The sequence below is a fragment of the Haemaphysalis longicornis genome, unplaced genomic scaffold (genome assembly GCF_048455015.1).
Source record: "Haemaphysalis longicornis isolate Haplotype H1 unplaced genomic scaffold, Haemaphysalis longicornis Haplotype H1 scaffold_2, whole genome shotgun sequence".
In the NCBI taxonomy this organism is placed as follows: Eukaryota; Metazoa; Arthropoda; class Arachnida; order Ixodida; family Ixodidae; genus Haemaphysalis; species Haemaphysalis longicornis.
This window is the reverse complement of record NW_027526295.1, coordinates 50391672-50511410: the sequence shown is the minus strand read 5'-3', so window position 1 is coordinate 50511410 and position 119739 is coordinate 50391672. Positions and strand designations below refer to the sequence as shown.

Here is a 119739-nt window from a genome sequence, read left to right as displayed (position 1 = left end):
CTGACGTTGTAGGTTGCATTTGTTGCACTCTACATACAGGCTTTCGACTGGACTAGTCCGAAAGGCGCTACACGACAAGCGGAGCACTAGATGAAGCACAGGGTCCAGCATTCTGAGGGATGTTTTAGTGGCTGACCCATAGACAACGCAGCCATAGTCCAGTCGTGAACCTATCAAGCTCGTAAAAACACGCAACAGAAGTTGTTTGCCAGCACCAAAAGAGATGTGCGAGAGAACCTTCAGGATATTCATTGTTTTTAAGCATTTATGTTTTAGCAGTTTTATGAGTGAGATGAATGTGAGCTTTTCGTCAAAGATTATACCTAAAAACTTGTGTTCCTTTTTTACAGGAATCGAGACACCCTGGAGTTGAATGTCTGGATCCGGTCGGATGCCACGCCTCTTGGAAAACAAGACACAAGTGCACTTCCCTGGATTAAATTTAAAACCGTTGCTATCTTCCCAACCAGCTAGCTTGTTAACACCAAGCTGGACCTGGCGCTCACAGACAGACAAGTTACAGGATTTAAAGGAGAGCTGAACGTAGACTACATAGATTGAACAGGAAATCGACGGTGGCAGCGCCTTCCTAAGGGAATTCATTTTCACAATAAAAAGGTGTGGGGATTCTCCCCTGTGAGCGCCCACGTTAGGCCGTTTCAAACTGCCGCGCGCCACCTCTCCTGCCATCTGGGAACACACGGCAGAAAGACTGTGCGATGGAGGGGGGGCGTGGCACATCTTTGGGCATGCTAGATAAGGGCAGCGGTGCTTGGTAGCGGGGGGAGTTGCCGGCCGGGAGCGCCGCCGGTCACAAGAGAGAAGCCACCGCCGTCAGCCACCTCGAAGAAGACGCACGTCAGCAAGGCCCGCCGTTCGTGCCGCCGTACCGTAAGCCCTGGGACCCTCAAGTGCTTTTGTTATGTGCTTGGTTGATTGTATCCCCTGTTCCATTTATATTTCATTTTCCACCGCTTGAGTAAAGCGCAGTTGTTCCTCTTGCAATGTTCTGTGCGTGATGTTTTGACGAGGCCGTTGCCTGAACCCCCCTCGGTAGACAGAACTACCTACAGTGGCGCCCAACGTGTATTTAGGCTAGCACAGTCCTTTGTCAGCAAGACGCTTACGCACAGGAGCAAATTGCGACTAAAACTTTCGTGCATTTGTTTGCAAGCGGCAGCTGTTTCTGGAACTTAGCACTTCAGCTTAGCGAAATGTATTTTGCTGCTGAAAGCCGGGTATAATGTTGTTGCTCTTACGCCCGACTTCATTTCTTTTCAACGAGCCTGCGCACTACCCAGCTTTCTTTTCCGCGGCACCGAATGTCCAGTTTTCCGGCGAGCGCCGTAACTGATAAGCATTACCCGCAGTTGACTTTGTGCTGGTGCGTGCTCGATTTATACGGTGGCATCTTTGTAGCTCCTTCGCCCGAGTTCGTTGGTTCTCGGAGTTTCGTTGGCGTCCAGCAATGAAGTCCGCTGCCGACGGAGAGGAACTTCGTTCGGGAACAGTCGTCGGGGCCACGGCCCCCGACACCGCCTTCAGCGAAGCTCTCACCACAGTGGCCGGCTTATGTCAAGCTCTTACGCAACACCTGGGCACTCTACAAGACCCGGCGCCCCGTCTTCAGCCTGACATCCCAACCTACCGCGGCTATGACGACCGTCTGTCCGTCGCGGATTTCCTTGACAAGCTCGATGTCTACAAGGCCGCCGTCGGAGCGTCGGACACTCATATGCTAACCAGGGTATTGCCACTGGTTTTCCAAGGGCCTGCAGCCTGCTGGTGGCGCCTGCAGTCCCCGTTTGCGTCGTGGGCCACCTTTGCGGTAAGCTTTCGGACTGAGTTCCTTCCGCCTGGATACGAGACTCGCATTCTCCGTGAGTTAGATCTCAGGACGCAACACCCTAACGAAAGCCTGTTAGAGTATGTACGCGCTATGCAGGAACTATACAGGAGAGCGGCCCCAGAGACTATTTCAGCTGAGCAAGTTACCCGTGTGTTACGGCAGTGCCATCCTCGGTTCCAGCCGTATTTGTATGCTCAAACGTACGCGGATTTGAATGCAGTTGCTTCGAACGCGCGCGCTATTCAGGAGTGCCTGCTCGCCAAATTGCAGTATGCACCACCGCCAACGCCGAGCCAATCCTTGGAGCCCAGCTGTGCCTGGAACGGGCCTGCCGCTTTCCAGTCGTGGGCGCCGCAGTCCGCGACACACCGGGCTTTGGATCCGGGCGAATTTGCACCAAGAAGGCGGCCGCAGAACCGATACCGTGACCGCACTCCAGCCAACGCGGGCTACGGGGCCGTGGGCCACCCGGTCCCAGCCAACGTGGGCTACGGGGCCGTGGGCCACCCGGTCCCAGCCAACGTGGGCTACGGGGCCATGGGCCACCCGGTCCCAGCCAACGTGGGCTACGGGGCCGTGGGCCGCCCGGTCCCACACGAAGACGAGCCATCCGGCGGACGATGTGGTACGGACGCAACCAGGCCCGTCAGCAGGGGCCCGCCACCGAGGACAGATTTCCGCGTTCGGGAAACTTCACGTCCCGGCGTCGCTGAAGCCAGGCAGCGAGTCGCAGCGGGCCAACACACCTGGTAAATCGTTTCTTGTGCCTTCGGTGGATCGCATGCAGTATCCCCCCAAGCTAGTGTCACCAACCATTCGTGTCAAAGTGCTCGGCAAGATCGTAACTGCACTCCTTGATACCGGTTCCACAGTTTCCCTTATCGGCGATATGCTTTTCGAACACTGCAAGGCAAAGCGGGTAAAATTTCGCCATACCGAAGTTATGCTTAGGATGGCGTCGAGCGCGGCCGCGGAGAGCACAAACGCTGTTCGGTTACGCATATCGGTTAGCTCCCGCGCTAAGAGACAAAGGTTTTTGTATCTCAAGGGCTTGTCGGTTGCCATGATCCTAGGCACAGATTTTATCGCAGATGTTGCTATGCGGTTGGACATCAGAGCTGGTGGGTACTACCTTGGCGACGACCCAGGTTTTTTCCCGTTTGAGACCTCGGCGGGTCCCCCGTTACCCTGCAGGTCTCGCGCTGCTTTGTCGACTGAAAGCCTGCCGGCAGACCTGTTACAGGAGCTGCAGAATTTCAAAGGAACGTCGTCTCAGCGCAAACAGCTCGAAGACCTCCTGCGCCAGTATGCGGACATATTCACGGAAAAACCAGGAAAAACGGATGTCTTGCAGCATCGCATCGACACTGGGAACGCAAAACCATGGCGATGCAGCCCACGACCAATGAACGCCCCCAAGAGAGCGCTTTTCGACAAAGCCTTGGACGAGATGCTGGACACCGGCGTCATTCGTCCATCAAAGAGTCCTTGGGCGTTCCCCGTCGTCCCAGTCGGTAAGAAAGATGGATCTATGCGAATCTGTGTCGACTACCGAAAACTGAATGCCATGACGGAACGAGATGCCTATCCGTTCCCGTCGGTGACCGAAATAACGTATGCCGTGGCAGGCGCGAAGTATTTAACGACCTTGGATTGTTCACGTGGCTATTTAAAAATAGAAATGCACCCAGACGATGTACCGAAGACCGCGTTTACATGTCACAGAGGGTTTTTTGAATTCGTGCGTATGCCTTTCAGTCTAAGCAATAGCCCCAGTTCATATCAAAGGATGATGGACATTGTTCTGGGTGACGCGAAACACGAATTCGCTTTGTGTTATCTCGACGACGTCACTGTCTTTTCACGCTCGTTCGAGGAACATGTGGAACATTTGCAGATAGTGCTACAGCGCATGCGCGCAGCCGGGCTGACTATACATCCCGGCAAAGTACAGCTGGCCGGGGAAAAAATCAACTTACTCGGATTTGTTGTTGACAAGGGCGTTCTGCGACCAAATCCAGAGAAACTGCAAGCCATACTCCAATACCCGCCGGCGAGCGACGTCAAAAGCTTGCAACGGTTTCTCGGCATGATTGCGTTTTATCGCCAGTTCATTCCCCAGTGCGCGAACATCTCTGTACCGCTCAATGAACTACTTCGCAAAGGCAAGAAGTGGTGTTGGGCGTCCGAACAACAGACCGCTTTTCAAACCTTGCTGACAGCATTAGCAGAAAATGCGTCTTTGCAACTCCCTGACCTAAACAAGCCGTTTGTGGTACAAACAGACGCCAGTGAATTCGGCTTGGGGTCCCACTTCTTGATCCCACTTCTGCAAGAGTGGGATCAAGTGTTGAGACCAGTGGCTTTCGCCAGTCACACTCTGACGCCAGCCGAACGCAATTATTCCGTCACCGAAAAGGAATGCCTAGCGATTGTGTTCGCGCTGAAAAATTTTGACATGTTTCTAGACGGAGCATGCTTCACCATTCAGACTGACCACCAAGCTCTCTCCTGGCTTCAGAGGCTTCAAAACCCAGCAGGACGACTCGCTCATTGGGCACTCGCGCTGCAACGTTATGACTACTCCATCGAATACAAGAAAGGCACCACTAATACAGTTGCTGACGCGCTGTCACGCGCTCCCCTTTTTACTGATACACAGGTGGAAAACTAAGAAAGTATGGTGGTTGCAGCAGTGCAGGCCCCCACGAACGACCGTTGGGGATCGTTGGTGAGCCAGCAGGACTTGGTTGCGGCACAGCGGAGCGATGGTCCATGTCGCAAAGTCATCGACAAGCTCTCGACAACAGACTCTCCAGAAGCTTCCCGGAACGACGAGGTTGACAGCTACTTGCTTGGAAATCATGGTATTCTGCTGCGATACATTCCCCAGGCAGACGACGACTCAACACAAACTCCTTTCCGAGTTGTCGTTCCCCGCAAGTTGCGTAAGTTGTTCATCGGCTACTACCATGACTCCGCTCTGGCAGGTCACTCGTCTGGGCAAAAAACCTATGAAAAGTTATGTCGCACAGCAACTTGGCCGGGAATGCGACAAGATGTACTTCGGTACGCTCGCTCCTGCCCCATATGCCAGAAGACCAAAGCACGTGGAGGCCTGCCGCTTGGAACAATGACATCCGTCCATAGCACCTCGCCGTGGCAAATCGTTGCATGCGACGTGATGGGGCCGTTTCCTCGAAGTCCTCGAGGCAACCAGTTCTTGTTGGTAATTACAGACCACTTCTCAAAGTGGGTCGAGTTGTTTCCTTTGCGGAAGCTAACCTCTCAAAAGGTGTGGGAATGCCTCCTGGAAGTGTTCACGAGGTTTGGTTTCCCCTCGCAGTTAATCACAGACAACGCGACGTATTTCACCAGTAAGGTTTTCCGAGATTCTTGCCACGCCTTGGGAATACGTCACACCCGCACCTCGGCTTATCACCCGCAAGCGAACATTACGGAACGGGTCAACCGAAACCTTAAATCGATGCTCATTGCTCACACTGGCCGTCACAAGGACTGGGACAACAAGCTTTCCGAGATGGGCTTCGCAACGCGGACAACGGTAACAGATCTACCGGTTTCACGGCAGCGCAACTGAATTTTGGCAGAGACCTCAAGTTTCCTCTCGACAGTTCGCTCCAACCCACGCAGAATCGCACTGATAAATCCCCCGCGACATTCGCGGCTGACCTTCGCAAGCGGCTAACAGAGTCCGTCCGGGAGGCCCGCGAACATCTCGACATCTTCCGACTCGACCAGACGTCCCAGTACGACAAGCGCCGACGGGACGTACAATTTTCCATGGGTGATCTTGTGTTGAAGCGAACACATCCACTTAGTGATGCGCCGAAGGGCTTCACCGCCTCACTTGCACACAGGTGGGATGGCCCGTACACCGTGGTGGGTAAGTCTAACCTGTCGTATGTGCTGAAAAACTCTTCCACAGGTGCATCGTACGGTCCGGTGCACGTGTTCGAACTAAAGCGGTATTTTTCGCGCGAGGATACAGCCAACGGGAATCAGCGAGAAGACTGCCGCGGAAAGCGCGCGACACATCAGTATTCCCCGTCACCACGATACAATCTGCGCATGCGTCACTAACTACTGGCTCATTTGTGTTGTCTTTGCTTTTGCCTGCAGAAGATGTCTCGGAACAGCAATCGGGCCCACCCCTACCACCGTCGGCAACCCAAACGCTCGGCCCCGCCCCAGGGTTCACGGCGCCGCCCGTTCCCGCCACCGTACCGTTCAGCACGACCTACGGAAGAGGTGGCCACGTGGACGGTGCTGTCACCTTCGGGCCACCCGGTGGGCTGGCACTCTCGTCTCGAGTGGTCCGACCAGCCTCAAGTGCTCGTCGGCACGCCGCGCACCTCCGTCCCGGCCCCCTTTCAGGGGCTCACAATCGCAGAACGTCACCCGGTAGAACCACGGCCGGTATACACCCAGGAAGAACTGGCTGCGCTGTGTGAAGTGTGCCAAGTGCCGGAAATCAGCTGGCGTCACCACCGTGCCGGGGCTCTCCACAGAGAGCGTTCAAGAGCCTTGCGCGCCAACCGCCCGGAGGGCAACAACAGCCAGGACGCCCTGGATGAAGCCTTGGCAATGTTGCGGCGGTTGCGCCCAGACCAGCGGCGCCAAGCAATGGACGCAATCCTGGACTCCGAGGACTGTGTGTAAACGAGTCTCGGACATTTTTTTTTCCTCCCTTTTCTTTCGTTTATTTTTTTTCTCTCTCTTCGTGTAGCAAAGAACCAAGAACTTTTTTTTTTCCAAGGGGGGGGAAGTGTGGGGATTCTCCCCTGTGAGCGCCCACGTTAGGCCGTTTCAAACTGCCGCGCGCCACCTCTCCTGCCATCTGGGAACACACGGCAGAAAGACTGTGCGATGGAGGGGGGGCGTGGCACATCTTTGGGCACGCTAGATAAGGGTAGCGGTGCTTGGTAGCGGGGGGAGTTGCCGGCCGGGAGCGCCGCCGGTCACAAGAGAGAAGCCACCGCCGTCAGCCACCTCGAAGAAGACGCACGTCAGCAAGGCCCGCCGTTCGTCCCGCCGTACCGTAAGCCCTGGGGCCCTGAAGTGCTTTTGTTATGTGCTTGGTTGATTGTATCCCCTGTTCCATTTATATTTCATTTTCCACCGCTTGAGTAAAGCGCAATTGTTCCTCTTGCAATGTTCTGTGCGTGATGTTTTGACGAGGCCGTTGCCTGAACACCCCTCGGTAGGCAGAACTACCTACAAAGGGTGCAACTTAAACCTCCACCTTGCGGCACTCCATTTTCCTGCACATGAACCCTAGAGAGTGCAGTTCCAACTCGCACACGAAAGGTTCTTTTAGACAAGTAGCTGGCAAGTGTGTTCATCATGTTACCTGCAATGCCGAAGGTCTTGAGGTCGGTTAGGATGCCATACCGCCACGCGGTATCGTACGCTTTTTCTAGATCAAAGAATACTGTCATACAGTACTGCTTATGGAGGAAAGCATCTTTTATATACGCCTCTAATGCAACGAGTTGATCGTTGGTAGATCGCCCCGCCCTGAAGCCTGCCTGGCTGCTCTCGAGAATACCATTGTACTCTAAGAAGTACACGAGTCTCCTGTTTATTATCTTCTCAAAGAGCTTACACAGGCAGCTTGTCAGGGCAATGGGACGATAACTGGCGGGAGAGGAAGGGTCCTTCTCTTCCTTTAGTATAGCCACTACTATGGCCTCCCTCCCAGAGCGAGGAATGTGCCCCGAAAGCCATATGTTGTTGTATAGATGTAGGAGTGTTTCAAGAGTGTCTGGGTGTAGGTGTTGTATCATGGTGTATGTGATTATTTCTGCATCTGGAGCTGAAGGCTTACATGTGCTCAGAGCAACCTTCAGCTCATGAATTGAAAAAGGAGAATTGTAAGAAGTGTGCGACTTGTTATCATGCAGGGACTTCTTTTCAACAGATGTTTTGTGTTTAATGAAAGTGTTGGTGTAATGTGCTGAGCTGGCCACGTGTTCGAAGTGTTGTGCAAGCGTGTTGGCCTGGTCTTCGAGTGTGTCCCCTGTTGTGCTAACCATGGGCAGGCTGTGTGTCTGTCGTCCTTTTAGTTTGCGTATTCGTGTACAGACTTTGTGAGTGTCGGTATATGAGTTGATGGAAGTGAGGAAGGCGCGCCAACTCTCCCTTTTCGCCTCACGACGCACACGCTTCCCAAGAGCCTTTGCCCGTTTAAAGGAAATGAGATTATCTGGCGTGGGGTACCGGCGAAGGACACCCCACGCCTTGTTCTGGGCCTCTCGCCCCCGCCTACAGTCCTCGTTCCACCAGGGCCTCCTTGGGTTGCGGGACGCACTGGAGGCCTGGGGCATGGACTTTTCGGCGGCGTCGAGTATGTGTGCCATGACGAGTTGGGCTGCTTCCTCCGCCTGTCGGTGTTTTATGGTGGCGTGGTGTAGTTTAGATGTTTCTGTGAATGTACTCCAGTTTGCTTTTGATTCATTAAACCTTTTCTGGGAAGATGGACTGCATGGGCCTTTACCTATGTACGTTAGGGAAGTGGGGAAGTGGTCACTACCATATGGGTCTGTGCCCACGCCCCACTCAAGACATGGAAAGAGAACTGCGGAACCAATCGCCAAGTCAAGATGCGAGTATGTATTGTGTCCTAAGTTATGGTATGTAGACTGTTTTTTGTTGAAAAGGCATGCTCCTGAAGATGTGAGGAATTTCTCTATCAGGCGACCTCGGGCATCCGTTCTGGAGGAGCCCCAAAGAGAGTTGTGCGCATCAAGGTCGCCTGTTAGGATGTATGGTTCGGGCAGCTGGTCGACCAGCGCCTCGAAGTCAGAGCTCGAAAGTGCATGATCAGGAGGAATGTAAATGGAGCATACCGTAATCAACCTATTAAATATTATCGTACGAATTGCTACACCCTCGAGGACGGTATTCAAGGTGATAGGGTGGCAGGCTAAAGATTTCCGGGCGACAATTGCCACACCTCCTGAAGAGTGTGTGCAGCCAACCCTGTCCTTTCTGAATACCATGTAACTATTTAGGAAATTTGTTTGTTTAGAATTGAGGTGGGTTTCCTGGAGACACATGATACTTGGCTGACTGGCATGCAGAATCTCATACTCATCGTCAAGATTTTTAAGGAGGCCTCTGCAGTTCCATTGGATGATGTTTTCTGCTCCCATTATTTAAATTGAAGAATAACTGGAGTGTGTGTGTGTTTGTTCATGTGTCGTCTTTCGGGGCTGTTATTCTACGATTTCTAGGCCTTTCTGTCGGCTTGGACATCGGAGGCCGCTCCTTGCGCTGTTTTGCACGCAGGAACGGCGCGACATCCATCTCCTCGTCGGATGCCAGAAGGGCGCCTGGCGGACCAGGCCCCTCTGACTTGGCCCCCTTTCGGGAGCCCTTCGTTTGAGCCCCCACCGCCGAGGGCGTCCGGGACACCAAAGGTGGCACGGGAGGTGCGGTGGCTGTGGGAGCCGATGAGGGGCCCCCGGTGTCCATCCGGTCGGCACCCTCCAACGTACTGGAGGACGGGGAGGTAGAGGCGGGAGCGGCACCGGTCCCTACAGAAGAGGTTGTCACCACAACCGCTGCTGCCTCAGCAAGCGGCGTGGCGACGGATTGGGCTGCCTCAGGCAACCCAGGGGGGGGCGGGAGAGGGACCAGGTCAGACTCGCTGAACTGCGTCCCTGTGGACACCAGACGCCGCTCCGCCCCCCGGCGAGCAGCGTCGGCGTACCTCCCCAGGGGGAAAGAGGTGAACCTCTTTCGCGCCTCTGGGAAGGTGATGTTCTCAGTTACCTTCACATTATTGATCGCCTTCTCCTGCTTTCTCGCACGTTCGAGAGTAGGCGGCATGGGGTACCTGGCAGTTGGCACAGGTGAGGGTTGACGATGGACAATTATCAGAAGGATGATCATGCTGAGCGCACTTTGCGCAGGTCAGACGACCACGGCAGGAGTTGGTTCCGTGCCCGAACCGCTGGCACTTAAAGCAGCGGCGCGCGTTTGGAATGTAAGGACGAATGGAGCATCGGATGAACCCTGCGTTGATATAGTCAGGAAGTGAGGAGCAGTTGAAGGTCAGGATAATATGTTTCGTGGGGATTATCTTATTATCTCTACGCATCGTGATGCGGCGCACGGCTGTGACACCCTGATCCTTTAGACCTTCAAGAATGTCGGCATCTGTCTCGTTAAGAAGATCTGCCTCAGAGATCACACCCTGCGAGCTATTCAGGCTGCGGTGGGGTGTGACCCTGATGTCCAGATCGACCATTTTCGTCTGACCAAGTAGTGTGGTTGCCTGCTGTTGGTTTTTTACTTCAACAAGGACTTCACCTGTGCGTTGTTTTTTGGCATTGTAGGTTTTCCCAATTATTCCATCAAGGTATTTTGTAATAAAAAATACTGATTGTGAAGCAAGAGGGCGGGCTGAGTCAAGAGAATCGATAACAAGGAAACGAGAGTTTTTGTCTGGCTTTGGGAAGCTCATGCTTGAAAGTGGAGGGAAAGATACTTCGGTGCGGCCCCTTTTCAGGGACCGATCACGTTTGGAGAGGGGTTTTGAATTTTCCATACAGCATAGAAAAAAAGCAGGGAACGGGGGTACTTTCCTTTCAAACCTTACCCTGATAGCCTGAGAGGTCCCGGAGCTCCCTGCCTGGTAAACAGACAGGGAGCCCATCCGCCGGAGCTTGACCTTGGCTCCGACGGCCACCGTTGGAGGCTTCTACCCTTCACCTTTAAACACATCACCACGGTAGGTTACAGTTTATGTTGGGGGCTCGGGGTCCGCGGTGTCGCCAACACCGTCACAATGAATACTCAAGCTGCCCCGTGCGGGGAGGTTGTAAAACTACATGCTGGTTCAAACATCTTTGTTGAACAGCAGGCTCTGCGCAGAATTGAGACAGGGGCCAAAACCCCCCTGCCATTGCCCGGGGGCTCCTGAGTGCAATATCTACCTGCTAAGCCCTCCTGACGTGCTCGATAAATGGCCAAAAGGCCAAAGGACTACACAAACTAGCCGTGCGAAGGCCACCACCCCATGCTGCAGGAATTGATGCCATTTTGGGCATGTAAATTTTTCTCATTGTGTGCCCTTCCATGAAGTTTGCGTCAAGGTTTCAGGAAAAGGACTATGATAATAAATTTGTTACAGGCTTTCAGCAGCTCAACATTTTTCAGAATGATATGGTATGCAGGCACTTTCTGCATTTTCCGTCCACAGGTTGTAAAACTACATGCTGGTTCAAACATCTTTGTTGAACAGCAGGCTCTGCGCAGAATTGAGACAGGGGCCAAAACCCCCCCTGCCATTGCCCGGGGGCTCCTGACTGCAATATCTACCTGCCGTGCCCTCCTGACGTGCTCGATAAATGGCCAAAAGGCCAAATGACTACACAAACCTGCCGTGCAAAGGCCACCACCCCATGCTGCAAGAATTGATGCCATTTTGGGTATGTAATTTTTTTCTTATGGTGTGCCATTCCATGAAGGTTGCACCAAGGTTTGGGCAAAGAGACTATGATAATAAATTTGTTACAGGCTTTCAGGAGCTCAACATTTTTTTCTGAGTGATATGGTATGCAGGCACTTTCTGCATTCTGCGTCCACGGGTTGTAGAACAACATGCTGGTTCAAACATCTTTGTTAAACAGCAGGCGTCGCGCAGCATTGAGACCGGGGCAAAACCCCCACTGCAATGTCCCGGGGGCTCCTGAGTGCAGTATTTACCCGACAAGCCCTCCTGACGTGCTCGATAAAGGGCCAAAAGGCAAAAGAACTACGCAAACCTGCTGTGCAAAGGCCACCACCTCATGCTGCAGGAATTGATGCTATTTTGGGCATGTAATTTTTTCTTATTGTGTGCCCTTCCATGAAGGTTGCACCAAGGTTTGGGCAAAGGGACTATGATAATAAATTTGTTACAAGCCACTAAGGTTGGGTACCAAGTCAGTGAAAATGGGAATGGACATCGAGGCATCTGTGTTTTTAATCGAGGAAGCACAGTATGAGAACAGCTTGCAGCCCTACAAGTTGGGGCGAAACAAGGCGAGGCTGACGTCGTTCATAGACGATGACATCCCTGTCAAGGGAAAAATCAACCTATCTGTAACCTATTGGGGAATAAAATCAACTTCTGGAGGTGCTGCGAATTCTGGCTAGTTCTTGCCAGTGTACAACATGGCGGATACACCAAGGTTTCGGCTCCAGCAAAAATATTGAGTTTCTTGCAGTGTGACGTTAATTCACTGTTTTGTAGAAAGGGAGCAAATGGTTGACGCCGAACACCTTATTTTATTCGGCACCAATGATGATGTGAAATAGTAAGGCTGAAGTTGCCGCGTTGTGCGTGCAAACCTCTGGCGTGACAGCAGACCCGCACGAGATTGTGGTGAAGATGACAGACGCATTCCTTGACCCATCAATTGTGGAGGCCAAGTGATCGTGCACTTCTAGATTATCAGAAAAATGCAAGCACATTTCAGCTGTTCTGACACACTGCTACAGGTAAGTCTTCCCGAGTTACTATTTGGACATGAGCAGGAGCGAAAAGGTCTCGAAACAAGGCTGGGATAAATTGCTACATTGTTTACGCTTCTTCCAAGTGACCATTACGTTGCTCTTAGTTTGTGCGTATCGCAAAGAACAATTAAGTGGCACTAATTTTATCGCTTCTCTGACAAGCTTTGTAACCGACATTTCTTCAGGCATTCAGAATAGGGCAAGGCTTGGTAACCTATTACAGTCGAACACGGATATATCGAACTCGAAGGGGATCGCGCATTAGTTCGATATATGAAAAATTCGATATAAAAAATAAAGGCCCCGAGACCTTACCTGTGGTGGACGATCACCTACAATCGGCGCATTCAAGAATGACAACTAATTCCGCACACACGATGCAACGGAATGTTTTATTTCCGTGAAAAAAAAATAGCTTATCTTGGCTTGCTTCTTTGTCTTCGAAATGAAGTTGAAGACGCTGGCCTCGATCTTATCGAGGCTGTCCAGGTGCGACTACCCGGTTCCCTCCATGTCGCCACAACAACGGCGAATCAAGCCGAACGCTGCCGCCACTTCGGCGGCGGAGTACGCGTGTGTAGCCGCCGCCTCGTTCGGACGATCTTCGTCGCCACTTGAGCTGTCGGCCTGGGCATCCTGGGTCCCTGCGACCGCAGCTACAATGTCCTCGTCAGCGAGGCTCGCAACAGCCTGAACATTGCAGTCCACTTCCACGAAATCGTCCGCAGACACTTCGGGTGGAACGGCAGCCGGGAAGAGTGTCGACAACTCGCGAAACGCGTCGTCTATGCGCTCTTCGTCGCCGTCTTCACCGGTTTGCGCAAGTTCCGCCGTCCCGAAGCCTGCCTTCCGGAAGCAGTTGGCCACTGTGTCCGTCTTAACGTCTCGCCAGGCGCCCGTCAGCATTTGAATGGCACCAAGCAGGTCAACCTTCAGCTCGGTGCCCATGCGGAGGTTGACTAGCAGCCTATCAAGGAGTCGCCTCCTGTAGCCCACCTTGAAAGACTTTATGATGTCCTGGTCGAGCGGTTGCAGCTTCGCTGTCGTGTTGGCCGGCAGAAACTTCAGCCCGATGTTTTTGAGCTCGCAAGTGGTGTGGTGGGCCGAGCAGTTGTCCACAAGAAGGCAAGCGCTACGCCCCGACTTGCCCAGCTGGACGTCCCACGCTGATCAAAACTCACAAAACATCAACAACAAAAAAGAAAGAAAAGGCGAAAGGAGGAGGCCGCCGGCGCCCAACAGCGCAGTCCGAGCCCCCGAGCCCTCACATTTTTCAAGCGTTTCGGGTGTCAGCGGAGGCGCTGTGCCGCGTAGGCGGCGAAGGGCGCGGGGCGCAGCGAGTGCCGAAGCGCACCTTCCAGCTCGCGCGGCGTTCGATATATCCAATGGCGGGTAAAAATACCGTTCGATATAAACGTGCGAATTTCTATATTTTTACAAAGGATTTTCAAGGGGATAATTTACGAGTTCGATATAGCCGAAAATTCGATATATCCGTGTTCGATATATCCGTGTTCGACTGTAGCAATTAAACACCATGCCAATTAAGAATTAGAATGCAGTAATTCGAGGTGCCTTTCTCAAGCTTCGCAGTTGGATTTTTAACATTGTACCCACAAGCGCCACAAAGTGCCTTACATATGTACAACACATGCGGCAAAATAATTAGAACTTTGGTCTGACTAAAAACCAAGTATTAAAAAGGTAGTAAGCATATCACGTCATTAGATTACATATATGCAACGATGCCATAATATGCTGTGGATCACAAGAAGACCACAGAAAGAAGGATATTCGTTATGGCAGTTCCACCTGCGCAACGACCTGAGTAAAAAATTTCTGGAGACAAACTTTTCTTAGCACAAAAATATAAAAAGCACACTGTAAATATTACAAATTTTTGCTAAATTATTAACCTGCTTTGGAGCCAAGCTTTTCAATTACATAGCATGGAGAAAACAAAACACCGTACTTCAGATTTTGTTGAATGAAAAGGCTGAGAAAAACATTTTGATAAACAGTTTCGATACATTTGATAAAAAGGAGCTCAATGAAACGGCTTCGATAAAACGGCATTCCCTAACACGGTGTTCGATAAACTGTTAAACCCCTACTATATTGAGTAAGCGCCATCTGGAATCGCGCATCTTTGTGCGGTTACAAGGCGTTCTACCTTTGCTGCTTTTTGGCGAATCTTTCATTTGGTTTTATTTTGGTGTGGACCGAAGGAATTTAGACATCCCTCTGCGGTTTCATTATTTCACTTTTACTTTTTATAAGCACAGCTTTATACACTATTACAATTACTAAATGTCTTTGGTTCGCCATTTATGCATTGCTGTGCAGATACAAGGGATTAAATTTTTTTGCGCTAGGGTTCCAGCAAAGAATGCTTATGCATTGTAGGAAATGCAGAATAGAACGAGGGATAAAGTGAGATGGAAGAAGTGGCAGCTCGGAACGGTGGCCTACAATCTCCATCTTCTCTTAGTCCACCCCTTTCTTTACACGCATTATTATCAGTGAACACCGAAATCTGACACGTGTGTTGGAGGAACAAGAACGATGCTCCGAAACACGCCTCTCACGCGAACAGTCCCTGCTCAATACTGTACCAGTTGAACGTACTTAAAAGGCGCTATGTCTTCGCAGCTAAGCTGTAACTGCAAAATGAACAATCAAGGGAGCTTCAATGATGCATTATTATGCGTGTTATGCTTTAAGTGTAAAAACACTGCGCTCACTAAGCCTACAAAACAAGGACGCGGGAGAAACGCACGATACACGTACTTGCAGAAGCGCACGTGTTTTTTCTTGTACGTGTATCAAGCGTTTCTCCCACTTGTTCGCCTTCTAGACTTAGCTAGCGCAGTGTTTTCACGATTATACTTCTCTCTCCGCAGACCAGGCCAAACCCAGGAGAAAGAGATGCAACAGTACAAGGAGCTCACTGCAACGCCTTCCCGATGTGATTCTGCAACTGCGCAGGCCATTCACTTGCGGTGGCAATGAACTTGTCCCGGGTGGCTCAAAACGCAAGCCAGGCCCCGCATGGCCACTTCGCTAAGCCTAGGCAAGGTAACAGCCAGCTCATTCCCCAACACGATGTAACAACATGGAGTTGCAGCTGCGACCACGCCAGGCGACACCCCTGGGGGGAGAGCAGCCATGCCGTACGGTACCAGCACGACGACACAACTCATTGGCACAGTGGTCAGGGTGGCCACCATCGTCTAGGACGAATCTCTCACCGCACAAGAACATGAAGATGACACCAGATGGCTGCCACGCCACCGGCTCCAATTCGGTCTAGCCCTGCAGCAGTTTCAAATAGGTGAGGCAGCACAACGCGACGTCTCCACTGCGAGTACGTCCACTACTCCACCGACTAACACCAAGGGGTGGTGTACTAAAACAGGGGAAGTGGAATGCACTAACGTGGCTATCTCGGCGTGTTGGTTTAACATGATTAGGAGAAGACAGCGCGGTTTACACACGGACACAGGGAAGAGTACTTGACACACACTAGCGCTCGTGTGTGTCAAGTAGTCTTCCCTGTGTCCGTGAGTAAACCGCGCTGTCTTCTCCTAATCAAGGGGAAGTGGGTTCAGCAGCTGGTGCGCTCCATGCACAGGTGTGAAGCGGCGAGTGTTGGCAGGTCCCAGATTAACGCGCAGGTAATGGGTGCTGGCTGTGTGCAGTGTTGGCTCGATATTTCACTAAGTAGCTGAAAATTATGTTGTTTTTGTGAAACATGCAATGCTAGGTCATCGAAGTCGACGTAATTATTATGCTGCTGGGAGCAATACGAGATATCAGTGGTCTAAAGGCACGCAGGCGGCGTTTGCAATGCCCAATGAGGATGACTGAATGAAGCAATGGGAAAAGAACCTACATAGAAAGGACAAGGTGTTAGACGAAACCTGTTGCATATGCGAATTATTTTGACTTATCATGCATTGTAAGATTTTTTTGCACATATTAGTTATGGAAAAGAAATCCGCAAACTGCGGGGAAAGGAACCAGAACTGCTGCCCGGTACGGTAGCGAGTTTGTTTCACAACGCATCGAAATATTAGTCAAAGAAAGTTCATCTGCAGAAGCTCCCGATAGAGAGCAAAATCTCAGTTCCCTGCTCCATTGTGAACAGAAGACCTGCAGGTAAGGAGGCCGTGCTTGGGGAAAAGCAAGCACTGACATTGACATACAAGCATTGACACAGTCGGTAGTGTGTTTACAGATGAGCCAGCAAAAGGTGTGCCTGGACAGCTTTGCGAAGGTTCCTTCGGAATACTGGAGCTGCCACCGACTACAGAAGGGTTGTCGACTGCAAACTGAAACTTGGCGAAAATCAAAATGTGCAGTCGGGGAGGGTGGCTGTGCTTTCAAGAGATGATGGACCTGACGTCGCACACACCACGCATTTTTGCGGCTACTTAATAAAAACAGGACGCATAGGCAGCTGTGAAGATGGAGGCTAACAACCTTTCTTTGTTGATTCGTATCACATGTGCACAGGGAGCTGTCAACTTGTGGCATGCTAAGAAGTGTCCTGACAAATGGGCTTGAAGTTCAGTTGATCTTCTGTGAAGGCAAACGTCGTGCTAAAAAAGAACCATCAGAATGTATGCAGTTTTTCAGCACAACAAAACAAATGTGACAATTTTGGTTTGATTTGGGCATAGTATAATGCATATGCAAGTCTTTTTAAGCCTGAAGCCATGTTAATTTCTTTGTTTTACTTTCCATGACAGTCATGTGTCTCCTCTCGTTAGATGAGGAAGGTATTCATGACACAGCACTCGAGATTGAAGTGGGCCATTAGCAAAAATATGCTGAGTAGAGCACAGACGTTGCACTCATCATGGCAGAGAAATCAAAGGCTGTCATCATGAGTTCGTAACCTGAAAGACCAGCTGCAGATGATGCAACAGAATTCCACTAAGCTTCAAGAAGTACTGCAAGCCAACATCTCAGCCCTCAACCATAAGCAACAAGAATGTGCGAAACGCTGTTTCGTTGCAGCAAAAAATAAAAGTGCTAACAGCAACGCCTACTCCAAGGCTTGGATTCTAGAGTGCATTTGATAAAGATGAAGAGTGCTAAACTTTACGAACATTTTCGGAAGCACATTATTTTGCTGCCCGACAAGAGCACACAAAAACGCTACTTGCAGACTTACAGCAATGCATTTGGCTTTAGCCACACCCTATCAAAAGATACACCAGGCTGTGTATGGTGTGTTTTGGTGTATCCTGGTGTAAACATCTTATTTCTTTGGTGCATCTTGGTCGGTCTAATGGGTTCCGATGTGCACACCGGGATGGCATGCCATGTACATCAGTCCGGTCTGGCAGGCTCTTAGTGCGTGCACATCAGGACAGCCCGGTGGGAACATCAGGCGTGGTTACCTGGTCTGAAGTTGAACCAAACAGGTCAGCATTGTTTGATGATGAGGATGTGGTTTGATGGCGAAAGGGCTCCTACACCAAACAGTGCCAAGAGCAATGCTGCTGTTTCGGTTAGAGATGCTTGTCGAAAATTGGTGTATAGGGCCAATGGTTAGTGACGAAAACTGTATATAAGACAGTTTGGGAACCGAGAGTACGTGGGGCATTCAAAACAAGGTGCCTCGGGGAGATCATTTTGCCAAGGCAAAAAAGGCGAGGCCCCTGAGCATCACATTAGAAGCCTTCAGCACTGTCCTCATCAATAAAGGCGGGCTACCATTACACACAGTGAGATTTTTTTTTAAATTAACATCTGCAAGGTAAGCTACCATATTTTCCGATTTATAAGTTGAACTTTTGTATAAATCGCACCCCTAAAAACAACAGTTATTATGAAAAAAACGTATACAAGTCAACCATCTGCATAAGATGCACCGGTGTACTAAACGCTCTTGTTAATCAGGTAAACTCATAGAAGATCAGTTCGTTAGAAAGTGCAGGGAAAGTACATCGTTGCGGCGGTCGCCGCCTCTCAACGCATCCCCCGGTAAGCAGTGCTAGACACGTGCATCTACCATTCAAAGTATAGACAGAACTAATATCTCAAAAATGATTTATTGATACACACAGATGGCATGTACTTACAGACGTTGTTTAGGCAAAACCATCAAAGCCTTCTTCCTCCGACTCATTAACAAATATTTCCTTCATTTAGACAATAGAGCTATGTTTCTAAAGGAGTACTGACACCAATTTTGGGCGTTAATATTATTGCACAGTTCACTTCCTTTACTCAACAGAATGCCCTGGCTGAATTATGACGGGCCTCCGACGTGAAGAACATACTTGAATTGGGTCTCATTTGTTGCGGTGACAGAACAGCACGCGGAGTGGCACTGAGCGAATGGACATCAGCGTCACATCATCCCATCGTAGCCAAAAGAAGTGATGCGGACAGCGCTCGTGAAAAACTCATGATGTCACTTCACGCACACAACCCCGCAAGCGGCGAGCATGCGTCACCGCATTCACAAACTAGTGCACGTAGCCAGAGCTACAGGCATAACGGCTGCTCAGAAAGGCACTTTTGGCAAAAATAAAGTTCCACACTCGGGAAAGAATACAATAATATAGCCCGCAATCGCAATAGAAGTCACGATCAGGGCTTATATTGAAAGCGGTCATCGAATCTCAGCCGCAATGGTAGGCCTAGCACCTCCAGGTAGCTCCACCGTTCAGCTCCGGCGGCGGCGCGGTCGAAACAACGCCCCCACCGGCCTCCACAGGGTTTTACGTCCACACAAAATGGTGAGGTCATGTCGGGATTCTGTCACATGCGCCTTTCGGTATGAAAGCGCGGCCATTTCAAAACAAAATTTTCAGGCCGTTCAATGTAATTACTTGTAGCGCGCTGATAAATTTAAAGTGCTGTTTAGGATTTTGCATACCTATAGGCATTGATAAAAGCAACAAAACTGGAACATATAATTTTCTTGTCAGTACTCCTTTACCGTGCGCTGACATCACGCATCACACAGGCACCTTTTCGAACGCGGACCACGCGCGGCCACCACGTACTGGATTTATTCCCTGCCTAGGTTGCACCGGTGGATAAGACGCACCAACAAAAATTTGAGGAAGAAACCGCGACATACACCGGAAAATACGGTAACACATTTTTGAGCTTGACAATTGCTTCTTCTGATAGAAAATGTGCAAGGTGTTGTGGTATGTGTTTTGTGTATAGGTCTGCGAAGTGTCTGCGTCTTTCTGGTTCCAGTTCTTTACATTCAGCGCATGGTGTACAGCCCATAGTGTAGAGAAAGAGCCTCTGCGCATCTAGCACAATTTGGATTAGGCGTACCATTTAAAAGATATCCGTGTGTGCCATATGTGTGTTCAATTTTTTGTCGACAAAGTGCGACCTCAACTGATCTGTGTAACTTCCCTGGAGTATTTTTCCCCACTGTTGGTTTAAATAAACAGTTTGCTTCCTGGTTGCTTATCCCAATGATTCTGCCAGATTTTACAGTTTTCTTTTGATGAGTGGTTTCAGGTGCAAGTACGGCACAGATGTAATGTCCACATCAGCCTGAAGAACTCTAGCAGCTGGTTTCCTGTCAGCAGACTCATTTCCAGCTATTCCACAATGTCCAGGAACCGAACAGATTGTGATTTCCATTGTGATTTCCACACCCATAGCATAGGCTGACATCCTGATGTTTAAAAGAAAGTTACGCACTGCATTTTGTGAGGCTTTGCCGAATATAGGGCTGTCACTACACTCAAGGAATCTGTACATATGACTGAACGGTGTATCTGGTGTTGTATTATGTGTTCTACAGCCATTAAAATACCACAGGCTTCACCAGTGAATATGCTGATGTTAGTATTGAGTGATTTACAGGCAGAGTAATGGGGTCCACCGACAGCACAAGAAACAGCAGAGTTGGTTTAACAAGGCTTAAAAAGCATTGTTTGACTTACCAGTGTATCTCAGGATTTACTGCCTCTTTGCTACTCATACGACAGTGTGTACTTGGCATTTCTTTGAATGGTCATGATGATGATGGTCGGATGTTTATGGCGGAAGGCCAACTAGGGCAAGGAGCGCCAACGCAATGGTTATGTATGACGGATGAAGATGTAAACTCTAAAATCGCTCAACAAAAACAAAATTAAAATCAGTAAAAGACAATGAGGATGGCTGGTGTAAAAGGTCAGGGTGTGATAGTTCATGGCATGAAATTAGGTGCAAAAAACGACACGTTATAGGAAATGAGGTGTAAATATTTGATTTCACTTAGAAACTTAAAGTGTGCTGTTGTAGTGGGATGTGTTGTCTGAATAGTTGTGGGAAATGTTTGCGTCTTGCTGTGTGGAGTGCTTTGCATATAATTAGGATGTGAATGACAGGTAGGCCGTCTCCACACCTGCTATACATTTCTTCGAATGGATACTTATACTGAGATTAAATGCAAATTTTAAGCTTTCTTATTTTTGGCATCTTGTTTAGGGGAGGTGCACCTACAGTTGTGTGGCTTTCAATGAAATAAAACTTATAGAAACGCCAGCACTACATCAGAATGCAAGCATTTATTTAGAAACATATCATAAACATGCTTATTCACATCACAAGGCAGATGCGTGCAAAAAGGCACATTTATATACCACGGGGTAAAAATACGATAGATCACAAGGTGCACTTTTGGGAACACTGGTAAGCTCAGAGTAAAATACACACTGTGCACTGAGCTGTTAAGGAAAGAACTTGGTTTCAAGTAAATACCCAAACAGGACAAAGGCAGGAACAAAGAAATCATCAAAGTACAACTATGAATCAGACAATGCATAATGTAGAAGCAATGTGCAATCAGAACGAATATTCTAAACGCAGTAAGATACAGAATAGAACTCAAAACTTGGACGAGCAGTGAAAATAGGTAGCGAAACGACCCCACCATCATTGATCACACAGGTTTCTACTTCTGATTGAGATGCAATACAAAGATCCCCAGCAATATTATTTAGAAGATCCACATGTGATGTTAACTATTTTGTGGCCCTCTACTGCAGTAGTCAAGCCACAATGTTGCTTGGAAACAAGCGACTCCAAGCGAAATACAAAAACATTTGTTGACGGCTATATTTCACTTCACAGCTACTTCCATTCAAGAAATTGTTACATCACGCTCTTGTTTATTCCAATACGTACATACTGCCTATTGGCTTACACTTATAAGTTTATTCCACAACCTTACATGAAACGGACTGACAAAATTGTGAGCCAGTCAACTGTGAAAATGGATGACCAGTGAAGCCGAGAAGGAACAATGGTTTCAGCTCCAATTATAGTCGGATAAACTAAGAACAGAAAGATTAACATTTTTCTGTTCATAGTAATACCTTTGTTTCCCGTTTCATTGGGCAGCCTACTTCCTGGGCATGAATCATGAACATAAACATGAAACAAATATCAGAGCCAGCGTTGGGAAAAAGCACACAAACTAGGGTTTCGCGTTTTTTTCCTTTTTATAATTATGTATCTATAGAAGTACTGCTCAACGCATCACAAGATGTTTCAGCGGACTTCTATTTTGAAAGAAACACTGCATTTCAGTTATCGCTGCATACCCCAGACAACACGCTGCAGGCGATTCCCGTGTAGAAGACGTTCACCCCAAAAATGACACCGATTGACAGCAAGGCCACCTATTTGGCCTAGTAGAACGACACCAACAGCAGCTAGTCCATTGCACAGATTCTGAGGCTAGCAGGTAAGTTACGCTTGTTTTATCAGTTAAATTAGTTTTTCTTGGCACTTCATGCATTGCAAAGCGCACTGGCGTCATTGTTTCTGGACTCCGTAATCTTGACCGCAAATATGGACACTGCTAGACCTAGCCTCTTTGTTACGCCGAACACGGATTTTTCAAATAGCTCTAAGTCGGAAATCACACCGCGTGCATAAATCCAGCTGCACGCATTTGCAGTTGAGGATTATAGGGAGCTTGGTTACAGAAGCACGTTTCAGGTCGGCCTTGCATAGACCACGTCAACTGCCCTTAATTTTCTCCATTTGCTTTCTCAGTTCCATCAATCAGTGATCGTTTACGTTATTTTCATTTTATTCAGGGACCGAATTCTGTAAAATATGGCGACCGCCTCGTTGAAAATCCGCAGTGCGGATGTGAAAAGTTTTTTATGTTTGTTAGTACTGCGAGCATGCCGCAAGAACCAAATTGAAAACGTGGGCAGCGACTCATTTTTCTCCCCAAGCGAAGCTCCGCTCCGTGATTTGTTCTGGCTGTCGTTTTCTCTAGCGTGAGAAAACACATTCCTCACGCTAGCACTACGTGATTTCATGTGTATAACAGGACTAAGCGGCACTTGAAACCAGAATGCGGCATGCCTACGTATTATATAAATCATTAATTTCTTAGCCGATCTTTTGCAGGATGCGTGGAAATCTCATTTCTGCCGTTTTAAATGAGTGATTGGAGCAACTTTCTCAGTTTTGTTAGTGCCTCCTTTTAAAGCATCTCTTAAAACCATGTTGCAGAGAACGTTGAAGAAATGGACCATAAGAGGCTAAAAAAGCGGGTCATCATCCCACCCATTGATCGGATGGAGGTTTTGGACGAAGAAACCGCCCTCAACAACTACAAAAGAATCCTGAACCAGGTTTGCTGTTTTCATTTTCATGTGTCTATTTTGTTCTTGCTGTCTTCTATGTTGCTGGACAATCTGAGGCTGCGCAATTGCTCTATCACCTTTCTTTCAACCACTGTTTGCCATAGGAATTAGAGAAAAAGACGAAGAACCAGGCCGTTGAAAAGAGGTTGCAATTCCAGACCATAATGAAGCAGCACGTGAGTCACGCTGTTGCCATGCTCCAGCAATAAAAGACGGCACAGGTAACTTTATCATTATGTTTGTAATACAAGTAAACCTAACCGGCACTGTAAACTTCCTAGGCTCGCAGCTGCAACTGTAAACTTCCTAGGCTGAGAGGTATTCTCGCTAGGAATTGAGGTAATTCTAGCTGGAAAAAGAATTTCAAACTGGAAGTTAAGGCGGGAATCAGGGTGTTCCAGTTAGCTTTCACACTGGTTATCATGCTTGTTCTAATAACAAAACGTCTATTTCTAGCTAGAAACAAAGCTAGAAATTTCACCAATCCAGCTTCCCTTTTCTAGTTCCAGCTACTTTCCTCTTCCAGCTACTATGATGGATGTGTAGAGAAGATTACTGTTTATCAACTATTTTGGGAAATACCATGGTACCCTGTCTGTGGTACCACCCTGGTGTGTGATATCATCAGGCACGACGCAATCTTCAAATGGACATCCGTGCACTAAGCTGAGTGGGAGGCGCTAAAAGTTCATTTGCGCAACGACCTGTGCTGGCACTTAACTCGGAGAAGCCAGTAAAGATGTCGTGCCACCTCTCAGTACGGACTTCAGGCTCAACTTGCACAAAAGCATTCAGAAGGATGGCGGAAAATTGCTTATGCATCCAAGTTTCTCTCTGATGCTGAAAACCGATACTCGCAAATTGAGGAGGGCTTGGCGGTCACATTCAGTCGGGGAAAAATTCACTTATTTGTCTATGGTCGACACGTTCAAGCAGAGACAGACCATTAACCTCTCTCTGCAATCGTGCAGAAAAAGTTTGAGGAGGTGTCATCCCGTTGAAAACGCTTTTTTTATCAGATTAATAAGGTATCACTTTAAACCGGTATGTTCCTGTAAATCAGCTGATGTTACCAGATGTACTCTCCAGGGCCCTATTTAAAAGCAAGGATGGAAACTCTGTGCTGATAGAAGCAGAGATGCATGAGATCGAGATGCAGCACTCCTTGATTTGTGACACGACAAGAAAAGAGTTTTTGCTTTGCCTCCAAATTACCAACCACTGACTGGGCCATACAAGCTTTTTGCTCGTGAGTGACCAAGGTAGCTTGTGTACTATTCAAAGGCACCGAGGTGGTTGTTCCTAATACCATACGCAGAAAAATACTTGGCAGAATCCATGATGATCATCTCGGCATTAACAAAGTTAAAGCCAGAACCGCAAAACTGGTCTTGTGGCCAATACCGACATTGCAACCATGGTTCACAGTTTTAATATTTAACAATTGGCCTACCAGAAATGGAAAAAGGCTCTGCTCTTCTGAAAACTACACTGCCTGCCCTGGGCAAGGGTAGAGGTGGATCTTTCCGAGTATGGTGCAATTCCTACGTGATAGTATACAATGCGTTCTCCAACTTTTTTTGAAGTGCAGCGACTTAAGCCCGTTCTACATGGAGCGATTTCGCCTGCGAATTCGCTGATGCGGCGCCGCTCGTGAGGCAAAACCACCTTTTTTCGTTGCTACGGCAAAGTGCCAAACATTTGAAGCGCTCGAGCAAACGCCGCTCGTGCGGCGTGTGCGGCAGAGGGGCCGGACCTGCGGCCAATAGGAGCACAGCTCGGTGAACATCGGCACCACCTGCACGCTTAGAAACCAGATGGTGTTGCTTGTATGAGCACGACAAAAGCGCGGGCACACCAAAAAAATGCACGTGCGTTCACGACACCATGTCCTGCGCCGTGTTCAATGAGTGTTTGACCGCTGAAGCAGAAAGGAAGCCCCGTCTATGGAACACACGGTTGCAAGATTACCGCAATGCTGCGCTGCGAGACAGCCTGTGGGTGGAAGTGGCCACCAACTTGCAAGGTTTGGCGCCAGGCGGTAAGTGCGCTTGCATGCACGTTTTGCATGCACGTTTCCAGCACTAACTATTACGTTGCGCAGATGGTTCAGTTTAAACTTTGGAAAGGTCACGCCCTGAATAAAGCAAAAGGCGGAATTTACGAGAATTTACATGTGCCAAGAAAGCGGTCGCCGTCACGTCACCTTTTGACGGCAACGTTTTATTGGCGTTGGTTTCCTCGCTATGTCCCATCAGAAAGCGATGACATTTAATGCAATCGGTGTCTGCGCTATACGCAATACATAGCAGAGAAATTGCCTGCTGTTCGTGTACTTTTAAGCTTAACCATAAGTACTAGAAAACAAGCGCGAAGCAGCTGAAGCATCAATCTGGTGCGACCTCGGCAGCAACATGTTTTCGTGGTTAACGGCGCATTGCCCTTTTTGGACATCAGAACCATTCTCTATTTGTAATGTTAACGCAATTTCTTGCGGTAATGTTGCGCCGTCGCATGTTTGCGTTCACTGCTAAATAATTTGCAGCTTCTCCTGTTCTCAATCACCTGTTTTTTTTTTCTTTTACTACAGTGACACTAGACAAAGTATTCCAACGTTGGCGCAGTTTGCGCGACACCCACAGAAAAAAGCGACGCGAGAAGAAAGCTTCAGGCAAGAGCTGGTGTAAAAGTGACCCCAAAAGGAAGAAAAAAGAATGGTTGTATTTTACTTTGATGGAATTTCTGAAGGGTACCATGGAAGAACGCTTGTACGTATATTTTTCAGATTATAATGTGGGATGCAAATTGTAAGGGGTGCAAAGGGGTGTAAATTGTGCAAATCGTGAAACACGTTCTCAAAGAGACATTACAGTATAACAAACAGCTTTGGCTTGGCTTGCTGAGTTACAGGTCGGCACCACTGGAGGACGGCCGGTTGCTTGCCGAGCTGCTCAAGGGTCGGCACATCCGGTCCTGACTTCCTGACATTGCCCCGAACGTCGCTCGCCAACCAATCAAATGCGAGCAGAACAGCTACTGCGGAAGGCATCTGCATCAACTGCACACAGGAGACGTGTTGCGGCTAAAGGAAGAATAGACGTTGGGGCAGGAGGGGCCGTGTGACAGGAAAGTGGTTACACCGTCACGGCTGGTCATCACAGAAGATGGACAGGCGTTATGATGCAACAAGATGCACCTCCTTCCTATCCAAAGTACCTTTGTGGAAGGTGGCCCCGCAGAGTGCTGATGATGATGCTTGCTAATGGCACAAGGCCAGCTACGGCAGAGGCTGTCCCAGGGGCATCTGAAGCCCAAGTTCTTGATAACATGTAGTACTGGCCCACCATGCCTGAATCCCAATCTTCTTCAGCAACAACACAAGAGAGAGAGAGAAAACATTTATTGCCCAGTCACCGACCTTGGTCCAGGTCAGCTAAACGATGGAGGCTGAGGTGTCACTGTCTTCATAGTAGTCCAGAATGTGCTCGGAAATCTTCTGGACATGAAAGTAGAGATTATGTCTCTTCTGAGTGGAGGAGCGAGCCAAGTCTCCAATGAGGTGATAGGGGTCAGGGAGAGGGGAAGGTTCGATAGTGGCAGTGCCCGTAAGATTGAGAAATAGAGGGGTGAGCGTTGCAAGAAGGGCAGGTATGGGGACCAACGCACTTACGTATGCGATGTAAAATGTGGTGACATTGAAGGGAGTGGGTATGAGTCTGGCGGAAAATGATTTGGGCACGAGTGAGATGCACGTCTGGAGAAGGGTAGGCTTGACGGGCGATGCGATAGGAGAGTAGAGTGAATTTACGGGTCGCATGGATGGAGGATGGTACGAGATTGGCCAGAGCATAGACAGACTCGGGGATAAACCTCGGGAAAGCGCGTTTACTCTTGCATTGCCGTCCATGCTGGCATGGCCAGGTACCCATACCAGGACAGAGGTGTAGAGGATAGCTTTTGAGAGTGTCAGTCACTAGGTTAGAAGAGAAGGGGCTAATGGTTCGCGTTCGCCGTAATCGTGGCAAAACGTTTGGTATCACAATCACACTGCACATCACTCACTAGCTATGGCTTCGGCCACGATATAGGGCTGTGCGATCGTCATTAGCATGCACTAGGAATTAGTATAATAGTATGTCTTAGAAGTAAAGCGGCTCAGTCACTGGGATCGGTTGTTGATGGGTAATCCGCACACCCGATGAGGAGGCCACTCACCTCAAGGCTTGTCACGCTAGGGATCGAGAACGGAAACGAGTACAAAGAGCCAATGCAGACCACGCGGCCTCAGAGAATGCTCCCCAGAGACATCGGTGGGCCAAGTAAAGTCATTGCGAAGAAGAAGCAAATCTGCTGCTATCGTGGACTAAAACAGTTGTAATGGTCGTGAAGACTGCGTACAGCTTCGCTATCTCCAAATCTTACTTGTTAGTGTGAGCTCCCTTAACTTTTTTTCTTCTACATGTTGGCAGATAATCCACCTTTACTTACTATACTTCAAAAGCCCATAAGTTAATGTTTGCTTTTCTCCTTGTTTCTACGGATGAAGTTAACAAGAAGCTGTTATGGGGTTTTGTAAAGGCAGTTGCGAGTACTTATTATTTCTTTACAGCACAGTTCTCTCGACCATCTGTTCAGAATTTTAAGGAAGCCTAAGTGTCGTAGCGAAGTTTCACAGCAAATCGATTCACATGTTTAGAAGCGAATGTGATTAAACAGCAGAAGCAATGCGAAGTTTGTAAAAATTCGCAAACAAAACAAATTCCTTCAGTCTTCATTTCTGACGTACTGGTTTGATTTAAAAATGAGCATACCACAATTATACTAAGGCAACTGGTGTGCACATATAAATACCAGGTGCAAACATGATGTCGAAACAAAACATACAAAGTATTTTGTTACTTCGTCATTGTGTTCAAGTCGTTACCAATAAATAACAAGGTAAACGAACACATTACTAGCCCCATGACGTTCTTATCGCAAAAACACAAGCCCAAACAGATTCCCTCCACAAATCGGCTAAAAAACAACAATAGGCAATCTCTGAGCTCTGCCCTTGAGCACTGAGAACTGTGCCTTTGAGCTCGTAATGTCATAATCAATTTAGGCTGCTTTGCAACTCTCAATTGCAACAAGCAGGTTTTACTACGCACTGATACCACGCTTGCTGAATATTTTGAAATTTTAGAATGAAATGGTGTGTTTTTCAATGTTATAAAGTACCACTTGGTAGCATTAACAGCCTTATTCTCATGGCCGACAAGGCCACTAGGCTTCACAAAGTTCCTTTCCCGATGCCTCAGTTGCTCCTCGCTGGCGATGCCTCGGCAATCAGGGAACCTACATTGTTCTCCCATGCTTACGATATACGCTTGTGTACAATACACTGAAGGCAGGCAACGTGCAGTGGTGCCTGTGAAATTAATTAAAGATTCTAACCCAAAAGACACAAACGATTTCTTGAAACAAAGTTTTTTCTGCCTGTTGGTGCAACCAAGGATCTTACCCCGCAAACGTGACGGCCCTCTCAAGTGAGCGAATAAGTTTCCTTGCTTGGCATATGCCCGTGAAATAGTAGCGAAATATATTGTTTTATAAGTTTATGTGCATTCCGAATGGTAATGAGCAAATTGGTATGCGTTCATGAGCGTTTAATGAACCCTTCTCGATGCCAGCCAAGGGCCTTTGTGTTCCCGGTCAAGCCGCCTCTCTCGTTATACACATTAGCCTTTTTGACTTAAAAACAGCTGGCTTTTCATTTAAAGCAGGCATTGCATGTACTATTGCATATACAACACCGAAACAACACATGCCAAGGTTCAGCAGGCAAACCCTGTACTATTTTAGTGTGACTGCATTCATTACCGTCAAGGAGGTTGTATAGAACTTCTGGAGTGGAGATGGTGCTCGAAAACTGACGCCGACGGCCGCCATCTTGCCGTGGGTAGAAAACTCGTTCCGCGGTATGACGCATTGCAGTCGTCGCATAATGTACTTGTTTTTGCGGCGGGTTACGTTATATTATCGCTTCCGTTCTTTTTTCTTGACTTTTGTTTTGTTTTGCCAGTTGATTCTCTCATGCGGCTACCTTCAAGCGCACCGAGCTTTTCTTGCGCGCGTTCATTTCGCCGCATGTGGTTTCGGTTATGCTCCCCTCTCCGTGTTTCTAGTTAAGCGCTTCGCAAGTCGCCCGTGCGTGTGCCGGGGGCGCACAAATCTGGTAAATATTTACATTCTTGGGCGCTAACAACTAAAATAAACAGTAGACACAATGACATTTGTTTCTGCCCCATTCTTCCAAGCAAGCACCCCGCTGCAGGCAAGTCGAGATCACTAGCAAAGTAGGGAGGGTGCGCTATCCCAGATCGACACCAAAATTCAACATAACGACAATTCTTTTTCGCCAGGAGAAATACGCGGAATCCACATTCTCATTTTTTGCCAAAGAATGTTAGTCATTACTCGCAAAAGCATGGAAAGGCTCCTGAGTCAGTCCCAAAGAAAATTTCGCAGAATTCTGCTTGAAGAGCACCCTGGTCTCCTGGTGCCCTAGCTCTAACATCTGCCACTCCTCTATGCAAATCACCTTCCCCCGAGCCATCCAGTGCATTATGTACTTACGCCACAGCCCCTCAAGGAATGTGCCGTGGTATATTCGGGTACAACGTCCCCCGCATTGGCCACAAAATCGAGCACATCCTGCCCCCAAAAGAAACCAACACCACCAAAAAAACAAGAAATGGCACGTACAAATCCGCGTGTTCCATCAACAGTCACAGCCTGGATACCGTCGTCACCTTCTGCAAGTAGTTGGTCTCACCACTATTTCTATCAAGAGCGTAGCGTGGCCTGCTGGAAATGGCAGCCTGCACTGCGTTGAAAGAACTAGGGTTGCCCCCAGTCATAAGGAAACCAGCGTAGAATGCAGGCGCAAGATGGGGTCGCCGTATTTGCAAGTTATACGCCACCACAGGCTTTTGTAGGCAGGAATTCGACAACTGCACTTACAGTCATGGTTCACGAGGCCCAGTTCACCAGAGCACAGCGGTCGTAGACCCCGTGAAGACATGAGGCCACCTGAAGTAGAAAGCTGCATGCTCAGCCAGGTGTCTGCAGTTGTCACTCGCAGCTGCTTTTACCTGGTCTACCATATGGCCAGAGGTTATTGAGCGGCTCAGCACGGGCGGCATGGACAGGAACTCAGAAGAGACGTTATACACTCTGACTAGGGATTTGCAAGTCTCCTGCACCAATAGGTGCTTCCGACGAAACCAGCAGTTGGTGAAGGCACAAGCCAAGCTGGTTGCTGCCAAGAGTAACACCGATGGGCAGTGGGTCGTCCAGCCAACCATGGGTTCCACCCACACATCTTGCAGATGACATTGTGCAGGTAAAGCACTGAATTGTACTTTTCACTTCAACATTTAGAAGCCCTACTAACTTCAACCGTGCTAGTGTTTTCAGTATTCAAAGTATGTGGCATTGTGCAGCTATTTCAGAAATTGTGCTTCGAAAGCGCTGCATTTTGATATTTTGTTTCACTGTGTAATGGTCTCAGTTTTAGCTGTTTCAGGAAATTCTGCTTCGAAAGACCCGCCTTTTGATATTTTGTTTCACTCAGAAATGGTCTTAGTTTTTGCTTACCAAATATAGTTGTCTTAAGTCTTCTCAGTGCTCCTCCCAAGTTTCAAAACATGCAGTTCTGTCTTTTCTTTCCACAGACCATGCAAGTGTCAACTGAGAAAGCACAAACCCTTGAATGACAAGCGGCAGCAGTCAACGAGTACCATGTGGCCGAACGAGACGTGTGCATTTGTCATCATCAAAGTTTGGCACTGAGCTGAATCGGAAGGTGTAGTCGACAAAAGGGTTGCGGAACCTGAGAAGACCAAAGGATCCCTTAAGGGTCCCCTCAATTATGTAAATACGAATTATTTTTTGTCATAAATTCATAAGTAACAATTCATACATCTTACGATGCAGTACTTGTAGCAATATCACTTATGCTAACATTCTTCTTCACTAAATAGAACCTTAAATAGCCTAGGGTTATCCACACTAAGTTTTCCTGGGTATCACTGAAAGCTAGAAAACCATGCACTAATAGTGCAGTAAGCCCGTTGTCCCTCAAGGCTGATTCATAATTGCAGTTAGTAGGGTAACATTCCCTTAATTATCCTGAGGTCGTGTTTGTATCACACAAGGCATTGCGACAGAGCCTCTTGCTGCCCAGCGCTACGAAGAGGTTCTGAACAACCTCAACCTGGATGTAGCTGAAAGCAGCTGCGGGCTCCTTGAAAACTTGATTTCAGCCATGCACAATGAAGTAAACACAAGCGAGGTGCAAATATAGTTCAGAAACAAAACGAGGGTGGACAGCGATCATGCACAGTATGGTGGCGGCATCTTGGAGGACTGAGGTAAACTAGATGCTCCTACAGTCCACTGCAGGCTATATGGCTTACTGACGTATACTTGAAGACTTGTTTTTGTTACGTGATCGCAGAAGTCCCAAAACATGTGATTTGGGCGGGTGAATCAAAATTTAAACTTTAAACGACTAATTTGTCCACAAGGTATTGTTTGCTGCTGGACAAGTGCTCGGGGCACTATAAACACCAAATATTTACAAAAAAACTTGTATTTTGTCTGTGTGGGGTGTTTGAGACTGCCCCTCTAAAGCGGCTGCTATTACCAAAATTCAGTCTCTGCTATGTTAATCAACTTTTATTGTTGACTTTTTGTGATGTATTTCTAGGCCTGCATGTAAAAGCTCCCGGTAGATTACCTGGTAGAACCCCGGTAGAAGCTCCCGGTAGCTCCCGGTAGAACAATAGCCTTTGTTCCTATGTTGTGTGTATTTTGTTGTTGCAGGTTCACTTTAATTCCGGCCATAGCATCAAGGAGGCCGAATTTGCCTACATGATGGCGAGGTGGTAACCGGCTCACATGGCCCGTGAGTTGGCCCAGCACCTTTGGGACAGTAGGGAACTGGAGTATAGCACTCTGACCGGCCAGGCGGCCAACCGGCAGGAGCCAGGCGGAGTGGCCTCACTGCCGGCGACGCCTTCAAAAGTGGAGGACATAATGTGTAAAGTGGCAATTTTGGAGGTGGGAAGGTTGACTTACATAACCAAAATGTTATCATGCAGGTAGTACAGTTATGTAGCGAGCTGATTTGCCCCTTGCAGGCGGCCAAAAACTACCATGAAATTCCAAGCAAGCGCCCCCCTGCAGGCAAGTTGAGATCACTAGCAAAGTAGGGAGGGTGCGCTATCCCACATCGACCAGAAAATTCAACATAACGGCGACAATGCTTTCCCGCCAGGAGAAATACGCGGAATCCACATTCACCTAATTTTTTCACAAAGAATGTTAGTCATTACTCTCAAAAGCATCGAAAGGCTCCTGAGTCAGTCCCAAAAAAATCTCGCAAAATTCTGCTTGAAGTGCATTCTGGTCTCCAGGTGCCCTAGCTCTAACACCTGGCACTCGTCTATGCAGATCACCTTCCCAAGAGCCATCCAGTGCATTGCTTACGCCACAGCCCCTGAAGGAATGTGCCATGGTATAATTGGGTACAACGGCCCCCACATCGGCCGCAAAATCGAGCACATCCTGCCCCCAAAAGAAACCAACACTACCAAAACAGAAACAAGAAATGACACATACAGATCCGCGTTCCATCGACAGTCAGAGCCTGCATACCGTCGTCACCTGCTGTAAGTAGTTCGCCCTGTTGGTCCCACCAATATTTCTATCAAGAGCGCAGCAGGGCCTGCTGGAAATGGAAGCCTGCACCGCGTTGGAAAAGCTAGGGGTGCCCCCAGTCACAAGGAAACCAGCGTACAAATGCAGGCGCGAGATCGGGCCGCTGTATTTGCAAGTTATACGCCACCACAGGCTTTTGTAGGCAGGAATTCAACAACTGCACCTACAGTCATGGTTCACGAGGCCCAGTTCACTAGAACAAAGCGTTCGTAGACCCCATGAAGACAATGAGGCCACCTGAAGTAGGAAGCTGCATGCTCAGCCAGGTGTCTGCAGTTGTCACTCGCAGCTGTTTTTACCTGGTCTACCACTATGGCCAGAGGTTCATTGAGCGGCTCAGCACGGACGGCCTGGACAGGAACTCAGAAGAGACGTTATACACTCTGACTAGGGATTTGCAAGTCTCCTGCAACAACAGGTGCTTCCGACGAAACCAGCAGTTGGTGAAGGCACAAGGCGAGCTGGTTGCTGCCAAGAGTAACACCGATGGGCAGTGGGTCGCGTTCGGTCCCAGGGATCGGGCGGCCGGCTGTGTGGTTCATTTTGTCCATCGCGTTCCGCAACAATTCTGTATCGGGCTGCTAACCACAATGGGTATCGCAACAGTGGCCGATGCACGCCAGTGTTGCGATAGGGCATCCTTGTTGTGAGCCATCAGTTATTTCAGGGGGTGGCAACGTATGAAGACATTCCTTTGGACAGATGTTTGGAGCTCCCGCTTTGGCTTTGTAAGGCTCTAGTACTGAATAAATGAAATGAAAAGTGGGAGGAGGGTGACCATTTGGTAGAGGTTGTGGCACTCTTTATATCACAGTACTTTGTAAAATCAGCTTTGACACCACCTTCCCTTCCAATGATGGGGCTCTTAACACACTACAATCAATGGCTTATAACAAGCGTCCAAAATGAGGTGAAGACACAAGGCGAGCTGGTTGCTCCCAAGAGTAACATGGATGGCAGTGGCTCGTGTTTGGCACAAGGGATCGGGCGACTGGCTGTGGGGCTCGTTTTCTCCGTAGCTTTCCGCGCCATTCTGTACTGGCGCTGCTAACCCCAATGAAATACGATTATAGACTGACCATCACATGCCAGTGTTGTCTGTGTGCAGCGTGTTTAGGGGTGTGGACACTATGAAGCAAAAAAGAGAATTGATTGATTCTAGGGTTTAACGCGGTCATGCAACACAGGCGATGAGGCGCGCCATAGTTTAAGACGCGACCAAAGCCTGCTTTAACATGCAACAAGGATAAGTGCTCACACAAAGTCAGCTTACAAAACCAAGTGGAAAAGTAAAGTGCAAAGGGGAACAGAGTTGGTGGCACCTCATTTTAGAGACGCCACCAAACTACACACTGCTACGAGGTGTGTGATATATTAGGCTTAACTGCAAACACCTAATGTTTTTTTTTTCCTTGGTATTCAAAGAACACGGATATATCGAACACGGGTATATCGAATTATTGTCTATATCAAAATCATGAACTATCCCCTTGAAAATTCTGTGTATCAGTATAGGAATTCGTACGTTTATATCGAACTGTATTTTTCCCGACATTCGGTATATCGAACACCGCACGAGCTAGAAGGTGCTCTTCGGCGGTCGCTGCACCCCCGATTTCTGCGGTCGCTTGGTGCCTTGGCCGAAACCAAACAGGGACAGAAGCCGGGGTGTCGGAGCGTCACGCTTGCCTTTAGGTTTGGCTGAACAGCAATTGAAGGTCTTCAGTCAATCCTTCGTGGATATGCACACCAAAATAGAGACTGGGAGGCTAATGCTCATCAGGAAAAACAAGGGGCAGCTGAGGGCTGACAGCTACAACCACCTGAAAGACGCGATTGGAAGGAAAGACGCTGACACTTCTCAGCTGGTTCACATGGTGGTGCTCCCCGCAACTTTCACTGGGCGACCTCGCTACATGTGTGAGCCGACTCAAGATGCCGCGGCATATGTTCGCCACTGTGGCCGTCCCTACCTGTTTGTAACTTTCACCTGTAAGCCTCGATGGAAGGACATCACTGATGCATCGCTGCCGAAGCAGAAGTCTCATGACGGACACGACATAATAGCCAGGGTGTTCTATCTCAAGGTAAAAAACTGGTGTCTCTGTGTGCACAAGGGTTTTGTTTGGGATATTGCACTGCTTCATGGTGTCTGTCAAGTGCAGCAGGGGGGTCATCCTCATGTCCACATTTTTCTCTGGCTCGAGAAGCCAATCTCCCCTGGTATAATTGACCAAATAATCTCTGCTGAAATATCTGACCCTGACCAAGAACCCTTCCCTACGACATTGTCAAAGCCAACATGATTCATGGCTGCTCTGGCAGCGACAACTAATCTCCGTGCATGAAGCGAGGCAGCTGCAGCAAGAGGTTCCCCCCGCCATTCCTGAATGACACCAACAGGAGAAGATAGATACCCGCAGTACCGAAGGTCTCCATCTGACGGTGCATTCACCATCCAACTAAAAGGAACAAAGCTCAACAACCGGTGGTTGGTGACCTGTAACCCTGTCCTGTGACCCACTTTCAATGCCTACATAAGGGGGGCGAGGGTCTTAAAACTAACTTGTTTATTTATGGGTAGAAACTTATGAACATTTGCACACGGATGTGCTTTTCTCTGTAGATTTCAAATATGCAATTATATTTGAGCTGGTGCTGTTAGTTCAAAAGTTATCATACAAACTCTAAACCGCAATTAGGTAATTTCTTACGCAGCTTTAATGAACTTTCACACTGCATTTTGTCGCTTTTAATTACATGAATGGATAGCCAGAGAGTTCCCATACCCGATGACATTCTTCGTTTTTCTAAAGTTACGGCATCCTAAAAAAATATGTCAAGTACAAAAGATGGCAGTATTCGATATTTTGGCTCATCAAAATAACTGCAAGTCATTATTTATGCGTAGCCTAAACAGAAAAACTAAGATTGTCATCGGCTGCCTCAGGCTGCACTGAAAAAAATGGTACCAAGATTGACGTTATGAAGCAAAAAGAAGTTAACAAAAAGCTGCGTAAGGCTGAGGGAAGTGACCAAAAATATGAAACTGAGAAAACTGCATTTGAAGTTTGGCCATGTGTTATGAGATGAACCGTCAGTAGTGTAGCTTCAAAATTTCCCAGTAACAAAGACATGTTCTTCCGATTTTCAAATCTGTCTTTGGATTTCAAAAATGTCAACTAGAACTTGAGAGACAAAACGCCAAGTACAGACCCCATCAGGAATTTAGCAAAATTTATCAACTTCGGATCAATCGGCATTTTGCTAGCGTTGTGAAATCTGGTGGTGTCTTGGTGGCGTCGTGAAAACTGCAACAGTCCTTCGTAAAGGGCCATCATCTAAAGTGCCACATCACGCGATCTTGGAGATTAAGTGCCCTTTCGTTGACGACTGTAGGGACTTGATCCTAAGCAAGCGTTATGATGTAGTAGAAAAAGATGGCACCTACAGACTGTCTGAAAATGGCCCCAATGGCTACTACACACAGGTTCAGTACATGATGTTGTGTACTGGCATAATCCTTTGCCTGTTCTACGTATGGTCATTGAATGCTTCAATACTTGTAGAAGTTCCCTTTAATGCTGCCTACATTGAGACGACAACTCCAAGGGTTCGCAGGTTTTACTTTAACGCTATGCTACCATGCCTGCAGAAAATTCACAGGGATGGCAAGCTAGACTTGGGATCAGAGTACAAACAACTTGCCGAACTGTGAAATTTCTAGTAAATCGCATCGTCGTCAACAGCCTGCTCAGGTCCACCGCAGGACGAAGGCCTCTCCCACTGACCTCCAACCGCTCCTGTCCTGTTCCGCTCGAGTCCACTGTTAACTACCGAATTTCCCCATTTCATCCCTCCATCCTGTTATTGGCTTTACCCTTCTATACCAGCCTCTTGGTATCCACGCTGTTACCGTAATTATCCACTGGTTGACAGTCCGCCTAATTACATGGCCAGTCAGAGTACATTTTTTTCATTCCTTGAACAACGATATCTATTCTAGTTTCTTCCCTGATCCAGGTAGCTCGTTTCCTGTGCCTGAGTGGCACTATTCATTCCACGGCCCGTTGTGCCTAAGCTTGCTTTCGAGTGGTTTAGTAAGGTGCCAAGTTTCTTCTTCATATGTCATCACTGGTTGTATATTTTTCTTTTAGGTGAAAGTGGTAGCTTACTTTTCCTTGCTTGGGGTGCTTGCCGAGTGCTCCCCAGCCCTTGCTTATTCTTAGTCGGATTTTATTCTTGGTTGGGGGCAGTACTTGATCGAGGTAGGCATATTCTTTTGCCCCTAGCGTTTTGTTTCCCAAGGTGAAGAGGACACTTTCAAGCATGCTTATTTCTCATTACTTTATATTTATTTGTATTTATATTTAGCCCCATGCACGGCTCTGCCTTCTAATTGTAGTTCAAGCATTTTTCGCAGGTGTTCTGCAGTCTCACTATGCGAGACTATGCCGTCTCGAAACCTCAAACAACTCAAGTATTCTCCATTTGTTCTTAATCCTGTGTTCTCCCAGTCACGCTTTCGAATACCCCCTCCAGACATGCTCTGAATAGTTTTGGCGAGATGGTATCTCCCCATCTTACTTCCTTTTGGAATTGGAATTTATTGCTTTGCTAGTGAAGTGTTATCCTGCCTGTACATGCCATCTAGAAATCTTATGTAGGTCTCCTATTCCCTGGTCTTTTAATGTTTTTAGCACAGCTGCAGTGTGTACTGTTTTTAATGCCATGTAAAGGGGTTTAGTGTATTCTCTGGATTTTTCGGTCACTTGGTTGACAACATGAAAGTGATCCATGGTTGGTACATGGTCGGTACATCAGCTCTTCGGAGGCGGTTTGGAGAATCTTGCCGTGCCCTATTCATAGAGGTTTCCTTGTCTCCCATCTGCAAAAAGCTGTTTCTTTAGCTTTTCTTTTCCGATCTGCCCCATCACTTTTGGAAGGAAAATATAGAAATTATTATTATTATCTCACTGTTCATCTCAAGATTGCTTAGCATCTGTATTTTATTTCGCATGATCAGGCACAGATTATTAACCCTTAGAAGACAACACTGGCCTAATGAATGCCATAATGAATGCACTTCTTCCTGGAGAGAGAGCTCTGCAGTGCGGAGGATGAGAGAACTGTGGATGCTCGTGTGCAAGGGATGCAGAAGGAGATAAAAAGAGGAAAGTCCGAGATGTTGCACATCAAGGAGCATGTCAATAACATTTGCTGCTAGGAGGAGATGCATCGCAACAGACTTTCCATATATATCCATGGTGACAGACATGTACCCGGCACTGACCGTGCCGGATGTGGCAAATTTCAGCCGCTTTGTTTTTCCCTCTAGAAGCCCCAAAAGTACATCTGGTTTTACTTCGGCTATATCATGAAACAGATGCAATTCTACGAAGTGGAATTGTTGGATAAGTCAGTCTGAACTGTCAGGTTTGTTTCAGGCAGGCCAGAAAACCAGTAAAGTCGCAGTGTGCAGTTCATGGTTAGCTCCACTGACCACGTACAAGTATGCAATCGTCTGAATCTCAGTGCACATGCACAGAAGCACAGGCCATGTAGTAGCACGAGTTGTCTCATAATGAGCAATGCCTACCTTTCACCCCAATAACTGTCATACAGTTTTACCTTCGCTGCTGAATGTAACTACCAAAAAAGTTTTTTTGTGCAGAATGGCATTCGAACTTCAGTAATCCGAATTTATCGATAATTCAAACTGAATGACTTGGTCCAGTCAAGTCTCCATAGAAGTGAATGTATAAAAAATCTGTTAATGTGAAACCCAGTTATTAGGCTCCGTGCGCTGGTATGGTGGCGACACCGGCGACTAACAACCAGCGCCCCCTCCGGCCACTCCGGGCATATTCCGGATGTTCGCGCATCCCGTGCTCCTTCAGCCGAAGCGAAGCTACGGCCAGTGCTACGGCGCAATGGCCAGCAGCTCTGGGGAACACGTGCTGTATTGTGGCTTCAAAGGCATTGGCAATATTGACACATTTTTCAAAAGCGTCAAGCGTGGTCGCAAGCTGTTCGCCGCAAACCATGTTTACGCCGTCCGGGAAGAGTTGGCGAGCGCGGCCGGACCGTCTGACGTTTTCGGAAAGTGCGTCGCGCAAATGAAAGGTGTCGACTACGACGTTCGGTTGGAGGTGAGTAATATAATTGGGAATGACTTTCGTTCTAAACACTCTAACACTGCTGCATTTTATCAAGATTTCAGCGAACCCAAGGAAGATAGTCGGGGCAAGCTGCGGTTGTAAAGCCGGCTGCCGCGGCTGGTGCAAGCATGCTGCCGCGGTGGCTATTTACATCAACGAGCACGATGTCGTTTCGTGCACGGACGTGCCGTGTGAATGGAGGAAGCCGTCAGCTCGACCTACGCTTGACGCGAAGAAGTCTGTCGAGGAGCTTTATCCAAGTAAGGCTGTTTATCAGCATTCCTACGTTTGTATTGTAGACGGACGACGCCTGCGGCTGACGCCTCGCAGGCGTCGTCTGTCTTGCGGCCCGAAGACGGCCGTCGTTATGTGCGTGCCATACTCGTGAAGCTCGGCAACAGTCAGGCGCCGTGCAATGCCGTTCGCATAGGCCAATGCACCCAGACAGCGCGCGCGCGTCGACCCGGTGCTGGCGGAGTGCTTGATTAACGCAGTTTGGCCGTAAGGAAAGTAGGCAATAAATGAGGGCGCAGGGGGAAGATAATGTTCTGAAAGGGCAGGAAACGGAGCCAGGGTGAAGCTTGAAACCGCGGGGAAGGAGTGAGATTTCGGGCCGCGAGCGAGTACGGCAATTTCCTCGACGTCTTATTTTGTTGTCGAGCTTCAAGAGTACGGCACGCATATCACGACGGTAGCTGTGTGGCGCACTGCACGGTTGTTTGCTAACAATGGAGTGTTGGTTAGGGGGGAGTGACTCGCGACGCCTGCGAGGCGCCAGCCGTATTGTGCGCCCGCTACTGCGATCGACCCTTAGCGTCTAAACTTTGGTGCAGGCCGGCCACTACCAGTACCTACTCTCCAGCCTGTGGATCCAGCCGCAGTTCTCCAGGCGTTCCCGGGTGTAACCTGTTCTTTAGCCCGTGTGCTACAACCTCAAGACAGCCCAGTCGAGGAAGAGGGCCAAATTTTGCCTTCTGAAGAAAACGGCTCCTACCAGAATTTCATAACTATGATTTGCGGTGAGCGACGCCTCTGCGTCATGATGGAGGTGGCTGCAACCTCCCCACTCAGGGTGAGGCAGCTGCACATGGATGTCACATTGACAAAAAAAGATAAAATGTTTTACGACAAGTTCGTAGAAAAAATCTCGATGAGATTGTTGAAATAGCCTTCATAACAAAGGGCCAGGCAGCAGTACGGAGGTTTGTTATTTACTTTTTTTTCTACTAAAATAGCTTGTTTACACACCATGTTCATCAAGAAAATTTGTTTATGCAGGTGGCACACGGAACGGCAGGTCCGTATAAGCAGCTCGAATGCTCACAGAGTGAAAACTCGCAGAGGAACCTACGAGACGCTAGCCTCCTCCATGGCGTCACACAAGCCGTTTTGGTCCCGCGCCACCTCACACGGTAAATTTAACACCAATTGTTTTTTAATTTAAAGTGCACTTCATTCAGTTTCTTAGTAGCACTTACTTCTGATGGTTACGAAATATTTCTTGCTGCATGTGCTGCTGCAGGCATGGATACGGAAGACATTGCGAGGCAGGAGCTGGAGGTGGCACTCGGCATACCCGTGCAACAGGTAAATACAGATCAATTTGTCGTTTCAAGTGCACGGGCCACAAATAAGGCTGGAGGTGTGCTGATTTGTTTGGTTCGTGATGTTTAGTACGGCACATTGTTTAGTATCGTCTTCATTTCCCTAAGCACGCAAACATTGTAAAAGCTCACTCTGTGCTGTTCTCACTTTTTTAACAGGTTGGCCTGGTCGTCGACCCTGACCAACCATGGCTTTGCTGCAGCCCAGACGGCATCATTTCAACAGGCAGCACAACTCAACTTGTAGAAATCAAGTGCCCGTACCTCCTCAAGGACACCCTGCTCTTGAACCCGGAGAAAGAAAGCTTCGTGTCTTTCATACGTTACGTGAATGGGCAGCTCACGTTGAAAAAAACACATGCGTATTACACTCAGATTATGGTAATGCTCTATGTACTTGGGCTAAACAGTGCGCAGTTATTCGTGTACTCGTCACAGCAGAGTATTGCAGTTGTGGTTGAAAAAGATGATGCCTTTTTGGCCGAGTACGTTCCCAAGCTGGAATGGTTTTATTTCACTTACCTAATTCGGGCTATAATGAAGCGTCAAACACACCACGGTTAGGGTTTTTTTTCAGTGATCTGACATTGCTAGCTAGAAAGGCCAGCACTCTGCCTCTGATGGCACGGGTAGTGCACTGTGTGAAATGACCAGCTAGGTTATTAATGTGTGCCTGCAAAGAAATCCTTTCTGCATTACGTTGGCATTTCAGATTTGCTTCCCAGCATTATGAGACGACCTAAAGGGGCCATGAAAAAAATACTAGTTTTATTCTGTGTTTACATGTTTGTTCGTAACTTCCATTGTTAACCTCACCATTCTTGCTGTTATGAAAAGAATGTGCCCTTTCAAATAGCTCATTCTGCGAACTATTGGATTTCGTCGGTCTCAGCCAATTGCAACCGGCTGTCCATAATAAGTCACAAGTTCTGTGTTGGAAATAAGCTAATGGGTCACATGGCCATTCTTTTTTTCCTAATTACATAGCTTATTTGACTGAAGTTTGCGTCAAAAGTGGTGTCAGTGTAATTCTAACAAGGCAATCTTGCGAATGAACCTAACTTGCATTGTGTTTTTATGTTAAGCGACCAGTCTAGTCCTTTTGTGAATTGTTTTAGTAATTCCTCTTCCCATTTGGCATTTCATGTTGAGGCTTTCAGGATGTTGTTTCTTGCCCCATTTTGGGATCTACTCTCTTGTGTTCCTGAAACGAGTTATTCGTAGCTGCACATTTAATGCGCTATGAAAACTGCCTTTGTTGAGCCATCAGTCTTGTGAATTCATTATTTACTAGTTTGATCCTACCATAATAGCATAGTAGTGTGTTTTGTCTCCATCCTTTTGAAGAGGCACAAACAATAGAAAATTAGCACAAAAGATGACTAATTAGTTGTCTGTGCCTTTGTTTTTTTGCATTCATGTGAAGCATATCATGCTGCCTTGTACGTGCACTTTTGCAGCGAGTCTTGCACTGCAAAGAAATTAGGGACTCTGTAGCCATACCTTATTTGTCTTGCCCCACACTTGTTTTTTTATTACCTACTACCGCTGATTGTGGGCTGGGGAGATTGAAAGTAAACTGGCCTATTGGTATTTGTTTTTGACATCCATCAGGCTGCATGATGCCAGTGCAATGTGATCACTAGTCCTTCCAGTGCATGTTGTCGCTTTGTCGAATGCCATAGAATTGCTCATTCAGTGAAGTTCTCATTCACTTCACTCATTCGCAGTGTTGGATGCTGTTTGAAAAATGAGTGAAAACCGAAACTTCAGTGAAGTTCGTGTACTTTAGAGTCATCTCATTCCTTTGTTCTGATGTACCTAGGCTAAAAAAACTCGTATCTAAGTCATGTTCACCATGCCATCTTCTTTCTGCTCGTTGCAATTTTGTATTATAGGATAGAAAAAATGCCTATATTTATATGCTGACTTTGTTTTGTAGGATGTAAATAGTCAATGCAAGGTGGCTTATGTTCTGTTTTGCAGACAAAAACCAGGCTGCCTAAAAAGGAATGTTCATGAATCAACAAAACAAATAAAGCAGCTCACAAGCATTCATAAATGGTCTTTTATTAAAGGCATGCGTGTTACAGTGTCTGGACCTGAACCCACAGCATAGCAGTTTCAAGGCTGTTGTAATTGCTACCCATACCTGCCATGTTTGCCAGGGCAGTATTAAGGAAATACAGCCAGAGGTGAGGGGGGGGGGGGAGAAAAATTTCCACGCTTTTTTATTTATTTACAACACATCTCGAACTGAATGGTTTTGTACAAACTACTAACAAGCAACACCACTGATCACTTGCTAAATCTTTGGCATGGCTGACGCCGCCCTTTTCTGGAAATACTGTTGAGTGTAACAAATATTGGCCCCTGTGACACTTCAGCAAAAGAACGTGACCAAGGGTTGGGTCGGGCACGGATGCTTGGAACTTGGTGAGATTTTTAACTGCAGGGCTGATCAAGCTTGAGCTCTCGCCATATTGAATGTTAAAAAAAACTCCACTGGGCAAAGTGGAGAGGGGACACATGCTAGCCGAGAAGTGTGAGAGAAAGTGGCGTGGAGGCAATGATTCCGCAAGCAGGTGTTGGGAGCGTGCGCTTCAAGAAAAAATGCCTCCTGTGGTCAGAATCGAACCTGGGTCCCTCGCGCAATGAAACTGGCAGGGCGCCCCGCATTTTTGAGTTCCTAGGATGGGCGTTGCGCCGCCGCGGTGGCTCAGTGGCTAAGGCGTTGCGCTGCTGAGCACGAGGTCGCGGGTTCGATTCCCGGCCGTGGCGGTCGCTTTTCTGATGGAGGCGAAAAGCAAAAACGCCCGTGTGTGCGAGATTTCGGCGCACGATAAAGATCCCCAGGTGGTCAAAATTAATCCGGAGCCCTCCACTACGGCGCGCCTCATCGCCTGCGTTGCGTCGGCGCGTTAAACCCTACAATCAATCAATCAAGGATGGGCGTTGGCAGGCACCTCATAGCCCAGGTCTAGCTTCAGTTTATTAAGCCCCACTACCAATCAACCACAACGTGTCGCACACTGCACATGAAAACTTTACGGGGACTTTCTTCACTCGTACCATCATCACTCAGAACCTTCCTTTATTACCGGGGCCTGAAGGTTTGTGAGTATGCAGCACATGCGCATGATGTCACTCATGTAGGGTACCAAGTCAATTGGCACCCTTACATTTAGAATGTTGAACAATTTTATGCGTTGGATGACGCGCTCTACATGTATGCGAACTTGAGCCACGTGATACGTTTGTAGCATTTCCTCGTGCGTGAATTGGGCATTGCCTTTCGAAAAAGGTGGTAAAACTAGAACGGCCTTTTGCCCTTGCAGTGGTGCCCTGATTCCAGGAAATCCTTTGTCAGCCAACACGACATCTCCCAGCTGCACTCGGTCAAGAAAACCCGAGTCCACTGTGATGTATGAAGAAGAAGAAGAAGAAGTTGTGGTTTTTTGGCACAGCAACCTCTCGGTTATAATGCGCCAGACGCAGGGTAGAATAGTTATGCAACGGTTAAACGATGTTATTCAAGGTGTTGTGAAGATTACAAACATTTTAAAAGGACTCAAAGATGCACATAGCTAAAACCGGTGTAGAAGGCCGGTGTCCTCAAAAAATTTGAAAACGTTACTAAAATCCACCAACGGTTCATCACTAAGTAAAAGCGCAGGGTGTAAAGGGATGCAAAAGGTGTATAATGCTTTGAAATGTCTAATGCGTGCTGCTTCAAGGTGTGGGCAGCTTATTAAAACATGGAGTACGGTAAGAGGATCTCCACAGTGGTCACACACGGGTTTCTGTTCATTCTGGATCAGGAAGCCGTGTGTGAGCACAGTGTGACCTATTCGCAGTCGGCATAAAATAACCTCATAAAAACGATTTCTGTGTCTGCAACTTTTCCATTCAGATAGGTATGGTTTCACTAGGTGTAACTTATTTTCAGTCTGTCTGTCCCATTCAGTTTGCCAGTACATTGTAATGGACTTTCGTATGGTGTTCCGAAGGTCCTGGTAAGGAACCTTGGACTTCGTTATTGCACAATGCTTAGTATCGTATGCTGCTCTATCGACAGTTTCATTTTCTGGAATGCCAATGTGGCTTGGTATCCAACAAAAGACGACACTAACCCCTGCCGATGTAAGGCGGCACAGTCGATTTTTTAGCATACCTACAGCCGCATTTTTGGAAGGGACAAGGGAGGTCAAAGCACGTATGGCGCTTAAGGAATCTGTAAAAATCGCCACTTTTTGTAGTCCACTTGCTATTACGTCTTCAATAGCTGAGGTTATACCAAAAACCTCTGCAGTGAAGACACTGCCCTCATCAGCTATCCTCTCAGCTACAGTAACTGCCGACGAGTTTACAAAAGCATAACCAGTATGACCAGCAGTTTTTGAACCATCAGTAAAGTAGTGGCAATAGCTACTGTATTTATCCTTAAGTGCAAGAAATTCTTGGCGCAAAAACTGGTGTGGAAAAGCTTTCTTGTCGTATTTTAACAGCGACAGGTCACATTTGACAGCACTATAGTCCCAAGGGGCTAAAGCATCCGATAAACTCAAAAGAGTTGGCGGGCATATCTTGAAAGAGTACAGAGTCATGCACTCCTCCAAACGGAGGGCAAGAGGGCGGACCACTCTTGGTTTGTTCTCATAGAGCTTCTTGTACTTATTTTCAAACAATTCTTCGGCACAAGGATGGTCATTTATGCGTGCTATTTTGGCTGCATATACTCCACTTAGGTACGCTCGACGGTACTGCAGAGGCCACTCATTGCACTCAACGTAAAGACTAGCAACAGGGGAGGTACGATATGCACCTGAGGCAAGTCTTAGGCCCAAGTTTTGCACTGGATCGAGTGAGGTGAGAACAGATTGGCGAGCTGACCCATAAACAATGCAGTCGTAATCAAGACGAGACCGTACAAGTGAGCCATAAATTCTGAGCAAACATGCGCGGTCGGCCCCCCATGACTTGTGCGACAAAATTTTCAATATGTTAAGTGTCCTCATGCAGGTCATTTTGAGTGTCTTTATGTGAGCCCCAAACGTTAATTTGGAGTCATAAATGATGCCCAAGAATTTGTGCTCACTGTGTACTGGAACGAGCATATCCCTAATTTTTATTTCAGGCTTGGCATGAATACCTCGTTTCCGCGCGAAGCACACACATGCACACTTCTCAGGAGCAAAGCGAAAACCGTTTTCATCTGCCCATCGTTGCAACCGATTGACCGTAGTCTGGATTTGTCTTTCACAGACTGATTGGTTACATGACGAAAAGGCAATCTGCAGGTCATCGACGTAAAGGGAGTACATAACCGGTCGAGGAATAACCTTTGCCAAGGAATTTATTTTAATGGCGAAGAGTGTCACACTTAGCACACTGCCCTGAGGTACTCCATTTTCCTGGCTGAAAGAACGGGAGACTGCATTGCCCAGTCTCACAGTAAAGGTTCGTTCTTGAAGAAAATCTTGTACACATGAAAACATTCGCCCTCCGATTCCCATTGCTGCCATATCCTGCAGAATTCCATACCGCCAAGTGGTATCATAAGCCTTAGCCATATCAAAAAAGACAGCAAGGCAAAACTGGTTGTTAACGAAAGCATCTCGTATCATTGTTTCAAGCCGAACAAGGTGGTCAGTTGTAGACCGAAACTGCCGAAAACCACATTGAAACCTGTCTAAGTAACCTGAACGTTCGAGAACAAAGACCAATCTAAAATTGACTATCCGCTCAAATGTCTTGCACAGACAACTGGTCAACGTTATGGGTTGGTAGCTTGATGGACAGTCGGGTGGCTTGCCATCTTTCAGTAACGGAATTACGACAGCCTTTTTCCATGCTTTGGGCAGCCTACCCGTTTTCCAGATTTTATTAAAGAACTTCAGAAGCACTTCTAAGCAGCTATCATTTAGGTGTTGTAGAAAAGCGTAGTGAATGAGGTCAGGGCCAACAGAAGTAGCCTTGCACTGAGCTAGTGCTCTTTTAAGTTCGTACAATGTAAATTCTTGGTTATAGTCTTCAGTGTTGTTGCTAGTATTTTTAATCCTGAGCTTTTCAGCACTAGCCTTATGTCTCATGAACTCTTGTGTGTAATTTTTATCGCTAGAAACATCTGAAAAGTGGGCACCTAAAACATCCGCTTGCGTTTGCAACAAATCATTCCCACCGTCGGTATCCGAAGCTCTGCCCCCATATGCTTTGGACACAAACGTCACCGCTCCGTTTGGGAGAATTGCAACAAGGAACTTCAAGGTGTAGGTGCCCTTGTAGTGGGAAAACAATGCCCTCCGCTGTTCGATGGTGGGAGGCTCCTCCGTCCTTAGCTCAGTGCAGTCGATAATAAACCGACACTCTGGGTAGTGCACCCTAAAGCAAGGAGGCATGGCTGCCTGCACTACAGCGGTCGGTGGCTCAGGTATCCACCTCTCCATGGCCCTCAGCAAGTTGCTCAATATGAAATAGAATATTCGACTTGCAGTTGCCCGGTGGATGCCGAATAACACACCGATGCTGGCAAAAGACAGGCCCAGCTTCATCTTCATTAAAAAAATAACGAGCTTTTGAGAAATAGGCACATCACTACTTCTAACCACTAGCGGTGCCAACAGTGACACGAGGAGTGCAAATGCATTGGCACTTACGCCACACAGCTCCGTAAAGGAATCTTCCCTTTCATTTAGGGACCTGTACCCAGTAAACACACAGCTTCGCTCCTCATCGCCACAAGTTACTGTACGCTTCGGAATAACATCTATATGAGTAGCGCAATCTTCACTGCCAACATGGCACACTTGGGTCGATGCTGTGCCATTCGACGTCACCGACAGGAAGATGTTGCAGGAGCCTTTGCACGAATCTCCGTCGGTCTGAGTCATCTGCAGAAGATGTTGCACATGCTGACGTGACACCTCTGAAGGTAATTAAATAAACCGGCAATCATGCTGCCAAAGTCAAATAAAAACAGTGGAGCAGTGTGATAATCACAGTGCCACTAAGTAAAAGTGTGTTGATTTAAGACAACAATGAAAGCCTCCTCACTCGTGACAGATGAAATAACAAAGTTAGAGAAAAAATAAACAAACAAAGTTCCGTGATTTTGGTGCAAACTGGAAGCAGAGTACCAGAAACCGACGTTCGCAAAGTGTAATCATAAAAACAAGCAAGTAGGCGGCTCACCACAGATACGGAGCTCGTGCTTTCTTGTGCTGACGCTGCTTCACTGACAACAAAGGAAAGCAAGTATTCACTTTCAGCATCTTCAGCAAAGTCCCGTGTCCCATCTCCCTGCGGCAACGAAGCATCTGTCACGATGTCTGTACTCGACGCAACCGCTGTTACACGGGCAGAAGCTCGACGCTCAGACCTAGAAAGTGGTAAGCAGCGATGAGCATCGGAACGCTGGAGAACGAACAAATATACGCATTGCCAAAATATGAGCAAAACGTCATACTAATGTGCAGGGGAGAAGACGTTCTGCGACAAAAAAAAAGGCCGTTCACACTGCCATTTACCAAACATGATTAACGCACGCATTTAGGCTTATTTTGTTAAGCCGCAGCCGGTCAGACGTGCTCGGGAGCACGTCCAAACCGTCCGTGGTTCAGCCGGCGGTACTTGCCTCTGGAATCTCTCCAGTTTTGTGTCACCCAGGCCGCCGTCTCGTCAACCGTAGCACGCCGGGAAGATTGTTGGGACGTAAGCTGGGTGCATGGCGACCGAGCTTTTGTCGTTGCCGACGAAGTGCGCGCTGCATATGCGTGTTTCACCACGCACTGGCTGCCACAGGTCCCCGCTTGGGCTGATCGCGGACGCGAAGAGACAGAAGATCGCCAAATATAAACCACAATTGCAAAAAAAATCAGCATGACAGACTTCTGAATCCGTAATAAGGCACTGTTTACCTCGCACGTCGTACTGCTCGGATCCATCGTTGTCGTCTGTCCATTTCGTACGGTTTCCAGGGGAACCGATAGAATTTGATCTTCGGAAGCTTGCCCAGGGTGTTTTTATAGCTGTTGTGACAGCCGTAAACACAGCAGTACACAGAAGTACTCATTCCGACTTCCACTTTATCGCAACGACGCCGAAATCTCCGCACGGCTACCCGGCGCGGACGAGCGGACACATCCGGAAAACGACAAAGTCGCCGTAAGGTGGCGCTGTGATCTCGCTCAAAACACCAGCGCACGGAGCCTATAGGGCCACGGATAAATCAAACTGCATGCCCCCGCGCCAGTGCTCTGGTGCCTCGCACATGGCCAAAGAAACCTACCCTGTGCCTACATGCAGGGCTGCGTTAAATGGAGACCGCAGAACAAGGTAACACCAATCTAAGTCCTGTATGGCGGGCCAATATTGTGGCTGACACATTCTATGCAATTTCGATCAATGGGGACGCGAGTACAGTAGTGCTAAGAGATGCAGGCATCATATCACAGGTCAAAAGCACAGAAACTGTGGCTGCCAATGACGACTAGGATGAAGCATATTGCCACTGGTAGCGCAGAAGTTACGGCCGGACGAAATGCATCCAGCCACTTCTGCAGTTTTTAAGAAGGCAAAAATGAGGCTTTCCGCAACAAGTGTTTGTCGGAGGAAAAAATGCTGCCTGTCGCCTTTAGCAACCAAAAGGCAGGCCAGAAGCACACGCTTTTTTCAAGAATCAAAGAGTTGACATGCTGCACGGCTTCCCACTTGCAGTATACTCCACTGAATTAATGCTTACGGTGCAATTACACGAAGGACGAAAAGAGTGGCTAGGACAAGCACTTGTCCTTGTTGCCACTCTCTTCATCCTTTGTGCACTAAGCATCCTTTGTGCTGTAATGCTAACGCTGTAAGCAATTTTTTCCATGAAGTACCCATTCGCCCAAACTCTCACGTTAATGCAGTATACTGTAGTTATTGTTCACGTTCATTACTCCAAACTTTCATTAATTCGAACTGAGATCGCGTCGCCTTGGGGTTCAAAATAACGAGCTCTAACAGCAGTGTTTTCCTTTAAGCTCTCAGTAATGCATCAGCATGCCATCATGGCACTGTCAAGGAAAGAAATCCCGTTAATTAAGGGCAATCATTGGATGATGGGCGGTCCATCCACAACGGACTGTCAATGGCTACATTTGTTTATTTGTACCCCGTTAATTAACGTCATCAGCCACCGAAAGACAAATTTGAGAATCCAGATAATAAACAGATGAAGTTATCTCCAACATTTTAATGTCGTCTTCGGTAAAAATTAAGCCTGTAAGCAAATCCAGAATGCTTTATCGATGACAGTGCTTCAGTTTCACTGACAGACTGTCAAACTGCCAGAACAGGCAGAGCAGTGTTTCTGTAACCACCTTTACTGACGTCTTGCCTGTTGTCATCCTTATAAGATTCACAAGGAGTTTCAAAGGCAGATAAACATGTGCCTGGTGGAACACTATCTGTTCCACTATCTATTTCACTATCTGTTCCACTATCTGGAACACTATCTATTTTTCTGACCCCACTATTTCAGAGTGTCATGGTTGCTGTTTTTATTTCAGAGAACGTCGAGCTCATATCATTGGCTCTCAACAAGAGACGACACATGACCGAGAGACAGAGGCACTGCTTTCAAGAATCAGTTTCAAAGGTGCCTTGAAGAATTGAACATGATGGGAAAGGAAGCTTGTGCAGTCACTGATGTTAGCTCGAACATGAAGTGCACAGTGAGTCTCGCGTGCACAGAACAGAAGCTGTGTGTTGGACCATGCCTACACAACCTGGTCAGCAAGTACGGATTTGGAAGCGTTCCAAGACTCAACGATTTGCTAGTCAACTGCCGTGACATTGTGAAGACTGTGCACTACTGGGCCTTCAACCTGAAGGAGATCGTGGACTCAGAACTGAATGCGGCAGTACAGTCATTGGTCGGTACAGCCGAAGCACTTGAACATAACGAAAATAGAGTGTTTTAGCAGTCCGTATGGTCCGGCCGTTCCGTTCGTTACGTTGTTTACGTATGTACCGGGACCCGACTGCGCATGCGTGCGCATGTACCGGATCCTTTAGATGGAGTGAGACGGAAAACGTGTTTTAGCACTCCATAACGTCGTACCGTTCATTCCATGTAATGGCGGATTAGCCGAGTTGTTGCAAAAAATACACGCTAACAATACGTAAATAAACAATGCAGTTTCCCCTAAAGCATTGTAAATGTAAAATAAATCTTACACAAAGTAAACAATCGTTGTTCCAATCAATGTAAGACAATTTACGGTTACATTTATAATTTAGCAGACTGCTAGCGACGTGTTGCGGGGGCCTGTTACCTGCGCGCTGCGTCGGCATGGGTCGTGCCCAGTGCATTTCAGTGACAGTGGCTGTGCATTTGGCGTCTTCTGTTTTTGATCTGTTTATCGCGTTGCTGGTAGTGTTTTGCGTCACCCTCGCAAGCTTGCTGTGTTTTGGTTCGCGAACCATCTTGTGTTTCACCTTTCGTGCTTTCGTGGGGGGGCTCCCTCAACCGCAGCTATGCCATACAGTGTGCTGCACGACCCGCGGCTGCTAGATGCTCTCACGTGGCGCGAAACAGAAGACATCTATTTCCTCACGTCGGAGCTCCAGCAGCCTGAGCCTCCCTGCTAACTTCGCAGTACGGCCTGCTGGAGTATACGCCGGGTGAAGTTTTTGGAACTGTTCCGCTTTGATAGGGACATCGACGAACTACGCACGTTGCTCAGAGTGCCGGAAAAAGTCATGAGCACCCAATGCGTGAGGGTGTCCGGTATGGAGGCATTCTGCATGACCATGCGGCGCCTCGCGTACCCGAACAGGCTGTGCGAACTGGAAGTGGAGTTCGGGTGCCACGGCACAGTTACTTCAAGTGTTGTGAACAAAGTGCTCGCGCACATCGAGTATTATTTCACCCACTTACTCTCTGACATGAAGAGCCACCGGTGGATGAATCCGTCCCAACTGCAAGAGTTTGCCGAGGTAAGAACTCATTGCGTTTATGCACGGAGCGCACTTCTAATTAACGGTCGGCTGTTTCAGGCCGTCCATGCGAGGGGTGCCCCACTCAGGAGCTGCTGGGGCTTCATTGATGGGACGGCGGGCCGCATGTGCCGCCCCACAGTGGACCAGAAAGAATTCTTCTCTGGGCACAAAAGATGTCATGTTGTCAAATACCAAGCCGTCACGTGTGCCAACGGCATCATCTGCCAGCTAGATAGGACATACAAAGGAAGGCGCCATGATGCTGGTAAGATAATTGCGACGATTACTCTCCTTAACTTTTTCATGCAATGCACATATATGTGGAAGGGACCTGGAGTGTGTTGTGGAGAAGTTTACATATTGAACAGATCACCTGTTTACAGTGCTGTGCTAGCAAACAAAAGTGAAGTGGAAACAAATAAAAAACGTTCCCGGTAATATGGCAGCAGTATCCAGTTGCATAAAATAGAAACATCTCACATGAAGGAAGAGTGACCGCTGGTCACTGACAACACCGTGCACCATAACTACACCGCCCCCCAGTGCACCCATGCAAGTTCACCACCAGAGATATGGCCGCTACCTGCACGGCTCAAGCTGCCAGCATACTTTCACGCTGTGGTGACGTCACAACGAATACTCTCACTTGCCGATGGCTTACCACCTTGCATCAACCAGCCATGGCTGTTTTGGAAATTGGTCTTTGTCTGAGCAACCCACAGGTTCTTCAGCTGGCATTCTGTAAGCGTGTGATTGCAATTATTTATGTAAGAACCACGAAATCGCTGTTCACTAGGGGCCACACTAGAAGGGCTAGTGAGGAGATAAAATAGGAGCAACGGCAGTGCTGACTCTAACATCACATCTAGAAGTTTTCTGCAGTGGCGACCATACCATTTACAGCGAGCAGTTGGGCTGACCTTTAACCGGTGACGCCAGCGCCGCACGCGCCATGGCTGGCATTTAGCACAGCCAGTTTCGATTTCTGCTGTGGTCCGCCATGGTGCTCTGTAATGTGTGCAGTTAGTCATCTTCTGCAATACATCACTTTCCCCACTGTGAGTGCGACACGAAAATCTGGCTGCGCTGGGTTGCCTTTCCCTGACTGAACAATTTTGTTCCAGGAAAATCGACAACGTTTGCCTTTTCAGAGCATAACCGAGGTAGAGCAAGCAACAAGCAACACAGGACAGGATGCGTTTATTCTACAATTACCAGCGCTATCCTATAAAGCATGGTCGTTATAAAGAGGTTCTCAGCGGATTGCGGCAACACAAGTGGGATTGCCGTTTGTCTTTCAAAAAAGTCTTCAAGGAAGTGTCTGTGTATGCAAAAGTACAACTCAGAACTCCAGTTCACTGAAATTTTTCCCAAGCTTGCAGCAGTTTAAGTTATTGAGGGTTCACAGTAACTGCAGAGTATGCACACACAAAAAAAGACTTGATTGTTTGCTTCTGGGAAAGCGAATCGCTAAAACAGGGTTTTGCCAATTTAAATATTTGTGCTTCAAGGAAAACTGTTTTGCAAAGTAGAGTGCAATTTTCTAACAAACTACTGCACTGAAAATTTGTTTCCGTTCCTTCAGGTATCCTGAAGGATTCCAGGCTGTATGAGAACCTCGAAAAGGTGGCACAGGGCCAGAGGTTGGTCATCTATGGGGACCCGGCCTATCCACTGAAGCCGCTTCTCATGAAGCCTTATGGAGGCGCATCCCTGCAGCCCCATGAAGCCCGCTTCAACCGCCGCATGAGCACCATGCGGCAGGCAGTGGAGTGGGGCTTCGGGGAGGTGGCTGGCGAGCTTTCTTTTGTGGACTTTCATAAGGATCAAAAGTCCTCGCTACAGCACGTGGGACGCATGTACAAAGTCGCCACCCTTGTTTCTAACTGCCACACCTGTTTATATGGCAGCCAAGTTACAGAGTTTTTTGGAGTAAGTGCTCCAGCACTTCATGAGTACTTAGTGCCATTCAGGTCATGCACTTAAGTCAGTAGTTGTGCGCATATTGTCAGGATGTCCGCTACTTTTAGCTGCTGCCATCACCCATAGCTAGTACAAGGGCCGTAAAACATTTTCAGGGCAGAATGGCCGTGATTTGGTTAGTGTGTGTCTGTGTGCAAGCTTCACTTCTCATCCCTCTTGTCTCCTGCACAGGTACATGAAAACGGTGAGAATGGGCTTTGTTCGATTCGTTCCATGAGAGTGTTGTATGAACTCAGTTTCATTATGTGGTTGGTAGAAGTGAAGACAAGTGAATTCTTGTAAAATTTGCACGTTACAATGCCAGACTTGCATTGTTTTTGTACTTAGATAGATAGGGTGCCCTATAATTTCTGCATCTGGTAAGCATGGCTTGTAGGATACAACAGTTATCCGCTTCCTTCAGTCTATGACCACGAGAGCACATTCGTGTCTATGACCACAAGAGCCCAAAAGGTTTTTACGGCTCCCAGTCATTGGTGGACAGCAATGATAAGGACAATGCTCTGAGGGACCTGACTGGAGTGACATCATTGGTGTTCATGACGCTGCTCAGTCTGATCCCAAAGGTAAATATAGAATCCACGTAAAAGGGGTGATGCTAAAATTTGGGTTTGAAGTTCACGCAGTCAGTAGCGTAATTGGTGCAAGAAAACCCGTTGAGCCTTACTTTTTGTTTTCACCCATTCCCAAAGCATTCTCAAAGGGCTTTGTCCTCTTGCTTACTTCCTTCTGGCATGCTCTGGGATAGTTGGTGACGATGAGAAATTTCGCTGCCTGTTTTCTCCGTTGGCTGCTTTTTTTTTGGCTTCCTTCCTACATATGCTGTGTACTGATTTGGGGCTATCTTTCGTTAGACTGAGATGCATGCGCTGTGGAAACCTTCACAGAGAAGCCGTCTTTTTTTGCTCATTGGGCCATTTCTTGCTTTTGCTATAAAAAAGTATTTGTTTACAGGTGCGTGCCCAGTGGTACTTAGATCTTCCGATGGAAAGCAAGGTGCTTCTCTTCGTGATGAAGATGAAGCATGGCGTGACATTTTCCGCCCTAGAAGTACTATTTGGTGTTCATCATACCAGCGCATCGCGCATTTTTTATGCAATTTTGGACTCTGTGTATGTAGGCACACAAGGCTGGCTGAAATGGATTTCCAGGGAGACGGTTTTTGGGGCAATGCCTGCTTCTTTTCGCGCAAAGTATCCTAACTGAAGGGTGATTGTTGATTGTACTGAAGTGAGAATTGAGAAGCCTGGCAAGGTCTCCGACTGCGTAAATTGCTGGAGCAATTACAAAAGCGATTTCACACTGAAGTTTCTTGTCGGCATTACCCCATCAGGGTACATTACATTCGTTTCGAATGTTTACGGTGGCAAAGCAAGTGACACGTACATCCTTGCTAATTCTGGGTTAATTAATATCCTGGAACCTGGTGATATGGTTATGGCGGATAAAGGCTTTCCACACGTGAAGTCGAGCTTGGATACAAAAGAGGTGACGCTCATCATGCCACCGTTTGCAAGGGCGAATGAGCAGTTTACCAAAGCGGAAATAGCCGAGATGTACAAGGTTACATCTCACCAAATTCATGTTGAGAGGTGCATCCAGCGCATCGAGATTTCCATATTGAGACAAAGAGTAACCCCACAGCTGAAGTGCAACATTGACAAAATTGTGCACGTATGTAGCATCCTAGCAAACATGCAGGGTCCAGTAATCAAGACTGTATAAAGACAAATGCAACAAGTACAACATCGACAACATTGTGCACGTATGTAGCATCCTAGCAAACATGCAGGGTCCAGTAATCGACTGTATAAAGACAAATGCGTGGTTTTATTGTGTTTTTTGTCTTTTGAACTTCGTATGCAATAAAGAGCAAGTGTGACTGCATCATAGGCTTTTTTGTCTCTTTAGGACAGCTGGAAAGTAGTGCCTAAAGAAAAACCATTCCGATTTTGGTATTACTTCCCATAAAAAAGAATTGTCTCTGTTCACCTTCACAAGCAGACCCCCTTGGTGAGTAAATGTAGAAGTCACACACACCTGCACCAACAACGTACATGCTCACTTGCACCTGCGTGTAGTACACGTGATTTTTGTGCAACTTAAGCTCTTTCCAGTGAACTTCAAGGTAGTCAACGTTGACGTTCTGATCAACTATTGGCCGCTTCTCACACCTTGACGGACATTTGACCTCCAACAGGCAAATCTTGCCCTCCTTTACTAACAATCCGTTGGGGCTGCAACATAACCATGGCTGCGGTATGCACACCACGAGGCCGACCTCAGTCACTGTGCATTTCTGCAACGCTTAATATTCTTTACAAGCTACGGGCTCGTTCTCCAGGCCGTAAGCGCATGCTGCACTGCTGAACTGCTGAGGAGTTGCAAGGTCTTGTGGGAGTGTGTCGAAATTGGCTTTCCTAATTTTGATTCGATGGGCCTTTGTGCTTGCTGAAATCCTCATCTCTCTCTCACGATGCCACTGTGGGCACGCGCTCTGTAGCACTGTGTGCCTTGCTATTTCTGCACACTACTCATCACTTCTTCTTTGGTGGGGTTTTTTGGCGCAAGGGCATCTAAGGCCAAGAGCGCCATTGCTCCTGCTGTGTTCTTAAGCAGAGCAGCCCCAGCCCTCTCTCATCAGCCACCTCGTGTCCGGCAATGCCAGAGTGCCTAGGAACCCAGCACATAAACATTTTGAGTTTTCGAGTGTATGCGGCCAGGATTGTGTTAAAGGGGCACTGACACAAAATTTTGAGGGCGAGATAACTTCGAAGATAGATTGGTGGGAGCACATATACATCATCTGCAAAATATCAGCGGCGAAAACGGCCTAGAACATATTTAAAATCAATTTTAAAGTGTGCGAAACGCAACCATGCAGCCAGCAGAGGACCACGCGCAATCGACATCCCGAGGATATTGTGTAAATAAAACAACATACAACACGTCACGAGTTTGTGTTTGCCGCTTCCGCACTGCTGGCGTTTTCCGCCGGCTCGCCCAGCTCTCCGCTCCAATCGGAGGGCCGGAGGGCGGAGCTTCTGCTCTCGAGAACGAACGACCCGATCGTTGGCGGCGGAGGCGCCGTGATTTCGTCAGCTCATCGGGCAGCTGGCCGCGACCAAAGTTCTACAGCGATTCCAGGCACTCTGTTTCTATTACTGTTTATTACCACTGGATGCAAAAAAGGCGCCGGAGGCACGAAAAGCCCACTGAGCTAGCCGCACGGTCGCTTTGCAGGCGGCGGCCACGGCCGCAAGTGGCCCAGGCCGGCGCAGGTAGCTCGAGTGATAGCTTGTTACCGCTGCACGAAATTGTCCCCAAGTCCCGACCATGGTGGCTTACATGAGAAAGGAGTTAATGATGCGATGGCGGGTTGCTATAAAAATTGTCATCTGCACCGCTTACGAGAGCGGCACTCGAATATCCGCCGCAGTGCTAAGCCGAACGCATCGGTAGGCGGACCTGTAGGCAGACCGGCCGGCTGCTCCCAGCACGCGTATTGCCACCCACCGTCTCGAGCGTCGCGCGTCGTTCTTTAGCCGCGGTAGCATTTGCACTCGCAGCGCCTGCGTCACATCCACGGTCGCTTTTTAATTAAGCGCCTCACGAGATCAGTACGTGGGGGCATTCGCAGAAACTGCCGTCGATGCGGATTCGACAGTGCTACGGCGGCTCTGCTCTGTGATATCCCTCCGACGGTCACGTGGTCAGCTTTGTTCACACAAAATCCACAAAATCCATCGTTTCACAGCACTCGCTGAAACCGAAACGGCGACTGGCCGCATTGAAAATGCCTCTAATTAAACAACCGTCGCACGCTGAAGCAAATGAGGTTTCTACAGGTTATAAGTAGGTCACTAGCTACTTATCGCAACAAAAAAAACAAGATGCAAAATTTTTGTGTCAGTGCCCCTTTAAAAACAAGATTGATGACATGGTTCTTTCTAGGCTTTTTGGAAGATAATGCCTGGACATCACTCACGGAGTCAGTGTAAATAATGGAAATGGGAATTTCATTTTGGACAATATGATTTACAGTAAGATGCCATACGCCTCTGCTGTCGAAATGCTAGTGCATACATTCATAGTTCAACATGTATTAAGGTTAGGTCCACAGGCAACCATACCAACAGTTTTGGAAGCATCACTGTAGAATTCTGTGCACTTGCATTTTTCCTCCAGAGATACAAATGCTGCAAAATTGCTATTCATGGAACCCGACTTTTCTGAATGTTTGTTGTTAAAGCGAATCACAGGATACAGCGCGAAACTGCCATGGTGGTGGGCTATCAGAAAAAGATAATGTGTACAAATCTAGAAAGCGGAAGGTGAGACCCAAAGCTACCTCTCTCACCCTCAGTGAAAAGGGCAGAGAAACAGACGGAGGATTTAAATAGAGCTGGGCTGTGGATGTATCGTTAAGTACAGGTTTAGAGGATGGTTACTCATTGATGAAATTTTAAAAGCATAGAGCAAGTCTATGCATGTTCTCTGATATTCTAGACACCGTTTGTTGCGCTCAACATACAAGCTTTGAACCAGACCAGTTAAAATAGCACCCGATGTGAGGTGAAGCCCCTGGCGCAGCAGTGGGCCCAGCATTTTCAGTGCTGTCTTCTTGGCTGACCCATGAACAATACTTCGATAATCCAACCGAGATCCTACCAATGCTGTATCATCAGGCCGAGGAAAGGACTCCCTCTCAAGAATTTCTCAACACTCGAAATCACCAGGCTGCACAAAACGCATGCCTGGGCGGATTGAACCAGAAAGAAGCAATTGTTCGCCCACGATAGGGTTCAAACATTGTAATCATCAGCACGCCGAACAAAGAGGCTGTGAACGAGCTTCGGAAAATCAAGTTCCTGAGATTTGGCAGCATCACGTATGACGCAATACCGCACGTGGCTTCCTCCAAACATGAAGTGAAGGGAATTGTCCACAAATTTCTACCCGGCAAAACATCGGACGACCTCATGAGAGGCCTCAGAGTGAGGATGTGGAAGACTAAAATCATCCAAGCCCGCATTTTAGGGCAATCGAAAACAGCCCTGCTGACTTTTGAAGGTGACACGGTTCCCTGGGCGGTGTACTTCCATGGAAAACTTGTTTGCTACCATTACAGAAAGACACATCAAGTCTGTCAGAACTGCATGACGGCTAGACAACAGTCAGATGTCTGCCCTACGGCACGCATCAGCAAATGTCCCCAATGCGGCACTGAAAACCCAACCCCGGAACACCTCTGTTTCCCCATGTGCACTTTCTGCGGCGAAGAAGGCCACGTAACTGGCAAAAAGAAGTAGTTCCGAAATTCAGATATCCTCTGGCAGCATCACCAAAGGGAAAAAAAGAAAGAACCCAACCAGCCCAGATGGTTTCTAGGGGAGTGTCACGGCGTGGCTCTCTTGTCATGGACGCGATGTCCACTCAGCAAGACTTGGGATACCAAAGGGGGCAGACTCGGTCTACAGACTAGTACAACTGGGTGGACTGGAGACTTAGTACACGCAGCAAGATGAAGTTGCTGCATACTTCCTATGCTATATTCTCGTGGGGCTTTTAACCCACTACAGGTATACTGACATTGTGATGTTTTATATTAAATTACAATTCATTTTTTATCGATAGTGCAGCAGAAGCACCGTTATTTCTTTTTTTGTCAGGCTGTACCATTGGTTATTACTTCACGAAGGCTTTAATTGGACAACTGCTACATCAGCTGGAGCTGGAAGTCATGCACTCAGTTGAAGGCGCAGGATTTAAGGTTTTGAGGCTTCTATGAGACAATGATGCCTCGAACTACAAGGTCTTCTCAACTTCAAGTGGAGGAAAAATCCCTCCTGTCGTGTGGTATGTAATAAAACCTGAACGCGAGTGATGTCAAGTACTGCACTAAACTCTTGCTAATGTTCATACCCCCACAGCCATTCTCTGGACAAGGAACAAAAGCTGTTTCTTGTGTTTACCCATGGCAGATTTTGAACATTAGGTCACAGTTCCAAGCAGACAACAGGTTTCCGTGTAACAATGGGAAATACATAAGTCCGAAGAATGTGACGGGCATCTATGACCTCCAACAAAAGCAAGGTAGAGTGGCACCTTACTGGATCTCATTAAATTGGCACTAACCCTTGCTGAAAAAAGTTATGTGTGATGGCCCTTTAAAATATCTTTGCGAAGTACATATAACATAGAAAAAACTGTTTGCAGGCGGCTGCACTCCCGTGAGAGGACTGTCCGGAAAACATTTCTTTCTCAATTTTGAGAAAATGAATGTGAAAATAGCCCTGGACATTGTGTCCCCTCAAATATGCAGAACCAAAATATTTCGCAGTGTATCATTTTCAAATTAGGTCGCTATTTTTGTCCTAACGCACATTCTTTCGTAGTTGACCTCGGTGCTGAGGTTCCTCCAGACGTACAGAAGGCAATTTGGCATCTTCGGCTTTGAGAACTCTGTCCCTACCATCAAAACCATGGAGCTTGCATACAAGTGGATGTCCGCAGTAGCACATTTCACATCTTCGGCAAAGACCCCATAAGGATGCCATTTCACGATTCCAATGACGAGAGCTAAATGCTGCACTTCTACTTTTTTTTCAAGAATTGAGATACCATATGTCCATTTCATTGCGGGCTGAGTTGGCTGGAGAACGATATCCTGGGTTACTTCTTGGTTTGGAAATACACAGCCCCTACAAAGGCCGCATTTTTCTCGAGGGAAACATATGAGGCTCTGTGTATCACCCCTGCTTCCGTAGTCGCCTGCACAACGCACCTGCTAGACATGGGATTCCACTTTGACCTGACCAAGCCAAGCCAAGCAGTTGTTGGGGGGCTCCCACTTGGGCTCCGGCCAAAAACAAGTTTTTCAAGGGAATTCAAGTAGTACAACGATCGAAAAGGCTCGCCAGAAACTCATGAAGCATCCTGGACCCTGGACAAAACAAGATTATTCCTCAGGAGCCCCTGGAACCGTTGAAATCTGCCGGAAAACAAGTAAGGCGGCGGTCAAGCCTAACCACCGAATTTTGATTGAATCCGGCTGAAACTTCACCCTCAGCGTTCATTCCTTGCCATAAACTTCCATCGGAACTTACAATTAGGCTAAAAAACAAGAAACTGCGTCGGAATTGGCCAAGAATTTGCGAAGAAAGTGCAAAAACCTACCGTGGCCGTTTTGCGTGTGGGCGCAGCCATCTTGGTATCAGTGTTGCCAGCGCAGACTTCGGAATCGGCTAAGTTTGATGAAACTTGGAATTTGACCTGGCTGCTACGCAGCTTCCCTTGCTCCTGGCTCCAGTGACTAGTGGATTCGCGACACTGAAGTGAAGGTGTGGTTTGTGTGCCTTCAACGAGCAGCGCAACGCCTGGCTATGACAACTGGTCATCGCAGCTAGTTCACTTCGCAGAGTGGTGCAGCGTGCGCCAGTCGGTTGGGTCACTCCCGTGTTCCTCTCAGGTGCAGTGGGTAGACAGCACCCTTTGCAAGTAATTTTGCAAGTAATTTCCTCTAAATAAAAGGCACACTCCCACAATTCCAAGAAAGCAACTTTACAAATATTCTGTGGCCCCCGAAAATGCAGAAAATCTAAGGAAGTGTTTTATGTGCGCAGCGCTGTGACGCTAAAACAAACTTGCAAATACTAGAGAGGTATAGCAGAGCGGAAAAACGGTCCCGGTACGGTACCCGCTACGCTTGTGCAAGCGCTCAACCAGTTTTTTTTTGCGTCGGGGCAGGCTCAGTAGCACCGGTCGCCTACCGGGTGGGGTCCAGACAGTTTATCGAACGCCGTTTTGTCGAAGTCGTTTTATCGAATGCCGTTTATTGAACACCATGTTATCGACGGAGCCGTTTTATCAAAAGTGGCTTTCCCGGCCTTTTCGACTAACAGAATTTGCAGTCCATTTTTTTTAATTTCCTCCTTGCTTTGTAATTTTCAATTCTTCTCTCCACGGCGAGCCTATTTAACAAAATGTGTAGTCTGTGTAATAGTTGTCTTTTATTCCCAGCGTGTTTGTTGTTTTTTGTGATGCGCGAAACATGTCTCCAGAATTTTTTGTTCTGTTCATTGCTCAGGTCGTACTGCCATAAAGAATCTCCTAGCGTCGCTAGTCTGAACGAAAGCATATCACAGCATTGCGGCGTATTGATTAAAATGCCTCGATATGCTTCGTACTTTTTTGTGTACACCACTTTTGTGTCGACACATAATCTAATTACTTCGCCGCGTATGTTGTACATAAGTGAGGCCCTTCTTGGCTCTTGTGGGTCCAATGTCGAAAACCTAACTGGAACGCTAGCAAAAGTTTCTCCTGATATATGCATCCCTAATTCTTAATGGGCACTGAGTTCAGTTGCCAAGAGGTTATCAAGCCTTTTACTACTGTTCTCGATGCCTTGCTTGAACTAACGAGAAAAACATTAGCTACAAAATTAGCCACCGTCCTGCAGGTTGGTTCGTTTTCACCTCCCCCTCGTTGCACCCCACCATGTCTGGAGTTTTAGCCCATACTTTTGCCTTTTCATCACAATACATAAAAAACGGTAAGATCAAAATAGTAAACCCCAAAAATATAGAAATCATGAAGGTCTACTTAATGCAGAGCCATGACCTGATTACATGGAAATTAAAATGGAAAATTAAAAAAAATGAGAACGACCAAAACAAAGACGTTAATAATATGGCCCGTGGGATTACCTGAACAAAGCACACAAAAACGAACAAAATTCCCTCCCTGGTCGGGCGTGTTCCTCCAAGGCCACCACTAAAACGTAAGGTTGGTGATTCGAAGGAGGGGCTAAGAGTGTTGATGCAAAAGTAGAGATTTATACGAAATCCTGTATTTTTACCAAAATGCGTGATTAAAAAAAAACGTAACTTGTGACGGGATGGGCAATTGTCCAGTTGTACTAGGTTACGAGTTTCCCTAGTGTGAGATGACCTTTGACGACTTGTCCTACTTGACGAGTTCACCTATCACGAGTTGGCTATGGCGGGTTCCCTTGTGACTTCTCCTAGACTCCACCACCTCTGTTCAGGCCTCACTATCACTGTCGGAGCCCCCCTGTTCCAGTCAGATAGCACTCATCTTTCAGAAGTTATTGGCACAGTATTTTTCCATATGCAAACAATGTGACCCCAAGGTCTGAGTAGCAGTCGCGTGCGAACCACGTGACTAGAAAAACTGGGGGGACATGACTTTGGATCACGTAATGATGAACCATGACGCAAGGGATATATTTGGCAACACCAACCTAAACACGCCGACACACATCTAAGGAATATTGCGCACGGGGTTATGGTTGCGACTATAGGAGCAAATTCTGTAATATAAACAAGGGGGACAAGCATGCTTGAGTGCAATCAATGAAGACTCACAAAATAAAAACAGACTTAATAAAACAAAGGTGATCAAAAACGTGGCAAAGGCACGTTAACACATATAGGCAGGTTTTTGTATGTAATGCACGGCAGAGACAATGTAGAATGAAGCTTATTGCAGGTTAGGTTAATGCGATGGCCAGTTTAAACAAAATAAAGCCCGAAAATTACAATGAAAGATGCAAAACCGCACTTTCGATAAAATGGTCGTAGGTGGTTCGATAAAACGGCATTCGATAAAACGGCGTTCGAGAAACTGTCTGGGAACCCTACCGGGTATCGTACCGGGACTGGTTCTCCCCTCTGCTTTTTCTTATGGAGAGGTCTAAAATATCATCATGGCAGAGGACTCGGCCTTTTTGAAGACAGCCGCAGCTTCTATCTGTCTTAAATCCTGCTAAAGCGTGCATGGATTGTGCGTACAAATACCAGTCACTCCCGTGTTCAAGCAAAAGCGCGATGTCACTTGCCTTTGGGCCCAAAGACAGAAAACGCAAAGGAAAGTGTTCGAAGTTTTCCTAGGCATGTCAGTTTGGTTTTTTTTTTTCGTGCGCCGCGGGATGAGGTGCCTCAGAATATCTGTAAAAGTGCATATGCACACGTGCTTGTGATGTCGCAAAGTTGTATGATCGTCATTCAGCGAAACCAATAGGTAATTGGGTTAGCCAAATTTATTATAAGTAGGGCCTGCACAACATACCATGAAGGTAAGCATTTGGCTGCAATCTGTCTGGTTGGGGTTTACAAATGAGAAGTCATTATTACACTGCAAACAATGATATAATAAACGGAGAACCCGACGTTTCACAACCACCTTTCTTTCTCTGGGGTAACTGGGGCGCCCCAGTGCCTTTTTGTGATTATGGATCTAAAAGAGCAGTTGCGGCACATCGTGGCGCAGACGAAAGATTCCCTGTACAGCAACCTGGGCAAACTAAAGGAACGCATGGACGCAGGAACCACTGCCCTTAGTGGCATCGCAGATGGTGCTGCATGCAAAGCGCTTCGGCAAGATGGTAAAGTCCGGTGGAGTGACCTGACTCTCACTATAAACATAGATGGGAGCGCTTTGTTTAAGTCAACAAATGCGTCAATATGGCCTATTCAGTTCATCGTCAACGAGCTGCCGTTTCCAAGCCAAACAGAACACACCATGCTTGCTGGATTGTGGTTTGGACACAAGCATCCAGAGATGTTGCTCTTCTTGTCTAAGTTTGTGAAAGAAGTGAAAGCTGTGGGTGAATTGATGTGGAAATGTGCTTCTGCAGAGCTACGCTCCAAGGTGTATCCTTTTTGTGTCTGTGTTGATGCCCCTGCTAGAGCTGCGGTTGGGAACCACACCCAATTCAATGGCCAGTTTGGATGTCCTTGGTGCCTGGCGTGTGGAAAACGTGACAACAGGAAGCATTTTTTCCAAGTGCATACACATTTGAACCTGTGCTTGTGTAATTACACTTTCTAGCTCAGTTGCACATCATTTTCTAGTGCCCATAGACAACAATTATTAAAACCCATTGCAGTGGCTCAGTGGCTAAAATATACTTCAGAGCCAAACATGGATTCAATCCAAGCCATGGTAGCCACTTTTCAAGTAGAGGTGAAGGAAGGAAAGACCTATGGTTGAGATTTTGGGATGAATTAAAGTTCCCCAGGTGGTCAAAATTAATCTAGAGCCCTCCACAATGGCATGCCACAAAGCCCAGGCGTAGCTTCGGCATGCTAAACCTCCCAAATTAGAAAAAACAAAGTCAACAATTCCGTACAGAGCATTTGGTAAATGCCTTGTAAAAAAATGCTGTCATCTTTAGCCACATCATCTCATCATTAGCCTCGTCATCTTGCCAATCATGCACTGTACTTAATCACATTGCTTAATTTATGTGCATAGCATACTAAAATGCCTAGCTACTAGCGAATTATTGCGATGTTCACATGTATGAATATTGTGGAGTGTCCTAACTAAAATGGATCCATTTGTGTCATTATATTCGACTCATTTAATGGCAGGCATCGTTGTGTGTGAGTGGGTTTGTTTTCTGCATATACTTGGAAACCTCTGTGCATGTCATTCATGCGAAAGTGCCTGATGGAATCGGCATCATGTGCAATAACAATAATTGTAATATATAATTTGTTCTGGGCGTTTTTATTATGGAAGTGACTGGTGCCTTTAAAGGTGAATAAATTGTGTTCCATTTAAATATTATCCCGCACCCTGTCAAATTTGTGTTTCTGTTTGCTACACCACGTACACAGGGTTAATCATGAAGACATCCTGCCTCATCACAAAAAAAGAATTGCTCTTCTGTAGGTAACTCAAACTGTGAAGGGTTCACAATACAGGGTTTAAACTGACCAATTTTACGCGAATGTTTATGTATATAGGGTTAGCTGTACAGTCTGATAAGTTAGATGCTGTAAATTCCCATCGGCTGGTTTCCTTTTTTAGATGTCATTCCTTATCGTGAAGTTAAGACCTTGAAAGTTGAAGTGGTGCCTGCAGCATGGGTGTCTGACGATATGTGCTGCTGGCCTAAAGCGAAGCCAGAGAGGATTAAAAGGCTGGTGAAGGATGTTGCCGAACCACTGAAAGGATGGCCACAATACTTGGTGGAAGTGAAAGGTGTCTTTGGTAAGTTGTAAGCGCGTTTGTCACTGGCAGATTTTGAGTTATCTATTTTCTTTGCGTGGGTTTCATTTTCAGCAACTTGATGAGATTTTTGCGGACGCAAAGTCTCTGAACCAGAGAAATAGAGACAAATGAGATGTTTTCGCTCTGCAGGCCAGCTCGCGGCTGCTCGCGAGCGGGGAAATACCATTTCCCAGAAGCGCGGTGTGCCCAAAGCTGGCACGTGCATGAAAGTTACGCGCGAGCTGCACGCGCTCGCAGCTGGCGCCTGGTGTTTTCATGTGCCGGTGGCGCAAACTCAAACCCTTAAAAGCGTCAAATATGGCGGGGGCGCTGCGAGCGCGCGGAGCGAGCGAACGCACTTCACATCGGCTCCATCGACTATGCTAATTATCAGCGGATCATCGACCCCTACCGGATCAATTTTGGTACGTGAGCGTTCCTCTTAACTAGCGGACCACGTTGATACCAAATTTGGGCCATTTTACCCAATTTTGGAGGAATTAAGGCGACTTTTGCGTCTAGAGTGGGCGCCGCCCCGCTAAGCCTAACGCTGACTGCCTCCGCGGCGGCCACGTGCTCGGCCGTCGCGGCCCCTGAAGCGGCCTTGGGCGCCGTTTCTGAGTTGGCCACGACTCCTGGAGGCGAAATGGATTACGGAAATGAAGAAATCCAAGCCATGGACATCACTGCTGCGACTACGGATGCAGACCAGACTCGCAAGAGGAGACAAGGCCTCGTGGACGTAGACCCAGCGAGGGAGAAGGCTGCTAACACTACTGCGACTACAGATGCAGACCAGACTCGCAAGAGGAGACAAGGCCTCGTGGACGTAGACCCAGCGAGGGAGAAGGCTGCTAACACTACTTCGGGACCGCCACCCAGTGCTTACGGGAGCGTTTCGGCTATCGGCGACGGCAGCTTTGCCAAGACCGGCACCGGACTGTGCACCGAATCAGTGGACTGTGCGAGTGAACCAGCGAACTTTTGCGCGGGTTGGATTGTTGTAGTCTCGCGCCGCAGCAAGAAACAGCAGGCAACGGGAGCCTCGTCGCAGGAAAGGACCCAGCCTAAAGGTAAGCCGAGCACATCTCTCTCGGCTTCGAACGCTAGAAGTAAAGAGATGGGGGCGCTGCGAGCGCGCGGAGCGATCGGACGTGCTTCACATCGGCTCCGCAGAGAATGCCCTTTTTCGGCGGATCATCGGCCCCGGGTGAATTAATTTTGGTGCGTACTTGTTCAGCTAAGTGAGCGGAGCAATCCGATACCAAATTTGGGCCCGAGGACCCATTTTTGGGGATTTTAGGACTGTTTTCGTGTGCGAAGCGGGAGCCGCCCCGCTAAGCCTAACGACTGCCGGCGAGCGCCGACCATGTGCTCGGTCGATGCGAAGCCTGCCGCGGCCCTAAGGGCCTCACCGGAGTTCTTCATCGACCACGGAGGTGAAGCGGAGGTGATCTACGACGGATTTCAAGTCATGGATACCTCGTCAACCGAAAATGAAGAGGATTCGGATCGCGAAAGACGAGCGGGCCAGCTAGGCCTAACCGCCGGGAAGAAGCGAGTGACTCAACCAACGAGGGAGAAAGGCCACGTAAGCGACGGGGATGCCTCGGCGAGTGACGGAAGCGGTCCTACGACCGCCAACGAAGCTGGACGGGACATTTTCGGCGCGGACAGTGACTGTGACCCAGTGAACTCGTGCGCGGGGTGGACTGTTGTGGGTCCGCGTCGGCGCGGGAAGAAACTTCTGGAAACGGATACCTCATCGCAGCGAGGAACACCAGTTGCAGGTAAGCCAGGCAAAACAGCCTCGGCTACGATTGCTAAGAGCATAGAAGAGCGTCGTAGAGGGTTGAAAGCTCAGTACGTGGCTCGGGTAAACGCCAACATGGCAAGAGCGGCGAGAATGCCAACCTTCGCCAGGAAAGACGAGCACCGGATGGTAATTAGACCTCGCGGGGGACTCGCAGTGAACAACGTCAGGGTTTCTGTGCTGCGTGACGCGATCACCGCGGCAGCCAAGATAACCAGAGAGGAGGCGTTGGACGATTCGTTCGCTCCGAATGCGGCTCAAAACATTGTAGTGCTCAGAACGCCGAGTGAAGAGAGATCATTCCGCTACGGATCGATCAAAAACATTACCATCGGAGAGCAAACGTTCGAGGCGTTCGCTTACAAAAGCACCCCGGAGAATACTTCGCGATGAGTAATAAGCGGGGTCGGCCCTGAGACCGAGGAGGATATCACCCAGTGCTTAGTCAACAGGCAAAATCCAACGATCATGGCGGCCCACCGGCTCGGCAGAACTGAGTCGGTAGTAATTCTTTTTGACGGCGAGAAAGTCCCGTACTATGTGAAGTATGGCGGCGTAGTGACAAAGTGCACGCTATACAGGCAACACCGAGAACTGTGCAGCACGTGGGGGCAGATCGGGCATAGGAGAGATGTATGCCCGACACTCAACGTGAAGGTGTGCTTCGCTTGCGGGCGGAAAAATCCCGACGAGGAGCACGTAAACCATTGCAAACCAAGATGCAAACTATGCGGCGGCTCCCACGTCACAGGAGCGGGAAGCTGTAAAAACAAATTTAAGATGCCACCGCAAATAAAAAAGCGGATGGCGGCAAAACTGAAAAACAGAACTATAGAAGGCAAGATGGCGCCGGGAAAGATGGCGCCGGCTTCCCACCCGGCGGCCAGGCCTTCTAGAAAAGACGACTTTCTCGCACAGAAAGTTCGAGAAGCTCATACGTCGCAGGCAAAGGCGAGGAGCAAGAGCAAAAGCAGGCCGGATGGGCTGACGTGGGCAGACGTCAGATCCGGCAAGGAGCACAGAAAACGCTCGAAATCGAGCCGAAGGTCCGCATCGGGGCGCCGATCGGTTTCCAAGAATAGACGGGAAGCGGTAAGCAAGTCTGACGTCACAGCCAGGCCGGCGCCGGCGAAACTCGAGCCACAGAGCGTTGCCAGGGCAACGGGCAGGGAGCCAGGCAGGAACGAAGAGAGAGGCGGCGGCGAGAGCAACCGCACGGAACAATGCAAAGCAGAAACTCGCGAAATGAAAGCGATGATAAAGAGTGGCCAGAAAGAAATCCAAAACCTGCAGACGGTGGTGACAGCCTTACAACTCACCATCAAGCAACAACGCGAGCACATCGCCAAACAGGACGCCATCATTAGAAACTTCCAAAATGGCGGCGTGCGAAAGGATCGGCGGATACAAGAAACCGAAGAGAAGATGGCGACGGAAAGCACCGTCGAGGAAACGGGAGCGGAGCCGCAAGCAACGAGCAGCTCCTGCCAAAGAACAACGCAAACAGCTAGAAACAGATCTCAATCCAGAGAGGCAGCCTTTGTGGCAGCCAGAGGGATCGAACTGCAATCCGAAGACGAAGACGGCAGCGAGAGCGAAGTCGAGGAGGGGGAGTACGATGACGACGCGCTGTCAACGGCAACCGGGCCCGAGGGGAAGGAGAAAACGCAGAAACCCGTGGGCTATGCGGGCCTCAGTAACAAGCTTACGAGACTCGAGAATACGTACAAGACATGGGACAGGAACCTAGAGGCAATGGAGCAGAGAATCGTCCAAAGATGCTCGCAACTCATGCAACAGCAAATAGCTCAACAAATGGAGCAGCTCCAAAAGCAGATGATGCAGCAGTTCGCGAACCTGCTGCAACAACACCAATGTAATCACAAGCCCTAAGATGGACAGCAATAATACGATCAGAGTATGGCACTGGAACGCAAACGGTTTCAGATGCCGCAAAGCTGTCCTACAGCAGCACATAAGAGCGTTGGAGCCGGAGAAAAGGCCCGATGTGATCGCCATCCAAGAGACGCACTTGGAAGAGGCCCCAAGACTCATGGGATATAGAACGCATGATAGCCCACCATCAGCCCGAACATGCGGGAAAGGTGCGGCACAGGGGGTGTGCACGCTAATCAGGAAAGGGTTAGCGTTCACCAAACACCAACAGTTCCTTGGTAGCAGGGACACCGCAATCGAAATGTGCGTAACGGAACTCGCTTTCATGGGACGCAGAAGATCGCGGGGAAGCAGAAAGGGGAAAGCGGCCACGTCGCTTCTCCTAGCTAACATTTACAGCAATCCGAGACACAGCGGGCAAAAGTTCAAAGCCCTCTTCAGTAAAATCAGAACCGCCAGACAAATGGCCGGGAAAGAAATGGCTAAAATGGGGGATGCCATAGCACTAATTTGCGGGGACTTCAATGCTCAGCACGAAGAGCTGGGATATACAGTCACGACGGCGAAGGGCAGAGACCTACTCGAAGACGCCGCAGAAACCGGATTCACGCTGCTAACGAACCCGGCACAACCGTCCAGAATCGGTACCTCCACGGCCAGGGACACGAACCCCGACCTGGCTTTCGCGCTCCTACCCGAGGGCGGCACCGCGAGGTGGAGAAACACCGGGATCAACCTCGGTAGCGACCACCATATTCTGGAGATAGAAATCCCGTTAGCCCACACCAACGGCGACCCGGGCAAGATCAAGAAACATAAGATTGTCGACTGGGACGAGTTTAGAAAGCTCGACCCAGGCGTAATCACCAACGTCGAAGAATGGTCAGAGAAACTCAGGGAAGCCACGGACAAAGCAACGAGCGAAGCTGAGGCCACCGAGCACATCAGCACGATGGATTCGCGACTGGCCCATCTATTTGACGCCAGAAGATCGCTGCAGCGAAGATGGTGAAGACAACAACATTACAGAAAGTTGCGCAAGAAGATCACCGAGCTAGGCAAAGAAATCGAGCGACACAGCAGGCGGCTCTGCAACCAGCAGTGGTTTGCCCTGTGCAATCAGATCGACGGTCAACTCCACCGCATCGGTCCATGGAAGATTCTCAAACAGCTCATGGACGAAACCAAGAGCAGGGAGTTCCAGCATACCCGCATGGCACAGATTCTCCACACTACGGCTCGCCGCATGGGGGAAGAGGAAATGTACAAGCAGCTCAACGACCGGTACCTACCGGAGACGAGCAAAGAGCGGCATCGAGACTACGGCAGGCAACCTAACGCCCACCTAGATAAAGACATCGAAGAATGGGAAGTCCGGCTAGCGACGCAGAACCTCAACGTTCGCTCGGCCGCTGGTCCGGACAAGATCTCCAACAAGGCGCTCCGCAACCTGAGCGACTCATCGATTGCGGCACTAACGAAATACTTCAACGAGTGCTGGCAGACCAGCACTCTACCGATGCCTTGGAAGACGTCGAAGACGATCCTCCTACCCAAGCCCAACAAGCCACCGGGAATAGAGGGCCTGCGTCCCATCTCGCTCACATCCTGCGTGGGTAAGGTGCTGGAGCAAGTCCTCAATACCTGGTGGAACGACTACATGGAACGGCACGGCGTCTATCCGGACACGATGCTCGGTTTCCGGGCTCGTCTGGGCACCCAGGACGCCATGCTGCTACTGCAACGAGAAGTCCTGGATCCCCCAGGAGGGCTACCCAGCAGGGACAACCGGGCCATCCTGGGCCTGGACCTCCAGGGGGCCTTTGACAACGTGAAGCATTCTGCAATCCTGGAGCAGATCTACCGCCTAGGCCTGGGCGAGAGGTCGTACAACTACGTTCGAGCGTTCCTGACGGACCGTAGGCCCGGCTGGAGCTGGGAGGCAAGAAGTTGGAGGAGCGACGACTGGGCAGTGTCGGAACCCCGCAGGGCTCGGTCATCTCACCGTTTCTCTTCAACATCGTAACGATCGAAGTCGCCAAACGCCTCGAGGCACTGAGCCCGGGGGTCCGGCACTGCCTGTACGCCGACGACGTGACGATGTGGGTCACCGGCGGCAGCGACGGGGAGATCGAGGCCTACCTCCAAGAAGCGGTGGGTGCCGTAGAGACCGCGCTATCGAGCACGGGTCTGCGGTTCTCGCCGCAAAAATCACAACTCCTGATCCTGCCACCGCCGGGTCGCTTCAGGAAGGCGGCCAACCAAGCAGCAGCAGAGAACATCGTGGTCCGAACGAAAGATGGGGCGCCGATCCCGCACGTGCCCGGACTGAGAATCCTGGGGATGTACGTGGATGGAGTCCAAACGAACACCACGGCGATGAAGAACATCGTGACGAAGATCGGAATCGCCACTCGCCTGGTAAAGCGGGTGTCGACGAGGTATCAAGGCATGAACGAGAGAGGGCTCCTGCGTCTGTTGCAAGCCTTCGTAGTCAGCCAAGCAGCATACGCGGGAGCCTTCCACCGTTGGACCAAGACGGAGGAGGGAAAGATCGACGCCGCCATCAGGAAAGCATACAGAAGTGTGCTGGGCCTGTTACCAGGCACGAGAACGTCGGCTTTGCTGGCTCTGGGAGTGCACAACACACTCTCGGAGATAGGCGAAGCTCAACGAACAGCGCAACTAGCCCGCCTAAACGGCACAAGGACGGGCAAAAGCATCGTGACTCGGACCGGGCTCAGCTTACCCGGAAACGGGGAGGCTGAGAACGGTGAGCTGGAGGACCAAGTACCCATAAGGGACGAGGCGGCGAGAGGCATCATCGTGTTCCCGCTGCCAAAGAATGTCGACCCAGAACGGGATCCGGAGCGGCGCAAGGCAAGGGCGCCGGCTCTAGCAAGACAGTTCCAGAGCGACGAGAATGCTGCGTTCGTGGACGTGGCCAAACACCCAACGAGGAAAGAAGTGTTCGCGGCGGCAGTCATCCGGGCGTCAACGGGTGAGCTGATCAACGCGGGCACAGTACGAGCCAAGACCCCGGGCCAAGCAGAGGAAGCGGCGATAGGTCTGGCGATGGGAGTTCCCGGCATCAAGACGATCCTGAGTGACTCCAAAACAGCGATCAAGAACTACGCCAGAAGCACGATCTGGAGGGAGGCTGAACGGATCGTGGGGCTCGCCAGAGCCTCGCGAACCTCGGACGGCTCCCCTACCGGACCGACCATCACCGTGAAATGGTTCCCGCCCACGTGGGGGACCTGCCAAATGCGGTCAACCGCAACGAAGAAGCAGACGCAGCCGCCCGTGAACTCATCAGATGCCGGGATGGCAGCGTGGCTCCTCGTACGGAAGACAACGACGAACACGCGCCCGAACCCCTGACCGACTATGGCGACGTTCTCAGAAGATTCAGGGAGGGCAGAAGAGTCTACCCAGCGCCGCATAGAGATCTCTCTCGTGCGGAATCGGTGTTACTCAGACACTTACAGGTGAAGTGCGTGTTAACCCCGGTGTTGGCGCGCCACATCTGCCCGGAGATGTTCGCAAGCCCTATGTGCAGTGTTTGTGAACAAGAACTCGCGACACTCGGACATATTGTGCGGTGTGATGGTGCAGTGCAACCGAGCAGTGACGCGTCCAGCGGAACTACCGGTGAAGAACACGTCAGTGGTAGAGGCGCAACGAGCGAAGACGAAGATACCGACCTCGTCCCCGAGCAGACCCTACCCGGACAGATGGAGCGATGGATTCGCTCTATGAACTGCCAATGCCAAAAATGGGCGATCCAGCGGCTTGAGGAGGCGCTGGCCAGGCAGAAGAGAACGGGAACCAACGGCCCATCAAACAGGGCCGAAGGGACCCAAGTATCTGATGCTAGGCCAGACGTAACCCTCGAGATCTAGGCCCAGTGTTCTTAGGACTCTATTAGACTAGAGCACTAGAAGGGTAGTCCGAGCCCTGCGCGGCCGGAAACTACCCGCACGCAGGATCCTGTGAATAAAGTCTTTTCTCTCTCTCTCTAGAAGTAAAGAGGAGCGACAACGCGCAGCCAAAGCGCAATTTGTAGCTAAAGTTAACGCCAATATGGCCAAATCGGCACGCATGCCAAACTTTGCCGGGAAGGACGAGCACCGCGTGGTGTTTAGGCCTCGTGGCGGGCTAGTCGTAAGCACGACTGCGATGACTGTTTTGCGTGGAGCGATACTCGCAGCAGCCAACATTACTTATCAGGAAGCAGAGGAGGACTCAATTGCCCTTAACGCTGCTCAAAACATCATAGTGCTGAGTACGCCCAGCGAAAAGAGATCTTTCCAGTACGGATCGATCAGAAGACTAACGATCGGAGAGTGCTCGTACGAGACTTTCCCGTACAAAGCTACCCCGGACAACACCTCCCGTGGCGTGATCAGCGGGGTTGAGCACGATGAAACTGATGAGGAGATCACCAAGTGCATCGTGAACAAGTACAATCCAACGGCCATGGCCGCGCACCGACTGGGCAACTCCACGTCGGTTGTAATATTATTTCAAGGGCAAAAGGTCCCGCACTACGTAAAGTACGGAGGCTTTATTGCAAAGTGTACGTTGTACTGCCAGCACCGCGAGGTGTGCAAAATCTGCGGCCAAGTGGGGCATAGGAAGGATGTATGCCCTACCCCAAATGTCAAAGTGTGCTTTGCGTGCGGACAGAGAAATCCGGGCGAAGATCACGCAGAATACTGCAAGCCTAAATGCAGGCTGTGTGGCGGCTCCCACGTTACGGGCGCGGGTAGCTGCAAGAACAAATTCAAAACGCCGATCCAAATCAAGAAGAGACAGTGGGCCAAGCAGAACGCTGAAGCCCCTGCAAAGATGGCGCCCGCGCCCTTGCAACCCGCCATGAAGGCCAGACTTTCTCGAAGGGACGAATTCTCGGAACTGGAACCAGGCCGAAAGGGGAGCAACGTGGTGAACCGCGATTGGCGTAGGATGACGTCAGACGGCCCAACGTGGGCTGACATCACTACTGGATAGTCGAAAACAACTCGACCTCAGCGCTCGGTTTCGCAGAAACGAGAGCGCGAAAGATCGCAAAACAAGATTGACGTCACACAGGAGGGAAAGAAGGAGACGCAGAGAAGGAGGTCCGTGTCCCGGGGAACGAAAACAACCCCTGATAACGCGGACGCGACGCCAGGCAGAGATAAGGAGTCTGGCAGAATGCCCAGCAACGGTTGCGAGGAGCAATACAAGAGGTGGGCAAGCTAAAGGCCACCGTGAGGGAACTGCAAAAGATGATGCAGGACCAGCAAACGAAGATGGCTGCAATGCAGCTAACGATAGCGCACCAACGCGGAACCATAGCGAAACTCAAGGAAGGCAGAGCAACGAGCGAAGCCAACAACACCATGATGTCGATAGACGCCGACGAAGATGACGAGGGCACCCAGGCAAAAGCCTCGGCAAGCTGCAGCATCAACACCACCGTACCCAAGACCTTTCAATTCACCGCTAAGGCGACGACTCCCAAGACTAGGGCGTCCATCATTGCGGCCGCAAGAAGAATAGAAGAGCAACCTACAGAGGAGCTCGACAGAGACAGCGAATGCGAAGACGATGAAGACGACGACATTTCCGTCAAATTTACTGCAACACACGGAGGGGACAAGGCTAAGAGGCAACCTCTTGGATATGCCGGGCTCAACAGACGCATCAACCAGCTCACCACAACGGTGAACCGCTGGGGCAGGAACTTCGAGGCTCTCGAACAAAGACTCCTGACTAAATGCACCCAAACCATCCAGCAACAGCTGGCCCAAACCATACAACTGCAAGTAAAGCAGGCGATCGAACAACTACTAAGCCCCGAGAAGTTGCAACCACTCATCGAGACGGCGGTGCAACGTTACTGCAACGCGCAGAAACTGTCGCCGCAATAATGGATAGAAACAGCGACAGCACGATGAACATATGGCACTGGAATGCAAATGGGTTCCGATGCCGCAAAGCAATACTGCAACAGCACCTGAAATCACTTGACCCGTCGGAACAACCAGACGTAATAGCGATACAGGAAACACACATGGAAGACACGCCGACGCTGCCCGGATACCGTGCGCATGCCTGCCCGCCGAGCGCCCGCACATGCGGGAAGGGTGCGGCGCAGGGAGTGTGCACGTTTGTCCGCAAAGGCATCGCTCACGTAAAACACGACAAATTCTTAGGCAACAGAGACACCGCAATCGAGCTCTGCGTCACCGAGCTAGTCATCTCCAGCAAGGGACGTAAGACTTGAGGCGGCAAGAAGAAGACGTCGACAACGATACACATTGCCAACGCCTACAGCAACCCACAGCATGGAAAACAGAAATTCAGAACCCTGTTCCAAAAAGTCAAGAACGCCACGATGCAAACGCAAAAGGATCTGGCGAAAAGAGGAGACGCGGCAGCAATCATCTGCGGCGACTTCAACGCCCAACACACAGAACTCGGATACACCCACACCACATCCAAGGGGAGAGATCTAGAAGACGCAAGTGCGGCCGAGTTCACGCTACTGACGAACTCAGCTCATCCGTCGAGAATTGGAACGTCGACTGCCCGAGACACGAACCCGGATCTTGCCTTTGCGCTCCTGCCCGACGGCGGGGCCGTAAGGTGGAAGAACACGGGACACAACTTGGGCAGCGACCACTTTATCTTAGAAATCGAAGTGCCACTAAGTCACCCCAACGAAGGAGTGAATTACGGCAAAACAACGAAGCACAAGCTGGTCAATTGGCACAAATTCCGAGACGCGGAACTTGGAGAAATTGACAATATCGAAGACTGGACAGCGAGAGTGTTGACAGCCACAGAAGGCGCCACAGACGAAGTAGACGCGCCAGAAGAATACGAAAAGATGGACCCACGCCTAGCCCACTTGTTAGAGGCTCGGCGCTCGCTCCAACAACGCTGGAGAAGGCAGCGGCACAATAGCAAGCTGCGCAAAAGAGTGGCAGAGCTCGGACGAGAAATTGAACGCCACAGTAGACAGCTATGCTCACAGCAATGGTTTGCGATTTGCTGCCAGGCTGACGGGCGGCTGCACCGTGGCGGCACTTGGAAGCTCCTGAGGCAGCTCATGGACGAAACCAAGAGCTGTGAATACCAACGCACGCGCATGGCCCAAATCCTGCACACCACCGCAAGACAACTGGGGGAGGAAGAGATGCACAGGTGCCTGAACGAGCGCTATCTCCCCTCCACCCAGCATGAAGATCACCCGAGCTACGCGGGTCCGCCGAACCCTACCCTCGACCGAGACATCGAGGAGTGGGAGGTACGCCAGGCCACGCAAAATTTGAACTGTCGTTCGGCGGCCGGACCCGACAGAATCACCAACAAAGCTTTGCGCAACCTCAGCGACTCGGCCATCTCGTCGCTCACGCGCTTCTACAAGTGCTGGCACAGCGGGCAGCTGCCCAAAGCCTGGAAGACAGCAAAGACCATCCTGCTGCCAAAGCCAAATAAGCCACCGGGAATAGAGGGCCTGCGCCCCATCTCGCTCACGTCCTGCGTGGGCAAGGTGCTAGAACATGTCCTCAACACCCGGTGGAACCGCTACCTGGAGTCCCAGAACATGTACCCGGACTCCATGCTGGGTTTCAGAGCAAAACTAGGAACCCAAGATGCCATGCTTTTGCTTCAACGGGAAATCCTGGACCCCCGGGCGGGATCCCGAAGAATGACAACAGAGCGATCCTGGGCTTAGATTTGCAGAGTGCGTTCGACAACGTCCGCCACTCGGCAATCCTGGCTCAGGTATCCCGCCTGGGGCTGGGAACAAGATCGTACGACTACATCAAGGCCTTCCTCTCCCGCCGCACAGCTCGGCTAGAGGTGGGAGGAACGAAGCTGGAAGAGCGAGAGCTGGGCAGCGTGGGGACTCCACAAGGCTCAGTAATCTCCCCGTTCCTGTTCAACCTCGTTATGATAGAGGTGGCCAGGAACCTGGAGACACTCGATCCCAAAATCCGACACTGCCTGTACGCCGACAATATCACCATTTGGGCAACGGGTGGTAGCGACGGCGACATCGAAGCAGGCCTGCAAGCTGCGGTGGATGCCGTGGAGTCCGCGCTCTCGGGCACGGGACTGCGATGCTCGCCGCAAAAATCACAATTGCTCATCCTACCACCGCCAGGACGGCACAGGAAGAGCGCAAGCCAAGAAGCGGCTCGTCACATCGTCATACGCACGGGCGACGGGGAACCGATCCCACACGTCCCGGGGCTCCGAGTCCTGGGTATGTTCGTGGACGGCACCCAAACCAATGGTACGGCGGTGAAGAACATCGTCACCAAGACGGGCATCGCGGCACGTCTCGTAAAGCGGATTTCGTCTCGCTCGCGAGGCATGAGAGAAGGAAGCCTCCTGCGTCTGCTGCAGGCTTTCGTCATTAGCCATGCGGCATACGCGGGGGCTTTCCATCGGTGGACCAACGCGGAAAGACAGAAAATCGACGCGGCAATTCGCAAAGCCTACGTGGGGGCCCTCGGGCTCCTACAAGGAACCAAGACGTCGGCCTTGCTGTCTCTGGGAGTACATAACACGCTCTTGGAGATCAGCGAGGCCCAACACGCATCGCAGCTGAGCCGCCTGGGCAGCACGGCAGCGGGCAGAAGACTGCTAGACAGAGCCGGGCTACTACCTCCCAGCGAATCGACGGACGACCAGGACGATCTCGTGCCCCTGGGCCACGAGGTGGTCCGAAGAACAGTCGTCTACCCGCTACCAAAGAACACCGATCCAGAACGGGACGGCGACAGACGGGCGGCGCGCGCGCTAGCGCTCGCTCGTCAACATCGAGAGGACGAAGGTGCAGTCTTCGTGGATGCCGCGAGGTATCCGGGGAGGAGCGGCGCCTTCGTGACGGTGGCAGTTCGAGCAACCACCGGGGAACTCCTAACGGCGAGCACCGTGCGTGCCCGAAAGGCCGGCCAGGCGGAGGAGATGGCGATCGCCTCGGCCATGAGCCTACCGGGCACGCGCACGGTGCTAAGCGACTCCAAGTCGGCGATCAGAAGCTTCGCCCGAGGAATAGTCTGGCGGGGCACCGAGCGGCTAGTAAGATCCTCCGAGGTCTCGCGGGCTGCTCGGGAGACCGTACCCAGACTCATCACTCTCAAGTGGTTCCCGGCCCACGCGGGCAGGGAGCTCACACCGAACATCGTGAACCGCAACGAGGAGGCGGACGCTGCGGCCCGTGGTCTCACCAAGTGCCGGGTCGCGGCCGATCGCCACCTCGGGGCATGCGGGGAAGATCAAGACTTCGCGGAGCCCCTCACCGACTACGGCGAGATCCTGGCCTGGCACCGCGAAGCCAGAAGAACCTTCCCGCCTCCGCACCAAGAACTGTCTTGAGCGGAGGCGGTGAGGCTTCGACAACTGCAGGTGGAGTGTGTGCTGACGCCGACCCTGTCCCGGCACATGTACCCGGACCTTTACGAGGACACTACGTGTAGTGTGTGCAAGCGAGAACCGGCCACCCTCCAGTACATCATGTGGGGGGGTGCGAAAGTGTGGTGCGCGCTGGGGATGTGCAGTGCTCGAGAGACACGTATCCCGAGGAAGTGCGCGTGTGTGTGTGTTCTAGTGAACTCAAACATCAACGGAAGGCCGTCCAGCGGCTCGAAAAAGCCCTGGCGAAGCAGCGGAGAAAGGGACCCGACGCCCCGACCGCCAACGGCAGAGATGCCAGAGGCAGTGATGGGAGCGGAGGGATCCGAGTATCAGCAGCCTAGCCAGGGCACGAATCTTCGAGATCTAGGCCTAAGATTAATGGACCATTACCATAGTCTATAGATAGGGAGTATCCGCGCCCTGCGTGGCCGGGGACCTCCCGCACGCCGGATGTTTTCTATAAAGTCTTTTCTCTCTCTCTCTCTCAAATATTGCTGTTTCCAATACCTCCCATTTGTGTTCACGGGTGTGCAGTGTAATATGTTCTCAATTACGCAAGTGCGACCCCATTTTTAATGCGAACGCGCCTGGGCGTGTACCGCCTTTTCTTACGCCTCTCCCCCCACCACCCACCTTTTCCCCGATCACTCCGTTTGGATATTGAGGATATTGAGCTGCTTTCGAGATGCCCTCTTATCGGCAGGAGCAAACTTGCCCACTTTGGAGGCCTGCATCGTTTCGTGGTGCCATGCGTACAATATTTCGGTCTATAAAAAATACATCAGAGGTCCCTGCTTTGCCCCGATGCAGGAAAAGGGAGTTCAAGCGTAACCTCTATTCTTTCCCGTTTCTGTTATCGAGTGCGTTCGTAATGTGTTGCGCTTTGAGCACAAGGAGCAATGCAAGTTTTCGCAATCTTTTGTCTTTGCCTGTGACAATTTGGTGTGTTGTGAAACCAGTTTTAACCTCACCAAAAATAATGCAAAAATGTGAAACAATAGATTACAATTTGAGAGCATACGTCACAATATTGTCACAGATCAAAGCTTAGCATGTATAAAATAAAAATAGGCACGATGCTAGAAAGCGTGTTATGCATGCAGAAAATGATGTATTTACTAAACAATTATTATAATGGGCTGCCCTTTACTTTGTTTCGCCGGTTTTTGCTGCACACAAGTCTACCACAAATGCTTTTTTTTTTGTTTTTACGTTTCCAGCTTAATACGAAACCGCAAGGAAAAAACTTGATCGCTCACAGTTCACCTCGGATTTGTCATCCATGGAAGACGAATTGAATCAACGTCAGAAGGTGCGGAGGCCAAACCGCTTTGAGTCTGATTCTGAATCGGACTCGCCACCGCAGAAGAGGGGACGGAAGCAACCATCATCTGCCCGGCAGCTGTACCCAGAGAGGCCGGTCTGCTTTCTCTCGCCCCTTACTTCAGGTCTGTTTCAACCTTTTCCATTCATTGTAATATGAAAGATTTGGATCGACATGTAATGGCGCAAATAAAACAATGCTCTTCGTACAGCAGTAAGATTCAGGTATATAAGTTACACATATTTTCTATTTCTACAGTGGATAACTCTCCACTCCGAGGCAGGGAACTCCTAGACCTACAGATGACAGTCGTTCAAGTGCACCTCGTGTTGCAGGTTTGAAGCAATTATATCAGCAACTGAAGGCTTGAAGGTTATCATAGTTTGGTCTTTCTTGCAGGACATACTGCCTCTACAGCTAGAGCTCCTGCCACCCCAGAAAGGGGTATCTACATTTCCTGTTGCTCTTGGATTTTTTTTCGTTGAGAAGTTGTTTTAATGGGGCCTTCTAATGCCTTCTAAACCATCATTTTTTTCTGTAAGTGATTTCGTAATTGACTGCCTTTATTACATTTGCTAGAATTTCAGAAGCAAGTGCTGAGACAGCTTCAGGTGATTCGACTGATGCTGGAGCAACACGGAGATGCATTTCAATGACAACTTGACCCAATTTCAATCTCCCGACACCGATGGACAGCCCTTGCTTGTACACAAACCGTTTGAAGAGATCAGCAAACTACGGGACTTCAATGACACTGTCAACGAAATTAAAGAGCAGCTGGTGAACATACTTTTTAGTTCCTCTTAAAAGTGGTTTTATGATGACAACTGTTTCAATGCATGACTAACAGCGTATATAAAAATCAGTGGTTACCTCCTCCTCCGGTCAGCTTAAATTAAAGCAAATGAAGGGTGTCTTTTTCCCTTATCGCCACAGATTGTTTAAAAATAAAGCTTACGTCTACATACTTTAAATTTTTTAATTAGCTTCTACTTCATTGTGGCCACGACGAAGGCAATTGAAAATTAGGGGTGAAGTAGCAAAATATTTTAATGGGAATTTTAATGATCTGGTTTACAAGACATATTGCAACTAGAAAATAAAGTCCTATCTTTCTTTGTGCCAAACACACGGTGAAATAGACTAAAAAAATTGTTGCCTACACGAGTAATTGTTTCCCATCCGCACCTCTCCTGAAAGCGAAGCTGATCGGAAACAGGGTGATATGAGGACACTTGCCATGTCTCCGACTTTACCACCGATGCAGACGCAGTAAGCCGTTTCGAAGTGGAAGAAATGGGAACACTGCAATTGAGCCGGCGATGCGGGCGCAGCTAGAAAACAATGACGACGTATCCCCTCCTTCCCTGAGCCAGCACCACTGTCATTTCGATACGGTGTCGCTGTTAGCGGTTTGAAGCCTTGAGATGAGGATAGATTTTGAGTGAAATTCTCCTGGACCGAGCAGGAACTGGTTGCAGAGGAAGAAAAGGAAGCGGCGAGCACCAGCAAGTCGTGCCCACCCCCCCTCCCACTCCACAGCCAGCCAAGGGGCGCCCGCTTTGGAGAGGAGGATTGAGACGCGTCGACATGTGCGCGCCAAACACGCCGCCGCCACGCCAGACGGTCAGGAAGGAGACTAAAGACACGCTCCCGAGAAATCCAGAACTGCACAAGGGGGAGCGGAGGACTGCCGCAAAGCAAGAAGGCAGGGCAGCCTCTCCATCTACTTACCTAGAGGACAAGGAGCGGAGCGACACTGGAAGCAAGACCGGGTCAACGAACCTCGGGGGAAGCTCAACAGGCGGAAGGAGTTGAAAGCCCAGTCGGTAAGCGCCTCTCTCACCATGACAGCACACCAGAACGCAGTAACGCTAGCCACGTTAAATGTGGTGAGCCTAACCTCACAGAAAAGGAAACATTGGCTGGCCGACCTTCTAAACGAAAAAAATATAGACGTGGCTTTTCTACAAGAAACCAAAATTGCCTCACAAAAGGACGCCCAAAATTTTGTTGATTTTTTTGGCCACCAATTTTGGTGTTTTTACACCCTCACACCTACGCGAGCGGGCGGAACCGCAATTCTAATCCGGAAGCATGATTTCTTAACCGTAATTGACTGCGAGTTGGCAAAGGACGGGCGTTTTTGTATAGTTGACGTCCTGGTGGGAGGGGAGCTTACACGCTTTGTGTGCGTTTATGCGCCGAATGACCAGGCGGCGCGTGCCGACTTCTTTTCTTCCAATCGAAGCATTCTCGTGGTTCCGGGTCATCTCATCCTAGCAGGCGATTTCAACTGTGTTGTCAATGCCAGCGACAGCGTGGGTGTTCGGGATGTAGTGGACACATCGGCCCATATTTTGAAAGCTATCCTCCGTGAAGGTAACCTGACTGATGTGGCGCTGCAGCACGGGTGGTCGACCAATCACTTCACCAGGTGGCGCGGCACGTCACAAGCTCGCTTAGATCCGGTTTACGTGACGGGTGACGTGCTATCACTAGTGACCGATTACATTGTCACCCCTGTCGCTTTCTCGGACCACGGCCTCGTAGCATGCTCCCTCAAAATCAAGCCTGAAATCAAAAGAAAGGTCGGCAGTCGTTGGCTGATGAACGCTATGGTCTTTGACAACGCTGCCTTCGTCGACCGCATAAGAGGGGAGATCGAAGCACTTAATGCTTCAACCGTCGACACAGTTGCGTGGGAACGTTTTAAAAAGCGCGTCAAAGGAGCAGCTATAGGCTCCGTGCAGTCAAGTTTTCGCCGGAGGTCACGACACCTGACGGCGCGTCGCGCCAACGCTGGGTCGGCCACGAAGCCAGTCGTGGCCAGTCGTCCATGCGGGCAGTGTTTTTCTATTGTTTCAGAGCAGTTTTTGTCAGCGTTTGGGATCGGTTTGGCCCATTCCCGGCAGCAGCATGCTTCAGGGCAAGGAAAACGGCAACTCGCCAGTGCGACAGCCCGAAAAACGTAGCAATAGCCGCCGATACGGCTGCGTGAAGGACTGCCACAGCCGAGAAGGAGAGCATGGCGTCAGCCTGTACAGGTTTCCCGGCCGAAAGTGGGAGCACGACCGCCGGACCAAATGGATTGCGGCAGTACGAAGAGTGAAGTAAGGAGAACGCTTGTTGGTTATTGTCTCGACCAGTTCCTAAGTGAATAGCATCCTCCGTCACGCGATTGCGTGGCGGGGGGCAAATGCATATTGTGATAGGTGTTTATCGTGCCCGAAAATCGTGAGCCACTCGTACTTGCCCAAATCGCATGACACTTGCGACGAAGCGACGCGAGTTCTGTCGCAGCGACTTAAATTCGACCAGACCAAACCACAAAAACGATCGCCGCGCGACGAAGCGACAGAATTCCCGGCGCTTTCGCCCGCAAGTGGGAATGGGCCCTCAGTGGTGCGAATAATGCTCGCATTAGTTAACAGGTACCGGGTTTTCTTTACAGCGATCGTGACGGTTCGGAATGGACCCCCAACGAGGCTTCAAGAATATGCTCGAAGCACTTCGTTGGCGGCGAGAAAAGTTCAATCTCCTCCCATCCCGGGTACTTCCCCACGATATTTCCACCAGCGTACAAAGCGCGCCCAGTCCACTCGAAAGCAAGCGTGTCAAGGTATAAAAGGTAAGCATCGCAAACAAACATGTGGCGCTCGCCTTTACGGACCCGCGTCCTGCATAACAAGAGCGAACTCGCTGTGACGATGCTATTTGGTTCCCAAGGTGGCACAAAAGGAACTCAGCCGCTCGCGACCTCCGAGAAAGCGAAGCGGATGCAGACAGCGATGCAGCTGTGGATTCGGAATGCCTTGAGGAATGCAGCGATTCGGACTCTGTTCCAGACATGCACAACTTGGAGCTTCTGTGCGCCGTGGCAGAAGCGTCGCGCCAAAAGCATGACCAGGTAACGTGTTCATGAGAAGTAATAGCGTAAACATGCAGTAGCCGACACAGCATGGAAAAAAAGGAGTGTACAGATAAAATTAGTGGCTATACGAAGCTTTGTCACATAAAGTGAGTGCTGGCAGACAAAAAGCTGAACCCTCCGCTGCTTTTTTCAGGGTGCCTCAATTGTGAAAAATTTAAGGCTGCATGGCTGGCCAGGGTGCATCCAGCACTCACTGCTGTTTTTTTCCTCACCAGTAACCACCTGTTGTAATCTTTTTCTTTTCAAGGGCTGCCAAACCGAAGAAAACCTGTTACTTGAGAAGACCTTTTCGGTATTTTTGTCCACAACCGATGGGAGTGATGCCTGTTCGCAGGTTTCTCACAAAGCTGTTTGTGAAGTAGAAGTGCAGTGTAGCCCGTGTGTGGTGTCCCGGCACAGTGGGTCCGATTACCGGACCAGCTGCTTCACAGGCTACGACAGCGTGAAGTCTTGTGCTTCGGCAGTGAAGGATCTCTGTGGAGTTTCAATGGATGTGTTTGCGCTTCTGCCGTGCCTTCTGACTGCTCGTGCCGAACGGTCGTGTGACCCTCCCCTCTGTGACAAGCTGCTTTTGTTTCTTATGAAGCTCAAACTGGGCATCAGCTATTCATCGCTTGCAGTGCTATTTTCAGTGAGCAGGACGACTGCTTCACGCCACTTCAACAGCATCCTGCGGTCACTCAGCACTGCAACACAGAAGTGGATCTACCACCTTGTACCGCTCCCCACCTTTAGGCCGCCTAAAAAGTGACATCCTACGGCGTGTGCGGAAGCTCCCCGTCCCAACAAGTTCAAAAGATTTCTTCTTCCATCTGCACACAAGGATACTCCCAACTAAGGCAGGAAGAGTGGGGCTTCTTCCTCCCTGAAGGGGCCAACTGTCCACTGTGCGGAAAGCGGGAGACGGGCGAGCATGTATTCTTGGAGTGCAACAAGGCATCGCATTTCCGGGACGAGCTGCAATGCTCCTTTGGCACACAATGGCAGCAAGGTTCTTGAATGCAGACACGGAATTCCCACACCTCCGAGATTGTATCCACATCATGGGACTCCACTCGGTTTAGAGGGCAAGGGTGGATGCTGTTGAATGCGCTGAACACCCTCGGCCGGCGTGGAGGCTTTTCGTTCAGAAGGCGCAGTGGCCGCCCATGACAGGCCTGACTCAGACTCTGAGCTGTGTGATGCACTGGCGCAGGGTTCGCGCGTCCTTTCAGAATTTAAAGTAAAGGAGCAGAGGAGATGGGACTCAATTTGATGGCTAGAACGGGGAACACTCCTGCTCACCTCTGCCCACTAACTATTCTTGCACAGAACCCCCTTCCCATCCCTCCGCTCCCATCCCATTCCCTTCAAGCGGTGCACAAAAGGCACCATCATCCATTCGACAACGTTTGTGCTAGCGTAACTACCGCCCGAACTCTCCGGCTGTGCTAGCATTACGATGCCACTAGCTCAAACTTGCCGGCAGAACATGCTGACGACATGCTAGCGTAAAGGCTTTTTCTGCATGCATAAAACTGCTGTTTGGTACGATGTATACCCTGCAATCATCTGATGTGATCCTGTATATACCTCTGTAAATAAAGTTCTTGTTATTTTTTTTTTTAAATCGGCCATACCATGCTGAATACGCCGGTTCTTGTCCGATCACCGAAGCTAAGCAACATTGGGCTCGGTCAGCACTTTGGAGGGAGACCACCTGGGAACACCGAGTGCCGATGGCATCCTCTTTTGCTTTTTTAAACTTTCCGTGTTAATTTCCGTTCAAAGAGTTGTTTTTATTTTTTTTTCCCCACGAAGTTTCGTCTGCCCACTGGCGGTGGCCGAGGGACCACCAAATAATGCTTCGCCGCAGACGGCGGGCGAGTTAGCCGATTTTCCACCCTTCGTTGGCCGCGGCGGATTACCCGTGACTGACTCGTCTTTCTATCTGCCCCTCGAGGGTCGTGAAAGCAGGCATTTCGCACTTCCAGAGCTCCTGCGGCTAATCTGGGACAAACGGAAGCATTCTCGAACGTCTAGCCAGCGTGACCACGACTCAAGGCCACATACGTTTCCAAAAGTGTTCCCCAAGTGCACGCAGCAATGTTCGGCGACTTGAGGGCTTCGTGCGACGTCGCGGGATCCCTAGGATATGGAGTGATGTGTTGTGGCGGTCGTGTGTCCTGCCGAATAACAGATGAAATGGTAGAGATGCTGGTTGTTGGTGTGATGTATAAAAAGGCACGCAAGGTTTTGATTTCAACAAGAGCATATGGCCAAACCGAGAGCTGTTCCCAGCATATCTTCGCAGGAAGCCGTGTGGGCAATGCCACTTGTACTATCATGTGCAGACCTACACTGCAAGTCATCTGTAAAGGAACGTTTGACATCCACCTAAATGCAGCCATACGGCTACAAAGGAAAGCTCAGTTGGCAGAGCGACTGCTCCGGTTAAGCAGTGGTCCCGGGTTCGAATCCTGGACCAGGACGAATTTTTCTTCAACTGCGAAGTTCCAAAGGAAGCTGTATAGCTTTCCTTTGTAGCCGTATGGCTGCATTTAGGTGGATGTCAAATGTTCCTTTACAGAAACTTACTCCACCTAGGGGATTTCCCCTAAATCTGGTCGATTAGCACCTGTCCTTCACTTCGCGTTGTTGATAAATTCGCTTTCGCGCTACTAACGACTAGCCTCCTGGTTAGCTCAGTTGGTAGAGCGACTGCTCCGGTTAAGCAGTGGTCCCGGGTTCGAATCCTGGACCAGGACGAATTTTTCTTCAACTGCGAAGTTCTAGAGGAAGCTGTATAGCTTTCCTTTGTAGCCGTATGGCTGCATTTCGGTGGATGTCAAACGTTCCTTTACAGAAACTTACTCCACCTTGGGGATTTCCCCTGAATCTGGTCGATTAACTGCAAGCAACATACCTGACAATGCTAGGCGATGCAATACTTTCGGAGCTTCCAAAAGAAATGGCCGTGGACTTCCACAAAGGACTAAGGCAGTTTGACAGATTAATAGAAGGAAATGCGTTTGACGATTTGCTGAATGACTGATGAATTAAATGACTTACAAGCCATGCTTCCGAGGCCTTCCAGTGTTACATCACGACCGACTCAGGGATTTTTTTTTTTTCCAGGTCGTGAGCAGATATCCCACCCCAGGATCGTAGCTGCTTTCGAGTGTACAAGCAGCCAGACAGTATCTATGATAGTAGAACCTCAGCATTTGCTTGTGATTACGATACTAGTTGTTTCTCTAAACTGGTTATGAGTGGTTCACCATTCTTCGCGGCGGTATGCATCTCAACTGTACACACCTCCCTAAACATTTTGAAAAAAAAAAAAAAAAAAACTTTAACAGCCTTTGCAGCTCAACAGAGCCACTAATCAACTGGTGAAGACATCAACAAACAATTCCAAGAATGGATAGTTTTGCACATCAGTTCCTAAGACCGTTCACTCCCAACAGACCCCAAAGCAGAAACCATGGGAAAAAGAAAGTGCACTGACCTCACATGCGGCATCAACAGAATCACAACGTCACAGGCTGTCACCATCTGCTACAGCCACGATCACGTCACACTTTCTGCTGACACCACGTCAACAGCTTCCTTGGGTTCTGCGATGTGGCTACGCTGACTTGTGTGATGTGGCTGTGCCTTTCCCAGAAGGTGGAACTTCTACAGATGAAATGCTGACTGAAGCACAGGCAGACGTAGCAGGCTGCTCTTGAAGAGGATCTTCTGCAGACGAATCAACCGTCCACAATGCAGGACACGACACATCTTCTGATTTGGAACACAGAAGTTCAAGAGGAATGGAATGCTACCCGGCAGGAATGCTCGCTTCAGTTTGCTTGAACATTGCACGAGCTCAGCAGATGTCTTATCGGTCCAAGTGCTCGGCTGACTGCTGTTTGCACAGATATGGTGCCAAACATACTTTAGTGTCTTCCTCACTCCTACAATATGAAACCGACCCTCTGTCCTATGTAACCATTACTAGCAGGACTAAACTAAAAACAGCACAAATGCCACTACACTGATGGAAGTCGGAGTTTTGAGGGCACAAAGACACTTCTGTTGTCCCACATAACCTGTTCATGAAACTCCCAAAGAAAAATTGGAGCTCCTTCATAACTAATCCTGATGTCACTGTCACCACGATGTCCACATCCAGCCAACTGGAAATGCAGTACTGATTATCAAGAACTTGTACCTTCAAGTGTCCTGGCAAATTCACGACGCAGTGTTTCCACGGGCACAACGGGGTGTTCCAGCTCCATGTCTACTGCTCGGCCTTCCCTTACAAAGTTCTCGATGAAATCGAGGCCTTCTGGCTTGGCTATCGCTGAGACACAGTTCAACGCCGTGGCTAGCATGACGGAAGCCTGCCAGCTCTGGCCCAGAGCTTCACCATGTGCTCACAAATCCCAGCTGGCGTTTTTGTCGTAGGGCTGGCTTGGCTGGCAAGCCAGCCCGCTTGGGTAGAATTGCGGGGCACTGGGCACTGCTCTTGACGATAATGCGGCAACACAGGCACCACTAGCGCATAGTGCGACCCCCAAGACTCGCACTACGGTGGAAAACACCTGCCCCCGTAAACGCTGCCGTCTGCGGTATTCATTGAAGGCCAAGAGGCTCCAGGTCACCCATGTCTGTAGCGCAGAGCCTGCTGGGACGACCCTGGCATGAGCAAGGTGCAGCAGTTTGTGGTCCACGTACGATCTGTGAAATCATTTGAGTGAGCTGCGAGATTGTTCCGACCACGTCTTTGAGTGCAACTGCTGATGCTTCTTGGTGTTCGCGCTCCGAACGAAGCTGAACGCACAACAGTTTTTTAATAGTCCTTTCACAAGCACAGCGTTGCTGGAGGTTCGCGTCGTGGAGTGCATGGGCGAAACGGTCGCAGAGCATAACGGCGAGCGAAGGCGCTGCTTTGGCAAGGCCGTCAGCCCTTCTTGCGGCACAGGAGCTAGCGTAATGAAGTTTCATTCACTCACCAGCATCATCAAAGCTGTTACAAAAGCGGCGACGGACTCGCCTGGGAGTTGAAAACGACGTTGAAAACGGCAGGGCTGTGAACGATATGTTCGCAGAGCAGGGAGATGCAGTCTCTCTAAAAAGCATCGCTGGCAGTTGTCGGTGCGGCAGGGGCATTTGCGGTCTCGTATGCACACGTGGGTGTCAGTCTCCCTGTCGTTGTTCGCTTCCAAGTAGGAGTGCTGCCGTTTTGATGCGGAATGCCCAGCCGGCGATAGAAATCTAGAAATATCTTCAAGCGCGCTGTGATCGAGACGGCATGGCGCTTGCAGGCGAGGGCGGTTACACAACGTGGAAAACTCGCTGTCAACGTGGAAACGCGTAGAGAAACGAGGCAAATTTAACTGCAATGTACGAGTTCCCCCACACCGCTTTGTTTTGAGCACCGCATGTGCACCACAAAATCATCACAAAACCACGAGGATAACAAAAACGAAGCCAACAAGTCAGTCACATAACTAGCCCTATCTGTAGCCGTAGCCATTGCCGCACTGGCGGTAAAGTCAAATTGCAATTTCACGTAGCCTGCGTTGGATGCTAGGCGCAGGCCCCCTTGTTTTACACCATAATCACTGTGCGCATAATCGAAATGGCAAAATTTTGCAGCGAAATTGCTAACAGCATCTCGGCTGGAATATTTCGTGTACGCGCAGTCGGCCATGCAAGCGAGAAAACATTGCGCGTCGATCACGCTACGCTGGCCGAAATACGGCCGCTTGCTGAGGAGTATTCCTCGTCAAACTCATTCCGCTGCTACGCCCCGCGCCTTTGAAAATCGCTCGGCGTCGGATGGTGAGGGCATCATGAGGGCTAAGGCAAGCTTTGCGCCGCCTGGGGTGTGAAGTCCGTCGGTTACATGTGAAGTGCGCTCCTCTCACCGGCAACATAGGGCACCGCCCCGAATTTTCTGGCTATCTCCCTCTTCCCCTCTCCCCCGCTGTTTACACAGACATGTGCAGCCCCACCATATTCAACATAACCACGGAAAGCGGCATAGTGCGAGCCGTGGTTACGTCACAAGCTGCGTCCTTATTTGACCTTTTTGCGAAGGACTTAGCAAGTGTTCGCACTTTCAAGACGACCACACACGAACTGCACTTTCCTTGCCTACCCCCGCTGGCCACCGACATCAAAGCTTCGCACCACCACCACCACCCTTTCCAAAGGCGCTGTATTCCAGATGTGCAAAGTGGGGGAGAAGACAACCACTTTCTAATCATCTGCACCGATGCCGACACTGCTGGCTTTTCCCTTGCGAGGTGACATTTTTGCCACTGACGACCTCATAACGTGGCAGCTATGATGTAAAAATTGAAGTGCGCACCGCCTAATGCAAATACGGGGCAGCCTAGCGAAACAGCCCCGCCAATGCATCTACGAGTGGGCACTGTGACCGCTCGCTCGAAGAGGAGAGAAGGAGTGCCGTTTGCGAGATGACCGACCACTGCCTTCCATTATTTGCAAGCAAGGAGCAGGTTACACGGAAATGTCCCCCGAGGGGTTGCGATCCTCTCCTGAACAGTAAAGACGGAACGGCACTCACGACATGACCCCTGGCTGGCTTGTGTTATTTGCAAGTGCACTTTTCCCAGAGGTGGAACGACGTTGGCAAGGAGTGTAAATTGGTGGTCTCTGAATGTACAATTTGCCTACTGCATGAATACCTGCGATCCTGCCATCAAATGATCGCCAACTTCACTGGGCCACATTGTGATCAGCAATCAATCAGCATTATTATTTGTCACGGGTTTGGCAGCAGATCGTCGTGCATTTTGGATCGAGAAAGGTCGAGCAGGTGCTGATGTTACTGCCAGTGTAGATGACGTGGCAATTGTGCTTCAATACAGATGCAGTGAGTCTACTCTACCATCGTACTCCACCCCAGTTCAACTCGATTTCCAGTTCTGCATCTGACAGCTGCACCTCAGGTCTACATACATTACAAGGAGCTCGATGAGAACATGAATTTCAGCCTGACGAAACCACGCTGTGCTTGTCGGGCAGAACCTGGCCAATAAGAGCAAGTGACCACAATGAAAGAAAGAGACAAAAAGGCCTGTAACGCAGCTCCGATATCCCTGATAAGCTTAGTTTCAAGCATTCAGCATTTCTTTTGTATGTCGTACAGACCATGACGATGTAGCCCGTAGGTGAAATGAGCGGCTCATGTGGTGGTTTACTGGACAATGCCTGGACGTGCCCTTTGAAGCAGCTGGTATTATCAGCAGATCCTCTGGGGGCAGTGTTGTTGATAGGGTAGGAGCTCCATTTCGATTGGTTCACCACAAGAACTGCTCAAGTTGCTAACACTGCTCCTTAGCATTCCCTTTCCCCACTCTTGCACTGCTTAAAGGGAAAGTTCTGACAGCCGATTCGAATCATTAGTAGTTCTGGCATTCTTCAAAGCACAAGCCTAACCATTGAAATAAAATTATGCTTTATACTGTAAAGGTGAGAAAAGCATTAGTTGTTGTAGTACAGTCCAGCCCACTTATAACAAACACATTGGCATCAGAAAACAGAAATGAGTTAGTTCTATGTATCTATTTTTTGCTTTACCTGAAGATAAAATATATGTGTACAGATGGCACCGGGAAACAAAGGTTTCTTGATTATAGCCGGAATTTCATTAAAACCGGGTTTGCTATAAGTGGGTTATACTGTATATCAAAAATGTTTCGGTAGCGCTCATGAGTTAACATTCTATCTTAATTATATATGGCCTGGAAGCTTTCAACCACAACTGTACACAGTGAAATAACAGTGGCACCCATCACATGGCTGAGTTGCTACCCAGTAATGGCTGTAGGACCTTCGAGCCCTTTCATTGCACCACCAATTCTCGCAAAAATTAAAAAAAAAAAGAGAATGAAAAGACAGAAAGAGGGTGAAGAAAGAGAGTGAATTTATTGTACATCTCTAAAAATCGCAGAACACTGCAACAATTGAGCCGACTTCACAGTCCACAGAGCAGGTGTCGTCTAGTGCCCAAACAGCAGCCGGAGTTCGCAGTGCCGAGTCCGTGGGAACATGTCCACTGGACAGGCCAGGAGGAGGCGAAATGGCGCTCCCACTTTCCCTGCCTGGGAAGGTTGCTGCACACCCTGCACACAACACACACGAATGCATTGTACAACAAGCTGTCAAAAAATTCCTGGGGCACTGAAGACTGCTTATGCACTTTGAACCTGAAAGCCTGGCAATACTTATAAACAAGTTCTTTGCTGCTAGTAAGTCTCTTCGTACGCTTTCATTTCTTTGTCTTTTGGCGAAAATTGCAACTTCGACCAGGCTCTTTTCTGCTACTCACAAAACTTCACACTCAGGTATCATGCTGCAAACACTACCATATATTCACGCGTATAACGCCCCCCTGCATGTAATCCCCACCCCAACTTTCAGCCCAACTTTCAAAAAAATCTTTGCGTATTGCCAGCACATTTGATACAGGAGAGGCTGCACCAAAGCTACTGCTCAAGCCACACATCACATACTACGTGGACAGAAAAAGCGTATATTTAGCAAGTACAATACACCGACTGCAAGGCAAAAGTCACAATTCACTCCGTGTCACTGCTCTCGCTAGACCTATCACTCGAGCCGGAGTCCTCACTGTTGTACACAAGGTCACCTTCAGTTCCATCCATGTTATTTGTGATGCAGCATTTCTTGAAGCTGCGGAGGAGCTTCACGGCACAATGCGCACTGTTGTGAAGCCACACTAAAGGAAAAACCCTGCGTATTACCCGCACCCCCACTTTGGCACTGAAATTTTCGCATTTTTGGTGTAGGTTATACTCGCGAAAATACGATACTCTACAACTTTGCCTTTTTGACTCAGAGTTATGTGAAACAGGCACCTCCCCAAAGCTCTCGATTCCTGGCCCCAAGTGGGACGAAGAAAGCAATAGGAGCAACGAGTTTTGTTCCACCGTTGGCAACATCTGTGACAACACCGCGATAGCACATCGGGCAGCCACTGCAGGGACCCGTGTTTGAATCCCAACAGACCACACATTTCTTGTTTATATATTCTTTCGAGCACCGGCCATTTTGTGGACCGGATGACGACGACAGGACGGGCACAATTAAGGCCCAAATAACTCATTGCGCAGCTTTAGTTGCCACTACTATCTCAATATTGAACACGAATGACTTACACTTCGGGCGCGACCCTTGAGAAACCCGTCGTCCTTTTTTTCTCATTTTTGCACGTGGACTACACAACTAATCCTCGACACACAGACCACGAAAAGGGCTGAACACCGGATGTCATAGCTTTGCCACCATTCTGGTTCATTATGACGAAACGAAAAAGAAAGAAAGCCCTTTGTAACTACAAAATAAAAATGGAGTTGGCTCGAGTTTGCCTATAATATACATGCATGCCTATAATATACACAAGAGTTTGCCTATACTATACATATGTAGACTCAGAGGACAGTGATGCCCTGTGGAAACAAAGAGATCAGAAAGAGAAAAAAAAAAGAACGAAACACTTGGCAAGTTGCTCAAACGGCATAGCTCATTTAGAGATTGTAGTGATTGTACGGTTTAAAGCGCCGACGCAAAGCAGGCGATGAGGCGCGCCGTAGTGGAGGGCTCCGGATTAATTTTGACCACCTGGGGATCTTTAACGTGCGCCGAAATCTTGTACACGCGGGCGTTTTCGCTTTTCGCCTACGACATAGCTCATAATTACAGATGAAAACGAAAGTGAAGCAAATTTCACCTGTCGTCCGTCCCGTCCATCTAGTGCCACTGCCACGGTTGTGAGCTATGCAGTTCCGGTGGGATAGGACTGGGTGAACACTTCAATGCCAGCAACATCACTGCCCTTTAGGTAAAGGACCAACGGAACCCGGTACTTTGCAACGATCTGATGGAGAGGACCACTACCCATGTATTGCAACATGTTGGTACCAGTGCAGGGCTGAGGTGGTACTGGAAAGGACGAATTACAGGGCAGGCTGCAAGAGCAGGTAAGCCTCAGAGTGCTCCCATAAAGTTCATTATTCCAATCTGATTCTTCACCTTATTTATAGCCGGTGGCTTCTGCTGACTAACTGCCCAAAATTCGTGCCCCTTTTCGCTCATCTCTCGAACTCCATCACCAACACTGAACAACGGTTCCTGCTTTAACAACCAATTAGTATTTCACCACGTTTCCACTACTAAGCTTTCCCCTGATGCTTAATGAAAAAACACTGCTGGGGTATTCGCAGGAAATGTTCAATGTGTACACGAGTTCCTGCATGCCTACAACTCCATCCCGAGAGGAGGGGGATAAAACAGCACAGTCCATAAGGTAAGTGAGAGTGTGATCTGGTGTCCCATTTTGCTACTCATGCTAGTGAGGTGCTGGAACATGATTCCGCTACACAAGTGGGGTGAACTATAGCAAGGTGCATTGCAAGGAGCTCCCTGTTCCACTGTCACGTGCATTGGCCTTGCCTCTGCTCCCTCTCTTCCCGTCAAGAAGCAGCGAGATGAACCGCTCTCTGTCACGTGAACGGATGGTGCGGTGGTCTTTACCAGCTTGGAGCAATGGACATAGGGAAGCCATTGGCGAGTTTGACATAACACACATTTAATGCACACACAAAAAAAACCCTCAGGCAAAGCACTCAATATTTAAACTACACACGAACGATAAACACTCAAACCTCTACAATCCCAAAATACAACTCACATGCAAACCCCTAACTTAACAGCTCAATATACAATTCAAATCCAAACTCAAAAGACTCTACAATAAAGTTCTACACCTTCAGTCCAAATTCACTCATTACGTCAAGTCCTACTTCGTCTCTTTCTCACTACAACTCCCTAGTTGTATCCTACGAATATGTCCCTAATGGACTGGCCTACCCCGCTGCCGTCGGCGCTGACGTGTCGCATCCTTGCGTGGCCGCGACCCGGTGTTAGCCGTCCTCGTCTCGCCCTCACTTCTTTCCTCTGTGGCTACCCCCTGGTAGCCTCTCTCGTTGGAGGTCCTTGATGCCGGCGTTCGACGCGCGCCGCCATCCCTTCGGCGGCGTGCTTTCTCGGTGGATACCCCCTGGTAGCCGCTGCCGCTGGAGGTCTCAGGTAGGCTTGGCATGAACGTCGCCTTTCGGGGCCGTCGAGACGAACGTCGACGGAGCGTGGACGCTGGCCGCTGGTGCCCGACCGATGCCGCTGGGGCCACGAAGACACAGGTTCGTGGTGCACCTAGGATGACGGTGCCGATGCGAAGTCGGCCCGCTCCTGCCCAGGCTCGGATGGCGTGGTCGATGGCCTGGCCGCGTCCCCCTGGCTCGTTCGTTGAAGCGCACGTGCTCCAGCCGCCTCCTGGTTTCTTCGGTTTCTTGCCTCCCGTTGTCTTGCCTCCCCCTTCTCTTTGTGCGTCCCGCTTTTATACCCTCTGGGCTCTCCCGTGGTGTACTCACATTGGCTTCTTGCTTCCTCCCCGTCCTTATATGGCCATCTCGCCACTTGTCCCATGCGTGGCCTTCTCTGATTGGCCGACCAGTGTGCTGCCACCTTTGCCCATGAATGCTCGGTGCGTCGGTGCTGGTGCTTGCTGATTGGCGCGCTCCTGGCGCGCACTTCAAATGGCCATTCCTTTGTTCTTTTCTTTCCGTTATTTCGGAGGTTTTGATGCGTCCCCCTCTCAGGGGGTGCCCTGACCCATGACACTCTCCTTTCTTTTTTTTTTCTTTTGCAGGCTGTCTGCATATTCACTCACCAAAAGACTGTCCCCAGCTGACCTATATTTGCTCTTTCTTGGAATGATGGAAAAAAAGGCACGGACTGCGTTTCATCCAAGTCTTTTTTTTTTGTGCTGTCCCAAGAATGATTTACTGACACACCCCAGCTTACAACTTGCTACTTACACTCCCGCACTCGCCCCTTTCTCTTTTTGCACACCATTTGGGGACTCACTTGGTCAGAGAACGTCGCCAGTGAACCTCAAGTAGCTCACACGTCCGTCCCAGCAGCTCGCATCCCGAGCATCCCCAGTTCTACAGATCTCAGCAGCCTCTGCATCCCTGTGAAGCCCTTGCCCCCCAACTGTGTGACTCACTCAGGCTGGCAGGACACACAGACGAGGCGCTGGATGCAGCCCTACTCGCGCAGCACTCGAATGGCCCTCACACCTGCAAGGCACGGGACAGAGAGGACGTCAGCTTGCACAACAACAAAGATGTAAGCAGAGTTCTACAGAGGTCACTCCCATTCCTGTCAAGGGAACAGGGAAACTAGGATGGGTGCGAAAGAGGAACAGGGCATCGCACTCGGGGGACAAACACAGGCAGCTAAGTTTTGCCATGAGACAGCAAGCAGCAGCACAGAAGTGCCTCAGCTCTACTTTACTGGAGTGCGTGAACACAGATGAATGTAGCAGGCAACATCCATTGCGAACCGCAAAAGAGCGAGGCTCCAAGTAGGGTGAATAAAAGTTTTCCCTCTCCCTCTCTCTCTCCACGTAAGGTGTCCGTTCCCATGAGACGCGATTGACGAGGCAATTGTGGCTGCCACCACAATGAGTGTCTTTCATGCAGGAGGAAGAGGTCAACCGTTTGCATGGGAGATCTTACTGAGCTGACCTCGCCCAAAGTTTGACTTCGCAGCGAAAAACTTGTGCCGCACGAGAGAAGAATTTCTAGAATAAAGGCACCTGCACGCTGGCTGCCACCACAGCGATTTGGAGCCGAGTTGCCACTCCACACGAAAAATTGCATTGGACCATAAAGCTAAGGAAGCTCTCATGCAGGCAGCAGAAGCTATTGTGCAGGGCTAAGTCCTGTACGAGACCAATTTGAAGCACTTAACTGCTAGCCGTGATCTCAGCAGTGTTTGCGGGTCAGGATAGGTCTGGTTCTCATCGCAGCAGTGCAATAACTGAACAAGGCCACAAGTGCAGCCAATCGTCCTCACACCTTCCTTCCTTTTCAAAACCACACTCTCCTGGGCCCATTAAAAAAAGAAAAAGAGGTCAAGGGCCGAGGACCCCCATGCTTGCAATTGTGGCACTGAGAAGCTTTCGTGGTGCAGCATGCCTGAACGTGGAAATGAAAGGCACTGTTTTACAGCCAGAGCCACTAAACAGGGTTCATTTCGTCGCTACAGGCACAGCTCTTTGCCAGCTGAGAAGCTGCACGCCATGCAGTGCGAAGTGGAGGCAGGCATCTACCGTGGATGTTTAACTAACAGACAACGCTGAATTACACGTGCCTGCAAAGCCTCACACATCTAGCCAGGGTTCGTACAGGATTCAGGGACAAGAATTTAAGCATATTCAAGGACTTTCAAGGCCCTGCTAAGGCATTTTCAAAGGTGCAGCGAAGCACGTGTACTAGCACTTCACCACTGTTTTCACACGCTAAGCGTTTGCTTCTTCACGTCTCAAAAAATGACCCCATGAAAAGTCTCTTTAGAACAGCTCCAACTTTTGGAAGTGGACAAAGTTACAGTTTACCCCCTGTCGTGAAATTCGGGTTCCTCCATGGCTGTCTTTCTTACACTCGCCAATTTGGGACCCAGCGGGGTGATGCCGGCGGAGTAGGAATGTCTTCGCCGCCATTTCGTCCCACGGGTCAGTGGGCCATGTGTCTCGGCGAGAGAGGGGCGAGTGCCGCGGCCAACGGAGGCCCCACCCGCTTGGTTCTCGGAAGACGCGCTGTCCGAAAGACTGTGTGCTCGGTGCAGCGCAGGGTTTGCGACTCACGGGGAGAAGGACGTGAGAAGTGGCGGTGGAAGGTCGTGCGGTTGTGACGTGGCGGCCGGTTCTGTGGGCTGCGGTGTAGCCCCGAGTGCGACGACAGTGGCAACTTTGGGCACCGAGAATTCCCTTCGAGGAGAGGACTGTGCGCAGCACAGGTGAACCCAAATTGTGTCGCCGACCAACAGGACTCCCCGCAGAGGACCGGCGGACCGGCGCATCTTCGGCGAGGCCACCGACCAAACCGAGCTAAGACATCCTCCCCTTCCCCACTCTTCTGCAGACTCTAAAATCGCCCTCTCTATTATCTTCCTCCTTCACATAGACTCCGCACACTTGGTTATCCTCCCTTCTAAGTGAACCGTGTTGTGTGTACGGGTGTGCGCGTGTGTCTAGCGGGCCTACTGTTAGAGTAGTTGGGGGGAGCTCCCCAGCCCGCCAATTGTCTGCCTTACTCCTCCCCTCGTGTTACGGTCGCCTGTTTCTTAAAGGGACAGACAACCGATTTTTGTCGCGTATATGTTCTCTAGCACATATGAAAGCCAGCGTTTTATATAGCCCGGTAACCACAAGCAATTTCTAAACAAACCGGCGGAAATAATTTTAATTTGGCAGCAAACTTCCTGAAATCGGAAGGGTGGCGGTTCGTAGTGTCGAAACTTGACACTACAATATGTGTCCCTGTCACGTGACCTGCAAACCTAGCAGCTACTATAACTGCTGAAACGTTTATTTACGTATTGAAAACCTTTTAACACAAGTATTTGTACAAGGTTAAATAGTATATGTATTTCTAAACATTACTTTGAAAATTCTAAAGACACGCCGCCCGCTGCCGCTGGGGTTGCTCTCAGTGTGGTTAACTGAGCCACCGTGCCCAGAATCAACGGCAGCGTTCAGTAAACAGACCCAGCGAAGGAGCTTTGACGATTCTGTCTGAGTCAGGGGCGTTTGTTCTGCCAAAATATTTGATTTCAGTTTCCAAATACGCCAACGGCAGCTTAAAAAAAACAAAAAAAAAAACATCGCGCCCGGGGAGAATCAAACTTCCCGCCTCCACAACGTGAAGCCAGATTCTACCTGTCGTCTATCCCAACAGATGGCGCATTCGTGCAAAATAGCCCGTTGCATTAAAAAAACACATAAGGGAACAGAAAAGCCTGCGATTCAAACTTTTTTAGCTGGGAACAAGTTTTTAAATATCGCTTTTTATTTCGCATACAGACAAAAGTATGTTGCCGAGCTACTCTATGTCATGGTTGCCAGCATTAGTTTTGGGAGGGACACATACGGCTCGTAGATCAAAAAATTCGATTTAGAAAGTTCTAGAGCGTTATCAGCAAAACCGTTTCTCGTCAAGGTGCTTTAAGTGATGCCCTTTCATTTGGGATAGAGAATATATACTTGACAAAAATCGGTTGTCTGTCCCTTTAAGCCGAGCTTCGTTTTCTTTGTCTGTATTACCCTCTGTGTCAGTCTGTATTTCCTGTGTGTGTGGAAGAAGTAAATGCCCGTTGTTTTGAAACTGTTTTCCCGTGCCCCGTCTCGTGCCTCACGCCAGCGACCAATCAGGCGTGGACCTATCGCCGGTTAGCAGGTCCGAACCACATTCTCGAATTCGCCCGTAGGGGGGACTTGTTTGTCGCTCCTCCCGTCCGAGACATCAGCCCCTAAATTACTTCGCAATTCCGTGACTCCCCCCCCGCCTTCCCGCCCCCCCTCCCCACAGTAATACTGAGGGAGCTTTACAAAAGTCACGCCATCTTGAAATTTTTCGAGCTCTGCAAACGCTCTCAATACACAGTCTCGGAAAGCAAGGAACATAACTTAATACCCTCTGCCGTCCTGATCCCCAAAATTTCTGTGTTCATTTTAAAGGGGAAGATTGAGGACTCTACCGGCTCTGACCACCATCACACCTGTCAAAATAAAATATTTCACTAAAGCCTAGGACCCAGATGCACAGTGTTTGTTTATCTGTGCTCATTTTTATTTCCCCATGGAGTGCCAGCACCATCCGTTTTCGTAAAATGAATAACATGTAAAATGAATACCAGGATAAGGCAGTGCAGAAAGCAGAATAAAAAATTGGAAGGGGACCTATGCTAATTTCCCGATCGGCCAACGCAGGGATTTCGTTCTGCACGAACCAATGTGCAAAAATGTAAAGCAGCACACCTGTGCTCCCAAGCTCACTTTAAGTTGCAAAAGCTGTATAAAGCAGCAATAGTGCACCTCCCAGCTGGCTTTAAATTGTAAAAAGCGTGTTTTTTTCTGGGGGGGATAAGCCATGAAAACCCGGTCGCGTAGTCGGGTCCCCTTTTTGTTGCCTGAAGAAATGAAGGGTTTTCAAGGAGAAGGAAAAAATTCCAGGCTTTCAAGGCCCTTCAAAACTTAATTTTCAATCTCAAGGTTTTCAAGGACCTGTATTGTATTGTATCTGTTTGTTTTATGGCGCAAGGGCAACGATGGCCAAAGAGCGCCAACGCAATGGTTGATCATTTTGAATGATGTTTTAATAAAATGGTGCTGTAAATGTGACGATTTTAAAAGATGTTAGTGTGGAGGTGTATACAGCCCCTCATTTAAAACAACAATAAAATTGGGGAAATGGGAATGGCAGGGTAAGAATGTAAAAAAAAATAAAAATAAATAGACACTCATAGCGTCCTCCCACTCTGAGGCGCCCCGAGGTTACACGTGGTATGATATGCGGTTTAAAAAGCCAATGTCTCCCAGGTAAGCAAAAAGGCGTTTACTTGGAATTAAGGGTTGATCAGCTAAAAACATCGAGGGATGAAGAGGAATCATGTGAGTGTAGAGTTCCCGGAAGTGCTTTTTCCTTGCCTTGTGGAAGTACCCACACTCAACTAAGACATGGCTGACGGACAGGCGATGTCCGCACCTGTCGCATTGTGGCGGTGGTTTGCCCTGCAGAAGGTGCGAGTGAGTAGCGTATGTATGACCTATTCGTTATCTGCACATGTATACTTCCGTTGTTCTGTTGTGTTTTTCTGTGTAGTAGCTGCCTAATTGGGGTTTTATATTTTCAAGGACCTGCAAAAACCCTGGTCTAGCTCAACAAGTCAGAGATGCCTGCTCATAGACTTCACAAGGTTGGAGCCACCCCAAGGTGCCATAAAACACGCAGCAATAAAGTGATGGCTGTGCAGAAAACGTTCGACATTCCCGGACTCTGCTCCACCAAGAACATTCATGCTCCCCCAATGTCAGCAAGTCAGGGACATGGTTCTTGTTCACAGTGAAAACTCAGCACCACAACTCAACGCTTGGGGCCATCAAAGCTCCCTCGGTCCTTTCTTTGTTTCAGCCACAATGGCCGTCATCCCTATCCACTCTCTAATCCACGATCATGAAGCAACAACATTTCAGGAGAAGCAGCTCAGCATTTTCAAGCAACTCGGAAACAACAGACGTGTTTGAAGTGTAGGACAGTTGCAAGTTCGGCGAGTTGGTAGGTGTTCATACTTCATCACAGCGCGAAAGACGGGACAGACCGAAGAATAACCACAGGACAGGCGCCGTCCTGTGGTCATTCTTCGGTCTGTCCCGTCTTTCGCGCTGTGATGAAGTATGTTTGAAGCGGTAACACGCTAGTACACCCTCGTGGCTCTACAGTCAAAGAAGACTAAATCGAACCCGTTTACATCAAATTATACTTTATGTCAAACTATTTCTGCACACAACACATTTACAGTGAGAATATATAGCAGAAACCACGCTTATATCAAACAAAAATACCAGCAACAACCGATGTATCGAACAAGAAATGCCACAGAATTGCCCCCCCCAAGTGGCTTTCCCTTGAGGCGGGTAAGTACCGCCAGCACACCCCTCAAAGTGGTCTAGCCCGACTGGTCACGGGCAGCGGGCAGCTCCTTCCCCTCACTCACCTCGCTCTCCCTATCGTGACTGCGCCATCGCGCTGTGTAGGACTAGGTGTCGGCACCCCCCCCCCTCCCTTTGCAAGAAGTGAGCCCGATCTGCCTGCCATGCTTTTTCTTTTCGTTCGTTGTGTTTTCATCGTTCGTGCTTTGTGGACTTTTTCAGAAGTGTAGTTGTGGTGACTGGCAGTACTGCCACTAAAGATAACCAACTGCATTTAGTGGCTCTAGCTAGCACGAAGCTGCAACATTTCCCTTTCGCCGTGGAGCTGGCAATCGTAAATCAGAGATGAACTTGATGAGCAGTCGGACGTCCCCGTCAGGCACAAGATTCCCGAGGGCACTTTGTCGAAGCATGTTGTGGGCAGGTGCTACTAAAGAAACTGCCTGAGATTTCTTCAAATGTGCCGGCTTGTGCGTGCCAGTGATGACTGAAAATCCCGAGTGCAACGAAGCCGCTTCCGGTGCTGCCGAAGTGAGGAGCGGGCTGACGGAATTTCCGGATTCCATTGCCGGACCAATGGTCGGCGAGTTTGCGAGTGGGGATGATGGTGTTGTGACCACGGGAAAGTTTGCAAGACAACATTGCTGGGCGCAGGTGAAAGTGGGCGCAACGAGGAAAGCAGCGACGATCCTTTGCTTACAACCTCCGAAGTGCACCTGCACTAGTCTGATGCTTCTTTGCAAATGTGAAAGTTTGCGGCCTCAGCTGCTCGGACCGATTAGACAGAGGGGAGACGTGCGTACTGTCTCGGGCAATGAGGTCGGTCAAGCAGAAGAAAACACACAACTATTTCGTGCGAAAGTACGGCAGTTTCATCAAAAAAGTGTCTTATAAATGCTATGTGCTTTTATGACATCGAATTTGTTAGCTTGCTTATATTGAATTATCCCCTATATCGAACTGATACGTGTTTTTTTGCGCGTTCGATATAACCGGGTTTGACTGTATTGTGATGGAGCTGAATAATCTGCATCACACACACTACTTTGGCAGCCTTCGTAGGGGCATAGTAGTACATGGTTTATTTTTGTAATGCTTTCTGATCACCCACATGTGCCCACACCAATGGCACCTCCGAAGTGTGTTCTTGCTCACTGACCAAGACAGGTGCCTTCTTTCCGTCAGTGTAGCACTAAACATCTTTCATTCTGTGGCCTTCTGAACTGATTCAAGTTTGCTTCGTAAGTGCTTTCTAAGGCACCTAGACTTTTTTTTCTCCATCAGCACACATTGGCAGCATGCATTCATTGTAGGCCTTGCTTGTCAGAGACAAGGATAGGCATCCTCACCACTCGTCAGACCCAGCACAAAACCAATAAAGGAAAGCACCACCAGTAGTCCTTGCCCAACGCTAAACATAAATGAAATGCAGTTTTCACCTCTCATCCACCAGGTGAGCCAGAAGAGCATATAACTCACTAATCAATGCTGCAGCGACAAACTTTTCGATAGCATCCAACTCTGACGAATGGCGCGCGCGGAAACGTCAGAGCGCGTGGATTCCCGTCAAGCACATGCAAGAAAAGAAGGGCATGCACCTGTTGTACCACTGCACTGCACACCTTCGCTGGAAAGCAGCAATGATGCAACGCTGTTGCCGCTAACACTCACAAGACCAGCCACGAAACAGCTAACGTCGAGTTCTGAGCAAACTCTTGCACCTGCTTATAATGAACTATCTGTAACAGCTGTTTGCCAAAGGCTTTGCGCAAGGCCCTGTAGAAGGCTGTGTCGGATACTGAAATACGAGCCATGCGAGGGAGGAGACACTCACTCAGACCAGCCTGACCCGGGTTCACGATGGCACAGAGGTCGTCGCCAAAGAACTGGCCGCGCAACTCGAGAAGTAGCATCTCTGCACAGCCAACCTGGTAGTGTGCACTGCTGATGCCTGTGCAATGAAGATGATGATGACACACATCAGCACAAAACTGCAGGGACCACTGTTCTCCTTCAAGCGCAGACACACACACACAAAAAAAACAATGCATTTGTGGTGCTCTTGATTGGCAGCATTTCTAACCTCCCTCACGGCGATGTCTACTCAACAAGGGCACAAACTGTTGCCAAGGTGGCGAAGTGTGGAGGCTTGTTGGTACTTTGCTTCCCCTAGGCGTGACGTGCACCCCAGGCCAAAAACGTCGTCCTACAATGCACAAACATCAATGAGTGGTGCATTACGCATTCGGTTGCAGGCTGGGCAGATTTGCATATATCAGCAGTAAGCAAGCACAATAGTGGCCTACAAGAAAATAAATCACTTGGATATAACAGGAAAAAACAGAATCCTCCAAGCACTGCCCACCCCCTCCTCTAGGTTCCCAAAATAGCCTGCCTTCCCTTTTCCCTAGAGATGCTACGCTTTTTAGAAACCTTGGTAGCCTCCCTCAATCATGCTTCTGATGTCATGCACGTTAACATGATACCTGACAAGATGTGGACATGATTTTCAGAAAGTTTTGAAATGACAACGCAAGTAAGGACAAGGCTGCATTGGCCTGTGATACCTTTTACACCCCAAGCATCGATCACCGTCACAGAGTGGGGGAGTGGTTCCTGTGAACCTAATTCTAGAGGGCAAACACTTCTGACTTGGCTGTCGATATGGCTTTCTGTTGTGCACAAAGTGGGGCCACACTGATGCACCACGGTTCAATCCTCACTGCCACCCGTCAGAATCATAATGATGGCCCCATAAACTGTGATAAGGACGTTGCTGTAGGTGTGACTGGCCCCTTGGGCTTTTGTGTGCTTGTTTAATGACAAAGTTAACCCTAACGGACCAGACAACGACCCTTTGAGGGTTGGTCTGCTCGTGTGCTGGTAGTACGTGCTGATCAACCTTCTGCCTACCCAAGAAACAACACAACGCACACGCACACACACGCACACACACAGGCCTTGTGCACCTCAGTACACCCAATGGAGCAAAAGGCAGTCGCTTACGGGCTCAATAACCAAAAAAAGGTGCTGTACCAAGTCTGACTTACTCGCAACTGAGGCCGAGCACCAACATGTGGAGCGAAAGCACATGCGCATGCTTGCAGGCACAGATTGTGACAGTTAAAACAAACTCCAAGTATGACCCTCAAAAAAATTAGGGCAATTTTACCATTTACAACATAAATGCAGCGCAAATATAACAACAGTGCAGAAAATCGTTTTCTTAAACTTTGGCCTCACCCATGTTGGGACGCAAGTTTCAGGGCATGAGTGACCTGCATTGTTTATTTCGCTGAAATCCTAAATGCTACACATTTCAGTTCTTAGGTGAGTGAGTTTAGTGTAGCTACTGTTTGAAAAGGTTATTGGCTTCATCCAACCCTTGTGCAGAACAAAACACACCTCTGTAGAATGCCATCTACGTGCAACTGGCCTTAGATCTAACAGCAGTACTGTGGCACGTGTACACCAGCACCTGAAAAAATATTTTCTTGGACTGAAGAGACCTACCACCTCGGACCAGCAAGGACCAAGTCCTAGCTGGTCTTTTCAGCCAATACACGTGTATTTCTCTCTATCTCTCTATCTCAGACCCCACATACCGTATTTACATGATTGTAAGTCGACTCGAATGTAGGTCGACCCCCAAAAATTGCTTCAAAAAAAAAAAAAAAAAGCTAGTGCCGCCTAGAAAATCGTATCACAAAGAGAAGCTCTTCCGTCAACCCACACGGCGGCTCTACCATCATCGATGCTCCCACAAGAGCTGTGCGCTCGCGGTATGCGCGGTAGATGTTAAAAAAGAAAAGCTTTTGTATAAGCACCCGGAATAACCATGCGCTGTGTTGAGCGGGAAGAACACATTCGCTGCGAGATGACAACCATCGAAGCAACCGGCAGCCGCCACTGCCGCACTATACATAACAAACAACATGGCAGCTGACGAAAGTGGCGGCGCGCGCGCGATTTACTTCTAAGCGACTAACCTTCCACCACTGCGTTCGGAAGTGTACTGAACAACGCGATACGATTTGGGCTACGTTAGCGCGGCGCATTGAATTAAGGGATTCGCTAATACTCATTTTGTTTGTTAGAGACGAATAAAACGCTTCTTGACGCGTTTTGCACACGATTCGTGCGCATCGGCGTTGCGCGGGCGACTTTTTCACGTCCGCGTCGACGATTCCGCGCGCGGCAGCTTCTACTGCTTTCAAGTTCTACCACACGGCAGCGGGAAGAGCCTGACGACTTGCCCGAATGCCGGCTGGCGCCGCCGGAGATGTTTAGGTTATCACGGTGGCGGATATTTGATTGGCGCTTTCCCTCGCGGCGCGGATAATGGTTTATAGTGTCGTTTTCGACCACATTATCAGATCCCTTCCTGCACAAACGTCTTCGTTTGTGCCTTCAGTGATATCTTAGGGAGCGGTTAGAAGCGATCGCTGGAGCTACGCGCACCTCTTCGCGGCTGGTGACGCCGCCATGTTGCCGCCGCCGCCGTAGCTCGCAGCATGCGCGTGGTATTTGCGGCAGCGTCAGCGCGGCGCATTTTCGCGAGCAGAAAACGCCTCATGCGGGGAACGAGGGTGCAAAGCTGTCCCCACCTCGTAACACCCCCAATTTCTCGGTTCTCTTGCCGTTACTAGCGGTAGACGGTTCGACTTCGATTCTAAGTCGACCCCCCGACATTGGAATGTCAAATTTGAAAAAAAGTGTCGACCTACAATCGTGTAAATACGGTACCAGTCTATTTTCAGGGCTTCGCAACAGCACGGTCCCCCTTAAGCAGTTTCACTAACGACTTTAGAGATTGTGATTGCCTTATTTATTCGATTACAGGGAACGGGGGCTATCCAAAGAATAGAGCGAGACGAGAGAAATCATGCAAAACGTTCACTTCGCACCCGACCTTTCAGGACAGTTATCCATAGCCAGACAAAATTCATGCAGAGGAGCATTTGCACAAGAACTGCCTCTGCTACAATTCCAAAGTTCGTGGTGCCATTTCGAGAGCACAGCTTTTTTTGAATGACCGTCAGTTTGAAGGCAGTTCCCAGGCCACCCAGTGAGTCCCCGCATCAAGTGAACACAGAGTGTGTTTCACGCTACAGACTCTACTCTTTATGGGACCATCTCACATAATTGTTGAATGCCTGTTCAGGCTAGTGTTTTTATGAGAGCACCCCTTACTCTTGATTAAAAAGAAAGGGGAAAAAAAGCTCCACCACAGCTATTTCATTTGCGTAACTAAAGACAACTGCTCTTTGTAAAAACCTCTTCCCCAGCTTCTGTTGACATGGCTGTTATCTGACCGATGCCGATAACTCCACACACAGTGCATGTACTTCATTGCAAATTTCCAGCACATTCTAATGCATGGCAGAGCTCCTGATATATGTATAGTAAGTCCTTATGATTTAGACATGCCAACACTAGCACAGCCATGAAACCAAGTCCCAGTGTGTGCAAGGCCAGGTGAAAAGTGGACATGAATGGGGGGAGCAGAGAAGCGGGGAAAGACTGGCCCACATCACACCATGAACGCAACCGGCCCAAAAAAGTGCCACTTTTTCTGAAAAACAGAGAACTCCTTCACCATGACAGGGAACACCGTGCTAATACTGCTTGCTGTCCAGACTGCAGGGTAGAAAGAAGTAGGTGCAGTAGGCAGAAAGTGCAAGCAAACACCAACGTTGCAGCCACCACACATTAAAATGGAAAGCCTCACATGTGACTTTGCAGGCTGCTAAGCTGAGAAAAAAAAAACTCGTTTTATAGAAAAAAAAAAATGGTGTTATCACAAACTGAATTTTTTTCTAGAGAAAATTACTGAATGCTCACTGAACCGTGGTCTCTACAGATTGGTGTGATAACCTGGACTGACTCCTGCCATAAATGTAGCACCTATCTCTTCACGAAATCTCCGAACTACTACAACTACTACTATATCTTCTCGGAACCAGACTTCAAAATGCCACCCGCCATGTCAAGTGGTTGAACCATGAACAGTGCTATCTTCCTGATTACCCCCTCCCTCTCTCCCTCCGTGTCCCCCTCCTTCCCCACCAGGGCATTCACACCCCCTCTGACAGCAAAGCTATTCCTCCTCCTCCTCCTCCTCCTCCTCCTCCACCCCTAAATTGCAGCGCTCATTTTGAGCAAAGGGCCAGCTGCAGTGGTGTTAACTAAACTTAGGTTTACGTCGTCAAATCTCGCCAAAAATGCTGCCTGCAACTGAATGCTGTCGCTGACATTGTGCACTATATCAGCCCTCGATGCAGGTCAGTCCTGGCCCATAACCACTCACCATTCCATTGAGCTCTGCGTTGTGTGTGGCGTCCCCAATGGCCTGGGCAGACACGTCCTCCGTGCCCAGCCCCGTGTGCAGCTGCCTTGCCAGCATCAGCCCCATGGTGCCTGCAACAACGCAGGGCTCCTTTACCCACACGGAAGCAAGAGATCACCACCAGGGGAGAGCAGGGGGAGCGGTAAGAGGGACACTCCTCTCGAGCATCCACCGGCAGCCAAGTGGATGGCACAATGCCACTGCGTGCAAGCATGCCACATCTCCGCACTACTGCGGATCACCACTGACTTGAGAGAACAAACCAAGGGGGCTTGAAATGCCTTTTTAAGGGGGACACTGCTCTTCAAAACACTTCCTTTAATTTTCAAGTAAACTCTGTGAAACGAAACTTGCCGGCAAGCTTGCTACGTTTTTTTCCACTGATATCAAATATGCCATCATTTTGTGAGTCCAACAATTAGTTCCCAAGACAATCGGAGATGATTGGTCACTTTGGGAGGAACCATAGACAAAGCAATGCCAGTCATGAGGCTGTAATCTTTATATTTTCTGATACTAGGAACCCTGGTGAGTGCAATAAGAGAATTGGTTTACTTGGAACTAACCCTGCAGCTCATTAAACTGTGGTGTTTGAAATGGGCATTCGAAATGGTTCTTTGCCACTGGTGCCACCAAAGCTTTGTCCCCTGACAATGTCACTTATGCCAATCGGCCAGTGTCGTGTAAGAAGACTCCAAAGCGGCGGTCTGCTGTGCAGCTCAAACGAGCAGAGGGCGCCCAGTACCACCAGCAATGTGCATCGGTACTTGTTTGTTTACGTGTATTTTCGTACCTTTCATGCTTTACCCCACCATTCTTACTGCTGCAAGATGAATATGCATCACATTTAAGTGCAAATAGCTCCTTCAGCAAGCTTAAAATCCTGCCTAAATAGTGTTTGCTTTTGCCGTCCTCAGCCAAGCGCTCAGCTGGGCATATGACATCGTAGGTTCTGTAGGGGGAAATGAGCTCGTGGGTCGCATGGCCACTCCCTTTTTTCTTCATTATATAGCTTATCTGAGCGAAGTGTGGGTTAACAGTGGTGTGAGTATGATTCTAACGGGGCAATCTCTTGAACGAACCAAACTTCTGTTTGGTTTGCGTGGTCCCTTTAAAGGGGACAGAAGGACAAAATACAAGTTTGTTTAAATAAAAAGACTGCCTAGTCGTGATGACGCCAATTCCGTTCCAAACTTGAAAGAAATAGTAATCGAGATACAATTAGAATAGCGAGAAGGACCAGATGAAGTGGCAACTCCACGGCCCCTTCCCGGCCATTTCCCCATGACGTCACCCAATCCGTTTGGTTTGCACGATCGGCGGCCCCCAACCTAAGCAACCACCAAGGAATGCGACTGGTGGATTGTAGTGGGGACTCTGGCGTCCTTTGATCAGGTCACTTCAATGAATGCTAGCGTGCAGTTACTAACATGCTGATGAGTGCCTGCAGTGCTAGCCCTCATTACGTCCCTGTAGCGCAGAATGTGATAGGTTACTAACATGCTGATGAGTGCCTGCAGTGCTAGCCCTCATTACGTCCCTGTAGCGCAGAATGTGATAGGTTACTAACATGCTGATGAGTGCCTGCAGTGCTAGCCCTCATTACGTCCCTGTAGCGCAGAATGTGATAGGTTACTAACATGCTGATGAGTGCCTGCAGTGCTAGCCCTCATTACGTCCCTGTAGCGCAGAATGTGATAGGTTACTAACATGCTGATGAGTGCCTGCAGTGCTAGCCCTCATTACGTCCCTGTAGCGCAGAATGTGATAGTTTTTCGATATTTCTCGTGTCTCTTCCATAAAAAGAAAAAAAAAAAACTCTTGCCATAGCCGGAGTGGAGCTGAGTGAGTTTCCAAACGCTCGTTCTTTCAAGCGGAATGAGGCTGTATCTTGTTTTCATGGCCCCCTTCAGGGAAAAGCTTTTATTTTTTTGCAATACACTGTACGCGATGGCTTCTGGTTGGGCACAGCTGTGCAAGACAAGTCGGTGGATGGCAATACGGAATTTCCTTTCCACAAGTTACCCGTCCCTTTGGTACGTGGGCAGTGGCTGAAAAAGGTCTATCTCGAAGATGACCACACCTCTCATTGAAGCATACACAGGGGTGGGGCTCTGACACCCCGCTTTGCCAGATTTAATCTTGCGGCCACCTCGAAAAGCCATTACAAGTGTGGTTCACGTGCCCCTGAAGGAGCCAAAGCCATTAAAAAGGTTCACATTTCCAATGCCACCTTCCCTAATGAAAAAGCTCCGTTCTCATGCAAAAATGACGGGGGTTCACGCACAAAACAGCCTGGATAGAGCTGCTCGTAAACAAATTCCCGAGGCCCTTCTTGACAAACTTCACAGGTGGACCGAAGGAGTTTCATGCAAAACGAAAATTTGTAAACATAAACCTGAAGACGAGAAAGATTCCGAAAGATTTACTAAATAGAAATTTTCAAAAATAAAGTGTGCCAGCAGAGCAGATGGATATAACAGCGGTGCAGTTTATTTGCACACATTTGTGTTTGTATGGCTAAGCAAAACTGAACTGACCAGTACGTTCTAGGTACCGTACCAATCGGTACTCAATGGCAAGATTGCTACATTTCATGCCAGTAGTCGCAGCTCACACTTTGAGCAAAACAGAGTTGGCAAATTTCAGGTTTAAATTTCCCGCCCTTTGATGGCACATGCCATCCTTAACTCCTCGGCATGCTGGCTCCTGCAGGAACTGGCCAGCTGGCGGCGTAAAATGTTCGTTATCTATCAGGGTGATTGTTCGAAGAAACAAAGCTCGATAACATGCATTGTTGCCAACTACGTAAACAGAATGTGCAGATAATGTCAAGCAACGGGTGAAAAAACTGTGTTGCTGTTCAGTGTTAGGATCGGGGAAAACATTCGGCGTGTATTACATGGTTTGCATAAAATCGGTTATTTCAGTTAATTATTCCAGCACATCAATTTTTTTTTTTAAGTGTAAGGCTTTGGAACGGTGTTGGGCATGCATTATCGACAACTGTGTAATCAGACATCTTAGGTATTTGATTGAGTACTTCCCCATTTGGCATTTGCTTCCAGTACTGATATTTATAAAATATATCACACCAAGTAGTCCACGTGCAACTTCTCAGGTTTCTTGAGCATTATGGTGGCTTTCCTGCAAGACATCGCAGCTATGCGGAGAAGCCAAATATCGACCAGATTTTAGGGCAAATCCCCAAGGTGGAGTAAGTTTCTGTGAAGGTAAATTTGACATCCACCTCAATGCAGCCATGTGCCAAATGTGCCCAAAAACAAAAAGAAAAATGACAAATCCTGTTTTTAAAAAGCGTCCCACAACTTGAAAGCATGATGAACCTTGTTAATTCTGCCGAAGAGATCCATTCCATTAAATTTTCCTTTTTATTTTTCAGCTGAGGGAACTTAGTCGAACTGGTTCAGTGTTTGTTCACTCATGAAGCATTTTTCATTGAAGGAAGGCTTCGTTCAGTCCATACCGAAGTGTATGGTGTACACTTTGCATGGTGGCACTGGTGACCAGAAAAGTAGGAGACTCCTTGCTTTGTGCCAGTGATTCCCTACGAGGACGCAGAGTGTGTCCCTGGCATTCTTTGTTCACTGTGTGGCCCAGGCAGCAGCTTAACCCGCATTATCCACCATGCTTTAAAAACCACACCATCTTCCAGGGACGCTTTTCCCGTTCAGAATGACTGAGGCAAGTCGGTGAGGACGGACTGGCAATCCAAAGCAAAGCCTCGATGATTGCCAGTCAGCGCCAACACACACCACGGGCGTGAGCCTCTTGGTGCACCCATGCTCGCAGCTAGCGATTCAGAGAGGCATTGGCAGACCCCTGGGCCCCCTTACTCAAACAAACAGCTTACTGGTAGTCTCACTGGAAGTCCCGTTTAGTTTACGGACTACAGTAAGTCTGCGAGTTAGATTCCGACTAGCACGGTTTCCCAAAAGCGCACAGGCTAGGCTTCCAGGCAGTCTTAATGAAGAATATAAGGGCAGAGTGTACTTAGCTGTGCATGGCAGGTGTCTCTAGGGAAAGAAAAGCAGGGAATGCGCAGCAAAACTGTCTGTGGGTGTCGCCGGCATCCGCCAAGCGTTTGTTTCGAAGCATGATCGAAACAGTTCAAGAAACGTGGCCCATAATGGCCGCATATTTTTGGCCCTGTCACAACTTTGTTACGACGACACAACACCCTTGGTAGGCCACCTCCTCCAGCCAAGCCACAAGGTTTCGTTTGCCACAGACGCTGTTGTGAGTCGCAAAAAAAAATTGCCTGCTACGTGGCATGCACCCGCAAAGCCCGCTGCACTGACAGGAAAAGGAGCTGCACTGTGTGTACAATTGCTCCTGAGGAGGGCAGAATAACGCTATGCTGTCGGAGCGAGATCTCGCGATGTTGGAACCTCATCGTGCTCTTCGTCTCGCCGTGAAGTACACAGCTGTGAATTGGCTTTGGGTTCATAGTCGTACGCTCAGACGCAATGAGCACTCCAGCCACTGGCTGCCAGCTACGTAACAACGTGGTTGCAAGGACCCGCTCTTTCTAACCTACTGGCAGAAGTACTGCGCCACGAATTCCATCGACTGCACCACTGCAACCACGACATGCATGAAGCGTGGGACAGCATATAATTAATTCCCACTGCCAGGTCGGCAGCTGTTGATATCACGCATGCTTCTACGAGCAAAACACCCTCAGTGGTCAAGCAAACTGCACAACTACAGCACAAATATAAAGAGCCAAGTCACATAACCGCCACCCTCGAGAATAGCGAAGGAAAGCCGGGAAAGCTGCTTTCTCATCGAAAATGCGATTTTATTTAACGCTCACGGAGACTCAACTTTTCACCATAATGTACACTTTCGATATGCCAACGAGCTTCATTCTGAATGCGTAATTGTTGTTCCTAAGTTAATGAGCGGGATTTTATGATACACTTTCACGAGGTCCTTTCCGTGCCACCTTTTTGTAGCTGCTGCACCGACAGCTGATGCAATCTCCCACTCCCTCCAGCACAACGCGCCCCTTTCGGAAAGGAGTGGAGGGCCAACTCTCCCATGCCGCACGCAGCGGCGAGAGAGGCCCCGACTTTCAATGAAATGGCCGATCAAGTCATCATAAGCATGGATCGTAGGTCTGCGAACCAGACTGCTCGGAGCCTGCTAGTTTGAAGTCTTAGCGCACTCTTATTGAGAGTCTCATTCACTGCCTTGCATGTTTTCAGAAAGCGTCTAGTAGCCTAGGGAAGTTTAGACCCCCCGAAATAGCCTGCCAAGGAGATTAGGCTGCCACCCAGTCAATCTTACTGGAGCTGGCAGATCTTTTATACTGGCATCCCTCTGCATTGGCCTGAATCTCCCGTGACTTGACATCTTCTTCCAACACTAGTGCAAGCAGTGTGGAATATCAAAGCAACAGTGTTGGAATGTCGTCTTTTTTTTTTTTCCATCCAGTCCTTACAAATAAAAGCAGTTGCCACTGATCCGTACAGAAAAGCAGCTCTACACAAGAGGCAAAAGAGAAGCAGATGCTGCCCCCCGATCTCACCAGGCCTGGAAGTAGTGGGAGGAAAGTTGCAGGCCCGCCCTGGGCCGTGGACAAAGTGCGCCAGCAGGCCCGCCTTCTCCCGCGACAGCTCTCCTCCTGCATTACATCGTCGGCAGTGCACGGACCACATTCAACCTGACCAGACTGTTGCACTGGGGCTTCACTTTTACTACGCTTTGGAGATGAAGTGCAACTGTGACAAGTTTGGAAGACCTTCCTTGAAAACCAAGAAGCAGTTGACGCGAGATCATGGAGCGAAGAGCAACAGCTTTGGCAAAGAGGAGGGCGTACCAATCTTTTCACATTTTCATCACAACTGCTGCACTTTAAGGGGGGACGTGGGTCTCAAAACAACTTGGTTTAATTTTTAAGTAAGCTCTGTGAAGCTTGCCGCTTTTTTCCCACTGATTTCAAATATGCCAATATTTTTTTAATCAGTCAATTAGTTTCCAAGATACTTGGAGATAATTAGCCATTTTTGCAGGCACAAAAGAAAACAGGTCTAACCATATAACTGTAATCTGTATATTTTCCCCTACTATGAATCCTGGGGCATACAATAATTGAAGCAGCTTTTTTATGCACCACTTGGAACTAATTTAGCTCATTAAACTTCAGTGTCTGGAATGGGAACTCAAAATGGCTCCTTGCCACTGGTGCCACCAAAGTTTAATGAGCTGTAAAATTAGTTCCAAGCGATGCATCAAAAAGCTGCTTCAGCTATTGCATTCACCAGGGTTCATAGTATTCGAAACTATAAGAATTAGTTTTATGACCAACCCTGTTTTCTCTCTCGTTCGACCAAAAATGGTTAATTAGCTCTAATTACCTTGGGAACTAATTTACCAACTGACAAAAATAATAGAATATTTGAAATTAGTCGGAGGAAAGCAGAAAGACTGACCAGTTTCACAAAGTTCACTTGAAAATTAAAAGAACTCGTTTTAAGACCAGTATCCCCACTTAACGGGGCCACGAAGACAAAACACAGCTTTCTTCAATTTGAAAGAAGCAGCCTTTGGTAACTCCCTCAGCTCAACTACAGCCACACAAGACAGTTTCTTAAGTGAAAAAAAAGTAAGAAATATTGAAAAACTTTCACAGTTTACGCCACAGTGATATGTAGCAGTGACTTAACATGGGCCAACGCTAAAACCATAGTTCTCATTCATTGTGTTCACTGCCTGCTAGCATCCAAGTGATACGGTCAAACAAACTGGAGGCCCCACTGCAATCGCCCCTTCCCGCTTCCTGCCGGTGGCTTTGGTGTGGGCAGTTGCCAGTCCCACAAACAAGATTCTGTGACATTATAGGGAAATCACACGCAAGCTGCTAGGGAGTCGCCAGTGCTTTGCATGTATTCCTTTTAACACGTCAATTATTTGTCTGTAGTGTGCAGTAGAAACTGGTACCGCTGTTATCGAGACCAGGCAGTCTTTTGAACGAGCCAAACTAGCGCTTTTGTTTTCATGGCCCCTCTATATATATATAGACGTGGCTCCATTGCAGAGGACACCACTCAGCGGCGGGGCTTCCCGTCAGAAAGCGGACGGCCTTGGGCTCCCCACGCGGCCCCTGGCGGACAGAAAACTCCTCCTGGTTGCCGGCTTCTACCGGGCTTACCCTTCTACCGCGGGCTGCACAAAGCAGTCACCGTCGTTTGCGAGAGCACAGGCAACCAAACATTACTGCCAGTAAAAAAGCATGCCAGATGCTTTTCAATGCCACTGTGTTCAGGCCTTGCAATTTAAAGCCTTCACGCATGCGTACACGTGCAGCTGGAGGTGGTGGCAGAAGCAAACCACGGGAGTTCCTCGCTATCGGTAGACAGTACTGACTGTAATCATCTAGAAAGGAGACGTTGTCTCGGAAAGATGTACCACTTTCCTGTCGGGTAAAGCCGTGTCTAGAAAGGCAGCACAAAAGACACAACCACAAGCCCCTAAGCAGCCACAGCCAATAAGGACGTGGTAGCTTACCTTTCCCCCTATCGCACAGTGGACTGACCCGAAATGACCGGTACAGATTTCCGAGGAATAACATCTAGATGTTTTAAACAAGTCCTGAAACACTGAATGCTTCACATATGTGGTGCACTTGAATGCAGTGCAAACACATCTGCCAACCAGGATTCTCTTCTGCTCATGTTAGAGTACGGTGACGGTTTACACACAACGAAGAAAACACAGGGACATTCACAACACAAGCGGACACTATCAACTCATTCACTGTATTTATTCAATTAGAAAGGGGGGGGTCAAAATATAAAGCGAGGGTGCAGTTTGGAGAGTGAAAAAAGCAAAAAAAAATTTTTCTGAGCTTTGAATATAAAGCAGGGTATGACTTTGACACTACAGATTTTGAAGAAAAAAAACCTAGCCTTATATTCGAATAAATATGCTATTTGCACAACACATGGATGATTATAACGTGGGTGTGGGAGTTAAAAGACAACATCTAAATAAATTTTATTCTTCCATATGATTCGTTATATATAAGCTTCATCTCCCCCTGGAACAATACAGTAGCGGGTGCACCGATGCAATTATCAGCTTCGCTGGAAACGTAGCAAGCTTTGGTAGTCTCCCTCTCCGTGCTCTCTGTACTCTCTGCCGACACGTATTCTTTATCAAACCAAAGGACAGACTTGCTTTGTTTGCAGTGCTCCACAAGCACTCCGTGGGCTTGTGATTGCTTGCATGCGTTGCAGTGACCTCTTAGTCTTCCATTTTACCATACGTGCCAGCCCCCATCTAAGCACTGCTGCTGGACAGCTTTCTGTGCCAGAGCAGAGTGGTGGAGCTACCGGCCCAACAGCACGAATCCGCACCCCCAAGTGCTCTACTGACTTCACAAGCCTCAAGCACACGCGTGTCCAGAGTAAAGGAATTCTGGAGACCTGACACCCTGTCTGCTAAACAACTGGGGCCAAAGGGTTGGCTGCTCCCCCAAGCCCTTTTACCTTTGGGCGGTCGAGGGGTGCACTCCTTACTGAGGGCAGCACGGCTCACAGGGGGCCGGGCAGCCCCTGGGGGTCGAAGGGGAAGGTCGCGTTGGCCTGGCCCTGCCTCTTGCCCAGCCTCTGCAGGCACCTCTGCAGGTCCTCGTACTTTAACTGCACACACCGAGGTCAAAGGTCAAGGGTCAAGTCCCGCACTAGTACTTCCTGTGCACCAACTGGCGGAATTGATCCAGCGGAACCGGAAATTCACATTGTGGAGGGTTGAACGCAGCGAAGCTACACATGGCTACAAGGTTCACCGTAGTGGAGGGCTGGGCTGAGGATTAATTTTGACCACCTGGGGGGAATCTGCAACCTGCACCGAAATCTTGGCAAGTGGGCATTTCCACTTTTCGCCTCCATCAGAAAAACAGCCGCTGCGGCCGGGATCGAACCCACATTCTTGGACTCACCAGCTTAACACTGCGTCCACTGAAACAAAAGGCACAGCTGTAGGCACAATGCCACGAAGGTGACCTTTCCTTGACCTCTGGAACAAGGAGGACTTCCCGTTCACTGGCTCCCCTCACTTGACCCTTTAAGGTCACCTCCTTACACTCAGAGGGGTTGTTTTGGCTGCTCTGGTGCCAGGTATATGCCAGACGCTCCCGCGAACAACAGAAGAAAATAGAGCCGCATAAATACTGGGAATTTCAAAGAGATCGTGAATAGTGCATGCTATTTGACTCAATTTCAAGCAAAGTTTCACAGGTTAAAGTATTTCACTTGTTGCTTGCTGTTTTTTAAGTACTGAAAATATACGAGTATTAAACAAACAGAAGTTAAACAAACAGTATTAAACAAACAGCGTCCAAAACCAAGTGTACAATATTTACCCAAAATAAACACGTATTGAGTTTTACGTAAGCTTTGGTACCATAAGCTTGCAGAACACCATCAAGCTACAGTACTGCACTGCCAATCTCTCAGCTAACACAAGTTTTACTCAGTTAGTTCGAAAGCCCTATGCAAATTATAGCAAAGTTGTTTTTGAGCCAGCACTGATATTTGTCTTCTGTTCCCAGCCATTTCTTATTGAAATAAATTGCCAAGCAGTGCTGTCCATTCGCAAAACTTTAGACTTGTCCGTAAACTGTTCACAAAAACTGAGTTTTCTCAGAAAATCCACTCATGTCGAGAAGGCATTTTTTTTTTTGGGGGGGGGGTTCAGGCCACTGTCATCTGTCCGCTCAAGATGACAGAATACTTTAAGACGCCACCTCTAAGAAAGACGAGCAACCTGGGTCTTCTGCATGAAGATAATCCGTCCTCTAAGCGACCTCCTCGCCTAAACTGTGAGGGGAGCCGTGCTGTGGAAAGGTGAATGGTGTAGAGAAAGATGTCTGGAAAAGTAGGAAGTGCAAACTGCACGCAGGCCTTTACGAGTGTTGCTATCAGGTAGTTTTCTATAAAAAAGGAAGTAAGTGTAACGGTACTTCCTGTAGCAGTTACTCTGTGAAAAAGTGACAGTGTTACAGTTGCAAGTACCTCTAACTTAAAAGTACCCAGTTAAAATTACATGCTGCTAAAAAATGTAACTAGTTACTGGTAACACATTACTAGTAATTATCACTGCCCACGACTGGCCTTGCTTTGCGTCAGGCCACTGTCACATCTGTTACTGCTTCCAAGTTGTTAACGAGTTCTCCCTGTTAGAAGCACAGCACTCTCTTCTAACGTGATGAGATACCTGCTCAAGAACAGCGCAACCGGAGAGCGATCTGCATTGACAAAGGCATCCAGGGATACAGGAGGGGCCTGAGGAGCCCGTGTTAATAGAAACCCTTGAAAAGGACCCTGGCGCTAGGCCAAGAGGGGGAAGAGAAGCGAGCTGGCTCATTTTTTGTGCGTTCATAATTTTTAAGTATATTAGAGATGGCCTGGAAACATCAGCACAGCATGTCAAAACCCTGCAGTATGTGGCCGACACCCACAGCAACATTCTACGTGGCTTGTGCTTTTCCCAAAAACACTTTATTGGTTTCGACTCTACTGTTGACGGTGCTTAGCGTTTGTCCCCTTGATGTAACGATGCTGGAAACGGTGGCTGTTAGTCAGTTCCCAGAAATGAGGTTAAGATTGTTTTTTTTTTTTTTACCCTTTCGACAACTCTGCAACATCTGATATAGGATTCGTGAGGCCTCTTTTATTAGTCCTTTCGGAATGCTCAAAACTGCCCGAAAGCCGTTTCATATTTTACTTCGCCGTGCAATTTCTATCGCGAGAGGAGTTTTGGATTGGCCAGGAACTGCTCGAAACTGCCATGGACAGGAGCATAAGGCCAGTAGAAGGCCCTGGCATTTGATTACACCCCTTTTGAAACCAATTTTTTCGAGTGTTAAAGAGCGCACCTGGGCCTCGGCGATCCCTAAGAGCACTGTGCCTCACTTGTCGTATTTGTTGTCGTCATCGGCGCGGTACTTCTCGCGCAGCTTCACACGGCGGGCCTCGGCCTTCTCTCGCTCGTCGTCGGCTGTTCGGATCAGCTGGCCCTGCTTCGCGGCCGGCTAGCGGGGAGGCACCGAGGCGGCAGGGGTGGCGGCGTCCTCGATCACAGGAACCGCCCTGCAAACAAGAAAAAAGCCCCTCAGCGCGTGCGAGCGCACCGTCGCACTCGCGCTCACTTTCGGGCTGGCGCGAGAAGCGGGCGCACGGTTGTCCGCGCGTGCGTCCTTACGAACGAAGATTTGAACGTGCCCAGCTCGTGCAAGGGGCTCTAACAGCCGACCAAACCGGAGACAGCACATTACCTCCAGTGGTGTTCTAGGGAGGACAACATCAACGACGTACTGCTGTACCACGGCCGCTGGATGAGAGCGCGTCAGTGCGCCTTTCATCCAGCGGCCGTGGCTGTACCATGCAGTCTGCAGAACATCCAAGGTAAATATAAATGGTACCGAAGGATCGGGCAAAAAGCGGTTCAGAACCTATTGCCAGCGACATCAGCATGGGGGCTTATAGGAGTGGCGATTGAAGTGTGACTAGGTGAGGAGGGAACAAACACTAGTAACAAAAAACCAAGTTTTGTTCAAAAATAAAACAACATTTATATTTTACGAACTATACTAATTTCTGAATCACATTTATTTAGGCACAGTGTATAAATAATTTATAAAAATGCTGTTCATTCTCAAAAACCTTTTTTGTAGCGCCCTCTGAAGAATGGCACATGTCATTGCTCTGTGATGCAGTCCTTGTAGTGATCGGAAAGGCGTTCCTAAAGTTCGTCTGCTAGGAAACGCCCCTCGCGTGTTTTGGTGGTGCGCATTGAATTCGTTTTTCCTTGCTAATTTGGTGTGCACTTAATTTT

The 119739-nt window shown here is 49.0% G+C and overlaps 2 protein-coding genes and 2 pseudogenes across 7 annotated transcripts; 2 read left to right on the top strand and 2 right to left on the bottom strand.

The window, feature by feature from the left end:
* Positions 1-10718: 10718 nt before the first annotated feature.
* Positions 10719-88378, bottom strand: LOC144167954 (uncharacterized). Its single transcript, XM_077697069.1, has 5 exons — positions 87435-88378; positions 47750-48371; positions 45516-47448; positions 13226-13545; positions 10719-10745 (listed from the first exon to the last, which is right to left on the bottom strand). Exons 3-5 carry the CDS (start codon positions 47446-47448, stop codon positions 10719-10721), a joined length of 2280 nt encoding a protein of 759 aa, XP_077553195.1. The 5' UTR covers positions 47750-48371; positions 87435-88378.
* Positions 53976-55299, top strand: LOC144168875 (uncharacterized; annotated as a pseudogene). The gene is made up of 2 exons (XR_013322275.1): positions 53976-54090; positions 54479-55299. The product of XR_013322275.1 is annotated as an uncharacterized LOC144168875 (transcript).
* LOC144171208 (5S ribosomal RNA) lies at positions 85550-85668 on the top strand (annotated as a pseudogene).
* A 3471-nt stretch (positions 88379-91849) lies between the features above and the next one.
* Positions 91850-119392, bottom strand: LOC144168873 (uncharacterized). 5 transcript variants are annotated; one of them, XM_077697865.1, is made up of 8 exons: positions 119357-119392; positions 118818-118994; positions 116391-116543; positions 113429-113524; positions 107833-107942; positions 103357-103473; positions 96036-96108; positions 91850-92070 (listed from the first exon to the last, which is right to left on the bottom strand). In XM_077697865.1, exons 2-6 carry the CDS (start codon positions 118837-118839, stop codon positions 103378-103380), a joined length of 477 nt encoding a protein of 158 aa, XP_077553991.1. In that variant the 5' UTR covers positions 118840-118994; positions 119357-119392; the 3' UTR covers positions 91850-92070; positions 96036-96108; positions 103357-103377. The 5 variants fall into 5 exon arrangements, with proteins under 5 accessions (XP_077553991.1, XP_077553990.1, XP_077553989.1 ...); XM_077697864.1 differs by lacking the exon at positions 119357-119392 and adding an exon at positions 119180-119337; XM_077697863.1 differs by lacking the exon at positions 119357-119392 and adding an exon at positions 119054-119319.
* Between the last annotated feature and the right edge of the window lie 347 nt (positions 119393-119739).

What these genes read in the sequence shown, in the direction of transcription:
- LOC144167954 (XM_077697069.1), bottom strand. Translation starts at nt 47,448, where the DNA reads ATGACTCAGACCGACGGAGATTCGTGCAAAGGCTCCTGCAACATCTTC. An exon ending in ATGGGGGGCCGACCGCGCAT is followed by an intron (nt 13,546 to 45,515) that starts GTTTGCTCAGAA and finishes AGTTTTGATCAG; the next exon opens with CGTGGGACGTCCAGCTGGGC. An exon ending in TGGCCAACTGCTTCCGGAAG is followed by an intron (nt 10,746 to 13,225) that starts GCAGGCTTCGGG and finishes AATTCTGCGCAG; the next exon opens with AGCCTGCTGTTCAACAAAGA.
- LOC144168873 (XM_077697865.1), bottom strand. Translation starts at nt 118,839, where the DNA reads ATGACGACAACAAATACGACAA. An exon ending in GACGACAACAAATACGACAA is followed by an intron (nt 116,544 to 118,817) that starts GTGAGGCACAGT and finishes CGGTGTGTGCAG; the next exon opens with TTAAAGTACGAGGACCTGCA. An exon ending in CACCCCTCGACCGCCCAAAG is followed by an intron (nt 113,525 to 116,390) that starts GTAAAAGGGCTT and finishes GATGTAATGCAG; the next exon opens with GAGGAGAGCTGTCGCGGGAG.